The sequence below is a fragment of the Hypanus sabinus genome, chromosome 3, assembly GCF_030144855.1.
Source record: "Hypanus sabinus isolate sHypSab1 chromosome 3, sHypSab1.hap1, whole genome shotgun sequence".
NCBI lineage: Eukaryota > Metazoa > Chordata > Chondrichthyes > Myliobatiformes > Dasyatidae > Hypanus > Hypanus sabinus.
The window spans coordinates 180,810,383-180,954,561 of NC_082708.1; the positions used below are offsets into that span (position 1 = coordinate 180,810,383).

Consider the following 144,179-nt stretch of genomic DNA (forward strand, 5'->3'; position numbering starts at 1 on the left):
GAACAGCTTCTTCCCCTCCATCATCAGATTTCTGAACAGCCCAGGGATCCATGTACTCCACCTCATTATTTTTGCTCACTTTTCCTACTGTACCGATTTCTTTACTTGTAATTTTATGTCCTGCACTGCACTGCTGCCACAAGCAACACATTTCATGATATACTCTATGTCAGCGATGCTAAACCTGAATCTGATACTGATTCTAATCAGTCTTACTGATGTAAGGGTTCTGAGGTCAAAAGCAGATTAGATTGGCTGTTGAGAATGAATTTCCTTCTGATGACACTCTGATGGCAGATGGGTCTATTAACTGTGCTTAAATCTCCCGGCTGGCTTTGATAGATCAGTAGCCTAGGCATTTGGGTTACTAATCCATAGACATCGCTGCTGAGCTCCACACTGAATATTAGAATCAGGGACAAGGGCTGCATTCCCTCAGTCATTGCGCAGACCAAGCCCTCGTAGCCTGTTGCAGTCGCCAGCGACAGAGACACTGAAGCTGGCTGTGTGTTGCTTGATTCTATAGTGGGGTGGGAGCTGGCCCCTCCCGTTGGTGCTACCCGCCAGTGTTCGCTCCCAGGATGACAACCATCAATCTACAGACCATGACACGTAGGGACTTGGGTAATATTACTATTATGTTTTAATATAGTTTTTGTAATTGTATGTTTTTCTAGGGTGGTGGAGTGGAGGTATGTTTCTCGCAAAGAAGGTGTAAGGAGCTCTTTTCCTCCACTACCCTGCAGGTCACCCTAATCGGGGTCACGTGAATCCATGGGAGCGGGTGGTGGAAGGTCATATGAGCACCTGGTGCACATCACAAGCCCTGGTTATGCGACCACTGATGCCAAGCAGACAATCTCTGAGGAGTATAGATAATGGTTGGGCTCACCCTTCTTGTAAAGACACTGCCCAAAAGAAGGCAATGGCAAATCATTTCTGTGGAAAAAAATTACCAAGAGACCATGAATTGTCCAAGTCCTATGACTCGGCACAAATGATGATGATCATGTTTTTCTGCTATCATAATTATACATGCTGTATGTGGTGGTACTCCCTTTAGCATCCTGATACCAGAGGAACTCTATTTTGTTTGACTGTATTCCTGTGTCCTCCAAGAGGACCACAACCTTGTCGTGGTTTGAAGGCTTGTGAGACTCCATGACCCGGAGAGCTATGCTGGCTTTCTGCTTTGGCTCTTGGTAGGGTCACCCATGCCAAGCAGGTCAAAGGGTAGAGGCCAGAGTGGCCCACCAGTCCTCCAGGTTCGGGGGTTCAGCTCAGGGCTAACAACCCTGACTGGTCAAACAGAATTGTTACAGGATCAGCAATGAAGAATCCTTCTGCACCCGAGTGCGACGGTATTCGAGAGTCTCTGTCCCAGACTTGCATGACTGACAGTAGAGAGTACCGAGAGGAAGCAAACCCTGAACCCCACCAGACATGGAGGACCTTCATTGCTGCCCAGTCATCATCAATGGGTCTGCAGATGAGAGGGTGAGGAGTTTAAAGTTCTTCGGTATGCACATCACTGATTACCTCACCTGGACTGTACACACCAGCTTTGTGGCAAAAAAAGCACAACACCATCTCTTCCACCTCGGGCGACTGAAGAACTTCAGCATGAGCCCCCAAATCCTCAAGACTTTCTACAGGGGCACCATTAAAAACACCCTGACTGTGGCTGTATCACTGCCTGGTATGGAAACGGCACCAACCTTGATCGCTGGGCACCGCAGAGAGCGGTACAGACAGCCTAGCGCATCTGTGGATATGAACTTCCCTCCACTGAGGACATTTATGGCTGCAGGTGCAGAAAGAAGGCCCAGAAGATCATCGAGGACACCAGCCACCACAACCACAAACTGGTTTAGCTGCTTCCGTCTGGCAAATGGTACGACAGCATTAAAGCCAGGACCAGCAGGCTACAGGACAGCTTCTTTCTACAAGCCATTGGACTCTTAAATTCACATGTCTTCCCATTGCAACGGGAGTCATAATGCAAAATTTTTTACTCCATCACATTGTGAGATGGATGTAAAATTTAAATAAATTCAAATTCAAATTCAAATGTCAGCAGCATAACGGGAAGTAAGTAAACTTTGTTCAGAATTAAAAAATTATCATAATGAACAGTGCATTGTCCTTTCATTCTTTACATTCATAGGCGATGTGTTCTATTAGATTTGTTAAAACCCATAGGACTATTGCCCCAACCCCCCCCCCCCAGGAGCTACAGTGATGGGGGGGCTTTCTCACCCATCTGTGGAGGGAAACAGTCAACGTTTCAGGTTGAGACCCTTCACACATGGACTAAGAGAATGGAGACAGTCTGTATGAAGAGGTAACACACACAAAATGCTGGAGGAACTCAGCAGTCAATGGACAAAAAAAATTAAAGTCGAAACCCTCCAGCCCGGAACGCCGATTGTAACTTTTTCCCACAGATGCTGCCTGGTCTGCTGAGTTCCTCCAGCATCTTGCATGTGTGTTGCTCCAATTTCCAGCATCTGCAGATTTCCTCTTGTTTGACGTACGGAGAGGCATGGGTAGGGGCGGGCTATTTCCACTTTCCCCTCCTCCATCTGCCAGTAGCCCCTCCCCATCCTCCTATCACGCTCCACCCCTCCGCCTCGGCTCTTTGTATTATATTCCCTGCACTCTTCTGGTCCAGACGAAGGGTCCTACCCGCTCTCTTCGCATAGAGTACGCTGCCTGAGCTGCTGAGTTCCTTGTTATTTTGGCTCTAAATTCCAGTAGGCTGCCGCTCCTCGAGTCTCCACCCCACAGTTTGGTTGAGTGCGCATACAGGAGCACTAAGACCCAGAGGGAGCCCTGTTCCTTTCTCCAGCTACCCCCTTGCAGGCTGGGCTGAGCTGAGCGAGCGGCGTTGCGCACCGCCTGCCCCGCTGTGTGGTTCCGTGTGCCGGCCGATCCAGGTAACCCTTGCAGGCAGCTCACCCCGGACTCCCCCCTACCCATGGCCACATGCTGAGCCCCAGCGGAACTTCACATCGCACCGAGAGGACTGCAGCGACGATCAGATGGCTTCGAATTGGAAGGGTGAGTTAGCGGGGGTGGGTGCTGTGTGTGTGTGTGTGTGCATGTAAGGAACACCACGGGGCAAAACACCGCATCTCCCAGCACCGACCCCTTTAAACCCAGCTGGTATGTTGTCAACGGTGATTTTTGTTTTACTCTGCGCAATAAAAGCACAGGATAATAGTTTATCTGGTGAAACAAAACAGGCATGCACTTTTAGATTTGAGAAGCATTTTGCAAGCAGCGTTCGGAGTGTAGGACTCGAACAGTCAAGTTATGTAGTCAGCAGTGTGTGAGATAGTGGACAAGAGGTTGATTGTTGGATGTGCAGTCGTCTGGACACCGGGGAAACAACTGTGGTCTTCTCGAAATAGAATCGAGTGCAGGCAGTGGGTTCAACCCGGCCAGTGAACCGCGTTTCTGACGCCCCGCGGAAGTGTCAGCAAACTCCCGGGGCTGTGGGGATAGAAGTCTGCCCCGAACCAAAAATCCCCAGCGTCGATTCCCCCCACGGATAGGTAGGGCCGAAAGGCCTGTTTCCGTGCTGCGTGTCTCAGTGTACCTTGCATGTGTAGTAGCAGGTGGCGGACTCGAATAGGCATCGGATGGGACTGGTCTTAGCCTTTTCCCGCTAGCATGGCAGGATTCTAGGCTGTAGGGAGAAGGCAAGACGGGGGTGGGGGGTAACAGATCGTTTTTCAAATTGAGAGGGGGGTGCTGGTACAGTACACCTTCCTCCCCACCAACCGGACATTCTCTTTGCGCTACCCCCCCCCCCCCCCCCATCGGTTAAAGCTCCAAAAGTACCAGCAGGCTGACGGACTGCTTCTACTCTGTTGTTGTGTGACTATCCATCAGTCCCTAAGGTGGACTTTTGACCCCCCAAAAAGTACTGTCTGTCTGTCTTTTCTCTGTAACACTTCATTCTGTTATTGTTTTCCTTTGTATTGTTGTAATGAAATTATCTGAAAAGATAGCATGAACAATGGGGTTGTAACAATAAACCAGTTTACCAGCTCACCTCGTGGATATTTCTTGCACGTCTGTACAATATACAAACAGGCTATTTTTTTGGGTATAGAGATTAGGGTGTTCAGTTGCGGTTGTAGAAGATGTTGCTGAGGCTACACCTGGTGTGTTTGATGTGTTTGAACACCCTGCAGGAGGAAAAGGGCCACCAAATTAGAAAGGCTGCAGATTAGATTTGAGAATCTCACTCACAACTTTGGAGGAACTCAACTGGTCAGGCAGCATCTATGGAGCGGAATAAAGTCAGTGTTTCCGGCTGAGACCATGTGAATTGTATGGATGATGGTTATTGGATCATATATACGTTTGTATTTCAAACTCAATGTAAACCTATTATCAGAGTATGTCTGTCACCATATGCTAGCTTGAGATTTATTTTCTTGCAGGCAATTACAAAAAAAATAAATATAATGGAGTTTATGAAACACTATACTGTACATAAAGACTGCTAACCAATGTGCAAAAGATGACAAATTATGCAAATAAAAATAATAAATAAAACTGAGAATGTGAGTTGTAGAGCCCTTGAAAGTGAGTGTGTAGGTTGTGGAATCAGTTCAGTGTTGAGGTGAGTGAAGTTATCCAGGCTGCTTCAGGAGCCTGGTATTGGTAGAGTGATGACTGTCCCTGAACCTGGTGGTGTGGGAGCTAAGGCTCCTGTCCCTCCTACCTGATGTTAGGTGGGAGGATCATCCAGGCCGTGAAGAGAACACGGCCTGGATGGTGGGGGGGGGGGGGGGGGGTGGTCCTTGATAATGACATTGCTTTCTTTTGACACCACTCCTTTTAGATGTGCTCAATGGCGGAGAGTGCTTTGGCTGTGGTGGACTGGGTTGTATTCACCACTTTCTGTAGACTTTGTAGATGTGTCAAGAAAAGCCAGTATTAATTCTTCACAATCCTGGGCACGGCTTATTATAAATTCCTGCTCCTCTACATCTTCCTGACGTACACCGTGTGCTGCTTGAGGCAAGGTAAAGTTGAAGTAGATTAATTTATACTGAAATATCTATTTTCATTAGCTATATTTAATCATCCCGTGAGCTTGTGATTGTTATACTAAACTGCAGGCCTGGATTCCTATATTTGATGCATTCTGATAGGCTTTATTGTATATATTTGCTAAGTGATAGCGGGGGTTCATTTTGCCGTAAAGTAAGACATGTTGGCTTGTAAATAGCTTGAGCAGTACAGAGACACCTTTTCTTCCCCAGCACCCCAATCTTCATTAGATTAGAAGATTACATGTAGGAGCAGAATTAGGCCATTTGGCCCATTGAGTCTGCTCTGCTATTCTACCATGGGTGATTTATTATAGCCCTTAACTCCATTCTCTTGCCTTCTCCCCATAACCTTTGAAGCCCTTGCTAGTCGAGAACCTATCAGTCTTCACTTTAGATATACCCAGTGACTTGGCCTCTAGCTGTGGGTGGCAGTAAATTCCACAGATACGCAACCCTCGGCTAAATTATCTACTAGCAAGGGATCTGCTTGCATAGGGTGAAGGAAGCCGAGAGGGAGGTAGTCAAAGTCAACTTTATTATCATATGCATAAGTGACCTGCTGAGTGCAATGCTCTGCAGTGCCAGGGATCACCGATTGGGGTTCGATTCTCACCGTTACCTGCAAGGAGGTAGTATGTTCGCCCCACGACTATGTGTGTTTCCACCGGGTCCTCCCACATTCCAAAGACGTGCGGCTTATTAAGTTGTGGGCTTGCTGTGTTGGTGCCAGAAGCTTATTGATACTCGTGCATGGCACTGGAGGATGTGCACTCCCCCGCCTTCTCCCGCCACATATTCTCGGACTCTGTCAGTCATTGACTCAAAAGACAGATTTCTCTGCATGTTATGATGTATACATGTGACGGATAAAGTTCAAAGTAAATTTATTATCAAAGTACATAAAGGTCTCCATATACAACCCTAAGATTCTTAATCTTTCCTGCACGCATACACAGGGTCAATGGAACCTGCAGAAACAACCCATGCACATAACATCAGATAAGCAGCATTCACAAGGAAAATATAAATTATATACAATTTTTACAAGAAAGAACACACTTAGAACAAAAAATGTCCATTCTAGTGGCAGGGTGGAGGCACATCTTTACAAAAAGAGGTGTAAGGTGTTCCATCCTTCCGCTGGCCGACAGGTCACCCTTGGCCAAGGTGAAGAACCTGTTCCGTTCCCTGATCAGGGTCACATGAAGTCCTGGGAGCAGGTGATGGATGGTCGTCTGAGCAACTGGTGTTGTAAGACCATAAGATACAGGAGCAGAATTAGACCATTTGGTCCATCGATCTCCTCTGCTATTTCATCATGGCTGATCCAAATTTCTTCTCGGCCCCAGTCTCCTGCCTTCTCCCCGTGTTCCTTCTTGCCATGACCTATCAAGAACCTATCAACCTCTGCCTTAAATATACATAAAGACCTGGCCCCCCACTGTTGCCTGTTGCAAAGAATTCTGCAGATTCACTTCTCTCTGGCTAAAGAAATTCCTCCTCCTCTCCATTCAGAAACGATGCCCCTCTATTCTGAGTCTGTGCCCTCTGGTCTTAGACTCCCCCTCCCCCCCCATAGGAAATATCTTCTCTGTATTCACATTATCAAGGCCTTTCATCATTGATAGGCTTCAATGAGGTTATCTCTCATTCTTATGAATTCTAGTGATTACAGGCCTAGAGCCATCAAATGCTCTTCATATGACAAGCCATTTAATCCTGGAGTCATTTTCATGAACCTCCTTTGAATCCTCTCCAGTTGCAGCACATCCTTTCCCAAATGAGGGGTCCAAACCTACTCGCAGTACTCCAGATGAGGCCTCATCAGTGGTTTATAAAGTTTCAACGTTACATCTTTGCTTTTATGTTCTAATCCTCTTGAAATGAATACGAACGTTGCATTTGCCTTCCGCACCACAGACTCAACTTGCAAATTAATCTTTAGGGAATCCTGCACAAGGACTTCCAAGTCCCTTTGTGTCTCAGTTTTCTGTATTTTCTCTCCGATTAGAAAATAGTCATTCTTTTCATTTCTTTTACCAAAATGCATGACTTCACACTTCCTGGCACTATATTCATCTGCCATTTCTCTGCCTATTCTCCTAAGTCCTTCTGTAGCCTCTCTACTTCCTCAAAACTACTTGCCCCTCCAAATATCTTCATATCATCTGCAAACTTTGCAACACAGCCAACAATTCCATCATCAAAATCATTGACATATAACTTAAAAAGAATCGTCCCAACACAGACCCCCACCCCCATGGAACACCACTTGTCACTGGCACAAGAGTGAGAAGACTCCTTTCATTCCCACTCTTTGTCCCCTGCCAAATAGCCAATGCTTTTTCCATGCTGGAATCTTTCCTGTAATGCCATAGGCTTGTAACAGCCTCGTGTGGCACTTTGTCAAAGGCCTTCTCAAAAACCAGGTACACATCATCAACTGATTCTCCTTTGTCTATCCCGTCTGTTACTTCTTCAAAGAATCCCAACAGATCTTTCAGGCAATATTTTCCCTTTAGGAAACCATGCTGACTACAGCCTTGCGCTTCCAAGTACCCTGAGACCTGAAGTCAGACTAACTGGCCTATAGCTTCCTTTCTTTTGCCCCTCTCCCTTCTTGAAGAGTGAAGTGACTTTCACAATTTTACAGTCTTCCAAAATCATTCTAGAATCTAGTGATTCTTGAAGATCATTACTAATGCCTCCACAATCTCTTTAGCTGGCTCTTTCAGAACTCTGGAATGTACAGCATCTGGTCCAAGTCACTTGTGTACCTTCAGATTTTTCAATTTTCCAAGAACTTTCTCTCTAGTTATGGTAACTTCACACACTTCATGACCCCTGACACCTGGAACTTCCACCATACTGCTCGTGTCTTCCACAGTGAAAACTGATGCAAAATACTTATTCAATTCATTTGCTATTTTGTTGTCCCCCATTACTACCTCTCCAGCATCGTTTAACAGTGGTTCAATATGCATTCTCGCCTATCTTTTACACTCTTTGTATCTGGAGAAACTTTTAGTATCCTCTTCAATATTGTTGGTTAGCTTATTTTTGTATCCCATCTTTACCTTATTGATTTCTTAGTTGACTTCTGTTGGTTTTAAAAGCTTTCCAATCCTCTTAACTTCCCACTAATCTTTGCTCTATTATATGCCCTCTCTTTGGCTTTTATGTTGGTTTTGACTTGTTAGCCATGGTTGTGTCATCTTTCGTTTAGAATACTTCTTCCATTTTAGGATGTACATATTCTGTGCTTTCTGAATTGCTTCCAAAAATTCCAACCATTGCTGCTCTGTTGCCGTCCCTGTCAGCGTTCCTTTCTAATCAATTCTGGCCAACTCCTCTCTCATGTCCCTGTAATTCCCTTTACTCCACTGGAGTACTGATACATCTGACTTTAGCTTCTCCTTCTCAAATACCAGAGTGAATTTGATCATATCGTGATCACTTGCCTCTAAGAGTTCTTTTACCTTAAGCTCTCTAATCAATTCTGCTTCATTGCACAACACTCACTCTAGAATACCTGTTCCTTTAGTGGGCTCAACCATGAGCTGTCTTTTTTTTAAAAAAAAGATCTCGTAGGCACACTAGAAATTTCCCCTCCTGTAATCCAGCATCAGACTGATTTTGCCAATATACCTGCATATTGAAGTCCTCCACGCCTATTGTGACAGGGACCTTCTGGCATTTTCCAACTCTCTTTGTAATCTGCAGGCAACATTTTTACTACTGTTAGGGGGTCTGTATACAACTCCCACGAGGAGTTGCATATCACAAGTCTTGATTCCACCGATGCCAGGAAGACAAACTTCAAAGAGTATTGGTAATGACAGAGGTCACCCATCTTGTAAAGACACTGCCCAGAAGAAAGCAATGGCAAACCACTTCTGCAAAAAAAATTTGCCAAGAACAATAATGGTCATGCATAGACCATGAGCGCACCAGTCCTATGACATGGCAAAATGGTCAAGGTGTTGAACTCGAGTGATTTGGGCTATGCTGGTTGATTCAAGCACTGAATGGTTTACAGAAGAACTTCAAGAAGTTCTTGAACCTGGTGATGTGGGACCTCAGCCATTTCCACCAAACCTGCTGAATAAATCATGGCACTTGGAGTATTATGAGCAGAAGTGGGCTGTGAGGACTGTCAGATTTCTGAACAGCATCAGAATCGGGTTTAATATCACCACAAATGTCATGTTTTTTTTTGTTTTTACTGCAGCAGTACATTGCAATACATTGTAATAAACGGGAGAGATTCTGCAGAGGCTGGAAATCGAGAGCAACACACAAAATACTGGAGTTAGTCAGTAGATCAGGCATCATCGATGGAAATGAATAAACAGTCAGGATTTCTGGTCCCGACCCTTCTTCAGGACTGAGAAGGAAGGGGGGGAAGTATCAGAATATAGAAGTGGGGGAGTAGGGGGGAAAGAGGTTGGCTGGAAGGCCACCTTCCTTCTCAGTCCTGAAGAAGGGCCTCGGCCTGAAGTGTTGATTGTTTATTCCTTTACATAGATGCTGCCTGACCTGAGTTCTTCCAGCATGTTGTGTGTTACCTAACAATAAAAACTGAATTATAGTAAACATATATATAATAAATTTGCATATAATAGTTACCTTGAATAAGCAGTGGAAAAAAAATATTGAGTTGGTGCTTATGGGTTAATTATCTATTCAGAATCTGGATGGCAGAGGGGAAGAAGATGTTCCTGAATTGCTGAGTATGTGCCTCGGGCTTCTGTACCTCCTACTTGGATGGTAGCAATGAGAAGAGGGCATGGCCTGGGTTATAGATCCTTCGTGATGGATGATCCATGAACATGACCTCCTTATTCCCTTTTGTTTTGCATTATTTATTTACATTTTTAGTTCCTAGTGATTTTATGCCTTTGCACTGCATTGCTGCCATAAAGCAGCACATTTCACATTATATGAGGCAGTGATAATAAATCTGATACTAATTCCCCTGATTCCTTTAACATCTCATTTTGAATTCACAATGACTGATCCCGTACTGTGGTCCAAGCTGTAGAATTCCAATGATTCACCATCCTCTGAGAGGAGAAATTTCTCCTCTGTCCTTCGTAGCCTCTGCTTTATTTTGAAGTTGTAACCCTCAGTGCTTGACTCCTTTTCCAGGAGAAGCATTCTCATCAAATTTTCCTTTCCAATCTTTCTATGAGTTACTGGTTTCGAAGGACGTCTTGTGTCAGTCATCTAAACCCAACAAAATTAAATTCCTGTCTGCTCAATCTTAAATAAAATATTAGCTTTATCAGGCCATAGGAACAGAATTAGACCATTCGGCCCATCAAATCAGCTCCGCCATTCCATCATGGCTGATCTATTATCTCTCAACCCTATTCTTCTGCTTTCTGCCTGTAACATTTGACGCCCTAACTAACCAAGAACCTGTCAACCTCTGCTTTAAATATTCTCAATGAAGTGGCCTCCGCAACAGTTTGTGGCAATGAATTCCACATCTTCACCACCCTCTGTCTAAAGAAATTCCTCCTCGTCCTCTCTAAATCTATGCCACTCCATTCTGAGGCTGGTCCTAGAGCCTCCCATCCACTCTCTCTGCGTTTTTTTAATATTTGATAGGTTTCAATGTTCTTCTAGTACAAGTCCAGAGCCATCAAATTCTCATGTGTTAACCCTTTCATTCCCAGAATCTTTCTTGTGAACCTTCTCTGGATCCTCTCCAGTGCCAACATATCTTTTGTTGGATAAGAGGCCCAAGACTGCTCATAAGTGTGGTCTGATCAATGGCTTATAAAGCCTTAGCATTACATCTTTGCTCTTATATTCTAGTCCTCTCAAAACAAATGCTAACATTGCAATTGCCTTCCTTACTTAACTTGCAAGTTAACCTTTGAGGAATCCTGCATGAGGACCCTCAAGTCCCTTTGCACCTCTGATTTTTGTATTTTCTCACTGTTTAGAAAATAGTCCACACCTTTATTCCTTCTACCAAAGTGCTTGACCATGCACTGCCCTACACTATATTCTATTTGCCATTTCTTTCTCCATTCTCCCAATCTGTCTAAGTCCTTCTGCAGACTCCCTGCTATTTCAACACTACCTGCCCCTCCAACTGTCCTTGTATAGTCTGCAAACTTGGTCGCAAAGCCAAATCAACCCAATCATTGACGTATAATGTGAAAAGAAGCAGTCCCAATACCAACCCCTGAGAATATCACTAGTCACCAGCAGCTAATAAGAAAAGGCTTTCCTTATTCCCACACTTTGCCTCCTGCCAATCAGTTAATCTTTTATCCAATGCTAGTATCTTTGCTGTCTTACTGTGGGCCTTTGGATGGGCCTCATGTGTAGCACCTTGTCAAAGGTCTTATGAAAATTCAAGTAAACAACATTTACTGATTCTCCTCTGTAAATCCTGCTTGTTATTTCCTCAAAGAATTCTAACAGGTTTGTTAGGAAAGATGTCCACTCAAAAACACCATGCTGAGTTTTGCCTACGTCATCATATGTCACCAATAATGGAGTCCAACATCTTACCAAACTCAGGCGTTAGGCTAACTGGCCAATAATTTCCTGTCTTTTGCATCCCTCCCTTCTTGAAGAGTGGACTGACTTTCCAGTCATCCAGAAACCATTCTAGAGTCTAATGATGCTTGAGAGATCATTGCAAATCCTGCACAATCTGTTTAGCTACCTCTTTCAGAACCCTGGGGTGTAGTCTATCTGGTCCAGTGAAAGAAATCCCAGATTGGGTAAAGAATTTCCCCTTGAATCTGGGCTGAATGGGTTGACCTCTTTCCAAAATGGTGTTTATAGAATAAGTTGTAGGATTAAAGGGAGAGAAGAAGGAGAGGGAGAATAAGACCAGTGGGATTGCTCTGCTGAGAGCTGGCATTGTCTCAATGGACAAAACGGTCTCCTGTTTTGGAATAAAGATTGCCACCTATGTTAGATTATTTGTAAAGACATCCATGTTAGACAACTGTTTATTGACTGCAGCTTTTCCTTCAGTACTAAAAATTCCAAGGAAACTCGTCTTCAAGCTCCTAAAACTGGGAGTCAACACCTCCCTTTGCAACTGGATCCTTGACTTCCTGACCAGCAGACCTCAATTGGCAAGGATAAACAGCAATGCTTTCACCATTATCCTCAACATTGGTGCTCCTCAAGGTTGCATCATCAGCTCTCTGTGGCCTGTACACTCATGACTATCGAAACCTATCAGATAGTGAAAGGCCTTGACAGAGTGGATATGGAGAGGATGTTTCCTATGGTGGGAGAGTCTAAGACCAGAGGACACAGTCTCAGAATAGAGGGGTGTTCTTTTGAAATGGAGATGAGGAGGAATTTCTTTACCCAGAGAGTGGTGAATCTGTGGAATTCAGCAGGCAGCTGTAAAGGCAAGCCTTTATGTATACTTAAGGCAGAGGTTGGGATTCTTGATTGGTCAGGGGATGAAGGGGTATGGGGAGAAGGCAGGAGATTAGGGCTGAGAGGAAAACTAGATCAGCCATGATGAAATGGCGGAGCAGACTAAATGGACCAAATGGCCTAATTCTGCTCCTATATCCTACGGTCTTATCAGATTCTGCTCTACCTCTATCTACAAGTTTGCAGAAGCTGCCATGATAGTGGGCCATATCTCAAAAAAATTATGATTCTGAGTAGATGAAGAAGATAGGGAGCCCAGTGGTATGATCTTGTGATGACAACCATTTCCTCAATATCAGAAAAACAAGGGCTTGTTACTGGCTTCAAGAGGAAGATGACACATGCTGTTGTTTACATCAATGGTGCTAGGGTTGAGAGGGGTGAGAGTTTCAAGTTCCTGGGTGTAAACATCACCAGTAGTCTAGCCTGGTCCATCCATGTAGACTTCATGGCCACGAAAGCTCAACAGCACCTCAAGAAATTCGGCCTGACCTGTTTAGCTTCCAATTTTTTAATCGATACATCATAGAAAGCATCCTGTCCAAATGCATCACAACTTGATTAGGCACCTGCAGAAAATTTTCGGCCTGAAAATGTCGACTGAACTATTTTCCCATAGATGCTGCCTGGCCTGCTGAGTTCCTCCAGCATTGTTTGTATGTGTTGCTTGGTTAAGCACTTGTCTACCCATGACCATAGGAACCTACAGAGTTGCAAACACATCTCAGCACAGCACAGAAAGCAGTTTCCTCACGATGAACTTCTGCTGCCTTAGTAGTCCAATACCCCACCTCCCCTGGACATCCTCTCCCCTCTCCCCTTGAGCTGAAGAGCCCTTCAATCCCACTGTTTTCAGACTCTGGAAGGGACCTCCTGCACAATAACATGGGCTCTTGACCTCACAATCTACCTCGTTATGATCTTGCGTCTTATTGTTTACCTGCACTGCCTTTTCTCTGTTACACCTTATGCTGCATTCGGTTATTGTTTTACCGTGTTCTACCACATTGGATTCTAGTGTTTAAATCTGAGGTTTTTTCAAAGTTAGCAATGAGGCACCAAACTCTTTGCTTCACAATCATTTTAAGAGTCGATAGACCAAAGACAACAGGTATAGAATGGTAACGGGGGTCATTGTTACTTGAAAGAGAGGGTGAAGAAGATGATGAAAATACAGCCTAGCATAGCATAATCCAGCTACTTTTATGTTCAAAGAGAGGAAAATTACACTGATAAAGATAATTCAATTAGAAAATACTGCAGTAAAATCAGCCAATGAGAAAATACTCCTTCAGAACAAAGAAGCTTCCAGAATTATACTTTGGACAGCTAGTAGAAGCATATTAAACTGTTATGTACATAAAGACTACCTAAAAGCGGATAATTGATTGTTAAGAGCGGCCAGTGAGTGAGTGGGCCAGTGAAGGAGCGGAGCTTTGAAGCTTTGACAAGAAGAGGTGGAGGACAAGCTTGCTCCCAATTAGGCTTTACAATGCCTCCTGAGAGGATGATGTGCCTCTCCTGTGAGATGTGGCAGTCTTGGGGGATCTCCCCCTCCCACAGAGTCACATCTGCCAGAAGTGCTTGCGGATATCGAAGACTGTGTAAGGAATTCTGGAGCAGCAGCTGGCTGACCTTCGACTCATAAGGGAAAATGAGGAATTCATAGATGAGAGCTACAGGGAGGTAGTCACACCTAGGCTGCCGGAAGCAAGTTGGTGGGTGACAGTCAGAGGGGAGAAAGTGAAGATGAGTAGGCAGGTGGTGCAGAGCACCCCTGTACCCATTCCCCTGAATAATGAGTATCCCGTCCTGGATATTGTTTGCAGGGACAACCAACCGGTGTAAGACACGGTGGCAGGGCCTCTGGCACTGAGTCTGACCCTGTGGTGCAGAAGGGTGGGATGGAGAAGAGGAGAGCTGTCGTCATTGGGGACTCTATAGTCAGGGGAGCAGACAGGAGATTTTGTGGATGTGAGAAGGACACCCACATTGGTTTGTTGCCTTCCGGGTGCCAGGGTCCAGGATGTCTCTGACCGAATGCATGACATCCTGGTACAAGAGGGAAAGCAACCAGAAGTCGTGATACATGTTAGTACCAATGACATAGGCAGGAAGAGGGATGAGTTTCGGGAACTAGGCAGAAGGCTGAAGAACAGGACCTCAAGGGTGGCGTTCTCAGGATTGCTGCCAGTGCTATGTGATAGTGATGGTAAGAATTGGAGGAGATGGCAGTTGAATGCGTGGCTGAGGAGATGGTGCAGGGGCAGGGTTTTAGTTTTTGGATCATTGGTATCTCTTCTGGGGAAGGTGGGACCTGTGTAGATTGGATAGTTTGCACCTGAACACGAGGGGGAGCAATATCCTTACAGGTAGATTTGCTACCATGGTTCAGGAAGGTTTTAACTAATTTTCAAGGGGGATGGAAGAAGTGCCTGGAGTAAAGCCAGATCTAACATATAGAGAGGCTTTGAGGAAAGAGAAACAGAATAAAGGGTGTAACGGTAGTAAGGTAGAAGGGCTAAAGTGTGTGTACTTCAATGCCACAAGCATCAGGAACAAAGGAGATGAACTGAGAGCTTGGATACATACATGGAATTATGATGTAGTGGCCATTAGGAGACTTGGCTGGCACCAGGGTAAGATTGGATTCTCAATATTCCTGGATTTCAGTGCTTTAAAAGGGTTGAGGGGGAGGAGGGGTGGCATTACTGGTCAGGAATACTATTACAGCTCCAGAAAGGGTGGGTAATATAGCAGGATCCTCTTTTGAGTCAGTATGGGTGAAAGTCAGGAACAGGAAGGGAGCAGTTACTCTACTGGGGGTGTTCTATAGGCCCCCGGTAGCAGCAGAGATACCGAGGAGCAGATTGGGAGGCAGATTTTGGAAAGGTGCAAATATAATAAGGTTGTTATCATGGGTGACTTTAACTTCCCTAATATTGATTGGCACCTAATTAGTTCCAATGGTTTAGACGGGGCAGAGTTTGTTAAGTGTGTCCAGGACAGATTCCTGTCACAGTATGTTGACACGCTAACTAGGGGGAATGCCTTACTAGATCTAGAATTGGGTAACGAACTGGGTCAAATCACAGATCTCTCAGTGAGTGAGCATCTGGGGGACATTGATCACTGCTCCCTGGCCTTTAGCATTATTATGGAAAAGGATAGAATCAGAGAGGAAAGGAAAATTTTTAATTGGGAAAGGGCAAATTATGAGGCTATAAGGCTAGAACTTGTGGGTGTGAATTAGGATGATGTTTTTTGCAGGGAAATGTACTAAGGACATGTGATCGATGTTTAAGGATCTCTTGCAGGATGTTAGGGATAAATTTGTCCCAATGAGGAAGATAAAGAATAGTAGGGTGAAGGAACCATGGGTGACAAGTAGGTGGAGAATCTTGTCAGATGGAAGAAGACAGCATACGTGAGGTTTATGAAACAAGGAGCAGCTGAATCTACTGAGGAATATAGGGTAGCAAGATAGGAGCTGAAAAAGGGGCTGAGGAGAGCAAGAAGGGGGCAAGAGAAGGCCTTGGCAAGTAGGGTAAAGGAAAACCCCAAGGTGTTCTTCAATTATGTGAAGAACAAATGGATGACAGGAGTGAAGGTAGGACTGATTAGAGATAAAGGTGGGAAGATGTGCCTGGAGGCTGTAGAAGTGAGTGAAGTCCTCAATGAATACTTCTCTTCAATATTCACCAGTGAGAGGGAACTTGATGATGGTGAGGACAATATGAGTGAGGTTGATGTTCTGGAGCATGTTGATATTAAGGGAGAGGAGGTGTTGGAGTTGTTAAAATACTTCACTGTGGATAAGTCCCTGGGGCCTGACGGAATATTCCCCAGGCTGCTCCACGAGGCGAGGGAAGAGATTGCTGAGCCTCTGGCTAGGATCTTTATGTCCTCGTTGTCCACAGGAATGGTACCGGAGGATTAGAGGGAGGCGAATGTTGTCCCCTTGTTCAAAACAGGTAGTAGGGTAATTATAGACCAGTGAGCCTTACGTCTGTGGTGGGAAAGCTGTTGGAAAAGATTCTTAGAGATAGGATCTGTGGGCATTTAGAGAATCATGGTCTGATCAGGGACAGTCAGCATGGCTTTGTGAAGGGCAGATCATGCCTAACAAGCCTAATAGATTTCTTTGAGGAGGTGACCAGGCATATAGATGAGGGTAGTGCAGTGGGTGTGATCTACATGGATTTTAGTAAGGCATTTGACAAGGTTCCACATGGTAGGCTTATTCAGAATGTCAGAAGGCATGGGATCCAGGGAAGTTTAGCTAGGTGGATTCAGAATTGGCTTGCTTGCAGAAGGCAGAGGGTTGTGGTGGAGGGAGTACATACAGATTGGAAGGTTGTGACTAGTGGTGTCCCACAAGGATCTGTTCTGGGACCTCTACTTTTCGTGATTTTTATTAACGACCTGGATGTGGGGGTAGAAGGGTGGGTTGGCAAGTTTGCAGACGACACAAAGTTTGGTGGTGTTGTAGATAGTGTAGAGGATTGTCAAAGATTGCAGAGAGACATTGATAGGATGCAGAAGTGGGCTGAGCAGTGGCAGATAGAGTTCAACCCAGAGAAGTGTGAGGTGGTACACTTTGGAAGGACAAACTCCAAGGCAGAGTACAAAGTAAATGGCAGGATACTTGGTAGTGTGGAGGAGCAGAGGGATCTGGGGGTACATGTCCACAGATCCCTGAAAGTTGCCTCACAGGTAGATAGGGTAGTTAAGAAAGCTTATGGGGTGTTAGCTTTCATAAGTTGAGGGACAGAGTTTAAGAGGTGGGATGTAATGATGCAGCTCTATGAAACTCTGGTTAGGCCACACTTGGAGTACTGTGTCCAGTTCTGGTCGCCTCACTATAGGAAGGATGTGGAAGCATTGGAAAGGGTTCAGGGGAGATTTACCATGATGCTGCCTAGTTTAGAGAGTCTGGATTATGATCAGAGATTAAAGGAGCTAGGGCTTTACTCTTTGGAGAGGAGGAGGATGAGAGGAGACATGATAGAGGTGTACAAGATATTAAAAGGAATAGACAGAATGGACAGCCAGTGCCTCTTCCCCAGGGCACCACTGCTCAGTACAAGAGGTCAAGGCTTTAAGTTAAGGGGAGGGAAGTTCAAGGGGGATATTAGAGGAAGGTTTTTCACTCAGAGAGTGGTTGGTGCGTGGAATACACTGCCTGAGTTAGTGGTGGAGGCAGATACACTAGTGAATTTTAAGAGACTACTAGACAGGTATATGGAGGAATTTAAGGTGGGAGTTTATATGGGAGGCAGGGTTTAAGGGTTGGCACAACATTGTGGGCTGAAGGGCCTGTACTGCGCTGTGTTGTTATATGTTCTAAACTACAAAGAAAATAACATTTAGAATTCAACAACTGGATCCATCAACCACAATGCACAGTGTAATGATTTGATCGGTATGAACAATGTGCGTGACAGTCTTTTCCCTCTATCTCAGTACGTGTGACAGTAATAAACCAATATCATTACCAAAAGAAGAATTTGTGTTGGATTGTGGCTTAAGCTCAGCTTTTGCATTGATGGGACTCCAATATGGAATTCTCTCCTTCTCCCTCATTTTGGGCCAGGGGACTCCAGTTTCCTGCGTCTCTCTGTTCTTCAGAAGCGCCTGTTCTGTCAGTGTGCTCTCAGCGATTGAAGGAGATAGCGCAGTTTCGAAACTGGAGTGGAGGAGTAAGCTCTGGTTTTGCTGCTCTATGCCGCAAGAATAAATAAGAGGAAACTCAAAATCAGAGTCGTGTTTTGCAGGTCTTACTCTTCAGCAGCTCTGTGACAAGGGGCCCCTTTCTTAACAGAAGCTTCCTGTTGAGAAATGTGCAGGGACTTCCAGCTAGAGTCTGCGCAGATTACCAGTGGGTTCACAAGTAACAGATGGTTCTGAGCACTGGAGATGGGTAGAGTTAATGGAGAGTTAATTGCTTGCACATGTGCCTGCTCTCTGTCTGTCTTCCCCCCCCCCACTTTTTATCAACCCAAGCACTCTTCTCCACCCCCCCCCATTCGTCTAATACCCATTCTCACCTGTATTTTTCACGTTATATATCTGAAGAAACTTTTGGTGTCCTCTTTAATATTATTGGCTAGCTTACTTTTGTATTCCATCTTTACCTTCTTAATGACTTTTTAATTGCATTCTGTTGGTTTTTAAAAGCTTCCCAATCTTCTAATTGCCCACTAATTTTTGATCTATTATGTGCCCTCTCTTTGGCTTTTATTTCTCTTGTTGTGTCATCTTTCCTATAGATTACTTCTTCTTTGGGAAGTATATATGTTGTGTCTTCTGAATTGTTTCCAGAAATCCCAGCCATTGCTGCTCTGCCATCATCCCTGCCAGTGTTCTTTCCCAATCAATTCTGGCCAACTCCTCTCTCATGCCTCTGTAATTTCTTTTACTCCACTGTAGTACTGACTTTAGCTTCTCCTCCTCAAATTTCAAGGTGAATTCGATTGTATTATGAACAATTGCCCCTAAGGATTCTTTTACCTTAACCTCTTTGATCAATTCTGGTTCATTGCACAACACCCAATCGAGAATAGCTGATACTCTAGTGGGCTCAACCATGAGCTACTCTAAAAAGCCATCTCATAGGCACTCTAGAAATTCCTCGTCCTGTAATCCAGCAACCACCTGATTTTTTTTCCCCCAATCTACCTGCATGTTGAACTCCCCCATGACTGTTGTAACATTGCCCTTTTGGCATGCATTTTCCATCTCCCGTTGTAACTTGTAGACCACATCCTTACTACTATTTGGGGGTTCTATTTCCAAATCCCATCAAGGTCTTTTTACCCTTGCAGTTCCTTAGCTCTCTTCACAATGCTTCAACACCTTCTGACGCTATGTCACCTTTTAGGTAAGTTGTTCAGAAAGAGAGCAAAATAGTGAGGTAGTGTTCGCGGACTGTTCAGAAATCAGCTCCCTCACCATCAGAAGAGACTTTTTCTAAAATGTTGAATTTGGATCTTTGGGCTTCTGTATGGTAGCAATGAGAAGGAAATAGGTCCTGAGTCTTGGAGGCCACCATTTTGAGGCAGTGCCTTTTGAAAATGTCCTCCGTACTGGGGAGGCTAAAGCCCGTGCTGAAGCTTGCTGAGTTTGCAACTTTCTTCAGCTATGCAGTGGCCCCCCCATTTCTGACAGTATTGCAACCAATGAGAAAGCGCTCCATAGTAGATCTGCAGAAATTTTCTAGTTTTTGATGATGTATGAAATCTTCTCAAACTGCGCGCAGTTCTGGTCCCCTTACTTGAGGGAAGATATACTGGCTTTGGAGGCGGTGCAGTGGAGGTTCACCAGGTTGATTCCAGAGATGAAATGGTTAGACTATGAGGAGAGATTGAGTTGCCTAGGACAATGCTTGCTAGAATTCAGAAGAATGTGAGGAGATTTTATGAATTATAGAAACTTATGAACGAGATAGAAAGAGATAGCAAGAGGCAGAAAGTTGTTTCCACTGGTAGGTGAGACTAGAACTAGGGGACATAGCCTCAAGATTCAGGAGAGTAAATTTAGGATGGAGATGATGAGGAAGTGCTTTTCCTAAAGAGCGGTGAATCAGTGGAATTCTCTGCCCAATGAAGCAGTAAATATTTTTTAAACAATGTTGCATAGATTTTTGCGTAGTAGGGTTATGGGAAAAGGCAGGAATTTGGAGATGAGTCCTTGGCCAGATCAGCCATGATCTTATTGAATGGCAGAACAGGCTTGACAGGCAAGGTAGCCTACTCCTGCTCCTATTTCTTATGTTCTTATGAAATATAGTTGCTGAGCTTGCCCAGTTTACCCTTGTTTGGCCCATAGACCTCTAAGCCTTCCCTATCCATGAATCTGCACAAATACCACTAACCTCTACCACTTCTTCTGGCAGGTCGATCCATATACACTACTGCCCCCCCCCCCCAAACAACTCTGCATGGTTGCCTTTTAGGCACCATTTAATTTTATCTTTCCTTCTCACTATGCATACTTGCCCTCCAGTCAGGTAAAAACTGATTTGTTATGTGATATTATCAGGGGTGGCATGGTAGCACGACGCTGTACAGGACAAATAAGACGAGTTGAATTCTTGCCGCTGTCTGTAAGGAGTTTGTCCGTTCTCCCTGTGATCTTGTGGGTTTCCTCCAGGCGCTCTGGTTTCCTCCGACAGTCCAAAGATAGGTAGGTTAATTGGTCATTGTAAATTGTTCTGTGCTAAGTCTAGGGTTGAACTGGGGGTTGCCGGGCAGCATGGCTCGGAGGCGGGAGCGGCCCATTCCATGTTGTATCTCAGTAAATAAATAAATATCATTGATATATTCCATGTTATGGCAGTAGTACTGTGCAAGGCCTAAAAATTACTGACAAGTAAATAAATGTAAATGGGAAATAACAAAGTAGTGTTCATGGACAGTTCAGAAATCTGATGGCAGACGGAAACAAGCTGTTCCTAAGACGTTGACAGTGTGTCTTCAAGCTCCTGCTCCTCCCTGATGGGAGTTAATAAACGTTTCTGTAATAGAGAAAAGTAGTGGGTGAGTGAGGTTGCTCTGAGAGTTGGCATAGACTCAATGGACTGAATTAACACTTAATAGCACATTAACAGCACATTTGCAAAGAGGTGAAATCATCGGACAAAGTCAGCATGGATTTGTGAATGGAAAATCATGTCTGACGAATCTAATAGAATTTTTTGAAGATTTAACTATTAGAGTCACAGGAAATTAGTGTGCAAACTTAAAGCACATGGTATTGGGGGTATGGTATTGATGTGGATAGAGAATTGGTTGGCAGATAGGAAGCAAAGAGTGGGAATAAACGGGACCTTTTCAGAATGGCAGGCAGTGACTAGTGGGGTACCTCAAGGCCCAGTGCTGGGACCCCAATATATATATAATATATATTGTTTACAATATATATTAATGATTTAGACGAGGGAATTAAATGCAGCATCTCCAAGTTTGCGGATAACACGAGGCTGGGCGGCGGTATTAGCTGTCAGGAGGATGCTAAAAGGATGCAGTGTGACTTGGATAGGTTAGGTGAGTGGGCAAATTCATGGCAGATGCAATTTAATGTGGATAAATGTGAGGTTATCCACTTTGGTTGCAAGAACAGGAAAACAGATTATTATCTGAATGGTGGCCGATTAGGAAAAGGGGAGGTGCAACAAGACCTGGGTGTCATTGTACACCAGTCATTGAAGGTGGGCATGCAGGTACAGCAGGCGGTGAAAAAGCCAAATGGTATGTTGGCATTCATAGCAAAAGGATTTGAGTACAGGAGCAGGGAGGTTCCACTGCAGTTGTACAAGGCCTTGGTGAGACCGCACCTAGAGTATTGTATGCAGTTTTGGTCCCCTAATCTGAGGAAAGACATTCTTGCCATAGAGGGAGTACAGAGAAGGTTCACCAGATTGATTCCTGGGATAGTAGGACTTTCATATGACGAAAGACTGGATCGACTAGGCTTATACTCACTGGAATTTAGAAGATTGAGGGGGGATCTTATTGAAACGTATAAAATTCTAAAGGGATTGGACAGGCTAGATGCAGGAAGATTGTTTCCGATGTTGGGGAAGTCCAGAGCGAGGGGTCACAGTTTAAGGATAAAGGGGAAGCCTTTTAGGACCGAGATGAGGAAAATCTTCTTCACACAGAGAGTGGTGAATCTGTGGAATTCTTTGCCACAGGAAACAGTTGAGGCCGGTTCATTGGCTATATTTAAGAGGAAGTTAGATATGGCCCTTGTGGCTAAAGGGATCGGGGGTATGGAGAGAAAGCAGGTACAGGGTTCTGAGTTGGATGATCAGCCATGATCATATTGAATGGCGGTGCAGGCTCAAAGGGCCGAATGGCCTACTCCTGCACCTATTTTCTATGTTTCTATGCTTCACTGTACTTCCCTTAAACATGGAGTGGGTCCAGGAATCTTTGATGCCATCATGTTGGAGACGCAGATGCTTCTCCTATCTCCATCTGCCTCATTGTGGTAGTAGAACAGGCCATGGACAGATATGTCAGTGTGGAAATGGGATGTAGAATTGAAGTGATTGTAGGCCATTAGGCCCCTCATGTCTACTGTCATTCAGTAAGATCACAGCTGATCTTTAGCCTTGGTGCCATTGTTCTGCACTTAACCCTATGTGCTTTGACGTCTGAATTGAATAAATGGAACTGACTTGCAGATCTGGCCTCATATAGCCCACTGATAGAAAGTCTCAGTAGGCCAAATGGCCTCTTTGCGCTGCTGTACTTGTTTACATGCTGCTGTTTGGAGATTCGTCCTGATGAAGGGTCTCGGCCCGAAATGTCGACAGTGCTTCTCCCTAAAGATGCTGCCTGGCCTGCTGTGTTCCACCAGCATTTTGTGTGTGTTGTTTGAATTTCAAGCATCTGCGGACTTCCTCGTGTTTGCTAGATGATGAGGAAATCATTTTTGTCCAGGATCAGAATGACAACACAAAATCTAGCCGAAATTTGTTTTTTTTGTATGGTCACTGACATATGTCCTGAAAATTGTTGTTTTGCAGCAGCAGTACAGTGAAAGACGTATATTTAAAAAATTACTGCAAGTTACAATGAAAAATCAAATAGAGCCGGAAGGGTACAGCGGCATTAATTCATGAACACACTCTGATGGCGGAGGGATAAAAAATAACTAAAATGTTGAGCGTGTGTCTTCAGGCTCTTGTACCTCTGTTTCTGGTGGTAGAAATGAGAAGAGGGCATGTCCCTGAATGGGAGGTTCCTCCTTAGTGATGGAGTATTCTATATCAGAATATTATCATTGACATATCATAAAATTAATACTGATTTAATATTAATAGATTAGTATTACTAGAAAATAAGTACTGTTAATAGTGACTTGTTGTAGTACTTGTAATAAACTTGTGTATTGAGAAAAGAGACTGAAGTAAATGGTTTCCGATTGAGATATGCTGAATCGTTGTCTATGGCTAGTTCTGCACCCCTTGAAATTTGGCTTCACAGGTTTCTTGTCTTCTCTGATCACTCAGGCAAAAGCCTTTTAGTTTTCACCCTCTTTTGTTAAGGTGGGAACCAGTAGCAGCAGGAAGTGACACTAATAGCTAAGAGTTGAGGAAAATGGCCTCCCCCCCCCCCCCCTCCGGTATTAATAGCATCAGATTGACAAGGCTGCTGGGGTAGGCCTGTGGCTTGTGATGCATTGGAATTGGAACATAGAGAACAAGCCCTTCAGCCCATGATGTCATGCTGACCGTTAACCTACTCTAAGATCAACCTAACTTTTTCCTTCCATGTCACCATTTTTCTTTCATCTATGTACCTATCTTAAGTATATCTATCACTACCACCACCCTGGCAGTGCATCCCATACACTCACTGCTCTGCTTTCTTTTAAAAATGTCCAAGGTTTATGAGGGTAATCCCTGGAATGAAAGGATTAATGTATGATAGCTCCAGGCCTAGACTCACAAGAGTTTAGAAGAATGAGAGAGGGATCTCATTGAAATCTACTGAATGTTGAAAGGTCTAGCGAGAGTGAGGAGGATGTGTAGGAAAAAAAAAACTATTTTTAACATCTCCCTTACAATTTTTTTCCAATTATCTTAAAATGGGGGTTCCCAATCTGGGGTCCCCAGATCTCTCTTCCACTCCCCCCCTCCCCAGTTAATGGTAGGGGTCTATGGCATAAAAAAGTTCGGGAATCCCTGCCTTAAAATTATGCCCTCACTCCAGTCATCCTCCCTTCGGACAGAAGATACAAAGCCTGAAAGCTAGACTCAGAGACATCTGCTATCCCATTGTTAACGGATTCTCGAATGGCTGCCTTGTACAATAAGATGGATCTGGACCTCACAGTCTGCCTCAGTATGATCTTGCACTTCATTGTTTACTTGCTCTGTACCGTCTCTGTGGCTGTTACACTTCATTCTACATCCTGTTATTGTTTTACCTTGTGCTACCTCAGTTATCATCATTATGTGCCATGTCGTATTGCATGGCCGATCATGGTCTGTGACAAATCTTTCTACAGGAGTGGTTTGCCATTGGCTTTTTCTGAGCGGAATCTTTACCATATAGTCAACCCCAGTTAGATTAGATTAGATTAGATAGATACTTTATTCATCCCCAAGGGGAAATTCAACATTTTTCCAGTGTCCCATACACTTATTGTAGCAAAACTAATTACATACAGTATTTAACTCAGTATAAATATGATATGCATCTAAAATCACCCTCCCAAAAAGCATTAATAAATAGCTTTTAAAAAGTTCTTAAATAGTTTACTAAAGTGCATTGAGTGGTAACTTAAGCTCAGTCTTGCCCCTGGTGGTTGAATTGTAGAGCCGAATGGCGTTGGGGAGTAATGATCTCTTCATCCTGTCTGAGGAGCATTGCATTGACAGCAACCTGCCGCTGAAGCTGCTTCTTTGTCTCTGGATGGTGCTGTGCAGAGGATGTTCAGGGTTTTCCATGATTGACCGCAGCCTACTCAGTGCCCTCCGCTCTGCCACCGATGTCATACTCTCCAGTTCTGTGCCCACAACAGAGCCCACCTTCCTTACCAGCTTATTAAGACGTGAGACGTCCCTCTTCTTAATGCTGCCTCCCCAGCACGCCACCACAAAGAAGAGGGCGCTCTCCACAACTGACCGATAGAACATCTTCAGCATCTCACTACAAACATTGAATGACGCCAGCCTTCTGAGGAAGTACAGTTGACTCTGTGCTTTCCTGCACAGGGCATCTGTGTCATTACCAATACTCTTCAGAAAGATTGTTGCTTAACCAAGACTTGGGATATGCCCCAGCTGCTCATACGACTGTCCAGCACCTTCTCCCGTAACTTCACGTGACCATGATTTGGGGGTAGGGCGTGGCCAAGCAGGAACTATAACTTGCCTAAGGGTGACCTGCAGGTTAGCGGAGGGAAGGAGCACCTTACACCTCCTTCAGTAGAGACATATCTCCATGCTGCCACCCAACTAGCTCAATCCACTGGGTAGTGATCTGATCTGTAGGTACAATATGCAGGACAAGCTTTTCACTGTATCTCAGGACATGTGATAATAAACCAGGTGTAGAATTCCAGTTCCAAAAACTGTTTGCTCTTTGCTACGTTCTGGGTTAATTCTCCAGAGTACTTAACTAGTGAGTCTCCCAGCCGGATGCAATCCCCCTAAGCTCTTTGTCACTGGCTGTAACAAGGGTTTCCTTGTGCCACCTCGTGAAATATTGCGGATAAACGAGGCTGGTGGCCAGACAACGAAGCAGCTTTAACGATTAGAACACCTTCAGCTTCCGCTTGCAGTGGCTGTTCAATGAGTCCTTTAGAGCTCAAAATGAGTCCAAACAAGAGAAAGCAGTGTGTTCCTTTCCCACTCCCTTTAGTTCACCCGAGTCAAAGTTCAAAGTAAATGTTATTATCAAAGTGTGTCTGTGTGTGTGTGTGTGTATATATATATATATATATATATATATATATATAACCATCTACAACCTTGAGATGCATTTTCTTGTGGGCATACTGAATAAATTTATAGAATAATTACCATAACAGGATCAATGAAAGACTGCAGCAACTTAGGTGTTTGACTGGAGTGCGGAAGACACCAAACTGCAAATGCAAAAAGAAGAAATAACAATAATGATAAATAAATTGGCAACAGTACTGAGAAAATGAGATGGAGAGTCCCCGAAAGTGAGTAGAGTACTCTCTTTGTTCACCTTTTCCCCCCCAACCCTCATTATCTAAGCTATTTGGATAAGTACATGGATGGGAACGGTATGGAGGGTTATTGGTAAGTATGGGTCAGTGGGACTAGGCAGAATAACAGTTCTGTTTCTGTATTGTAATGGTCTATGAATCTCCACCCTTCTGCACCCAGCTCCATCTGCTTTCTACTTATCACCACCAGCCATAGTGTCACCCCACCCTCTTAACTTGTACCTAGTGGCTATCTTCACGTTTCACTCTCAGTCCTGACACAGGGTGTTGGTCAAAATGCCAAACATCCATTTACATCCATGTATGACGTGTTTCTCCAGCACTTTGTTTTTGGCTTTTTACGTTCAGAGTAATCCGGCTCTGGCCCAACACCATTACAGTGTACGGCAATCATGCAGCCAGGTTCCACGTCCTTGGACAGATTCCCTGGCCATCAAGGCCCAGTTGAGAGATCCACATGAATTCTCACAAATAATGTTCACAGTATAAACCAAGGGTTCCCAACCTGGGGTCCGTAGGCCCCTTGCTTAATGGTATTGGTCCATGGCATAAAAAAGGTTGGGAAGCCCTGGTGTGAACACATCAAATAGTAGTTTGGCAAGAGCAATACCAGGAAAAGTACCAAGCCTATTAAGCATTACCATGGTTGTTTAAAAGACACTTGGACTAGTGCAGGGATAAAAGAGGTTGGGGAATATGAGCCAATCACAGAAAAATGGGACCATCTGCGGAGAGCACCTGGTCAGCATGATGGGTTGGGCAGAAGGACATGCTTCTGTGCTGTCATCATCATTGTGTGCCATGTAGTATGACGAAGGAGATCATGGTCCCATGACCAGCAAATTTTTCTACAGAAGTGATTTGCCATTGCCGCCTTCCGGGTGGTGTCTTTACAAAGTAACGCACACAGAATGCTGGAGTAGCTCAGCACGTCAGGCGACATCTACGAAAGTGAATAAACAGTTGATATTTTGAGCAAAGACCCTTCTTCAGGACTCCATCTTTACAGGATGGGTGACCCCAGCTGTTATCAACATTCTTTAGCAATTGCCTGGCATCAGTGGCTGCATAACAGGACATATGATATGCACCAGCTGCTCATATGACCATTCATCACCTGTTGCCATGGCTTCACGTGACCCTGATCTTGGGGGCTAAGCAGGTGCTACACCTTCCCCAATGGTGACCTGCAGGGTAGTGGAGGAAAGGAGCGCCTTACACCTCCTTTGGTAGAGGTGCATCTCCACCCCTCCACCCAGTCCATGCTGTGTTACTCTAATAATTCCACTCCAAAACATTTCAACTGAAACAATGTGATTCACAAATATTGTACACAGACGAGAGGAGGACCAGAAGATAAAAGCAAGGATGTAATTGGTCAGATTGCATTTGGAATACCCCAGTCTCGCATCAAGGAACTTCACAATTGCAGGAAGTCCCATCTTTGAAATGAGAAGTCAAGCTATGGGCCTGTTTTCCTCTGATTACAAATGACCACATGTGACTTTCTTATTTTTTTTTTAAAGAAGGGAATGTGTGTTGTCCCTCGGCTCTTATAAAGCCATATGGCATAGAAATTAGGCCAATTGGCTCATCATGTGCATGCTGACCAATGCCACAGCATACGAACTCTTTCAGACAGCGGGAGGAATTGAACCCTAATAGCTGGTGCTGTAAAGCATTACACTAATCGGTGCGCTACCTTGCCGTCTGTGCTACTGTCCATTACAGAGCTGGTGTTCAGGGCAGCAATGAAGGTCCTCCATCTCTGGTGGTGTTCAGGGCTTCCTTCATCGTGTCAGTGGCTTCCTCTTGGTTTTCACCACCGTCAGTCATGAAGGTCCCAGGTAGAGTCTCAGGAATACCATCGCACTGAGATGTAGAAGGAGTTGTCATTGCTGTTTCCGTGACAGTTCTGTTTGACCACCCAGGGTTGTCAGCCCTGAGCTGAACCCCTGAACCTGGAGGACCGGTGGACCACTCTTGGTCTGGCCTCTACCCTTTGACCTGTTTGACGTGGGTGACCCTACCAAGAGCCAAAGCATAAAGCCCTGACTCCAGCCAACCCAGCTCTCCAGATCATTGAGGCACACAAGCCTCCAAACCACAACAAGGTCGTAATCCTGTGCTGCGTCATTAGGGTAGATGGTCAGTCATTTTCCAGTGTTGAAATCTTAACTACTGGAGCATGGGTTAGAGAGAGGTAAAAAGAGATTTGCAAGGCCAAATTTTAACACGTTTGGCAAATGCATGGAGTGAGCTGCCTGGGGAAGTGGTGGAAGCAAATATGATGGTGATATTTAAGAGGCATTTAGACAGACTCATGAACAGTCAGGGAATGGAGGCATGTAGACAACTTCCAGATCATTTATTGCAATTTCAACCACATACGTGCATATCACAAAATGAAACAATGTTCCTCCAGAGCAACATGCACAACACAATCCATAATTCACACAGAATACATTAAGTAATATTTCCACAATAAATTGGAAAATGAAATATATTCCAGAAGACTGACATATAATGTAAGGTGCGTTTATAACACAAGCCAAATGGTAAACAGTGCAACACTTCTGCAGTGTCAGGAATGGTGAGGCCTGGGTGGTGATGGAGTTCAGAATTAATATCACTGGCATATGTTGTGAAACTTGTTACTCAGCAGCAGTATATTGCAATATATAACAAAAACTGTAAACTAAGTATATTAAGAAATTAAATTAAGTAAGTAGTACAGAAAAGATAAAACAAAAGCAGCGAGGTAGTGTTCATGGGTTCAATGTCCATTCAGAATACTATTTGCAAAGTGGAAGAAGCTGTTCCCTGAATCGTTGAGTGTGTGCCTTCAGGCTTCTGTACCTCCTCTCTGATGGTAGCAATGAGAGGGGAGCCTGTCCTGGGTGATGATTTTAAGGCATCACTCCTTGAAGATGTATGTCCTGGTGCCCATCACGGGGCTGAGTTTACAACTTTCTGCAGCTTATTTCATGGCCTGACTGAAGAAGCTATTTCTCCTTCCTAATGCTATGGTATCCCCTGCCTGATGGTAGGGGGTCAGAGAGATTGCGGGACTGACAGGAGAGGTCATTATCAATGGCAAGTGTCCTGAGTACACAGTGCTATGGTTAATCATCTTGGATGGGTGGAAGAGAGACCCTGATAATTCTCTCAGCAGTTCTTGCTTCCTTTGACGGGACTTTGTGGTCGGATGCCTTGTGTTTCTGGTACTAGACAGTGATGAGGCAGGTGAGGCCACCCTCGATGGTGCTCCTGTAAAAGGTTAGAATGGTGGAGATGGGGTGGGGTGGGGAGAAGGTGCCTCAGTCTCCTCAGGAAGTGGAGATGCTGCTGTGCTTTCTTGATTTAAAGAGTTGTTGAGGGGCCAGGTGAGATCATCCATTTTGTGCTCTCTCCTCCTCTCTTTTTGCATTTGCACAGTTTGTTGTCATTGCTGTCTTCTGCACATTGGTTTAACATTCAAGTTGGTACAGTCTTTCATTTATGGTTACTATTCTACTGAGCATGCCTGTAAGAAAATGCATCTGAGGGTTGTATATGGTGAGATATGTGTACTTTGATATTAAATTTACCCAGACCATGTGCAGGCAGATGGATTATTTAATCTGCTGTGTTTGGCACAGGCATGTTAGGATGATGGGGCAAAGTGCCTGTTTCTTGCTGCACTGCTCTTTGTTTCTGTATGATTCATCGCTATTGTCTAAGACCTTTGCTCTTCATATATTGCATTATAACTGTAACTCCATTAAAATGCCTTCAAATCATAAAGGGTGCTGCACAAGTGGAATCCTTCTCTCTCTCCCCCCTCCCCACCAAATTCCCACTCTGCAGTAGGAATGTATCCTTGCATGGGGATTTCAGCGTTAAGGCTAGATGGGGAAGCTCAAGCAACACACGATCTGCTGGAGAAATTAAGAAACTTGTTTAATGCCATTTCCAGTACACAAGTGTAAAGGAGAATAAAGTAATTGTTACTCCGGATCCAACGTGGCAACAAAATAAAACACCATAAGGTTAAAGCTGCAATAATTTAAAAAAGCACAATAAATATCAATAGTGTCATAGAACACTTCAGCACAGAAACAGACCCTTTGGCCCATCTAGTCTATGCTGACCCTTTAATCTGCCTTGTCTATATCAACGATAGGCCTTCATATCCCTCCGATTCTCGTACCTGTTTGTATTTCTCTTAAATGTTGAAATTAACTCCACATCCACCTCTTGATATGTGAGATAGCACCTATACAATTGTATGTTTAGAAAATGACGTGAGGCACAGGGGTGCCTGCACATAAGGTGGCTCTGCCAGAAAATGATAAAGTGGTGGCGGTGGGGTGGGTTAGTGGGTGGAGGTATTGATCAGCCTTACTGCTTGGGGAAAGTAAACATTTTTGAGTCTGGTGGTCCTGGTGTGGATGTAGCCTCCTCCCGGATGGGATTGGGGCACACTTTCCTTGAGCAGGGTGTGTCGGATCTTTCTTGATGTTGCAGGCCCTTTTTCAGCACTTTGCTGAAAACATGCTCTTCGTGGTGGATAGGCTGGCGCCAGTGATGCGTCAGGCGGTTTTGAGTACCCTTTGCAGAGACTTCCAGTCGGCCTCAGTGCAGTTTCTGTGCCATGCAGTGATGCAGCAAGTTAGGATGCCCTCTCCAATGCATCTGTAGAACGATGTGAGTATGGATGTGCGAAGTCCAGAAAGTAGAGGCGTTGGTGAGCTTTCCTGATTGTGTAGAATGTGTCTGTGACCACGTGCGAGATGTGCACTCCAAGGAGTTTGATGCTGCTGTGATCAGAAGAAAGGAATTGTCTGTTTCAGGACAAAACCTTGCATCCGGTCCTGCATTGGGCAGGAAGAATGAGGGCTGGTGTGACTCTTTAGACGCACGACACTGGAGTTCGAGGCCTATTTTTTTTTTCTGTGATCGAGTCCTGAGGTGAATACCAAGAGTCAAAGCCCAAACGTTGATCAGAAGTCCAGGGCTCAACACCGGATGGCCAGAGCTCTGAGACTGTGAGTCCACTGGGCAAGTCAGAGGCCCAATATCTGTGAGTCCGAGTCCGCTGGAGGCCGAGGATGAACTGTTCTGTGCGTGGGAGGGGGGTAGGGAGGGAAAAGCAGGCCGTGTTGTACTGCTCTGGTTTTGTCACTTGTTGTGTTATGCTGAAATGCGTGGCAACTCTAGCAGTTTTCCCCCAGCGCATTCTTGGGTGTGTTATTTGTTAATGCAAAGGGTGCATTTTAATGTATATTTTGATGCACATCTGATAAATAGATTTTAATCTTGAAATATCAGCAATTCCTTTCCTCCCACTAACACTGCTTGACCCACTGAGTTCCTCCAGCAGATTGCGTGTTGTGTCAGATTACATCTCTTGTGTCCCCCTGGGGTAGCTGGGGCTGTCTTCTGTGGCTCGAAGAGCATTTAATAGAGATTGTGAGGGCATTTGCTCAGAGGGGAAAAATAGGATGTTGACTTAGAATGGAGATGAGGAATTTCTTTAGCCAGAGGTGGTGAATCTGTGGAATTCATTGCCACAGATGGCTGTGGAGGCCAAGTCACTGGGTGTATTTAAAGCGGAGATTGATAGTTTCTTGATCAATAAGGGCGTAAAGCTTATGGGGAGAAGGCAGGAGAATGGGGTTGAGAGAGATAATAAGTCAGTCATGATAGAATGACAGGGCAGACTCGATGGGCCAAATGGCCTAATTCTGCTGCTGTGTTGTATGGTCTTGTGCGGCTGTGTGAAAGATGCCACTGGATAATTTCTGTCTTCCCTCCTTCAGCCCCAGAGGCACTAATGCGGGCACTGGAGGACCTGGACTATTTAGCTGCTCTGGATGATGACGGGAACTTGTCAGAAGTTGGGATCATTATGCCAGAATTCCCCCTGGATCCCTAGCTCGACAACGTGCTTTGTGCTTCTTGCAGATTCTCCTCCTATGTCCTATGGTCTGATGGGAATTGCATCCCATTAGCATCTCGTTCAATAAGGCAGCTTTTCCCCAGGGCTGTTGTGCAACTGAACACCGCCCCCGCCCACCCACCCCCCCACCATAATCCATAGGCTCTATGGACAATCTCCAAATGCAATAATTGGGCATAATTCTTGAAGCTATTTTATATTTTAATGATTGTATTTTATAACATGGGCAGGAATAACACTTTTTCTTTTAATTTTAGAGTTGTTTGTTTTTAATTCAGTTGTGACTTAAAAGTCATTCTAAGTAACTTAGATGTTATTTTAAATATAGCCATTGTGTTTTAAGTTATTGAATTGCCAGAATGGTGTTTTGCATTGCAGTCTCGTTGTCCTTAACAATGACAATAAATGTGTGTGTGTGTGTGTGTGTGTGTGTTCGTTCCGGGGGACATGAATTAAACATTTTGTGAAATTGATGCAGGAGAGATGTGTTTCTTTTTTTAAAAAAGAGCCAAAGTGGTTATGATCTAAAATTCGCTATCTGTTCTTATGTGGAAATATTTTCTTTTAGTGCTTTCAAAAGAGAATTAGATTGGCACTTGAGGAAGAATAATTTGCAAGATGATGTGGGAAGTGCAGGGACATAGAATTGACACGTTTGCTCTTCTGGGAGCTAGCACAAACATAATAGGCAGAAAGGTCTCTGTATCTATAGTAATGATCCCAGGATTCAAATGCTGGCATTCCAATTCATTAGGGTCCCCGAGCAATACAGAATAGAAACAGGCCCTTTGGCTCAATGTGTTTGTACGCATCTAAACTAATCCAATTTGCACAATATCCTTTTAAACCTTTTCTACCGACGTACCTGTCCAAGTGTCTTTTAAACGTTGTTATGCAACTGCCTCAGCCACTTCCTCTGGCAGCTCATTCTGTATATTCAGCACCCTTGACTCAGAATCAGGTTTACTATCGCTAGCATATGTCATGAAATTTGTTAACTTTGCAGCAGCAGTACATTGTAATACATAATAAAAAAAACTATTCATCACAACAAATATATATAGGCACCGGTGACCCCTGTTTCCATCCAAGGGGTCAGTGTGGACATGGTGGAGGATTACAAATACCTGGGGATACGAATGGACAATAAACTGGACTGATCAAAGAAAACTGAGGCTGTCTGCAAGAAGGGTCAGAGCCGTCTCTATTTCCTGAGGAGACTGAGGTCCTTTAACATCTGCTGGACGATGCTGAGGATGTTCTACGAGGCTGTGGTGGCCAGTGCTATCATGTTTGCTGTTGTGTGCTGGGGCAGCAGGCTGAGGGTAGCAGACACCAACAGAATCAACAAACTCATTCATAAGGCCAGTGATGTTGTGGGGGTGGAACTGGACTCTCTGACGGTGGTGTCTGAAAAGAGAATGCTGTCCAAGTTGCATGCCATCTTGGACAATGTCTCCCATCCACTCCATAATGTACTGGATAGGCACAGGAGTACATTCAGCCACAGACTCATTCCACCGAGATGTAACACTGAGCGTCATAGGAAGTCATTCCTGCCTGTGGCCATCAAACTTTACAACTCCTCCCTCTGAGTGTCAGAAACCCCGAGCCAATAGGCTGGTCCTGGACTTATTTCCACTTGGCATGATTAACTTGTTATTATTTAATTATTTGTGGTTTTATGTTGTTATATTTCTTCACTATTCTTGGTTGGTGCATCTGTAACAAAACCCAGATTCCTTCGGGATCAATAAAGTGCATGTGTGGTAGTGTTCATGGGTCCATTGTCCATTTGGAAACCTAATGGGGGAGCGGATGAAGCTGTTCTTGAATGATGCGTGTGTCTTCAGGCTTCTGTTCCTTTTCCTTGATTGTAGCAATGAGAAGAGGGCATGGCCTGAGTGATGGGGTCCGTGATGATGGATGTTGCCTTTTTGAGGCACCGATCCATGAAAATTTCCTGGATGCTGGTGGCTGTCCCTTGGGTACCTTTTAGTTCTTTCACCCTAAACCTATGGCATCCAGATTTTTGTTTTCCTTTCAGTCTGCGTACATTCTCCCTATCTGTCGCTCATGGTTTTATAGACGGCTTTATAAAGACAGACAGACAGACAGACACCCCCCCCCCCTCCCCCGTTGGAAGAACTCAGCATTTCCAGCAGCATCTATGGAGGGAAATGAGCAGACAATTTTTTGGGCCGAGACCCTTCATCAGGTCTGGTGGAGAAACCAGTGATGCAATTTTCGGTAACTCTGCTTGTAATCTTGGGTCCTTCTGTTCTACAGCACTCTATAGGCTCTATATTCACAGAAAACCTTCCCCGGTTTAATATCCCAAAGTGGAACATCGTGCTGTTGACTGGGTTGAACTGTGTTTGCCATTTCTTAGCCCACTTACACAGCTGATCAAAATCTCCATGTAATTTTTCGTAAGTTTTTTACTCTCTCTTCTACCAGCTTTTTTACTTTCATCTGCAGACTTCCTAACCATGGCTTGCACTTTCTTATCAAGCTTGTTTATGTAAATGATGGTTTGATATTTTTGCAACCCACTGGGTGTGGTGCTTGTGGCAGACTGTGGTTTGAGAAGTGAAATGCCAGTTTCCAGTTTAACGATGACAGTCAAAGTGTCAGTGAAGCTGGCAGGTTGTGACAAGCATGTAGCTAGTTCTTCGGGGAAAATAAACCTCTTGTCCAAACTTAGACTGGGTGAGGAGTAACTTCAGTTTGAGGTATTCCCAGCTAATCCAAGAAACTTGCTTACTGCCCATTATTTCAGGCAGCAATGAAGGGCTTCCATCTCTCTCTGTATAGAAGGATACTTCATTGCTATTTCCATCACAATTGTTTTTAGACTAACCCCTGAACCTGGAGAACCGGTGAACCACTCTTGGTCTGGGCTGTACCCTTTGACCTGTTTGGTGTAGGTGACCCTACCAGGAGCTAAAACACAAGGGCCTGATTCCAGTCAACGTAGCTCTTCTGGGTCACTGAGGCACGTGAGCTTCCGAACCCTATGACAAGGTTGTGGTCCTCTTGGGGATAGTTTAAGGAAGGTGCTAGTATATTGTGCACACCTTCAGGGTCGCCATGCCACAGTGATGAATTTAGTGGTTTCCCCGGGTGCTCTGTTAACCCTCCCATGACCCAAAAATGTACACTGGTAGGTCCATTGGCCATTGTAAGTTACTTCTGTTGTTTGACTATAAGACATATAAGCAGAATTAGACCATTTGGCCCATTGAGTCTGCTCCAACATTCAATCTTGGCTGATCTGTTATCTTTTTCATCCCATTCTCCTGCCTTTTCCTGTCACCCTTTCTAATCAAGAACCTTTCAAGCACTTCTTTAAGTATACCCAATGACTTGACTCCCACTGCTGTCCATGACAACTAATTCCACAGATTCACCACCCTCAATATTCGGCAGGACTAGAGCCACCAAATGCTCCTCATATGTTAACCCTTTCATTCTTGGGATAAGCCTCTTCTGGACTCTCACCGATGCCAGCACACCTTAGATTATATACATTGCAGCATACGGTGAACCAGTAGCATTTGAGTCAGTGATCACCACAGTCAGCGGATTGGGCTGGGGGAACGGCCCGCAAGTGTTTTCAGTGCTAACATAACACGATCCTAATTTACTAGCCGTAGATAGCAAGTCTTTTGAAGGTGGGAGAAACCCAGGACACTCAGAGGAAACTCGTGCTCTTAATTAGAGGCAGAGTAGGTTCAATGGACTGAATAGGGAGTTGGGGGGTACGTGAGGGGGAGGGGGATGTGTGTGAGAAAGAGGAGTCTCCAGGGATAGAAGCGGGAGAGTGGGACTGATGGGATCACTGTCAGAGCTGAATTGAGCCAAGTGCTTCTGTCACATGAGAATGAGGTCAATTTCAGGTCAGGCAGTCGATAAGCATCTTTGACAGTGACGCACAAAACGCTGGAGGAGTTCAGCAGGTCAGGCAGTATCTGTCCGAGCACCATCCACCGTAACGGGCGAGATTTCCCAGTGCCCCCCTCCCCCAGTTCAACTTCGGTCCGTGGCCTCCCCTACTTCCACGAGGAGTCCATACTCCAGCTATAGGAGCAACACCTCATATTCCGTCTGAGTAGACTCCAACCTGACAGCATGAATATCAGTTTCTCTGATGTGATAATTTTTCCTCTCTCCGTCTTCTCTTTTTCCAGTCCCCTTTCAGGCTGCCCTCTTACCCATTCTCTTCTCAACTGCCCATCACCTCTGTCTGATGCCTTCCTCCTTTCCTTTCTCCTGTCGTTCAGTCTCCTCTCCTATCAGATTCCCTGCTCTTCATCCCTTCAGTTTATCCATTCATCATCTCCCAACTTCTCACTTCATCCCCCAACCTCCCCACCACCTTATTCTGGCTTCTTCCTCTGTCCTTTCCAGCCCTTATGAAGGGTTTTGGCTGGGCTGTTTATTCCTCTCCATGGATGCAGCCTGACCTGCTGAGTTTCCCCAGCATTTTGTGTGTGTTGCTCTAGATTTCCAACATCAGCAGAATCTCTTGACTGTGGTATTTGTAGCGTGAGAATTTAGTTTAAATTGTTGCAGAACAAAAGTCACCACTTCAAAGAGCAAATCACTGGATGTGACACATTTGGAGAATGCTCTGGTGCCATACAAATGAAAGAGTGCCGTATGTGAATACAGTATTGATATTGGAATTAGTTTATTATATGCCAAGATAGAGTGAAAAACTTCATTTAATGCCATATTCAAGTTGGCTGATGACATCACTATCACTGGCCAAATCAAAGGTGGAGATGGATCAGCATATTGGAGGGAGATTGAAAATCTGGCTGAGTGGTGTCATAAACAACCTTTTACTCAATGTCAGCAAGACCAAGGAGCTGATTGTAAACTTCAGGAGAAGGAAACCAGAGGTATATGAGTCGGTCCTCATTGAAGAATCAGAGGTGGAGATGGTGAGCAACTTTAAATTCTGAAGTGTTTTCATTTCAGAGGACCTGTCCTAGACCCAGCGCGTAAGTTCAATTATGAAGAAAGCATGGCAGTGCCTCTACTTTCTTTAGGAGTTTGCGGGTAAAGTCTGTCACTGTGAGCACATCTACATGATGCACTTTTGCATCCATCATCAGGGTGGTGAATTCCTCCTCATCTCTGTTCTAAAGTGGCATCCATTTTATTATGAAGCTGTGCTTGCTAGTCCTAGACTCTCTCAGTATAGGAACCGTTCTATCTAGACCTTTCAATATGTAATAGGTTTCAATAAGATTCCTCCCACACCCATCATTTTTATAAATTCTAGTGAGTGCGGGCCATCAAATGTTCCCTATACAGTGATGTTTTCATTCTTGGGCTCATTTTCATGAACCTCCATTGGACCTTTTGAATCCACTGAGCCCTTCAGTACATGCTGTATGCCATGTCTTTAATATTTGATATTTAATTTAAAACTCACCTAATTTTCAGTCCTATTTCAGAAGTGTTCCGTTTAGAACCTGATGCCTGGTTCCCATAAGAGAAGATGATGACCTATCATTTGAATTATTCTGGTTATTACAGTCAATTGCACTTGGTTGGAAGCAAATTGCTAGAGGATTCCTATAACAGAACAGTAGAACCTGGATCAATGGTATGGTTGTAAAGAAAGGAGTTCGACAAAAGGTTGCCTGTAGCTTTGGGGCTCAATGGCTCCTCGATAAGGACTGTGGTGATTTTTGGAATTTCTCTCCTCCCAACCGCTTCTAGTTTAACAATCTTACTACTTTGCCTCTTCAGGTACAAAGCCCAAAACCGGGGGAGTTCGTTTTAGACACGAGAGCCATGAAGGTACAGCCAATCATGTTCACTTCGAAGAGAAATTGCATGACTCTGTTGTCATGGTGACTCAAGAGGAAGATGGGAGTTTTTTAGTGAAGGTGAGATAATAACACATTTGAGTGGTTGATCTATTTTTTTTTAAATGTCTCCCTCGTTATATCAATGTCTCTGACCAGCTTGGCATATGAAATTCCCAGTGCCAACTCCCCCAAAAGAAGTTTGGTTGAATGTTTTCCCTCAAACTTTGTAAAGTGATCTTCACGAAGCTTTTTAAATCCTGAAGCAGATTGACAGGGTCGATGTGAAGAGAATGTCTCCCCTTCTTGTGGAATCCAGAGGTAGAGGCATAGTTTCGGAATGGGAGGTCACCAGTTTACAATGAGAAGTTGTAATCTCTCCGAAGGGATAATGAATATTAGAAATGCTCCCTCCCAGTGTTGTTGTAGCTAAGTTACTGAACATGCTCAAGGTGCAGTGAAGATTTTAGACTCTCAGGAGCTGGAGAAAAGTGGAGTCTAAGACCATGAAAGGGGAAAGATTTAGAGGAACTGAGGGGAAAGATTTTCCACACACAAGACATGGGTTTATGGAACTATCTGCCAGAGCAAGGGTTGATGCAGGTACAATAATATTTAAAAGGCATTTGGACTGGTACATATCTAGGAAAGTTTTGAGGTATATTTAAAGTGATAGTTGATTAGTAAGATATTCCTTTGCAATTCAGTGTTATGTGCATGTCATATGACATAGTTGATCGTGATCTTTCCACGGCCATGATAGATCTTGGCAAATTTTTCTAAAGAATTGGTTTGTCATTGCCGCCTTCTGGGCAGTATCTTTACAAGGATGTAATGTTGAGACTTTATAAAGCATTTTGAGGCCTTACTTAGAGCATTGTGAACAGTTTTCCATAAGATATAGGAGCAGATGTAGGCCATTCAGCCCATCGAGTCTGCTCCGTCATTCAATCATGGGCTGATCCAATTCTTCCTATCATCCCCACTCCCATGCCTTCTCCCCATTGATGCCCTGGATAATCAAGAACCTAACTATCTCTGCCTTAAATGAACCCAATGACTTGGCCTCCACAGCCGCTCGTGGCAACAAATTCCACAGATCTACCACCATCTGACTGAAGTAATTTCTCACATCCCATTTCTAAATGGACATCCTTCAATCCTGAAGTCATGACCTCTTGTCCTAGACTCCCCTACCATGGGAAATAACTTTGCCATATCTAATCTGTTCAGGCCTTTTAACATTCAGAATGTTTCCATGAGATCCCCCCCTCATTCTCCTGAACTCCAGGGAATACAGCCCAAGAGCTGCCAGACATTCCTCATACAGTAACCCTTTCATTCCTGGAATTATTCTCGTGAATCTTCTCTGAACCCTCTCCAAAGACAGTATATCCTTTCTAAAATTAGGAGCCCAAAACTGCACAGATAACTCCAAATATGGTCTTACAAGTGCCTTATAGAGCCTCAATGTCACCTCAACGTCAAGCTACCCCTGTTCTTATATTCTATACCTCTAGAAATGAATGCCAACATTGCATTCGCTGTCTTCACCACCAACTCAACCTGGAGGTTAACCTTCAGGATATCCTGCACAAGGACTCCCAAGTCCCTTTGCATCTCTGCATTTTGAATTCTCTCCCCATCTAAATAATAGTCTGCCCATTTATTTCTTCCACAAGGTACATGACCATACACTTTCCAACATTTGTTTTCATTTGCCACTTCTTTGCCCATTCCCCTAAACTATCTAAGTCTAAGTCTCTCTGTAGGCTCTCTGTTTCCTCAACACTAACAGCTCCACCACCTATCTTTGTATCATCAGCAGATTTAGCCTCAAATCCATTAATCCAGCAGCCAGCCAGAATAGGATCCCCTTATTCCCACTCTCTGTTTTCTGCCAATCAGCCAATGCTCCACTCATGCCAGTAACTTCCCTGTAATTCCATAGGCTCTTATCTTGCAAAGCAGCCTCATGTGCAGCACCTTGTCAAAGGCCTTCTGAAAATCCAAGTACATCACATCTACCGCATCTCCTTTGTCCATCCTGCTTGTAATTTCCTCAAAAAATTGCAGTAGGTCAGTCAGGCAAGATTTTCCTTTTAGGAAACCATGCTGGCCTTGGCCTATCTTGTCACATGCCTCTAGGTACTCTAATCTCATACCTAACAATCGATTCCAACAGCTTCCCACCATTAATGTCAGGCTAACAGGTCTATAGTTTCCTTTCTGCTGCCTCCCACCCTTCTTAAAATAGAGGAGTAACATTTGCAATTTTCAGTCATCCGGTACAATGCCAGAATCTATCAATATCATTGTTAATGCCTCCGCATTCTCTCCAGCTACTTCCTTCAGAACCCGAGGGTGCATTCCATCAGATCCAGGAGATTTATCCACCCTCAGACCATTAAGCTTCCTAAGCACCTTCTCAGTTGTAATTTTCACTGCAGATACTTCATTTCCCTGACACTCTTGAATGTCCAGTATAATGCAGATACCTTCCACTGTGAAGAATGATGCAAAATATGCATTCAGTTCCTCTACCATCTCTGCATCTCTCATTACAATATCTCCAGCATCATTTTCTATTGGTCCTATATCTACCCTCCACTCACTTTTACCCTTTATATACTTAGAAAAGCTTTTAGTATTTTCTTTGATATTAGTCGCCAGCTTCCTTTCATAATACATCTTTTCCTTCCTAATAACCTTCTTAGTTTCCTTTTGCAAGTTTTTATAAACTTCCCAATCCTCCACCTTCCCACTAGCTTTGGCTTCCTTGTATGCCCTCTCTTTTGCTTTTACTTTGGCTCTGACTTCACTTGGCAGCCATGGTAGTGCCCTTTTTCCATTCAAAAATTTCTTCTTATTTGGAATATATTTGTCTTGCCCTTCCTTCGTTTTTTGCAGAAACTCTAGCCATTGCTGCTCTGCTGTCCTCCCTGCTAGTGTCTCTATCCAGTCAACCTTGGCCAGTTCCTCTCTCGTGCCATTGTAATTTCCTTTATTCCACTGAAATATTGACAGATTGGAATTCAGTTTCTCCTTCTCAAATTTCAAGTGAACTCGATCATATTGTGATCGCTTATCCCTAAGAGTTCCTTAACCTTAAGCTCTCTTATCACCTCCGGATCATTGCACAACACCCAACCCAGCACAGCTGATCCCCTAGTGGGCTCAACAAGCTGTTCTTCAAAAGGCATCCCTCAGACATTCTACAAATTCTCTCTTGAGGTCCAGTACTGGCCAGAGAGTGGTGAACCTGTGGAATTCATTGCGGCTGTGGAGGCCAGGTCATTGGGTGAATTTAAGTTGTAGTTTGATAGGTTCTTGATTAGTCAGGGTTTCAACAGTTATGTGGCGAAGACATGATCATGGGGTTGAGAGGGAGATGGATCAGCCATGATCAAGTGGCAGAGCAGACTCGAGGTGGTGAATGGCCAATTCTGCTCCAGTGTCTTATAGTCTATGGTCAACGGCTAATATAAGAGGACATACTTTTCAGTTTATTGGAGGAAAGCGTAAGGGAAGATGTCATAATGGATGAAAGTATAGATGGGGGATGCCATTTGGAATATAGGGGGAGATGTAATTTTGGAGGAAAGTATAGGCGGTGAGGAAAGTAGACTGAGTCTCCTGTTAGACTGTTTAAGGTAACTTGTTTTTTACTCTTTCTTCTCTTCTAATATATGTATGCCTGTGTACTTGTAATGCTATTGTAACACTAATTTCCTTGGCGATCGATAAAGTATCTATTACCCCTCTGTCATTTTGAAGGTAAGTATAAGGGAGGTGTTGGAGGAAGGTTTTTTCACAGTGGCAAGTGAATGGAACACTGCTGGAGTTGGTGGTAGATGCAGATACATTAGGGACATTTAACAGAGTTGAATGAAAGATAAATGGAGGGTCATGGGCTGTGTAGGAGGGAAGAGTTATATTGATTGTGGAGTATGTTTATGTTGATTGGTGCATTATGTCCTAAAGGGCTGTATTGTCCTATGATCTAACATTGAGGGACTGATTGGCCAGCTCTTCTGTTTATCTTCTCCACCAACCCATCCTACATTGTTAATCCTGTTGATGTTGCTTTTCCTAAGTGTACAGTCTTGCCAGGCTGCTCAACTACAGGAGGTGGACATGGCCACTTCTGTCCTGAGGGCAACCGAGCTTGCAGCCTCAGTGAGAGATATATGCTTAGCAAATGGCCCAAGAATTCAACCTCGCACGGCAGTAACCCCTTTAACACCCATAGCCCATTGACAGTTATCCATTTGCCGCTGGTGGTAATTGGTTTATCATTATCACGTCCACTAAATTAAGTCAAAGTTGAATTTATTGTCATGTGCACAGGTACAATGCAAAACCTACTCACCGGCACACAGCATCATGTATGCAACTGTAACGCTTACGCAATCGGCTGGTGTATGTCTAGGGGAAGATTCATCCACCCGCCAAACCGCGCCTCCCGTATACGTGGATGCTGTGAAATGCACACTAATACAAACTCGCACACACAATATCAAACCATACACCATGTACGTTTACAGAATACACTTTATAAATCTTACTAGAATTAAGTGATTAATAGCGATACAATATATATGAAAGAAAAGAAAGGAAGGAAAAGGCGCCAGAACTTATCAGGCTTCAGTCAATTAGTGCACATCATTGGAGCCCAACCATTGAGTTTTCAGTCCACTATTCGATCTTCTCCGACCTCCACAACCTGCGCGCCTGGGACCACCCTCGGTGATCGACCAGCAGCGCCTCCAACACCATCCACCTTCCTCACGATCTCCTCACCGACTCCCCAAAGTCCACGCAACAACAGCTCACAGACCCACAAGCAAGAATAACATCTATTCCAATTGGTTAACAACTGAATACAATTCTCATTATCAGTAATTATAACCCAAACAAGCTGCGAGAGTGCTCTACAAGAGAAAGCACTCTCACCAGTTAGCATAACAAAGAAGCATTTTTACTTTTAACAAAGAAGCCATTTTGATTAACATACGCAGTAACATAAGAAACCCTTTACACAACATTCTAATGAAAAAAGTTAACCATAAGTAATATACAATTCTTACAGGAAACTGCAAAACACAGGAAAAACAAATTCCATTGTAATTCAAATTTTTTATCAAAGTACATATATGTCACCATATACAACCCTGAGATTCATTTTCTTGCAGACATTCACAGCAAATCCAAGAAACACAGTCAAATTAATGAAGAACCACACCCAACAGGATGGACGAGCAAGCAGTGTGCAAAAGATACCAAACTGCGCAAATACAAAAGGCAAAAAATAATAATAAATAAATAGGCAATAAATATTGAGAACATGAGATGAAGAGTGCTTGAAAGTGAGCCCATAGGTTAGGGGAAACGGTAATGTTGGGGTGGAGTGAAGTTATCCCTTCTGGTTCAAGAACTAATAGTTGAGGGATAGTAACTGTTTCTGAACCTGGTGGTGTGGGTCCGGAGGCACCTGTACCACCTTCCTGATGGCAGCAGCGACAACGGAGCATGGCCTGGTTGTTGGGGGTCCTCGATGATGGATGCTGCTTTCCTGTGGCAGCGCAGAAATTGCCAACCTGTAATAAGTAGAGTGTTGCTGAACTCTTGATGAGAAGTAGCTGTTCCTCAACCTAATGGTGTGGAACTTCAATCGTTTGTGTCGCATGCCATCCAGGCAGATAATTCCAAACAAAGGCGAAAAGTTTAAGGGGAATGTGAGGGGAAACTTCACTCAGAGGGTCGTGAGAGTCTGGAACAAACTGCCAGTGCAAGTGGTACATGCAAACTCGATTTTGACATTCAAGGGATCTTTGGATCAGTACATGGATGGTAGGGGTATGGAGGGCTGTGGTCCTGTTGCAGGTCGATGGGAGTCAGCAGTTTAAATGTTTTGCCATGAACTAGATGGGCTGAAGGCCCTATTTCTGTATTGTACCTTTCTAATGGTCTATAAGAATATCGACATAGTACGGAAAAAGAAAACAATGCAGAATATTGAGTTTATAGGAACAAAAAGAAGTGCAGTGCAGGTAGGAAAATAAGATACAGGGGCCATATAGATTGTGAGACAAGAGTTCATCTTTATCGGACAAAAGTTCAGTTCAAGAGTCCCTGTTGCAGTGGAATAGACGCTGTGTTTGAGCCTGGTGGTGTGTGTTCAAGCCTGTATATCTTCCATCCGCTGGAAAGCAGTACAGGCTTTTCAGCACCCACCACACTGACACTCCTGTAGTGTTGGTGATCAAGGGTTAAGGAGCTGAAATGTTGGGCTCTGGCTTTGTGCTTCATTCCTAGATAGTTGCTGCATTGTTTAAACTAACCTGCTGAGATTCAGACCTGCCATTTCTACGGGGGCGTGTAGAAGGGACCGATCAAAGTGTCTGAATGTCACCAGGTAATTGCGACTGTCTAACAGACGGTGAAGAGCTTTAGAGTGTCTCACAGTGGAAGAGCTTTGATTCTGCAAAACCGTGACTCAGAGGTTGGCTAGCAACATCATGAAGGATCCCACTCACCCTGCTCATGGACTGTTTGTCCCATTCCCACCAGGACCACCAGACTCAAAAAAACAGTTACTTCCCCAGCAGTAAAGCTGATCAACACCTCCATCCACTAACCCACCTCACCACTACTACCGTATCATTTCCTGCTAGACTTACTTAATATACAAACACTCCTGTCGCTAGTGTCACTTCATGTTAATAAGCTATCTTGTAATGTTTGTTGTTTTTTTTAAAAAATTATTAATGTGTTCTTTATCTTAGCGTGTTTCTTTTATATACAGCATCAGTTCCAGAGTAACACCTCTCTTGTGTAATGGGAATGACATGAAACCATCCTGAATCTTTAATTAGAGTATAGAATGAGCTGCCAGTGGAAATGGTGAATGCTTGTTTAATATGAACATGTAAGAGAAATTTGAGTAAGTACATGGATAGCAGGGATACGGAGAGCTGTGGTCCAGCTGCAGGTCAGTGAAACTGGGCAGAACAATTGTTCAGCATGGACTAGATGGGCTAAGGCCTTAAGGTCCCATTTCTGTGCTGTAGTGCTCTATAACTCCACCTGCCTCATAGTTATCAGTCAGTAAGCATCATGAATTCAAGAGTAAAGTTCTTTTTCCAGCTGGTGACTGGGTTACGCTGTGGTGTGCGTTTAAAATCACAGGAGTGAACACACACGGCAGAGCTGCCAGGTGCTCTGGTATCCTCCCACAGATTAATCGGTAGGTTAATTGGTCATTGGAAGTTGTCCTGTAATTAGTCTAGGGTTAAGTCAGGGTGGGGATTGCTGGGCGTGCAGCTTGAAGGAACGGAAGACCTTTTCCACACTGTATCTCAATAAATTTAAAAAAAAAACCGAGCTTATGAATTTTACATGGGCTGGTGTAATAGCATGGGTATCTTGCATTCTAGGAAATCTGAATCAAGTTGGTGGTCGAAGCAGAGTTCCTCATGGATGTGCAAAAACAAAAATTGGGGAGGCTGTGTTAATTTTTCGATAAGATGCCAGCGAGATGGCACAGGCAAATCCTGCAGTGTGAGCTCGATAGTTCGATAGTGAAAGTCTTCACATCGTGCTTCAGAATGTAGGTCACGGCGGGTGTCTCTGTCTGTCTGATGTGATAGGCAGGATCATTCTGAGGGGCAAATGAGCTGACCGATTTTTGAACATCAAACTGTACAACACAGGAACAGGTCTTACAATGTTTTCTATAATGGGGGAGTCTAAGATCAAAGTTCAAAGTATATTTATTATCAAAGTATCTATACTATATACAGCCTTGAGATATGTTTCCTTACAGCGAATCCACATCCATGAAGCAGACAATTCAGGAGCCTATTAGTTGTAGGCCGCAGCCTCAGTTCAATGCAGAGATGAGTAAACTTTGTGAAGCAGCGAGCTGAGCTGGCCCATCCCTTGCTTCCAGCCCCGACGCCCTGACCCTTTCAGTCTTGATGGGTGCTTAAATCGTCCAATCCTTGGGTTGTTCCTCGCCCGTGGACCTGGACATCGATTTGGCCTGTACCCGACCTTCCCCAGGCTCTGCCACCTCAAATCCGCCTCCCCTCTGCTTGCCTCACCTTGGTTCTGTTGCTTGGAGTTGTCCACAAGTGCACTCCAGCAATGGGCATCTGTTAGCTCGCTCTGCGCTCTCGGGTTCAGGCCCTGCCACCTCGATTCGGCCCAAACACATCACGCTACAACCATTCTGCACATTCAAGACGTCCATTCACACCACAAAAATGCTAGATCATACAGGTTGGTTCGAAAACTGAACACTGAAAGGGAAGTTGCAAGCTATTGATTACAGTGACAGAGGAAAAAGTGTGTTTAATATAGTAATTTATTGTTTTGTTTGTTACCAGCAAGTAGTCGCTGTGCTTCATCAGCACCATTTTGTATCAGAAACCAGGCGGTACAATCCTCAGAATAGGACGTCCCTTTAGAACAGAGATGAGGAGGAATTTCTTTAGCCAGAGGGTGGTGAACCTGTGGAATTCATGGCCACAGACTCAGTGGAGGCCAAGACAATGGGTATACTTTCAGGGTCTTGATTAATCAGGGCATGGAAGGTTACGGGCAGAAGAAGGCAGGAAAGAGAAAGCGGTTGAGAGGATCATAAATCTGCCATAGTTGAACAGCGGAGCAGAGTTGATGGGCTGAATAGTGTAATTCCTCTATGTCTTATGGTCTTGTGGAAGATCCCCACATTCTGTCCTGTAATACAGGTCATGGCCATTATGTATGAGGGAGGCTGATGTGACAGGCATGATCAACCCAAGGGCCAAATAGGCAAACTGATCTATGGACACAGAACAGTACAGCACAGGAATAGGCCCTGTGCCCGTGACGTTAAACTAATGACGCAAATTAACTCATCCCTTCTGTATGTACATGGTCCAGATCCCTCTATTACCTGCATGTTCATGCAATTATTTTCTAGGTTGTTTTCTATGGAGTGACAGATGCTGATGGGAGGTTTATAGCGGTTTATAAGACTAAGAGGCACAGATAGAGTAGATAGATAGTAACTTTTCCCCACTTTAAAAACTCTCCTCACACCTTTGTATTGTGTGTGTGTGGGTGATGTTTCAGTCATGGTCAATCTGAAGGGGTAATTTCAAAGGAGATGTGAGGGTTATATTTTTTTTACCCAAGAGAGTGGTGGGGCCTGGAATGCGATGCACAGCCTGGAGTTGTGGTGAAGGCAGATACATTAGGGACTTTTAAAGAGATGTTTAGCTAGGCACATGATGTGAAGGATATGGACAATGTGTAGGCGGAGGAGATTAGTTAGTCTGACCATTTGATTACTAATTTAATTGAATCGGAGCGACATTGTGGGCTGAAGGGCCTGTTCCTGTGCTGTACTGGTCTGTGGTCTAATTCTGTGGTGGTTGTCCGCTGTATCCAACAGGAGAGAGAGTTTATAAAGTGAAAAGCTGCACTCGGGCACTTCTACTCTCTTGACCTTGGAAGTCGAGGGTGGGGGAGTGGGTGGAGAATTTTAGAGGGTGGGGTGGGAGTGGCTGGAAGCATGAAGAATTGGATGGAAGGAAGAACGTGGGAAGCAGGGGGAGTGGGTTTAGGGGAAGTGGGCAGGGGGTAGAGTGGAGATAGTGGGTAGGAAGTGCAAAGTGGGAAGTGGGCAGGGAAAAGATGAGGTAGTGTATAGGCAGTGGTTGATGAGGTGTGTGGAAGAGAGAGGAAGGAATTGTGATTGATGTGCAAATGTTGGCTTTTTCTTCTGAAGCACGTTTCTGTCTCGTTCCAGGTGGGATTTTTGAAGATTAGTCACAAATATGAGATAACATTCCTGCTTCCAGCCACAGAGACTTTGGGCCCGGGAGCCTGCTGTGTCCCACTGCCTAGCCTTTACCTGAAGGTGGTTGAAATTTCTCCTGTACCAGAAGGTAAGTCTCCTTTCCAACTGTTTATTTAAAGTGATGTGTTAACAGTTACATACTGTACATGGTGAAGATAACCTGTTTCTAGCTCTTGTGATTTACTAAATATACTGCATAAAAGTGCGGGGAGATGAACTGGGAACCACAGAAAATTGTAGTCATTGCTGAGCACATCACAGAAAACTGGGTGGCGCAGTAGCGTAGCGTTAGCACGACGCCTTACAGTATGAGCAATCCGGGCTCAATTCCCGTCCACTGCCTGCGTTCTCTGCGTGACTGCATTGGTGTCCTCCGGGTGCTCTGGCTTCCTCCTCCAGAACAAAAACATACCAGTTGTAGGTTAATTGGTCATTGTAAATGGTCCTGTGATTAGGCTTGCATGGGTGGCACAGTTTGAAAAACTGGAAAAGCCCATTTCGTGCTGTATCTCAATAATAATAATAATGTAAGCAAAACATCCATGGATTATGTCTATATTTTCACTGCCAGGGCATTCAAAGACCTCACGCACCTCCAGGCTTTCTCTTTTCCCCTTTTTCCCCTCTCCCCTCTGAGAGAAGGTACAAAATCCTGAGAGCGTATACGAGCAGGCTTCTATCGCGGTATAATAGGACTACTGAACGGTTCTATCACGGTGTAATAGGACTACTGAATGGTTCTCTAGCACAATAAGACGTACTCTTGGCCTCATCTGACTCATTATGATCTTGCATTTTATTGTTTACCTGCACTGCACTTCTCTCTATCTGTTGTACTTTATTCTGCACTGTTCACATTTTACCTTGTTCTTCCTTAATGCAAAGTGTAATGATTTGAACTGTATACAAGACGAGCTTTTCTCTGTACCACAGTACATTGATAATAATAAAGTAATAGCAATTCCAATTCCAATTCGCCATGCACCCTCACATGGGAATTGTGGAAGTGCCTGAGGTGGAACGTTTACAGGGTTAAAGAGCAGGAATAGTTGCCTTCCTCATTAAATTCAAATAACATGCCAAAGACAAAAAGGAAGGGATTGAATCTTAAGCTCAGTCCGCAGGGCTTTGCTAATGGTTCTCTCTGGTGTACGTTACAGGCTGTCCTGAAGCGGTTTACAATGACAGAAGTATAAATATACAGTTTCCATGGGCGGCAAGTTATTGTGGGCTGAAGGGCCTGTTCCTGTGCTTCAGCCTTCCATGAAATCTCCTTCTTCACAATGCTGGGACATAACCACCACCTAGGAGAGTCCTTGTTTCAATAATAAGCCTGAGCATAGTTTCCAATAGGCAGGGTTTCCCAGCCTGGGGTCCACAGACCCCTCAGTTAACGGGTGGGGGTGCATGGTACATGAAAAGGTTGAGAAGCCCTGCACCGAGACATTCGAGCAGAATTAGGCCATTGGTCCCATCAGTTTTAGCTCTGTCATTCGATCATGGCTGACTTACTTTCCCCCTCAATTGTATTAGAATATTACAGCATAGTGCAGGCTCTTTGGTCTATGATGCTGTGCTGACCTTTAATCTTGCTCCATCTAACTCTTCCTTCTTACATAGCTTTCCATCTTCCTGTCATCCATGTGCCATTCTCCTGTCTTCTCCCTGTAACCTTTGATACCCCTGCTATTCAAGAACCTATCAATCTCTGCTCTAAATATACCCAATGACTTGTCATCTATAGCTGTCTGTAGCAAAAAATTCTACAGATTTACCACCCCCGGCTGAAGAAATTCTTCCTCTCCTCTGCCCTAAAGGATGTCATACTATTCTTAGGCCGTGACCTCTGATCCTAGTGCCCTCCCCCACCACTATGTGAATTAAGTGGGGGCCAAACCCTCTGGAGTTTTAAAAAAAAGATGGGAGGGTAATGTCACGGAATTCTTACTGGCATCGAATGCATTTAACGATTGATTCCCATACTGGGAAGTTTGAATGCAAGGAAAACTGCCTCTGGATGAGAAGGATGTTTTTTTTAGCCTGAGGGTGGTGGATCTGTGGAAGACTGTGGAAGCCAAGTCAATGAGTATATTTAATATGGAGGTTGATAGCTTCTCAATTAGTCAGGGTGTCAAACGTCACAGGGAGAAGGAAGCAGAATGGTGTTAATAGAATTAGTCATGATAGAATGATGGACCAGGCTTGATGGGCTGAGTGGCCTGGTTCTGCTCCTGTGCCTTATGATCTTGTGCTAAGCGATTGGCCGTATTTTCAAGTGGATCAGAGTAAAACAGATTTTGGACTCAGTATTGCAGGAGAAAGGAGAACTGTCATCAGGTTTTACTGGATGACAACGCAGGCCCGAGGAGCTTTTCATTTGCTTGCTGCTGTTTTATTTATTTAGCTTCCTCCGAAAGATGTAAAGTAGGACTCTCCCGCACAGCAGGAGCCCAGATTTCACTGAGGAATCCAGCTGTGGCGACTGGCCTCTGAAGCGGGCGAGACTGGGCTCTATCTGGGAGAATGGGCTGACCACGCCCCTGCTGATGACAACAGCCTGTTTGTAAGCTTGCTGCCAAACTCCAGGCAGATTGGCAGTGAGCCCAGAGGCCACTGACTGACTGGCGACCCTCCAGCCTTTCGGAGAGGAAGTTTCAAACCACTTACTCCACCGAGGCTAAGAGAGCGTTTGATTGTGCTTTCAAGAAAAAAAAACTGACTAATCCAGTTGCTCTACCCCTGCAAGTGAGCGAGGTGATTCCTCCTACAAAACACTCTGTTTGTCACATGCCAGTAGCTGGTGTGATTTAAAATGAAACGTAAGGAAGAAAAAGCTCGTGGGTCAGCTTGCATTTCGGTGCAGGTATCACAGTCAGTCTTACAGGGATTTGACTGCAAAGGAACAGGATTGGAATCAAATTAAAGGTAAACGCTCTGCCCTGGATGGTGGTGGAGGCAGATACATGGGGACATTTAAGAAACTGTTAGACGCATGGATGAAAGAAAAAATGGCAGTGCGAGAGGAAAGGATTAGATTGATCTTGGTGTAGCTGTGGGCCAAAGTGCAAGTTCCGTGATGAACTTTTCTAGGTTCTCACTTGTCCAAGGTGGCAATACCAGGAAGTTCCCATGGGCACAACGTAGCGTCTATTCCTAGTCAATTCCACAACCTACAACTGACTTTCAAAGGGTTTTACAGCTCACGTTCTCGATATTATTTATGTTGTTTTTCTTTTTGTATTTACACACCTTGTCTCTTGTACATTGTTATTTCTCCGTTTTTGTTTGCATAGTGATGCACCATCAATAACTCACACTGAGACGTAAGGCGAGATATCGGCTTTTATTGACTGGAAGAAGGAACCAGGAGTGAGTGTCCATCATACTATGACCTGGAGACTGAGGGCCGGGCTCAGGCCTCAGATCGCCTTTATACAGGGGCCTGTGGGAGGAGCCACAGGAGCAGTCAGCAGGGAGCGTGTCCAGACAGGCACATAGTTAACCACACATAGTTTCCCATTGATTTTATTGTTTCCTTGTATTTACTGCAAATGCCCACAAGGAATGAATTTTAGGGTGGTACTGTAGATGGCGACATATATGAACTTTGATAATAAATTTACTTTGAGCTTTTTGAATTTTTGAGTTTTGAGTCCTCGTGGGCCAGTAGTCAGCCATTCAGCCTGTTTTTTTTTCTGTTCTGCCACGGCTGATCTTACACCTCAGCGGCTTCTGCACTAACCCCACATACCTTTATTCATGTACTATCCTAAAATCCTGCAGCTCCCACTGCCCACCCCAACTTCCTCATCCGACACTCCTCCTGTCCCTCGGCTGCCCTGCCTCCCTTCGTGAGGCGCCAATACAATGGAAAGCTTACTGCAGCATCTCAGGCGGTGAGGAAAAATACTGGGTTTTTTTGCACTAATGTTTTGGTTTTCGAAATCAGAGGCAAGTCTACACCAGTGAATGAAGTGGGGCATAGTGGTCCATTGCTGAGATAGGTTTAAGGTTGTAAAGGTCAATTCAAGGACCTGATTATTATAAAGTCATAGAATTCTACAGCACAGAAACAGACCATCAGTCCATCTAGTCTGCCAAACTATAAATCTGCCTAGTCCTATTGACCAGCACCTGGGTCTTAGCCCTCCATACCCCCCCCATCAATGTAAATATCCAAATTTATCTTAATGTTGAAATCAAATCTGTATCCATCACTTCCACTGGCAGCTTGATGCACATTCTCCTCAGCCTCTGAGAAGAGATTCTCCTTATGTTCCCTTTAACCACTTCACCTTTAACCCTTAAACTATGGCCTCTAGTTCATGCCTCACCCAATCTCAATGGAAAAAGCCTGCTTGCATTTTCCCTATCTATATCACGCATAATTGTGCATGCCTCTGTCAAATCTCCCCTCATTCTTCTACGCTCTAGGGAATAACCAAATCAACCTCTCCCTATGACTGAGGTCTTCAAGTCTTGGCAAAATCCTTGCAAATTTTTTTCTGCACTAGTTGAATTTTATGTCCATCTTTCCTTAATGTCGGTGACCAAAACTGCACATAATACTTCAAGTTATGCCTCACCAATGTCTTATAAAACTTTTAACATCCGAACTGTTGTGCTTAATATTTTGATTTATGAAGGCTAGAGCTCCAAAAGCTTTCTTTTCGTACCCATCTTGGTTTGCCCTGCCTCTGTGCAGCACCTCATGCTTGTCTGCATTAAGTTCCATCCGCCATTTTTCGCTGGTCCAGAACCCATTGCAGGCTTTGCCAGTCTTCCTCGCTGTCCACTACACCCCAATCTCGGTGTCATCTGCAAACTTACTGATCCAGTGTGCCACATTATCATCCAGGTCATTGATATGAACGATGGACCCAGCACCGATCCCTGGGGCACTCCGCCAGTCACGGGCTTCCTGTTAGAGAGGCCAGCCCTCTGCTATCGCTGTTACTGGGTTTAAAAACATGTCTTGATGAGCACTTGGTGTACAGTGCCCTAGAACAGGAGTTGGGAAACAGGATTAGACCATACATCCTGGGCGGCATGGTGCCTTTCTCTGTACCCCGATTGCTGTGATTCTGTGTTTCGCCAGCTGAGGAACTGGGAGACGAATTCATTTTCCCTTGCGAGCCGGGTTGCAGTGAAGTGTTGGTGTTTTCCAGTTCCACCTGCTGACACTATTTACCAGCCTTTCAGTCTGCTCCCTGACAAATTACCATGTTTAGCTCTTTTAAGTGCTTCTCATGTCTCCTGGTAAGTAATTGGTTTTGGAAAGTTTGCGATCAGCAGTAAACAAGACTGGTTGGACTCCTGCAACGTGAGAACAAGTGTCGATGAAGTACCCATGTCAATAACAGTCGGTGCCTTGTGGAGAGAAAGGTCACAAGGCACATAACAACATACTGAAAATTCCCATAATGGGCCATTATTACAGTTAAAGACCTCTGAGGAGCATCTCGGATGACATGGAATGGTTTAAGGAAGACCTTGGGATCTGAAGATATGGAGACTAATAAAGGTGGGATGTGAGGGCAAGAGTGGGTACAAAGGTCTCGAGATGAAGATTCTTAGAAGGTGGCAAGGTCAGTGTGGGTTACAGGTTGTGTGTTCCACTTCTTAGAAATCTGACTAAAACAAAACAGAGCGTAACACTATTGTAGCTACCATGCTGTACCTCTAAATAAAAACTTCCACATTACCATCCTGATTGTGGACTTCACAAAGGAGAAGACGAGGGAACACACACCAGTCCTCATCGAGGAGTCAGAAATGGAAAGGGTGAGAAATTTCAAGTTCCTGGGTGTCAACACCTCTGAGGATCTATCCTGGGTCCAACATTTCGATGCAGTTATAAATAAGGTAGGACAGTGGCCAGATTTCATTAACTTTTGAGGAGATTTGGTATGTCACCAAAGACACTTGCAAATTTCTACAGATGGACCGTGGAGAGCATTTTATTCTAACTGGCTGTGTCACTATCTGATATTGTGGTGGGTTGGGCGGAGGCCTACTGCACAGGAGCTGATCAACGTGTGGAGGATTGTGAACTCATTCAGCTCCATTGTGGGTACTAGCCTCCGTTGCATCCAGGACATCCTCAGGAAGCGATGCCTCAAAAAGGCGGCGCCCATCATTGAGGACCAGCATCACCCCGGACATGACCTCTTCTCATTGCTACCTTCAGGGAGAATGTATGGGAGCCTGAATGCACACACTGAATGATTCAGAAACAACTTCTTCCCCTTTGCCATCAGATTTCTGAACGGACATTGAACCCATGAACACTACCTCACTACTTTATTTTATGCACTATTAACTATTTAATATATACATATTTACTGAAAGTCACGGTGTTTATTGTTATATATTGCAATATACTGCTGCTGCATATCACCAAGTTTCACAGCATATGCCAGTGATATTAAAACTGATTCTCTAAAGAATGTTACAAGACAAGGTTCCAAAGTTGGTTGAATTGTTGGTATTGGTTTAACATTTTCACAGGTACTGAGATATAGTAAAGAGCTTTTATTTTGCATGACACCTAGACAGATTGTGCCATAGAATTAGATAACTCCAAGACCATGAGATAGGAGCAGAATTATACCCCTTTCAGACAGAAGGTACAAACCACATAACATCAGTCTCACAGACAGTTTCCATCCCACTGTTATAAGACTCTTGAACAGATTTCTCGGTCTACCTCATCATGGCTCATTACCATGCTGTATCTCTAAATATGATAAAGTGTTGGTCTGGATGGTTTGCAAATAATTTTTCACTGTATTTTGGTTCACATGAAAATTAAGAATAGGATCCTATAGCTGGCATATAATAGCCAAATTAGGCCATTCAGCCCATCAAGTCATCCCCACAAATGAGATGAGTGCAAATGGGTGAAAATGTCAACATGTATGTGGTTGGCCAAAGGGCCTGTATTTCTGTGCTGTACCACTCTTTGACTCTCTGGGGCAAATAGGCCCTTGCCTGAGTCATTGGGGACCCACCTGTGTCAGTTTTCACACCTTTATGGAATCTCCAGTTTGTACAAGTCCTGCAGAAGGGTTTCGGCCCAAAATGTCGACTGTACTTTTTTCCGTAGATGCTGCCTGGCCTGCTGAGTTCCTCCAGCATTTCGTGTGTGTTGCTCGGATTTCCAGCACCTGCAGATTTTCTCTTGTTTGTGTCAGTTTTCTGATGGGAGTGTTGAGTTTCTCTTGGTTTGGCTGCCAGCCACTGATGTATTACAGAAACATAAAAAAATAACCTTGCCAACTATGCTTTTTTTTTCCATAAAGGCGTGACAGGTAATAAATGGTGGAGGGGCCCACATTCTCATGAACAAATTCTAAATAAGCCTTTCCTGGATGTGAGCCTGGGACAGATATAGCCCTGAGATTCCCATACCAGTCTGTAGGTTCTCACATTTGCCTTGACCGTGACTTTGCAATTCCTAATCAGCTTCATCCATCTATGCGCATTTTGCAGTTACATCCATTGCTATAGGTTCAAATTCAACTCTCTCCCAAAAAAGGCAAAACAGAGAACTTCCAGATACAGTTCCCTCTAAGCTGCATGGGTACGCGGCCTTGCAGTAACTGAAATGCCCACACGCACATCACCTTTGTTGCCATGCAGCTGGAATAAAGACAGACAAGAAAAAGTTTCCAAAACGTGAAACATTCTCTTCATTGTACTGTACTTCATTATACCCTTCAATTAATAAATAGAATCAGAAGTATGTATCACTGTCTGGTATGTGGTGCGGGGGAGAGGCTACTGCACAGGATCAAAAGAAATTGCAGAAGGTTGTAAATTTAGTCGGCTCCATCTTGGGTACTAGCCTGCAAAGTACCCAGGACATCTTCAAGGAGTGGTGTCTCAGAAAGGCAGCGTCCATTATTAAGGATTAAGGAAAAAGTGAGTTAGTGTTCATGGGTTCAATGCCCATTTAGGAATTGGATGGCAGAGGGGAAGAAGCTGTTCCTGAATTGCTGAGTGTGTGCCTTCAGGCTTCTGTATCTCCTACCTGATGGTAACAATGAGAAAAGAGCATGCCCTGGGTGCTGGAGGTCCTTAATAATGGACGCTGCCTTTCTGAGACACCACACATTGAAGATGTCATGGGTATTTTGTAGGCTAGTACCCAAGATGGAGCTGACTAGATTTACAACCCTCTGCAGCTTCTTTTGGTCCTGTACAGTAACACCCCCCCCCCCCCCCCATGCAGCCTGTTAGAATGCTCTCCACAGTACATCTATAGAAGTTTTGAGTGTATTAGTTGACATGCCAAATCTCTTCAAACTCCTAATGAAGTATAGTCACCATCTTGCCTTCTTTGTAACTGTATCGATATGTTAGATCCTCAGATATTGACACCCAGCGACTTGAAACTGCTCACTCTCTCCACTTCTGATCCCTCTATGAGGATTGGTATGTGGTCCTTCGTCCTACCCTTCCTGAAGTCCACAATCAGCTCTTCATCTTACTGACATTGAGTGCAATGTTGTTGCTGTGACACCACTCCACTAGTTGGCATATCTCACTCCTGTATCCCCTCTCATCACCACCTGAGATTCTATCAACAATGGGTGTATCATCAGCAAATTTATACATGGTATTTGAGCTATGCCTATCAGATAGTCATGGGTATATAGAGAGTAGAACAGTGGGCTAAGCATACACCCTTCAGGTGCGCCAGTGTTGATCGTCAGGGAGGAGGATATGTTATGACAGTGGCTATATTTCATTAGAAGTTTGAGGAAAATCGGTACATTACTAAAGATGCTCCCACAGCCCTAAAGATGTACCTTTAGCAAGCATTCTAACTGGTTGCATTAACATCTGGTATGAAAGGACCACTGCACAAGATTGGAAAATGCTGCAGGAAATTGTAAACTTAGCTCCCTCTGGGCACTTTCAAAAGGCAATGCCTCAAAAAGACAGCATCCATCATTAAGGACCCGCGTGAGCTGAGATATGCCTTCTCATTGCTACCATCAAGGAGGAAGTATAGGAGACTGAAGACGCACACTCAGCATTTTAGGATTAGCTTATCAGATTTTTGAATGACCTATGAACCCACAAACACGACACTACCGCCAGAGAGGAGGTACAGGAGCCTGAAGATGCACATTCAATGGATTCAGGAATATCTCTCCTCCCTCCGCCATCCGATTTCTGAACGGACAATGAGCCCATGAACACTACCTCACTATTTTTTCCCCTTTTTCCCTTTCTTTTGCACTGTTTAATTTATTTTTATATGTTCTTACTGTAATTTATAGCTTTTATGACTATATTATAATGTACTGCTGCTGCTAAGCAACAAATTTCATGGCATATATACTGTTGATATTGGACCTGATTCTGAATCTGAATCATGCCAGCTCTTTAGGTTGGGTCTTCGACGCATCTCCTGATGAATTGTGCATCCCACTTGCTCATCTGTCATTGCGTTGCTTCGACTTGTGGCGGTAGGGGGTGGACAACGTGTCAGCGGCTGTCACAGTGCTATGGAAAACATCAATGACTCAAAAATCAGATTAAGCTGACTGCAGTCTAATTTAAGTCATCTGGTAAATTAGGATTTTAAATTGATGTGCTGCTAATCCCGGGCATCCACTGTACCAGAGCTGAGTCTCAATCAGCATCAAGTTTATCATCAATCTCTTATTTAACATGAAATCTGTTGTTTTGTGACAGCAGTCCAACGCAAAGACATAACATTATTATAAATTACAAGATAAATTAATGATCCAAATAAAAAGGAATAGAGAGATAGTCAGAATCAGATTTACTATCAGTGGCATGTGTCATGAAATTTGCTGTCTTTGTGACAGCAGTACAGAGTAATACATAATAACACAAAAAACGTGAATTACACTAAGAGGGTGTGTGTGTGTGTGTGTAACTAGTGCAAAATAGAAATTAAAAAAGTGAAGTGTTCATGTGTTCAATATCCATTCAGAAATCGGATGGCAGAGGACAAGAAGCTGTTCTTGAAACAGTGTGTGTACACCTTCTGGCTCCTGTACCTCCTCTCTGATGGTAGCAATAAGAACAGGGCATGACTAGGGTGATAGGGGTCCTTAATGATGGAGGCGAGTGCCCATGATGGAACGGACTAAGTTTACAACTCTCTGCAGTTTATTTCAGTCCTGTGTAGTACCTGCCCTCGCCATACCAGACAGTGATGGTACATCTGTAGAAATTTGTGAGTGTCTTTGGTAATAATATACCAAATCTCAAACTCCTAATGAAATACAGCCGTTGTAACTGCATCGATACACTGGGCCCAGGATAGATCCTCAGAGATGTTGCCACCCCGGATTATGCAGTTGCACACCCTTTCCACTTCTATGGGGATTGGATTGAATTGAATTGAATTTACTTTGTTTCCTACATTCTTTGTATACATAAGGAGTAAAAATCTTTACATCTCCATCTAAACGTGCAATTTATAGTAATTTATAATAAAAATAGTATGTACAACAGGGCAGTTGATATAACATAGAAATACAATTATCAGTCTGATGGTCTGGTGGAAGAAGCTGTCCTGGAGCCTGGTGGTCCTGGCTTTTATGCTGCGGTACCATTTCCTGGATGATAGCAGCTGGAACAGTTTGTGGTTGGGTTGACTTGGGTCCCCAATGACCCTTTGGGCCCTTTTTACACACCTGTCTCTGTCAGTTTCCTGAATAGTGGGGAATTCACATCTACAGGTGTGCTCTACTGTCTGCACCACTCTCTACAGAGTCCTGCGATTGAGGGAAGTACAGTTCCCATAACAGGCAGTGATGCAGCCAGTCAGGATGCTCTCGTTTGTGCCCCTGTAGAAAGTCCTTAGGATTTGGGGGCCCATACCAAACTTCTTCAACCGTCTGAGATGAAAGAGGTGCTGTTGTGCCTTTTTCACCACACAGCTGGTATTTACAGACCACGTGAGATCCTCGGAGATGTGGATGCCGAAGAACTTAAAGCTGTTCACCCTCTCAACCCCAGATCCATTGATGCCAATAGGGGTTAGCCTGTCTCCATTCCTCCTGTAATCCACAACCAGCTCCTTTGTTTTTGCAACATTGAGGGAGAGGTTGTTTTCTTGACACCACTGTGTCAGGGCGATGACTTCTTCTCTGTAGGCTGCCTGGTTATTATTTGAGATTAGGCCAGTCAGTGTAGTGTCATTAGCAGATTGGAGCTGTGGGTGGTGATACAGTCATGGGTATACAGAGAGTAAAGGAGGAGGCTTAGGACACAGCCCTGAGGGTCAGAGGGGCCGAGTTGAGGGAGTCCACTCTTACCACCCACCGACGATCTGACAGGAAGTCCAGGATCCAGCTACACAAGGCAGAGTGAAGGCCCAGGTCTCTGACCTTGTCAAGCCTGGAGGGAATTATGGTGTTGAATACCGAATTGTAGTCCAAGAACATTCTCACATAAGCATCCCTCTTCTCCAGATGTGTAAGGAAGGTGTGTAGAGCTGTGGCTGTTGTGTCATTTGTCGATTGGTTGTGTTGGTAGGCGAATTGTAGGGGGTCCTGTGTGGGTGGTAACAAGCTGCAGATGTGGTCCTTGACCAGCCTCTCAAAGCATTTGCTTATTATTGAGGTGAATGCGACAGGACGCCAGTTGTTCAGACATGTTACCTTGGTCTTTTTAGGTACAGGAACAATGGTGGATGTTTTGAAGCAGGGAGGTACTCAACACTGGGGGAGGGAGAGATTAAAACTGTCTGTAAACACACCTGCCAGTTGTGCCGTGCACACCCTGAGTACCTGTCCTTGAATGCAGTCCGGTCCCTCAGCCTTGTGACTGTCCACTCATTGGAAACCCCTGCGTACTTCAGCCCCAGAGATGACCAAGGTGCAGGTTGCATCGGCAGCTCTCCTCAGGGGCTCAGTGTTGGCAACATCGAATCGAGCGTTTTTAAAAAAAAATGAAAGAAAGATTTAGCTCATCTGGGAGAGAGGCATCAGTGTTGGAAACTCCTCTGCATTTAGCTTTGAAGTCTGCGATGGTGTGCAGACCTTGCCATCGGTTTGATGTGTTGTTGCTGGAGAGCTGAGTGTGGGTCTTGTCCCTGTATTGGTGTTTTGCTACCTTGATGACTTTGCTTAGATTGTAGCTGCATTTCTTAAGTACCTGTTGGTCACCGGCAACGTAAGCTCTGCGTCACGTTGTAAGTGCTGATGTATGTTCCCATGTCTTACCCTTTCTGAAGTGTTCTTGGGTGGGTTATGGACTGTTCAAAAATCAGATAATGGAGCGGAAGAAGCTATTCTTAAAGCATTGTGTGTGCATCTTCAGGCTGCTGTATCTCCTCCCTGGCGGTAGTATCGTTTCATGGGTTCATGGACTGTTCAAAGTTATTCCTGAAACATTGCGTATGTGTCTTCAGGTTCCTGTATCTTCTTCCTGGTGGTAATAATGATAAGAGCACATGTCCTAGAAGATGAGGGTCCTTAATGATGGATGCCACTTTCCTGAGGTATCACCTCTTCAAGATATCCTTGATAAGAATTAATTGCTGGGACAGTGTGGAATATTGTGAATGTGTGTGGATTTTTATATATATCTTTAAGGGGCAATACCTCAAGAGTGTATTTGTGTGTGTCTATTTGTTTATTTTAAAAAAGCAAATTACAATTTTATACTATTACAATTTATTTTTCATGTATTGTACTTAACTGCTGCAAAACAACAACATTTGACAACGTATGTCAGTGATATTAAACCTGAATCTGATACTTATTTTGCTTTCTATTGAATTCATTTAGCTCAAGTAGTTAATTTAATTCGGATATTTTACAGTTTTCTTATTATAAGATGATATTGGACGTTGGTAATACAAAATGGTGTAAGTCCAGTTCATGAGGGAGACGGACTGTGGAGGAATTGCGTAGCCTTGTGTTATTGCACTGAACAGGCACCCTTACTGTGTCATTGCCTGTTCCTGCTGCCCAGGCGAAGAGGCGCTAGAAGTGGTGGGTGTGAGGAGCTATGCTGGAATCCACACTGGTCACCCCCTACAGGGCAGCTCTCCCACTAATTCTGCTATCCAATGTTCACTTTCTGGAAAACTGACTACATTTCACTTGTCTGCAACTGACCCAGCACAAAATGAGTGTCTTTGGGCCCCATATGCAAGAAAAGAAGTGCTCTCATTGGAGAGGATTCAAAGGAGGTTCGCAAAAATAATTCTGGGATTGAAAGGCTTGTTGCATAAGGACTGTTTGATGGCCTCTACTCACTGGAATTCAGAAGAATGAGGAATGACCTCATTGAAATCGAATGGTGGAAGGCCTCGATGAGTGGATGTGGAGAAGATGTTTCCTGTGGTGGGGGAGTGTAAGACCAGCGGACACAGCCTCAGAATAGAACATAGAACATAGAATAGTACAGCACAGTACAGGCCCTTCGGCCCTCAATGTTGTGCCGACCCTCAAACCCTGCCTCCCATATAAACCCCCACCTTAAATTCCTCCATATACCTGTCTAGTAGTCTCTTAAACTTCACTAGTGTATCTGCCTCCACCACTGACTCAGGCAGTGCGTTCCAAGCACCAACCACTCTCTGAGTGAAAAACCTTCCTCTAATATCCCCCTTAAACTTCCCTCCCCTTAACTTAAAGCCATATCCTCTTGTACTGAGCAGTGGTGCCCTGGGGAAGAGGTGCTGGCTGTCCACTCTGTCTATTCCTCTTAATATCTTGTATACCTCTATCATGTCTCCTCTCATCCTCCTCCTCTCCAAAGAGTAAAGCCCTAGCTCCCTTAATCTCTGATCATAATCCATACTGTCTAAACCAGGCAGCATCCTGGTAAATCTCCTCTGTACCCTTTCCAATGCTTCCACATCCTTCCTATAGTGAGGCGACCAGAACTGGACACAGTACTCCAAGTGTGGCCTAACTAGAGTTTTATAGAGCTGCATCATTACATCGCGTCTCTTAAACACTATCCCTCGACTTATGAAAGTTAACACCCTATAAGCTTTCTTAACTACCCTATCTACCTGTGAGGCAACTTTCAGGGATCTGTGGACATGTACCCCCAGATCCCTCTGCTCCTCCACACTACCAAGTATCCTGCCATTTACTTTGTACTCTGCCTTGGAGTTTGTCTTTCCAAAGTGTACCACCTCACAATTCTTTGGGTTGAACTCCATCTTCCACTTCTCAGCCCACTTCTGCATCCTATCAATGTCTCTCTGCAATCTTCGACAATCCTCTACACTATCTACAACACCACCAACCTTTGTGTCATCTGCAAATTTGCCAATCCACCCTTCTACCCCCACATCCAAGTCGTTAATAAAAATCACAAAAAGTAGAGGTCCCAGAGCCGATCCTTGTGGGACACCACTAGTCACAACCCTCCAATCCAAATGTACTCCCTCCACCATGACCCTCTGCCTTCTGCAAGCAAGCCAATTCTGAATCCATCTGGCCAAACTTCCCTGGATCCCATGCCTTCTGACTTTCTGAGTAAGCCTACCATGCGGAACTTTGTCAAATGCCTTACTAAAATCCATGTAGATCACATCCACTGCAGTACCCTCATCTATATGCCTAGTCACCTCCTCAAAGAACTCTATCAGGCTTGTTAGGCATGATCTGCCCTTCACAAAGCCATGCTGACTGTCCCTGATCAGACCATGATTCTCTAAATGCTCATAGATCCTATCTCTAAGAATCTTTTCCAACAGCTTTCCTACCACAGACGTTAGGCTCACTGGTCTATAATTACCTGGACTATCCCTACTACCTTTTTTGAACATGGGGACAACATTCACCTCCCTCCAATCCTCCAGTACCATTCCCGTGGACAATGAGGACATAAAGATCCTAGCCAGAGCTTCAGCAATCTCTTCCCTTGCCTTGTGGAGCAGCCTGGGGAATATTCCAACAGGCCCCGGGGACTTCTCCATCCTAATGTATTTTAACAACTCCTACACCTCCTCTCCCTTAATATCAACATGCTCCAGAACATCAACCTCACTCATATTGTCCTCACCGTCATCAAGTTCCCTCTCATTGGTGGATACTGAACAGAAGTATTCATTGAGGACCTCACTCACTTCCACAGCCTCCAGGCACGTCTTCCCACTTCTATCTCTAATCGGTCCTACCTTCACTCCTGTCATCCTTTTGTTCATCACATAATTGAAGAATGCCTTGGGGTTTTCTTTTATCCTACTCGTCAAGGCCTTCTCATGCCCCCTTTTTGCTCTTCTCAGCCCCTTCTTAAGCTCCTTTCTTGCTACCCTATATTCTTCAATAGACCCATCTGATCCTTGCTTCCTAAACCTCATGTATGCTGTCTTCTTGCACCTGACTAGATTTTCCACCTCACTTGTCACCCATGGTTCCTTCACACTACCATTCTTTATCTTCCTCACCGGGACAAATTTATCCCTAACATCCTGCAAGAGATCCTTAAACATCGACCACATGTCCTTAGTACATTTCCCTGTAAAAAACATCAACCTAATTCACACCCACAAGTTCTAGCCTTATAGCCTCATAATTTGCCCTTTCCCAATTAAAAATTTTCCTGTCCTCTCTGATTCTATCCTTTTCCATGATAATGCTAAAGGCCAGCGAGCGGTGATCACTGTCCCCCAGATGCTCACTCACTGACAGATCTGTGACCTGACCCGGTTCATTACCTAATACTAGACCTAGTATGGCATTCCCCCTAGTCGGCCTGTCAACATACTGTGACAGGAATCCATCCTGGACACAATTAACAAACTCTACCCCATCTAAACCCTTGGAACTAATCAAGTGCCAATCAATATTAGGGAAGTTAAAGTCACCCATGAAAACAACTCTGTTATTTTTGCACCTTTCCAAAAACTGCCTCCCAATCTGCTCTTCGGTATCTATGCTGCTACCAGGGGGCCTATAGCATACCCTCAGTAGAGTAACTGCTCCCTTCCTGTTCCTGACTTCCACCCATACTGACTCAAAAGAGGATCCTGCTACATTACCCACCCTTTCTGCAGCTGTAATAGTATTCCTGACCAGTAAAGCCACCCCTCCTCCCCTTCTCCCTCCCCATCCCTTTTAAAGCACTGAAATCCAGGAATATTGAGAATCCATTCCTGCCCTGGTGCCAGCCAAGTCTCCGTAATGGCCACTACATCATAATTCCATGTATGTATCCAAGCTCTCAGTTCATCAGCTTTGTTCCTGATGCTTCTTGCATTGAAGTACACACACTTTAGCCCTTCTTCCTTACTACCTTTACACCCTTTATTCTGCTGGTCTTTCCTCAAAGCCTCTCTATATGTTAGATCTGGCTTTACTCCATGCACTTCTTTCACTGCTCTATCGCTCCGGGTCCCATCCCCCTTGCAAATTAGTTTAAACCCTCCTGAACCATGCTAGCAAACCTACCAGCAAGGATATTGCTCCCCACGAGTTCAGGTGCAACCCATCCAATCTGTGCAGGTCCCACCTTCCCCAGAAGAGATCCCAGTGGTCCAAAAATCTAAAACCCTGCCCCCTGCACCAACTCCTCAGCCACGCATTCATTGAATAGAGGGGCGTCCATGTAGAACAGAGGTGAGGACGAATTTCTTTTGCCAGAGAGTGGTAAATGTGTGAAATTTGTTGCCACAGGCTGCTGTGGAGGCCAAGTCACTGGGTATATCAAGGCATAGGCTGATAAATTCTTGATTGGTCAGGGCATGAAGGAATACGGGGAAAAAACAGGAGATTGGGGCTGAGTGGAAAATTGGATCAGCCATGATGAAATGGCTAAGCAGACTCAATGGGCCAAATAGCGCAATCCTGCGCCTTTATCTTATGGAGATAAGGAACCGCTATGCACTGCTTCTAGGAGAGACGTGGTCTCCAGAACAGTACCTCATACACTATCAATCCTTGGACCCTACCACTCAGAGACTTGTGCTAATATTATTTTGTGATTGTATAGTATATTCTTGTGGCGGGATAGAGGTGTGATTCTGCCCAAGGAGGTGTAAAGCATTCCGTCCCTCCACTAACTTGTAGGTCACCCTTGGGGAAGGTCTAGCACCTGCTTAGCCTCTCGATCAGGGTCATGTGAAGCCATGGGAGCAGGTGGCGAATGGTCGTATGAGCAGCTGGTGCACATCACAAGACCTGGTTATGCGGCCAGTGACACTAGGCAGACCTCCGAAGAATATTGATAATGGCTGGGGTCACCCATCTTGTAAAGGCGCTGCCCAGAAGAAGGCAATGGCAAACCGCTTGTGTGGAAAAATTTGCCGAGAACAATCATGGTCAAAGTCCATGATCACCCCGTCATACGACACAACACATAATGTTGATGATGGTTGTGCATTATCATAACTATACGTGCTGTATCATAACTATATGTGTGGTGTGGATATTGTGTTTTGTACCGTGGTTCAGAGGCTGTTTAGCTGTATTTATGTACTGTTGAAAGGTAATAAACTTGAACTTATGGTTCACGTTCAATAGCCATACTGCTGGCAATTTTCCCTCCTGCCCACCCCTCTTGTGCTCTAACTTGCCTTTCTGGGCACTACACTGAAAACTTGATTACAGTCCAGGGAAATCAGCATTGTCAGGAAGCAGCACGGTCCCCAAACGCTGTCCTCATCCTGGCATCTGTCACCACTCCAGATAACAATGAGGACAGATACTGAGTAGCTCTTCTAAATACAGCTGCTCACACCAGCAGCAGTCCATAATGCCTGTCGTCTGGCCCTCTCTGGAGAGTGGTGATTGGATAAAATGTCAGCTTTCGCACGGAGTAACTATCTGTTTCCACCAAGCGCAAGGATATGCTTGATTTGCAGTAATTTACTTTGCTGTCTCTGACCTCGCCTCAATTTACAGACCCTGAAACACATCTACATATTTCACATGTTGACTTCCCACACGGGGGTCTTTCAGACTGTCAGTTCTGCGTGTCCGTCGAGGATATCTGAGGCGTACCAAATATTTTTAGCTTCCTGAGGAAGTAGATACGTTCCCTTAGCTGTGATGTCCACATAGGCTCTTGATGTGTATACACCAACACAAATAGTGGAGGCAGGCACAAAGGTGGCAATCAAAAGGGAGCTGGGTAAGTCGCTGAAAAGCAAGGATTTGTAGGTGTAGGGAGGCCAGGAGAGTATGGGCTTTGGTCGTGCAGGTCTCTGGGCTGGAAGCAAGAGAGTGAAGCTAGTTAGTTTAGCTTTAGTTTAGCTTTATTTCTCCCATAAGACATAGGGGCAGAATTAGGCCTTTTGGCTCATTGAGCCTGCTCCACCATTTCATCATGGCTGATCCAATTTTGCCTCTCAAACTCCTTCTCCCACCCTTCCCATAACCTTTGATGCCCTTACTAATCAAGAACCTATCAACCTCAGTTTTAAATTTACCCAATGATTGGCCTCCATAGCCATCTGTGGCATTGAATTCCACAGATTAGCCACCCTCTGGCAAAAAGAAATTTCTCTTCATCTCTGTTCTAAAGGAATGCCCTACTATTCTGGGGCTGTGTCCTCTGGTCCTAGATTCCTAATCAATAGGAAGTATCCCCTCCACAGCCACTCGAACTCAGAATTTCAATATTTGATAGATTTCAGTGAGGTTCTCTCTACCCCCCCCCACCCCCCGCCCATTCTTCTTAAACTCCAGTGAGTACAGGCCCAGAGCCATCAGATGCTTCTCATACACTGACATTCTAGTGAACCTGATCTGGACCCTCTCCAATGCCCACACACTTTAGATGATGTACATCGAGACAGCGTAACATTCAGTGAAATGTGTCGCTTTGTATCCGCGACCAACTGAGACCAAGGTTTGTGCTGGGGGCAGCCTGCAAGTGTTGCTGTGCTTTTGGGCATGAACGTAACACGCTCACAACTTCCTAACCCTAACTCGTAAGTTCAAAGTAAATTTATTACATCACCATATACAATCCTGAGATTCATTTGCTTGCGGACATACTCATTAAATCTATAAAATAATAACCATAACACAATGTTCGTTCAAGTTCACTTTTTATTGACATTTCGACCATAACTGCTGGTACAGTACAGAGTAAAAATGAGAAAACATTTTTCAGGACCAAGGTGCTACATGAAACAATACAAAAAATACACTGAACTATATAAAACAACACAAGAAACTACACTAGACTACAGACCTACCCAGGACTGCATAAAGTGCACAAAACAGTGCAGGCATTACAATAAATAATAAACAAGACAATAGGCACAGTAGAGGGCAGTAAGTTGGTGTCAGTCCCTCTCCGGACAACGAATGAAAGACGGCCCAACTTGGGTGTTTAACCAGTTTGCAAAAGATGACAAACTGCAAACTTGCAAGACGGCAGCGCAACGCAGCGCACAGCGGTCACTCCAGGAATGAATATCTGTTATCTGTAAGTAGGGACTGTGTACAATCCTGGTTTGATGGAGACGGACATGTGAAGCACGGAGGAGCATCTGGTGGAACTTTTGAAATGCCTGTTTCGCTGCCGCTGCTACTGTGCAATTGGAGAAATCTCTGGGAGGAAGGCCCCGAATCCTCGGCTTTGCCTGTTGCTTGGCGGCCGGTGCCGGGGTCGAAGCGCTCGGCAGAGATGGTGCTCGGTGTCGGAGGGATGGTCGGAGGCTCGAAGTTTTCGGACGGACTCGGAGTTGGCTGTGGTCGGAGCTCCCAAAGTGCTGTATCGGCAAGCTGCGGCGCTGGAGGTTCATGGCAGGAAGAGTTTTTCTTCCTTCTACCGTCTGCGTGAGATGATGGGCTGTCAGGACTTTGAGACTTTCTGTTAAACCGTGCATGGACTGCTCTTTATCAGGTTACGGTATTGCTTTGCACTGTTGAAACTATGTGTGTTATAATTATGTGGTCTTTGTCAGTTAGTCTTTTATCAATTATGGTATTGTCTGCACTGTTGAAACTATATGTTAACTATAACTATATGTAATCTATGTGGTTTTGAGTCGGTCTTGTAGCTTTAGGTTTGTCTGTTGGGTTTGTAGTTTCTTTCCGGGGAACGTGCTAAGACGATAGTGCAATATTAATACGCAGCAGCCTCACCGGACTCTGGATTGGGGATTACCAAACGTTATGTGGTTTTTCTTGTGTGGCTTGTTTTGTGTTTTTTCATGATATCATTCCGGAGAATGTTGTCTCATTTTTTAACTGCATTGTATTTGTGGTTTATAAATGACAATAAACTGAATCTGAATCTGAATACAAAAGGTAAGAAATAATAATAAATAAATATTGAGAACATGAGATGAAGAGTCCTTGAAAGTGAGTCCATAGTTTGTGTGGATATTTCAGTGATGGCGCAGGTGAAGTTACCCCATTTGATGCAAGAGCCTGATGGTTGAGGGGTAATAGCAGCTCCTGAAACTGGTGGTGCAAGTCCTGAGGCTCATGTACCTTTTTCCTGCTGGTAGCAGCACGAAGAGAGCATGTCCTGGGGGGTGGGGGTCCCTGATGTTGGATACTGCTTTCCTGCAATAGTGTTTCACGTAGATGTGCTCAGTGCTGGGAAGGGCTTTACCCATGATGGACCGAGCCATATCCACTACTTTTTGGAGGATTTTCCGTTCAACAGCTTTGGTGTTTCCATACCAGGCTGCACTCTCCAATTCACATCTATTGAAAGTTGTTAAGGTTCTAGATGGCATACAAAATCTTTTGCAAACTCCGAAGGAAGGAGAAGTGCTGCCGTGCTTTCTTTGTAATCACACAACCACCACATTCTGAGTATTGGGCTGGGGGACGGCCAGCAAGTGTTTTCAGTGCCAACGTAACATGATCCTAATTTACTAATCATAACCCACAAGTCTTTTGAATGTGAGAGAAAGCCAGAACACCCAGAGGAAATCTATGTTCTTAATTGGAGGCGGTATTGGTTCAATGGGCTGAATAGCCTCTACAGAGCTAATCATCGTATTTACCTAATTAACTTGGGCTGCACTTGAGTATCAAATCATTGGGTTTGGGACCTTTATCAGCTGCTGAATGAATTAGAGTCTGTTCATCTTTGGAGTCTCTGCTGTTTGTTCAAGTCGTAATTGCTCCACTGTTATCTTTATGCCTCTGCTGAAAGTGCGTTTGTCTGACTTCTGTTGCTTGGCAACAAGGGCTCGCTGTCTCCCTGCAGTAGTATTACTGTCTGAAGCCCAACCTGGACCTTCCTGTCGACAACTTGGTGTCCTGATATTTTGGCCGTCTCTTCTTGTCATTCTCATTCTGTCACTCTTTCTCTTTCACTTTCTCTTTTTCTCTCACTCTCACTTTCTCACTTTGTCTCTCTCTCTCACTTTCTCTCTCTCCCTCTCACTTTCTCTCTTCCTCTTCCTCTTCCCCCCTCACCTGCTCTCAACCAAGTACAGTGGACCTTATTGTGGAGTTTAATTTCTTTGATCACCATTTCTTGATGGATCTGTCGGGGTAAAAAATTGATCTTCAGCCTTAGTCCATCATATCCTTGGAGTTCAAACAAAGAATCTATGGTGTTTTGCCATGTTTTCTGAACCAGTAGTGTCATTATTACAGTTCATAACATTAAAATGAAGTTGATGCTGTCCTTCTAAAAGGAATTGTATTTGATTTGATGAAAGATGCACTAGGTTATAAATTAGTATAGGCAGGAAAGTTGGAGGGAGATATGGTCAGACTGTACAGTTACAGGGCCTTCAGCCCATTGAGTTCACCCCCACCCCTGTTAAGCACCCATCTATTTTCCTCCCACCTCAATTCCCTCCAGATTCTCCCATTCACCTGTACACTTGGGGAATGTGAGACTGATGCACTAACTGACCAGCCTGCATGTCTTTGGGATGTGGGAAGGCACCAGAGCAGCCAGAGGGAACCTTGAACATTTTTGACAGTTTTCAGAACGTCAGAGAGTGGAGTGAATTGGGTGACGCTTTCAATAGGAACCAGCAATGAGGTTGGTACCTCTGCTTCTAAACCTTTCCTATCCATGTACCCATCCAAGTGTCTTTTAGGTTGTACCTGCCTCAACCACTTCCTAACTATATAACAATTACAGCATGGAAACAGGACACCTCAGCTCTTCTAGTCTGTGCCGAACCTCTGGCAACTCATTTCATATACCCACTGCCCTCTGTGGTGAAAAGTTGCTCTTCAATTTCCCTTTAAATGTTTCACCGCTCACCTTTCACCTTAAACTTTTGCCCTCTCGCTTTAGACCAGAAGACATAGAAGCAGAATTAGGCCATTCAGCCCATTGGGCTGCTCCGCCATCCCATCATGGCTGATGTGCTATCCTTCTCAACCCCATTCTCCTGCCTTTTCCCCGTAACATTTGATGCCCTTTCTAAACTTGAACCTTTCAACACTGCGGTTGACTCCCCTACCTTGGGGAAAAGATCTGTGAAACTACCCTGTCTATGCCTCTACCCTAACACCCTTCTCATAATTTTGAAAGCTTCTCCTCTATAAGGGCACCCCTCTATCTCCTTTGCTCAAGGGAAAACTGACCCAGCCTATCTGATTTGACTTAAGCCCTCCAGTCCCAACAGCATTCAGGTGAACTTTCCCAGCTTCTCCGGCCTAAACACAAGAGATTCTGCAGATGCTAGATTCACAGAATAACACGCACAAAATGCTGGATGAACAGCATTTTGTCAGGCAACGTGTATAGAGAGGAATAAACGGTTGACGTTTTGGGCTGAAAACCTTCATCAGGATTGGAAAGAAAAGGGGAAGAAGCTGGAATAAGAAGGTAAAATTAGGTGGGTGAGTAGGTATGGAGATGGGGGAATGGGGGTGGTGGGAAGCTGGGAGATGATTGGTGGAAGAGGTGAAGAGCTGAAGATGCAGGAATCTGATAGGAGAGAAGAGTGGACCATGGGAGAAACAGCAGGAAGAGAGGAACCAGAAGGAGGTGACGGACAGGTGAGGTGAAGAGAAGGGGTAAGAGGTGAGCCAGAACAGGAAATGAAAAAAGGGAGAAGCGGGGGAGGGGGAATGAAATTACCAGAAGTTAGAGAAATCAAAGATCCTCACCATTCAGGGCATTCTTTCTTCTCACACCTACCAATAGGTAGGAGGTACAGAAGCCTGAAGTTCTCCACAGCCAAGTTCAAAAACAGATACTTCCCTTCAGTCATTCTGATTGTGAACCAACCAGCACAGTGAGTCCTGATCACTGCCTCAGGATACCGTAACAACATTTTGACCACTTCGAATCATAACAGACTTTTCTTCTGTTCTAATTGTGTTCTTTCTTGTATAATGTGTAATTTATGATTGTGTCATTTTTGTCTATAACACTGCTGCAAGTAAGTTTCTCTTTTCACCTGTGCACATATGTACTCGTGCAGATAAACTTGACCTCGCCGTTGCAGTTAAGGGTGCATTGACGGGGTAAATTGCGAAATCGAGGTCCATTCAAGAGTCCATGTAATGCCGCATGGATAGTGTAGTGGTTAGCATAAAGCTGTTACAGTGCCAGTGAACAACCATCAGGGTTCAACTCCCATCCTGTCTGTAAGGCGTTTGTACGTTCTCCCTGTGACAGCGAGTTTCCTCCGGGTGCTCCGCTTCCCTCCCACGTTCCAGACGGACGGGTTCGGGTTAGTAATTTATGGACATGCTGTGTTGGCACCAGAAGTGTGGCGACACAAACAGGCTGCCACCAACTCACCTTTTGATTACGTTGGTCGTCTGGTGCCAAATGACATATTTTCCGGTATGGTGACAAATAAAACTAATCTTTTAAATTATTGGCTCCTAAAATGCATTATACAGCTTAAACATTGTACCTCACAGCTTAGTAAGCCTGAATTATGTTCAAAGTGCAAATTTCAGCACAAAAAGGATGTGTATATGAGGAGGGTTCGCTGACTCTGCACCTGTACTTGCTGGATTTTAGAAGAGTGAGGGGGGATCTCATTGCAATCTATCGTATATTAAAAGGCCGAGACAGATTGGGCATGGAGAGGATGTTGCCTGAAGGTGGGGAATCTAGAATCACAAGGCACAGCCTCAGAATAAAAGAGATTGGGAGGAATTTCTTCAGCCAGACTGGTGAAGCTATGGAATTCATTACCACAAGTGGATGTAGAGACCAGATCATTGGGTATATTTAAAGTGGAAGTTGATAGGTGCTTTATTAGTCAGGGCATCAAAGGTTATGGAGAGAAGGCAAGAGAATGGGATTGAGAAGGAGAATATATAAGCCATGATGGAATGATAGTACAGACTCAATGGAACGAATGGTTCAGTTCTGCTCCTATGTCTTATTGTCTAAATCACCAAGCAAGGGGACTCCTTGGGAAGCCCTGGTCTAAATTTATTGTCACTGTATATGACAGAATTTACTACCTTGAGATTCATTTTCTCATAAGTTGAGAACTGCATCTTCCCTGTGCTAATGTTCCTGGTCCTGGTGGGCACAGAGCGCTGCAATGTGGCAGTCAGCGTCACTTAATGAAAGCAATTTAAACAGCTTACAATTTCTGTTGTTCTTGAGCTAATTTATAAATTACAGTAAACTGGGAACTGTGTGATACCTCTGCTATTACAATGCAAATGGCATTCTGCCCAGCAGCAATGTAACAAGCCGGTTATCTCCATCCCATCTGCGGTGTGAATCCGAATGATGGAAAAATAACGTAGATTGCTTTACCGAAGGGAAGGTGCTAATCCAAGGGCCTTTTTCATTATTTATGTCATTTGCTTAATTGGTTTGGATATTGATTTATTATTGTCACACGTTCCAAGTTATAATGGAACATAAACACAAGAAAGTCTGCAGATGCTGGAAATCCAAAGCAACGCAAACACACACAAAGTGCTGGAGGAACTCAGCACCCGTGGAAATGAGCAAACACTCGACTGAGTGGGCTGAGGCTCTCTTCACGACTGGAAAGGAAGGGGGAGGGGGAGGAGGAGAGCTAGAAGGTGACAGCTGAAGCCAGGTGGGTAGGAAAGGTAAAGGGCTGGAGATGAAGGAATCTGATAGGAGAGGAGAGTGGACCATTGGAGGAAGGGAAGGAAGAGGGGGCAAGAGGCTAGAGTGTGGAATTGAAGAAGAGGGGAGGAGGAGGGAATATTTTTTTACCAGAAGTCGATACTCCTGCCGTAAGGTTGGAGGCTATCCCGATGGAATCTATGTTGTTGCTTCTCCACCCTGAGGGTGGCCTCATCATGGCACAAGAAAAGATCGTGGACTGACATATTGCGACAGCAATGGGAATTAAAATGTTCAGCCACTGGCGGATGGACTGGAGGTAATTGACAGTAGAACCCTTGGATTAGCAGAGGCGTGGCTTCGCTCTCTCGGCCATGAGATCAACGTGTTTGGACCATCCAGTAATTCCTGCTCCCCTCGCCCCTCTCTCTACACACTAACCTGTTGCACCCTCCGTTAACTCATCTCACCTGCCCATTCTCCCCTCACCTGTCCTCTGCTCATCTCTATGACCTGCCCCCTTTTGTGAGACCCTCAGCACTCTTTTGTGTAGGAAATTCCCTACCTACTTGTTTGACTCCCTCCCCATACATTTTGTGAGTCTCCTGCCCATTCACGTAACCACCTCTGTTGGCCCCACCCCACCCAAACCGTCACAACCACACCACCACTCCTCTCTCTCCACCCTTGAGAAGGGCCAACAGCCGTGAATGGTGAATACATCTCACACAGCCATCCTGTACCTTGGGGTTTCTGGGGCCTTACAGGCTTTTGCTGTTGCCTTGTATTTACTGACTGACTGATAGGCGTGCGGCACAGAATAGGCCCTTTTGGCACTTAGAGTTGTGCCAACCAGCAAACCTGCAATTTAATCCTCACCTGATCACAGGACAGTTTACAATGACCAATTAACCTCCCAACCAGTACATCTTTGGACTGTGGGAGAAAATCAGAGCACCTGGAGGAAAGCCACATGAGGAGAACGGACAAACTCCTTACAGGCAACACCGGGAATTGAACCCGAGTCGCCTGTACTGTAAAGCATGGTGCGAACCACTACACTACCGTGCCCCCCTGAAAAAGGATCTTCCTGCCTTACAGAGGGCTGGCACTAGCCAATGTGGTTTCCAGCTGAGTCCCTGGGGACCAGACCTCCTGCATCATGCGGGTGATAATGAGTGAATGATGGAGTATTAGTCTCTGGGACAGAGGTTGTTGCTAGGCAACAGAGAGGCTGGGATGTAGCATAACGTTTGCAATATTGCTCTCGGGCATTTAGCTCTGTGAAGAAAATCTAATAGCTTACAGAAACAGAATCCTGGCCTGCAACTTAATCATTGATCAACCATCCTGTGCGCTGCCCTGGCATATTGTGTCCCAGTAATCGCTGTCGTAAGCCACAGAGACCCTGAGAGTGTGTCCACAGCCACTGAGGCAAGTGCAGCCAGGCCAGGAGCCCGACGCCTACAAGGCAACGGCTTCTCCTGAATTTGGCAGCGTGCAACCAGGACGCTGCATCTGCTCGATGGCAACAGCAAAAAGAGGGATCTGGAGCAACAAGCCATCTGCTGGAGGAGTTCAGCGGGCCAAGTAGCATCTGTAGTGGTGGGGAAGAATTGATTCAAATCGAAACCCTGCATTAGGTAGAATTAACATCATAAAGTAAAACAATGTGGAAGCAGGCCCTTTGGCCCTACTCTGTGCAGACCCAGTGCTCACCTGAGCTCATCCCATTGGCTTGTGTTTTATTTATTCATTTTACTGAGATACAGCGTGGAATCCACCCCTCAGTTTAATGCTAGCCTAATCACGGGACAATTTACAATTACAAATTAACCTACCAACCGGTACGTCTTTAGATTGTGGGAGGATACTGGAGCACTGGGGAGAAAGAACCCTTAGAGGCAGCAGTAGGAATTGAACCCGGGTCGCTGGTTTTGTAAAACATTGTGCTAATCACTACGCTACCATGTGCCACAATTTGATCCATATCTTCTAAATCTGTCCAATCATTGTAATAGTACCTGTCTGGAACACCTTCTCTGGCAGCCTGATACACACACCCACCACTCTCAGCGTGAAAACCCTATCCCTGGCGGCTCTTACTCTCTAGTCTTTGACCCACCCCCCCCCCCCCCCGCTCCGGGGGGAAGAGGGCTAATCTTGGGACAGTGCCGTAGTAATGTTATGTATTGCTGCTGCAAAAAATATCAAATTCATGACGTATGTGAGTGATGATAAACCTGATTCTGATATGGGTCTCTATTGTGGACTGGGAGAGGGAAGGGGGCAGGGACAGGGGATTCAGGGTTGGGGAAAGGGGAAGGGAGAGGAGAGGGAGTGGGAAGCACCAGAGAGCTGTTCTGTAATGATCAATAAACCAAATGTTTGGAATCAAATGACCTTGCCCGGTGTCTCAGGGCTGAGTGTATCTGCACCTGCGTCACCCCCTGCCCCTGACACTCCTTCTCTGCCACCTGTCCCATACCCCTCCCACGGTGCTCCACCCTCACCAATTCGAACATCCTTTGCTCCTGCCAGATTTACAAACTTTATGTCCACTCCACATTGACAGATACACTGCTGTGCCTTGGGCCTTGGGCATCCTAGCTGTATATATGTGCCTAAGACTTTTGCACGGTACTGTATGTCCCTTATAGTTTTTTAAAGAATCAGCCTCCTGTACATCAGGGAAAAGGTAATGGACTGATGGCTCTGACCGCATGGGTATTACATCTGAATTGCTCCAGCCTGTTAACATAAGCATCAATTTCTCCAACTTCTGGTAATATCCCCCTCCCCACAACTTCTCTTTTTCCATCCCTTTTTATGGTTTCTCTCTTGTGTCTTCTCCTCACCTGCCAATCATCTCTCTCCTTTTTTTCCTCCAATGGTCCACTCTCCTCACCTAACAGGTTTGTTCTTCTTCAGTCCTCTTTTTTTTGCCTATCCACTCACAGCTTCTTAGTTCATATGCTACCCAACTTCCCCCTCATCTGGTTTCACCTATCACCTGCCAGCTTGTACTCTTTTCCCTCTCCCAACACCTTATTCTGGGGTCTGCTGTCTTCCTTTCCAGTTCTGATGTAGGGTCTCAGCCTGAAACATTGAATGGGTGCTGCCTGACCTGCTGAGTTCCTCCAGCAATTTGTGTGTGGTGCTCAACATTTATTTATTGGGACATAGCGCAGAGTTGGCCTTCCAGTCCTTTGAGCCATGTCACCCAGGAAGCCCCGACTTAACCTTAGCCTAATCATGTGAGAATTTACAGTTGCCAGTTAACCTACCAATTGGTACGTCCTTGGAGTGTCAGCGGAAACCCACATGGTCAAGGGGAGAACGTACAAACTCCTTGTAACACTCACAAAATGTTGGAGGAACTCAGCAGGTCAGCCAGCATCTATGGAAATGAATAAACAGTCAAAGTTTTGGGCTGAGACCCTTTTTGAACCCACTTCAGTTGCAGCACATCCTTTCTAAGATAAGGGACTCAAAACTGCTCACAGTACTCCAAGTGATACCTCCCCAGTGCTTTATAAAGCCTCAACATTGCATCCTTGATTTTATGTTCTAGTGCTTTTGAAATGAAAGCTAACTTTTCTGTTTGCCTTCTGTTGGTTTTTCAAAGCGTCCCAATCTTCTCATTTCCAGCTAATCTTTACAACTAATATGCTTTGGCTTTTATGTTGGCTTTGACTTCTCTTGTTTGCCATGGTTATCTCATTTTCCCTTTAGAATACTTCTTCCTCTTTGGGATGTACATGTCCAGTGCCTTCTGAATTGCTTTCAGAAATTCCAGCCGTTGTGGCTCTGTCGTCATCCCTGCCAGTGTTCTTTTCCAATCAACTTTGACCAGCTCCTCTCTCATGCCTCTGTGATACACTTTACTCCACTGTAATACTGATACATCTAACTTTAGCTTCTCCTTCTCAAATTTCAGGATGAATTTGATCATATTATGATCACTTGCCCCTCAGGGTTCTTGTACCTTTTCCCTTAGCTCTCTAGTCAATTCTGGTCCATTGCACAACACCCAATCCAGAATTGCTGATCTTCTAGTGGGCTCAACCACGAGCTGCTCTAAAAAGCCACCTCATAGGTACTCTAGAAATTGCCCTCCTATAATCCAGCACCAACCTGATTTCCTGATTTTCCTAATTCACCTGCATATTGAAGTCCCCCCATGACGATTGTAACATTTCCCTTTTGGCATGCATTTTCTATCTCCCGTTGCAATTGGTAGGCCGCATCTTACAGATATACAAAAGAACTCTACAAATCTCTGGTGAGACCGCACTTAGAGTACTATGTTCATTTCTGGTCACCTCATTATAGGAAGGATGTGGAAGCTATGAAGAGGGTGCAGAGGAGATTTACCAGGATGTTGCCTGGATTGGAGAACAAGTCATATGAAGCAAAGTTAGCAGAGCTGGGACTTTTCTCTTTGGAGCATAGAAGAATGAGAGGGGACTTGATAGAGGTCTACAAGATTATGAGAGGCATAGATAGGCTGGATAGTCAGTATCTGTTTCCCAGGGCACCAATAGCAAACACCAGAGGGCATAGGTACAAAATTAAGGGAGGGAAGTTTAGGGGAGACATCAGGGGTAAGTTTTTTTTACACAGAGGGTTGTGAGTGCCTGGAATGACTTGCCAGGGATGGTGATGGAGGCTAAAACATTAGGGGTATTTAAGAGTCTCTTGGGCAGGCACATGGATGAAAGAAAATGGAGGGTTATGGGGTAGTGTGGGTTTAGTACATTTTTTTTAAGGATTATATGGGTTGGCACAACATGGAGGACTGAAGGGCCTGTACAGTGCTGTAGTGTTCTATGGTTCTATATATGTATTTGTATACAACTCCCATCTGGGTCTTGTTACCCTTGCCATTCCTTAGCTCTTTCCACAATGATTCAACACCTTCCAGAACTTGTGTCACCTCTTTCTAATGATTCAATTTCATTTTTTACCAACAGAGCAAAGCCGCCCTCTCTGCTTTCTTGATACAGTGTGTATCTTTGGACATTAAGCTCCCAGCAATAATCTTTCAGCTATGATTCTGTGATGCCTACAACATAATACTTCCCAATCTGCAACTGTGCTGCAAGTTCATCCAGCTTGTTCAGATACAACACCTCCCATCCTGAGTTCACCCTTTTCAATTTTGTCGCAACGTGCTCAGACTGTTGATTCCCAACTTTGAGGTCTTACCAACATATGTCTCCACAACTTCTCCACTAACTGTTCTGGGTCTCTGGTTCCCATTCCACTCCAGTTCAGGTACAAGTCGTGTCTTCTGTACAGGTCCCACCTTCCCTGGAAGAAGAGCCCAATGATCCAAATATCTTATGCCCTCCCTCCTACACCAACTCCTTAGCCACGTATTAAACTGTATACTCTTCCCAGTTCTGGCTTCACAAGCACATGGTATGGGTAACAATCCTGAGATCACAACCCTGCCGGTCCTCCCCTCTAACTTAATGATCTAACTCCCTGAACTCCCAATGCAGAACCTCATCACTCGTCCTACCCCATGTCATTGGATCTACATGGACTACGACTTCTGGCTGTTCGCCCCCCACTTGAGAATGCCGAGGACTCGACATGAGATATCCCGGACCCTGGCATCTAAGAGGCAACATCGCATCCAGGGATCTTGTTCTCACCCACAGAACCTCCAGTCTGTTCCCCTAACACCACAGTGTGCCTCTTCTTCCCCCTTCTCCTCTCAGTCACAGAGGCAGATTCAGTGCCTGAGACCTGACCACTGTGACTTTCCTCTGTTAGCTCACCTTTACCCCCTGAAAATATCCAAAATGATATACCTGTTGTTGAGGGGTACTCTGCACTGGCTCCTTAACCCCTTTCCCCTTCCTGACTCACCCAGTTTCCTGTGTCCTGAACTTTGGGTTTAAGTTCCTCTTTATATTAGATTAGATTAGAGTAAATTTTATTGTCATTGTGCCGAGTACGGATACAAAGCCAATGAAATGCAGTTAGCATCTAACCAGAAGTGCAAAAGAATAGTGTTCTTTATAAAATAACTGCAAATAAAAAGTAAGTGCTACAGCATACAAATATGAAAGTACTGAGACAGTACAATATGGGTGCAATACTGATGAGAGGTTCAGCAGGGTCACAGCCTCAGGGAAGAAGCTCTTCCTGTGCCTGCTGGTGTGGGAGCGGAGACTCCTGTAGCACCTACCGGATGGGAGAGATTAAAAAGTCCATGGTTAGGGTGAGATGCATCCTTGATAATGCTCTTCACCCTGCCCAGGCAACATTTATGGTAGATGTTCTCAATGGTGGGCAATTGGGTGCCGATAATCCGCTGGGCAGTTTTTGCCACACGCTGGAATGTTTTGCTGTCCAATACGGGGCAATTGCCATACCCCACTGAGATACAGTTGGTGAGTCTGCTCTCAGTGATACAGCGGTAAAAGTCCATCAGTTTCCTGGGACAGAGGTGAGCTTTCTTGATGCTCCGCAGGAAATAAAGGCGCTGTTGCACCTTTTTGATCAGGCTGTCCTATCTATCACCCCTTCAGCCTCCCAAGTAATCGGGGGTTCGTCCAGTTGCAACTCCAATTCCTTAACACAGTTTGTTAGAAGCTGCAGCTGGGTGCACTCGCAGTTGTGGATACTGGAGGTCTCCCTGCCTCCCCACATCCCGCAAGAGCAGCATTCCACTGTCCCGCTTGTCATCTCTGCCCAGAAGGAAAAAAAACTTTATCTTTTCTTTCCCTGAGTGAAGTCTCTCCTTGCTGGAGCTTAAGCCCTAAGGTCATCGTTCTATGTCCACTCAGACGACGGCCTCTGTGATGATGGCCACTGTCTTCCATTAATTAGCTCTTAGTAATTAGTCCCAAACGCCAATTAGCTGCTGGTCAAGGCTCTGTGGCGCTGCTGCGGACTTCGCCGGCCTTTTATCAGAGTTTTAAATGGTCAAGTGGTCAAGTGATGGGCTCTGTTTCCAATGGTCTTAAAGGCTGTACCAGTGCAAGGTATTGTTGCGGAGATTTGATGTCGCCAGGTGCCGTGAACAGTAACAGCCTCGTGTCCACCCCAATGCAGGTCACCGAATGAAGTGTGAGTACAGTGCACACAAGGAAGGCGTGATCAAGGAGGAAATGATGATCGCCAGCGAGATCAAGGACAACGCCTCGGTGAAGGTGACGTTGCAGGCCAGAGTGCTGGGTAAGTCTGCTTTTGAGGGCGGGAGGAGGGAAGTGCTCTTGTTCCTCCCTGAATTTGGACCACCTGGGCATCACTTGGTGCACTTTTTTTTTGAAGTCAGTGAAAGGAAAATTTAGCATTGATTAACAACACATACAAAATGCTGGAGGAGCTCTGCAAGACATTGGGCCCGAAACATTGACCATTTTTTCCAGCCACAGATGCTGCCCGACTTGCTAAGCTCCTCTGCTGGTTTGCATCAAGTGAACTGACGTATGTCATGAAACTTGTTCTGCAGCAGCAGTACATTGCTGTACATAAAGATTACCACAGATTGCAACTAATTTTTTTTTTAAATAGCGGAAGAAGATGAAGGTAATGTTCATGGACCATTCAGAAATAGGACAGCAGATGGGAAGATGCTGTTCAGGCTCACGTGCCCTCCCCCATGATGGGAGTAATGAAAAGGAGGCATGTCCTGGATGGTGAGGGTCCTTCATGATGAATGCCACCTTCCCAAGACCCGTCGTAAAGTGGGAGACCCGCTACTTCGAGCACCTCCGCTCAATCTGCCAAGAGCAGAACCTCCCGGTGGCCAAAAATTTTAATTCCCAGTCCGTTTGGCCTCAGGGTAGAGGAGCGACATCTTGTATTCTGTCTGGGTAGCCTCCAACCTGATGGCAAACATATCGATTTCTTCTTCTGGTAAAAAATATTCCCTCCCCTCCACTTTTCGTCTATTCCCCACTTCTGCCTCTTACCTCTTCTCACCTACCTATCACCTCCCCCAGGTCCCCTCCTCCTTCCCTTTCTCTCATGGTCCACTCTCCTCTCCTATCAGATTCCTCTGCCATCCCTTTACTATTCCTCCCCATCTGGCTTCACATCATTTTCTACCTATCCTTCTCCTACTTGCCCCGAAACACTGACTGTTTATTCATTTCCACAGATGCCGCCTGACTTGCTGCCTTCCTCCAGCACTTTGTGCATGTTGTTTTCTGACTTAGACTGGGTTGCAAATGGCTGTTGTAAGATCTGAATTAAATACTTGCAAGGACACCATGGTAACCTCATGATTAGAGTCAGAATCAGATTTAATATCACTGGCAAATGTCATGGAATTTGATAACTTTGTGACAGCAGTACAATGAAATACATGATAAATAAATATGGAGAAAAAGGCTGAGTTACATTAACTATATGTCTATTAAATAGTTAAGTTAAAAGAAGTAATGCAAAATATCAGAAATAAAATGTAGTGAGGTAGTGTTCATGGTTCAATGTCAATTTAGGAATCAAATGGCAGGTGGGAAGAAGCTGTTCCTGAATCACTGAATGTGAGCCTTCAGGCTTCTGTACCTCCTCCCTGACAGTAACAGTAAGAAGGGGGCCTGTCCTGGGTGGTGGGGGTCCTTAATGATGAGCTGCCTTCCAAAGGCACCGCTCCTTGAAGATGTCTTGGATACTACAGGGTCTGGTACCCATGATGGAGCTGACTAATTTTACAGGTTTCTGTAGCTTACTTCAATCTTATACAGTAGCCCCCCCAACCCCCCCCATATCAGACGGTGATGCCCCCAGTCAGAATGCTTTCCGTCCTACCTCTGTAGAAGTTTGAATGTTTCAGTTGACAAACCAAATCTCCTCAAGCTCCTAATGAAATACAGCCACCATCTTCCTTTTTTATAGCCTCATCAATATGTTGGTTCCAGGTTAGGTCCTCAGAGATAGTGACACCCAGGAACTGGAAATTGCTCAATCTCTCCATAATCGTGAAACCATAATTAGATGCCATTACAGTGTGGGGTGTTCTGGAGTTTCGAGTTCCATTCCTGTGCTGTGTCTAAGGAGTTTGTATGTTCTCCCCATGACCTATGTAGGTTTCCTCCTTCAGTCCAAAAACATACCGGTTAGTTGGTTAATTGGTCACCGTAAATGATTAGGCTAGTGTTAAATAGGCGGGTTGCGGGGCGGGGGTGCTGCTTGTTGGGCTGAAAAGGCCTGAATGCTCTGTATCTCTAAATAAGTAAATAAAATCAAATCCCAAGCTTCAATTACGAAGGGGCAAGTGTTGCACTGTTTGCACTCCTCGAGTGATACTGTTCCATCACCACATAACCCATGTGATTTATAGATCTGTTTCCACTTGCAGTCTTGCAGAATGTAGAGTGTAGCTGTTTCTGCACCACCTTATTCTAACCCATCTATGCACCATTTTTCATACTTTGTGACTGGAGTTCAGAAGGCTGTGGATGCCAGGTCATTGGGTATATTAACTGCAGAGGTTGATAGGCTTTTAATCAGTAAGGGGGAAGGTGGGAGAATGGGTTTGAGAGGGATAAGAAGCCAGCCATGATCGAATGGACTCCACCATGGACGATCACAAGCTCAGCTGCAAAAGGAGGAGGGTTGGGCATGGGCCGAGTAGCCCCATCCCGTAAAAACCCAGAGCTATAGAAATGTTATTGGAAGCTCCAAAGACCTTTGGCTCAGGGCAGAGGATTCTGGCTTTTTGGCAAGCTGTGGCACCTGCATATCACCCCCCTCCCCCAATCAGGGTCGCAACGCCATGGCAGCAGGTGGTGGATGGTCATATGAGCAGCTGGTGCTTGTCACAAGTCCTGATTATGCGACCACTGACACCAGGCAGTCTATCTGTGATGGTTATTAATAATGCTGGGGGTCACCCGTCTTGTAAAGACGCTGCCCAGAAGAAGACAATGGCAAACCAGTTCTGTAGAAAAATTTGCCAAGAACAATTTGACCATCATACAACCCAGCGCATAATGATGATGACTGCAATGTACTGCTACCGCAATGCAACATATTTCGCAACATGTACCGGTGATCTTAAACCTGCTTCTGAAGCTGGCCTTTCAGCCCAACACATCTGTGCCAACCAGGATGCCCATCTAAATTCTCCCATGTTTGGCCCATAACTTCTTAACATTTCCTATCCACGTTCTTGCCCAAATGTCCTTTACATGCTGTTATGTAAAAGTTGTGGCCTTTGTCTGGGTGCGCCAGTTTCTTCCCACATTCCGAGTTAGTAGGTGAATTGGTCACTGTAGGTTGTCCTGAGATTAGGCTGGAGCTAGGTTGCTGGGCAATGTGGCTCATTGGGCGGGAAGGGCCTGTTCATCACTCTATCTCCAAATAATATAAAATTACTGTATCTGCCTCGACCACTTCCTGTGGCAGCTCAATCCACATTGCGTGAAGTTGCCTCTCACCTTACTCTGATGCCCTCGAGTTTTTGATTCCCTTTCCCTGAGATAATGACCGTGTGTGTGTTTTCCCTATGTGATTTTATTCACCTCTATAAGATCAGCCCTCCATCTCCTTCACTCCAAAGAATAAAGACCAACTCAGGTCCTCAAGCCCTGGCAACATGGATATAATTTGGAAAATGTGAAGCTTGGGTTGGTTGGCTTGAGTTGTTCTCTGATCTCAGCAATTTACTTGCAAACATTTCATCGCCATATAAGGAGACATCGTTAATTGTGATGGTCGCTACCCATAAAGATCGAGAGGGGCGCAAATGCAACTGTGCATCAGTAAAAGTCTTGGCGCAAATGAACAGTCAGCACACAAGAGAATTCGCAGAAGTGTGATTTCTGTGAACCATTCTGTAAACAGACAAGTAGACTTCAATTCTGTTTAGGAGCCAATGCAGGCAAACTTCCAATCAACATGTGAAGTTCACCACACAACCAATCAGCTACGAGATTTTCTCCCCACATCACAACTGAGTTTTCAGAAATGATGACCAATCAGCTGAGTGTTGGTTATATAAAGGCCAAGAATTCAGAGGGCACACCACAATTAGCAGTGAACTGATGATGTCTCCTTGTATGGTGATGAAACATTTGCAAGTAAATTGCCAAAATTGGAGAACAACTCAACCCAACCATCCCTGTAAATCTTTTTTGTCTTCTTTCCAGCTTAATGCTATGTTTCCAGCAGCAGATTAACCAAAACCTCGGGTTCTTTGGTTTTATGGTGCCGGAGAGCCAAAGGTTTAGAATGGGATTTTAAAAAGACCTAGATGACTGCAGCCACATATTTAATTGGAGGAAAATCTGGAACGTGTAAGAAGCTAGGAGAGTCTTCTAGAAGAGTAGGGATCCCAGGGCCTGGAAGAGGTGATTGAGGGAAGAAAGGGCAAAATTATATTAGAAGTTGGAAAATATGAGAATTTTAAAATTGAGCTGTTGGATTGGAAATGTTCGCAGTTGGAATGAGTTAGGAGATCGGGCATGTTCAGGAAAAAATTTGGATGGGCTTGAGTGTTTGAGAGGGTAAAAAGCGCCAAGTGAATGTCTCAGACAAAGGGGAATGTTGGAGACAGGAGACATGGTTGTCAGGCAGGGGTGAGGAGTATAAGAGGAAGCGGAATACAAGAGATTCTTCAGGTAGTTTGAACCTGAAACACCGATCCTCTGTGTCCCATTCCCATCAGAAAGGAGACTACGTAACATCCACGCTAGGACTACCAGACTCGAAAAGTTACTTTCCCCAAGCAGTAAGGCTGATCAACACCTCCACCCACTAACCCACCCCATTACACCTCCACCACTACCAGTATATCATTTCCTCGCAGAGTCACCTTATATGCAGACACTCCTGACCTAGCGTCACTTTACGGACATACAGTCTATCTACCTATATTAGCTATATTATGTATTCATATTTATTGAGTTTTTTATTCTTGTGCTCTTTCTCTTATTGTGATTTTTGTGCTGCATTGGATCTGGAGTAACAATTATTTCATTCTCCTTTACTTTTGTGTACTGGAAATGACATTAAACAATCTTGAATTGTGAAGGCACCTTTATATCAGTGACCTGCAGAGAGACAGAGGCTTGACTGCGCCATAATCAAATGCAGGCTTCTCTCAGATTGTTCTTTAATAAGACCATAAGACATAGGAGCAGAATTAAGCCATTTGTAACAATTATTTTGTTCTACTTTACCCTTGTGTACTGGAAATGACATTAAACAATTCTGAATCTGTGGGAGGCAAGTGCAGAAATTGCCAGGGCCCCAGCAGAGATACTTAAGTCATCCTTGGCGACAGTCAAGTTTATTGTCATTTAACTATATATACACATGTATACTGTCAAACGAGACAACATTTCTCCAAACCAAGCTGTAAAGCACACTGGGACAAATAACACACAATAACTTATGAAAGTCAGGGTGAAATGTACAGATACAGTACATTACACATAAATAAACAAAAGTGCATAAATTAAATATTGTAAAATATAGAACAGTTTAACCAGTGGCACTTTGAATTCAATGTGACAGGGAGTTCAGAAGCCTAATTTGGATCTGGAGTAACAATTATTGAATTCTCCTTTACAGTTCTATAATTGAAATGACATTAAACATTAAATATTAAACATTATAGGGGTCTGACTCGGAATATTAACAATTCCTTCCCCCCTCCCCTACCCCAATAGATGTCCAGCAGGTTGTTCAGTGTCCCGAAACCCTGGTTAAAGTAGGTCCAGTAACTTTGCTGGACTAGTAATCTCTCATGTTGGCCCCATCATGGAAGTTGCTGCGTTTATCTGGTTACTAGTGGGCTGACCAAATACAGAGGCATCTTTTCACTCCGTTCTGTCTCAGAAACGCAAGACTCGAACCTACAGGATCAGCTCCAGATACATGACTCGAGTTACGAAGGAGCCTGCAGTCTAGCCAAGGGGCACTTGTAACAGGTGCCAAATGTGCTTTCGTTGTCACTGACTCGATCACATAACAAAATCTCATTTACGGAAATTGGTTTCCATAATACTCTGCTGACCACATCCGTATTCCAACCTAATTGTCTCCATTGGCAAGCTGACTTCATTAATCTTCCGTTATTACTAATTCCTTGGATTTGATTCAGATTTTGACTTACTTATCACATGCAGATCAAAGCCTACAGTGTAATGTGTCGATTGTGTTAACAACCAACACACCCGAGGATGTGGCAGGGACAGGCCACAAGTATCGGCAAACATTCCGGCACCATCACAGCATTCCCACTGTGTCCGGCAGAGCAACAGAAAACAACGCACCAAGCAACAAAAGCGAAAAAAAAAGCCCTATTCTTCCCTCCCTCTCCCCCAGCTGCACCCAGGGCAGGCTGTCTTCGTCCTCCAGCCTCCATAGACACTGGATTCACAGCCACTGGCCCCAGCTTCCCCAGTGGACTCGCAGAGATTCGCAGACTGCACAGTCTCTGGCCATCAGGCATTGGCTTCTGAGCTTCCAATCAACCTTCAGGCTCCGATCTAGACTTCTGATTGACCTCCAGCTCGGCTTTAAAGGAAAGAGCAGCCGCACTCTTTGTGCTGCTAAGGAGTTGAAACTTTTTTTTCTTTAACTATAATTTGACCTATCCAGATTTGCCACATGCCTCCCTATGATGACAAGTTACATCCGCATACCATTGACGTCTGTCTTCCATGGAAGTCAGGCCATGGTGTGCCGTAGGGATGGCTGCTGCGCCCCCTACTGTTTGTTGTCTGTGTTAACAATTTGGATGATAATGTAATTGGTGTGGAGGACAGGGAAGAAGGTATTGAAGCTTATAAGATCATGAGGGGCATAGATAAAGTGTATGGCAGCAGTCTTTTTTCCCAGGTAGGGGAGTCCAAGATTAGGGGGCATCAATTAGGGTGAAATGACAAAGATTGTGCTGAAGATACAGAGAGTCTGCGGAGAGATATAGATAGGTTAAGTGAGTGGGCAAGGGCCTGGCAGATGGAAAATGCGAAGTCATCCACTTTGGAAGGAAAAATGGAAGAGAAGATAATTATTTCAATGGTGAAAAAATTGCAGCATGCTGCTGTGCAGAGGGACTTGGGAGTGCTTGTGCATGAATCACAAAAGGAATAGGGTCTCACGGGAAGGGTGAAGTAGCCAGAATGAGAAGGTAGGGGTAGGGAAAGGAGTACAAGCTCCAAGATGACTGGTGAAGCCAGGTGAGGGTGTGTGGTATGTGGCGGTGGGGGGGGGAGGAGTGAAGTGAGAAGCTGAGAAGTGATAGGTGGAAAATTCAAAGTGTGGAAAAGAAGTCCAGTAGGAGAGGAGGGGGACAGGGGGAGCTGATAGACAGGTATTTTTTTTTGTGTGGAGATTCAGAAATGCATCAAGGTACTTTGCTCAAACCCAAGGCCCGATTAAGGAATAAAGCAAATAGGATTATTTTCTCAACACAAAGAATCAAAGAACGTTTGGCGGGGTTGAGGTAACGTATGATACCATTCAGAACGGGCTTGATATAGAGATGGACCGTGTTGCTCTCCAAGCACGGTAATAAAACTGAGTGGATTATATTGGAAGAAGCAGCCCCCAGCTGTTACACTGAGTGTATGGTTTGGGAGTATGGGGGAAGGGTAGAAGATGAACCATCGGTCTATGAACTCGGCTCCAATTACTAAGTTCAGAATCACAACTTTTAGTTTACTACTTGTGTGGCTTGTAAGCTTCACTGGCAAGACCAGAGTTTATTGCTCAAAAATCCAATTTCTCTTGAGAAAATGGCAACGAGCCACCATCTTGAACCATGTACTCCTTCAGGGAAGTGTACTGTCGAGAAAGGACTTCCAGTGAAGAAGGACTGACAATGTATTTTCAAAACAGATTTTTGCTCAATTGAGGGGAGTTTTCAAGTGAAGATAGTGTGGCCATTTTGACCTTAACTAGTGCTTTGTACAGATTGTGTCACTACCAACTATCTTTATAAAACCATATAACCATATAACAATTACAGCACGGAAACAGGCCATCTCGGCCCTTCTAGTCCGTGCTGAACACTTACTCTCACCTAGTCCCACCGACCCGCACTCAGCCCATAACCCTCCATTCCCTTCCTGTCCATATACCTATCCAATTTTACTTTAAATGACAATACCGAACCTGCCTCTACCACTTCTACTGGAAGCTCATTCCACACAGCTACCACTCTCTGAGTAAAGAAATTCGCCCTCCTGTTACCCTTAAACTTTTGCCCCCTAACTCAACTCATGTCCTCTTGTTTGAATCTCCCCTACTCTCAATGGAAAAAGCCTATCCACATTAACTCTATCTATCCCCCTCATAATTTTAAATACCTCGATCAAATCCCCCCTCAACCTTCTACGCTCCAAAGAATAAAGACCTAAATTGTTCAACCTTTCCCTGTAACTTAGGTGCTGAAACCCAGGTAACATTCTAGTAAATCTTCTCTGTACCCTCTCTATTTTGTTGACATCTTTCCTTTAATTCGGTGACCAGAACCAGTTGCTTTGTTGAATAATGTTGTTGTGTGTAGGTATTAAAGTCCATTTTATTCAAAGCTCTTTATATTATGTAAGGAGCTTTATGTCTTATGTTGTAGAGTATTGTGCAAAACTGGTAGGCACAGAAATCAAGCTAGGCTGCCTAAGAGCTTTGCACAGTACTGTAGCAATTTTATGTTTTGCACTGTACTGTTTCAGATTGTAAAAATCAAATTTCATGACATATGTGAGTGATGATAAACCTGATTCTGATATGAGTCTGTATTATAGACTGAGAGTGGGAAGAGGGCAGCAAGGGAGCAATCATGGTTGGGAAGAGTGGAAGAGAAAGGGGAGGGAGCAGGAAGCATGAGAGTACTGTACTGATCAAAAAACCAGTTGTTTGGAATCAAATGACATTGCCTGGCATCTCAAGGCTGGGTGTGGCTCACCTGCACCACCACCCCCCCGCCCAGCGCCCCTGACATTCCTCTGCCACCAATCCCACCCCCCTCCCGTGGTGCACCAACCTCACTATCCCTGACATCCTTTGCTCCAACCAGATTTACAAACTTGCTCTCCACTCCACGTTGACAAATACAGTACTGACAAAAGTCTTGGGCACCTAGCTATTTCTCTGTTGAATAGTTTTGCACAGTACTGTATGTTTTAAATTATAAGTTTTAAAGAGAAAGTGAATTATTCACTTTTAAACCTCCAGTTACATCTTTGTCATATTTTTGCACAATTGGTAGCATTTATTATTGTCACATGTACCAAAATGCATGAAATGCAGGAAGGACCTATAAAGTGGGCACTCAATCTTTTTTTGTTGTCTCCTGCACACCACTGTTGTAACATCTGGTTATTTGAGTTACTGTCTCCTTCCCGTCTGTTTCCTCTCATTCTGGCCATTCTCCTCTGACTTTCCTCATTAACAAGGCATTTTTGCCCATAGGACGGTCACTCGCTGTATGATTTTTGTTTTTTACACCATCCTTTGTAGACTCTAGAAATAGTTGTGTGTGAGAATCCCAGGAGATCCTCAGTTTCTGAAATACTCAAACCACCCCATCTGGCACCAACAATCATTCCATGATCAAACTCACTTATATCACATTTCTTCCCCATTCTAAAGTTTGGTCTGAACAACAACCGAGCCTCTTCTTCATCTTCTGAATTTTGATGGCGGTTGACAGTCAAAATAAAGGTGCATTACTACCAACTGGACTGGAGTGTGGTGTAGAGAGTTGGGAAATAAAATCCTTACTAGTTCTTTAACAAATAAAAACTAATTTGCCCCTAAAAAGATTGTAAGTAGTGAAGGACAATACTGTGAATTAAAGTCACTCCCACAACTTAATAAAGTTTTAAAATGAAAACTATAAACTCCTCAAAGATAGTGGTGATGCCTGCATTTAATATCTTTCAACCTTGTATGCTTCGGTCTGTAATAGAAGGTGCTCAGCTGTTTCATAATGATGACAAAACCTACACACCCCAGAGTGATGTTTCCAACAAGACAGAGGAATGATTAAACATGGTATGCCCAATTCTAGGTCGAATCAATATAACTCCTTCCCTTCTTGTCTTACCCCCTTCTACCATCTATCCCACAGTTTTATGTCTTCTATAAAGGTGTCTCCCCTTAAGCCCATTATCCCACAAGTCTAATTCTTAACTGGAACAACCCCTTAGTTTCTGATTTGCTGAGAGGAAGGCCTGTCCACTGCTGAACTTTTAACAGCTTTCTTAGCTAAACGATCAACCAGCTCTTTCCCCTCAACACCTCTACATGCAGGGTCCCACGAGAAGAGAACATGCAAACCAATACTTTGAATTTGAAATAAAGTTTGAAGAGCTTCCAACAGTAAATCAGGCCTACTGCTAGAATGACCTGTTTTAAGACACATTAAAACCGAAAAATAATCTGAACAAATTACCACTTTGCAAGGGTAAATTTCCTCCACCCATTGTCAGCCCAAAATGATGGCCACCAATTCTGCTGATAATTGGTTAGTAAGGCATTTCTTTATTGTTACCTGTAATTCAGACACCAAAACAGCCGCGCCAACATTCCTAGTTAAATTATCTTTTGATCCATTGGGAAAAATGGTAAACATGTCATAATAATTTTCCTTAACATATTGATGGACCAACAGACTCTCGGGCATATCAGAATCCTTAGACTTCATTAAATCATGTAACCTAAAATCAGCTGAAGTCACTGGAAAAAACCAAGGTAGGGATACTGAAAATACTACAGTGGGACATATTGCATGATCCAACAGACCCATATCCTAGTGTGATAGGAACCCAGTCACCCAAAACGAAAAACACTCACTGTTCCCAACAGTCCTCCAACACAGCTTTAATAGAGGGATCATTCCTCTGCCTCCTCAAGTTAACCCAGGATATTAACAGTTTCAACCTCTGCAACTATAAGGGTAATTGTCCAGTTTCAGGCAATAAAACGGAAACCGGGGAAAACCTTACTGCACCACAACACAATCTTAAAGCCTGTGCTTGTATCACATCGAAACACTTTAAAGCCGAAGATGAAGCTGATCCATAAGCTACAAAGCCATCATCAACCACAGATTGAATTAAACGAGCATAAATGGTCAACAAAGATTTTCATGTGGCACCCCAAGAGTACCCACATAGACACCTGAAAATATTTAATGCTTTTATTAAATTCAAATTTTTATTATTATTTATTCTTGTTTTACAAAGCAGCACAGCATATCATAGAGCAGATACAGTACAGCATATTTACACAGACATCCCATGACAGGGAAACAAATAAGACTTGGAAACAGAAAAAAGTTCTAATCTAAGTTTAACATGCAACCAAAATTGATCCCACGTGTCTTGCACTTTTCTCTCACTGTTAATTCTTCCCAACATGTGTTCATATGATGAAATCTTAACCATTTCCTCAGTCCATTCCTTCACAGTGGGGCATTCATCCATATGCCTCAAAATCTTATCACTGATACTTCTTCAAGAGTTTGACCATGTAATTTCAAATCATGTGCAGGTCTATTGATCCTCTTTATAAAACACATAACTTGTGTTTTAGCTACGGAAAGCTTAAAACACCATCTATTTGCCCAATGTTTATTGCATCCAATATATAATAAAATTGAAATTTATACCTCTAATCCATAAAGCTCCATCTACTACATAGTGATTTACCCACCCCAGTACCTATCTCAGAGAAGAAAAATCATTAATCATAATATTATATAATAAAGGTCTACAAATACTGCCTTGTAGGGTCCCATTCTCTATCTCATAGAGACACAAATACACCTTACTGCATAGGCATTCAAATCAAAAAACTCAGAAAAAATTAGTCTTTCCCTCGCTTCTAATTTCCATAATTTAATTAAAAGACCTTCCTTCCTTAACTTATGTGCCTATTCAATATCAAAAATACTGCTATTGCAACTTCTTTATTTACCTGTGCTTTCCTAATATCGTCTTCCAAACATAAAACTGAATCCAGTGTCATTCTACCCATCCGAAATCAGTTCCGATAAAATGCAGTTATCACCTCCCTTTTCCAAACTACAATTCAAACTCTCTATTACCATACGTTCCATAAGTTTACACAAATGAGATGACCTCTTGCCCATGCCTGCATGCTTTCATGAATTGTTTTGCTGCCATGTGATTGGCTGATTAGATATCTGCATTACAGGTGTATCTATGCAGGTGTACCTAATACAGTAGCCATCAAGTGTACTGAGGAAAGGTGGAATAGTCTGGATGGACCTTTCCAAAACAAGTATCTCAAAGTCCAATAACAGAACAAGTAGTTACAGATAAAGTGTGGTGCAGGTAGACAAACAAATTGCAAGTGCCTTGATGAGGTAGACTGAGAAATCACAAGCTCTTTCTCATATAAGAGATTGGATCAAGACTTTTACAGTAGTGGGATAGAAACAGTCTGTGAGCCTCTCATTACCTTTGTACCTTCGGCCTGATAGGAAGAGGGGAAAAGAGAGTATGTCCAGGCTAGGAGATAGTCTAGCCTGTCTGATAACATTGGCAGCTTTCCTGAGGCAACAGGAAATGCAGACAGAGGGGAGGTTGGTTTGCGTGATGGATTGGCCTGCACTCATAGCTCTCTGCAGTTCCATTGCCTTACCAAGCAGGGATGCATCTGGAGAGACGTTTCCTGTGGGGGATCTTTCAAAGTTGGTGAGGGTCAATGGGGACATGCCAGATTTCCTTAGGATTCTGAGGAAGTAGAGGCACTGGCGTGTTTCCTAGCCATAGTACTTATCTTGTTGGATCACAACAAGCAATTGGTGATTGAACAAAAAGAAGTAAGAATAGGTTACTCAGCTGCCCACTCTGTCTTTCAAAAGGATCATGACTAACCCTATAATTCAGTTCTACTCTCTTGCACCAGCTCACGAAGAGATTTTTTTATTTATTTTGCAGTTTCAGCACAGTATCAGGCCCTTTCGGCCCAATGAGCCCGTGCCGCCCAGTTAAACCCACATGAGCAATTAACCAACTAACCTGTACCTCTTTTAGAATGTGGGAGGAAACCAGCCCAGTAATGGGGAGAACATACAAACACTTTACCCAGAGCGGCAGATTTGAACCTGGTCGCTGGTTCTCTAACCATTACACTGCTGTGCTGCCCCAGTAGCATGCCCACAACTTACTAAATCTTAGTAACATGCATGTCTTTGGACTTACCAGTGAAATTCTGAGATTTATGCATTAGTCTGTAGTTTGTATTGATCTCTTTCGGTTCTATGTTTTATTTCATGTTCTCGCCCATTCTTTCTTGTAGATGATTGGTGGGCTTTGGGTTTTGGGGTTTGATGTTCTTGTTATTGTTTCTCCACGTGGGTGTTCTGTTAGTTTTTGTTGGGGGGCGGGTTGGGTTTTGATGTTTTTGTTTCTTTTCATGGGGGGGTCGTGGCTGACTTTATTTCAACTGCTTTGGCGGGTTTGTGTGTTCTGTGGCTTTCTGGGGAAGGCAAATCCCAGAGTTGTGTTCTGCGCACATACAGTGATAATAATGTGAACCTTTGAACTGTGGGAGGAAACCGGAACAGTCGACGGAAGTGCACGCAGTCACGTGGAGAAGGTACAGACTTCCTACAGAGGAGGCGGGAATCGAACCCAGGTCACTGATGCTGTGATAAATTGCAACCTAATTGCTGTGTTATTGCACTGCTGAACCTGTGATCCATGATTTCGGATAAAAAGCTCTCCACCCATTATTTTACAGTCGCGTTTTGTTTCCAGGGTAGGACATTAAATGGTTAATAATCAAAAGAGTAATCTTCTTGCCCCAGTTATGTTCCTGACTTTTATGAGGTGACGTTATCTGTCTGGAACCTAGACATTCTTGAATTGTACAAGTAGGATAGTGATAGATTAGTATTCCACCCCAGCTACAGCTCAGCAATAATATTAACTCTTCGAGGCTGGGAAGCAGTAGCTCACATTACTATCGAGGACCTGACTGCTTCAGACAAGGCCACCAATAAAAGAAGTGCTTACGCAACGTCGGGCTGGTGATAAAGAACCCACATTGTTTCCCTGTCTAAAGCGGCAGGAGAGAGTGTGTGCCAGCAGATGTGTTTGAGTGTGTGCTTTATTGTGTATCCCAGCAGTGGGGTCTTGCCAAGCCTCACTGCTTAGGCACTTTATGAATGAAGCTCGGTGTAAATCTGAGTTCCCAGTGTAGATCAAAAGAGTCCGATTGCATCTGTGTGGCCGTCATGGTGTTAAGAGTTCAGAACACCTTTGACCTTTGGCACGTATTATGTTCCTTGTGTTTTATGATATTGTTAATTCTTTGGATATGCCCTTTTTCTCTTGCTTGCTCTCACTCACCTCCCTCACGTTCTTTTTGTTACAATCATCTCTCCCATCAATCTCCCTCCCCTTCTTTATTTTCTCTATGCATTCCATCATTCTCCTCCCCTCCCCATTACTCTCCCTCCCCCTCCACATTCTGCCTTCCTCCTTCCCATTTCCCTCTCCCTCTCCCCCGCACACACCTTCCCCATCGCCCCCAAACTCTCACACACCTTCCCCATCGCCCCCAAACTCTCACACACCCTCCCCATTGCCCCCTGACCTCGTACGCACCCTCCCCATTGCCCCCACCTCGCACGCACCCTCCCCATCGCCCCTGACCTCACACGCACCCTCCCCATCGCCCCGACCTCACACGCACCCTCCCCATCATCCCCACCCTCTCTCCCACATCATTCCCCCACTGCTTCCTCCCTCTCTCTCCAGCCATTTACCCCCTCATCATCACTCTCACGCTCCCTTCCCTTCTGCATTCCCCCCACCCCACAACTCCGTTCCTCCCCATCCTCCTCCTCCCATCCCAAACCTAGCCCCTGTGATGCTTTTCGAGGGTTGGCCTCTTGCAGATTTACTGAGGCCTCAGATGCCTGGATCCTAAACTCTGGAATTCTATCCCTAACCAATCTCATTTTTGGACAATCTGACCCTTCCCTTTGGCCATCCTTTCCCAACGATTGCCTGTGTGTTTTGTGATATTTTACTGAGCCAACTATAAATGCTGTTGTCTTTAATTTGGGCTTTCAGCTTCCACCATGGTCACTGAGGGCTTGGCCCACAGTGGTGGTTACTGGGGTGAAAAGTCAGAGTACAATATATTATCAAAGTACATACATATCACCATATTCTACCTCGAGGTTAATTTTTTGCAGGCATTTGCAGGAAAGATAAATGCAATGTAATTTACAAAAAAACTGTACGTGAGCAAAAACTGGCAAATTATCAATGTCCAAAAGAAGGCAAATTGCGCAAATAAGTAAAAATATAATACTGAGAGAATGAGATGAAAGTTCAAAGTACATTTATTATCGAAGTATGTATCCTATATGCAGTCTTGATATTTGTCACTCTACAGGCAGCCGGGTAGACGGAGCTTGTCAGCCTGGGAAGGCAGTCCATTTAAGAGAGGGGAAACTCTGATTTCAAACCTCCGCTGCCTTGTGCCCATTCCCACTCATGGGAAAGGCTTCCGGAGTAAACCCGGAGGACAAATCCAGAGCTGGAGGCCCTAAGGCAGTCCTTTACAATCTGGACCAGCACTTAAATTGGTCAAATAGCAGTTCATTCCTCATTCCTGAACCCAGGCCCTGCCACTTTGATGTGCTCTCGGGCCTGGGCCCTGGGCCCCGCCTCTTCTCGCTTCTGTTGCTTTGAATCGGCTCCAAGTCCTTGAAAGTGAGTCCACAGGTTGTTGAATCAATTCACAGTTCGAAGCGAGTGAAGTTACCCACATTGGTTCGGATGCCTGCTGGTTGAAGGGTAATAACTTGCTGAACCTGGTGATGTAGATCCTAAGGCTTTTGTACCTCCTGCTCCATGGTAGTGGTAAAAGAAAGGGCCCCGCCTGGATGGTGGGGGTCCTTGAAGATGGATAAACACAAGAGATTCTGAAGATGATCGAAGTCCGGAAGAACAAACACGAAATGATGGAGGAACTCAGCAGGTCAGGCAGGTCTTTTGAAAGAAATAAAGTGCTGACGTTTCAGGCTGAGACCTGTCATCGGGTCGGGATGAAGGGTCACAGCTGAGCTGTCGACTGTTCATTCCCCTCCCTCGACGATGGATGCTGCTTTCCTGTGGTGGCATCCCTTGTAACTGTGCTTGAAGGTGAGGACTCTCTGACCTGTTCCTACATAACTGCTTTGTGTCTTGTGTTTTATCGACTCTGCTGTAACAGATGCTCTGTGATGCGGAGACTAAGTCTCGCTGCTTTGCCCTGAATCCAGTAGAGTTGTTCAATGCTGACACCTACTGAGCAGAGTGGCATCATTCCCCTTCCACTAGGTTCTGCATTTGGGTTCCTTACTGAAACCAGTTTGATTTCTGTTTACATAGAGCCTTGAGGTTACAAAGCTGATTTGTAGGCACTCTTACTGAGGAACAAAAATTATAATGAACCACTAAAGGTGACCAAATGTTAACGGCGAGGCCTAATTTAGAGTATTGTGTGCAGTTTTCAGAGGTGCAATTTAATGTCAGAAAAATGTATAGAATATACATTCTGAAATGCAGACATCCCACCTCTCCCGGAAGTTCCAGGAGTCTCCCGCATATTGATAGCGGCTCCCTGACGCCCACAAATTATATACAACATCCCTGAAATTGATTTTTTTGAGAGCGAGAGAGAGAGAGAGAGAGAGAGAGAGAAGGAGCGGAAAAGAGAGAGTGAGAGAAGGTGGGGAGGGTTATATGGGAGGCAAGGTTTGAGGGGTAATTGTGGGCCGGAGGGCCTGTAATGTGCTGTACTATTCTATGTTCTATGAAAGAAAGAAAGAGCGCGTCATGGCAGAGTGTTCCAAAAAAAGAAAATATAAAACGTACTTCACCCCAGACTACACTAAAGTGTACCCCTGCCTAATAGGGGTCAAAAATAATGACAGTGTTGCTCACTGCACTGTTTGCAACAGTGACTTTTCTATTGCCCATGGGGGGGGGGGGGTTAAAATGTAAAAGACATGTTGAGGTGAGTTTAACAGGTGTCATTCATTCATTAGTATAGCTAACGTTATTTAAACTAGCTGCTAAGGAGCTACTCTGCTGTAGACATCCCACCTCTCCCAGAAGTTCCGGGAGTCTCCTGCAAGTTGATGGTGTTACCTCCCTGAAATGAGTTTTTGCAGGGTGGGATGGCTGGAAATGCTGCTTCTTCGCAAGCATCCATGGAAACAGAGAAGTGCCCCAATGAATGAATGACAGTTAAACGTAAGTACTTCACAGTCCCCCCCCCCAGTCTCGCACGTAAGCGGCATCAAACAACAATCCCCCCTCCACCCACTGGCAAAAAAAGCATCAGCACCTGCCACCGAGCACTCAAAGCGTTAGCAAAAACACAGACCTGCGTTTACCCCAAAGACTTTGCATTTCACTCAGCATTCAGCATACCATGGGCTCTCTCTCCCTAATAAGGGAGAAGGGGGTGTCTCCATTTTCCCAGCGAGCAGGTGGTGCATGCGAGCTCGATTTCAATGATTGAGGGAAATTTGGATAGGTACACGGAGGGCTATAATCCCGATACAGGCTGAAAAGACTGGGTAGTTTAAATGGCTCGGCACAGTCTAGATGTTCCTCTGCCGTACTTTTCTGTGATTTATGACTCTTAAGTCTGGTGCAGCAATTCAAATGCAAAGGATTGTGAGTAGCTGCAGTGAGTTGTCAGCTCTGCCGAATATATCACTGGCACATCCCTCCCCACCACCCCTCAACACACCAGCATCTGTTCTCATATCCCCCACCATCCAAGCCGTCCATCTTCTCATTGCTACTGTTGGGCAGGAGGCAGAACTTCCTGAAGTCACAACCATCAGGTTCAAGAGCAACACACACAAAATGCTGCAGGAACTCATAAAGCCATAGTTAGCCATTCAGCCCATTGTACTGTTCTGTACATTTATTATCAAAGAACGTATACAGTATGCAACCTTGAGATTCCTCGTCTGGCAGGCAACCACAAAACAAGGAAACACAATAGAACCAGTTTAAATGCAAACGCCGTGCAACAAGTCCTGTCAAGCACCCAATGTGTAGGAAATGAAAGAACATAGCTTGCAACAAATATCATTAACCCGCAGAGTCCCTAAAAGTGAGTTCATTGCCAAGGGCTACCGTATGGTCCATGATTCAGTCTGCTCCATCGTGGCTGATTTATTCTCCCTCTCAACTGCGTTATCCTGCCTTCTGCCCAGAACGGCAGGATAGAAGCTGCTCTTGGATAGGTACTGTGTCCTTTTAAACTTCTACCTGATTGCAAAGGAGAGAAGAGAGAGTGACCAGGCTGGGATCAGCCCTTGATTGTGTTAGCTATTCCCTAGAGTAGCAGCTAGGCAGGGTCAGAGGAGGGGAGGCTTATTTGTGTGATGGACTGGGCTGCATTCACGGCTGCTGTAACTGTACCGTGGTTCTGGAACTATTGTCACCACAGCTTCAGTTCCTTATAACAGGGTTGAGGCTACCATTATTTGAAATGCCTTCGTAGTTCACCACTCTCTATCTCCTTTTCTGTGTTTCAGATCGACTCCATGGGACTCCCATGCTGCTGGAAGGCGTCAAGTGCATTGGCACTGAGCTAGAGTACGACTCCGAGCAGAGTGACTGGCAGGGTTTTGATTAGTCAGCACCAGGACACAATACTGCCTTCAACCTCGATGGTCGCCACACTAGCTAAGCTGTGAAATATCTTGCGAAATTCAACCATAGATAAAGATTGTAGCATCTCTCTCTTCCTTTCTCCCTCTTTGTTTTCAATCTTGATATCCCTCTCTTTTTAAATTTCCCTCCCCATCTCTATTTCTCTCTTCCTTTCTCCTATTTTCCCTTCTCCCCATATACCTTCCTGCCTCTTTCACACTCCCGTTTTCTTTTTTTGTACTTTGTTACTCTGCTTGTAATGTAAATTCCCGTTGAGCGTTCAATATAGACAAATGCAATTACTGCCTGTCCTTTGAAAAGTGGAGTGGGAGCATATACGTTGCTGTATATTGGATGAATCTAGGGATTTTATGATTTGAATGTACACTGAAGTACAATGCAGATTGTGTTTATTTTGTGAAATAAATGAAATACATTGTTAAATGATTTGTATTTTTTTTTAAATTCTATGGATAAATGGAATGGAGACAATGATGTTGACCTGGCTGGTCAGCAGTAATCTGATTACCAAGCTAGATGTTTGTTGGATCAAGTTCATTTTAGACAATAAGACATAGGCCATTCTGCCCATCAAATCTGCTGTGCCATTCCGTCATGGTTCATTTATTATCCCTCTCAACCCCATTCTTCTGCCTTCTCCCTGTGGCCTTTGATGCCCTTAATAATCAAGAACCAATCGAATTCCGCTTTAAATATACCCAATGACGGCCTCCACAGCTGTTTATGGCAATGAATTCCATAGATACATCACCCTCTAACTAATGAACTTCTGCCTCATCTCTGTTCTGTCTGTCTATCCTGGGGCTTTGCCCTCTGACCCTAGACTCCACCCTCCCCCACTCTGCTATAGGAAACATCCTCTCCACATCCACTCTATCTCAGCCTTTCAATATTCAATAGGCTTCAATAAGGTCCCTCCTCATTCTTTTAAACTTCAGGAAAGACAGGGCAAGTGCTGTCCCAGAATTATTCTTGTAAACCTCCTCTGGACCCTCTCCAATACCAGCACTTCTTTTCTTAGATAACGGGTCCAAAACTGCTCACAATACTCCAAGTGCAATCTGACCAATGCCTTATAAAACCTCAGCATTCCATCCTTGCTTTTATATTTTGGTCCACTCAAAATGAGTCCACCAAATCAAACTGCAAGTTAACATTCAACAGGAGGACCCCAAGTCCTTTTGCCCCAATGATGTCTGAATTTTCTCACAGTTTAGAGAATAGCTGTGCCTTTATTCCTTCTGCCAACATGCATATATTGACCGACACTATATCCCATCTGCCACTTTGCCCATTCTCCTAATTCAAGTCCTTCTGCAGACTCCCTGCATTCTCGACACTGTCCATCCCTCCACCTGTCTTTGTATTGTCTTCAAACTTGACCACAAAACCATTATTTTTGTCACCCAAATCATTGGCACGTAAAGTGAAAAGTGGTCCCAACATTGAACCCTTGTAGAGCATTCTGAGCACCGGTGCCCCACAAGGTTGTGTAGTCAGCCCCCTGCTGTCCTCACTGTACAGCCATGATTGTGTAGCCAAGTTTCCATCAAACTCAATATATGAGTTTACTGATGACACCACAATTGTAGGCTGTATCTCGGGTAATGATGAGTCTGAGTACAGAGAGGAAATTAAGAACCTGGTGGCATGGTGCGAAGACAATAACCTATCCCTCAACGTCAGCAAGACGAAGGAATTGGTTGTTGATTCAGAAGGACTAGTGGACCGCACAACCCCATCTACATCTGTGGTATGCAGGTGAAACAGGTCAAAACCTTAAAGTTCCTCAGGGTAAATATTACAAATGACCTGACTTGGTCTAACCAAGCAGAGTCTACTGCCAAGAAGGCCCACCAGCCCCTTTACTTCCTGAGAAAGCTGAAGAAATTTGGCCTGTTTTCCAGATTGGGTGCCAATTTCCTGATTAGCCCAGCACATCACACAAGCCAATCTCCCATCCTTGGATTCACTTTACACTGCACGCTGTCAGAGCAGTGCTGCCAGGATCATCAAGGACACGACCCACCCAGCCAACACACTTTTTGTCCCTCTTCCCTCCGGGAGAAGGTTCAGGAGCTTGAAGACTCGTACGGCCAGATTTGGGAACAGTTTCTTTCCAACTGTGATAAGACTGCTGAACGGATCTGGGCTGTACCTTCCAAATATCCGGACCTGACTTGCACTACCTTACTTCCCCTTTTCTATTTTCTATTTATGGTTTATAATTTAAATTTTTATTCTATTTACTATCAAAGGAGCGCGAAGCACAGAATCAAATATCGCTGTGATGATTGTGCACTTTAGTGTCAATTGTTTGGCGACAATAAAATAACACCATTAGTCACTGGCAGCCAAGTGGAACAGACTCCTTTAACTCCCACTCTGTGTTTCCTGCCAGTCAGCTGATCTTACTCAAAACTGAAGTAATTTCCAGTACACAAGGGTAAAGGAGACAAAATAATTGTTACTCTGGTTCTGAGCATGAAAAAATGAACACAATGAGATAAGCACGATAATAATTTTAAAAAGCACAATAAGTATAAATACATAGGGTAGCTTATACACATAGATTGATTGTATACCCATAAAGTGATGCTGGATACAGGAGTGTCTATACATAAGGCAACTGACAGGAAATAATGAAGTAGAGGTGGTTGGGGGTGTGGAGGGGTGGAAGTACTGACTAGTCTTACTCCTTGGGTAAAGTATCTGTTTTTGAGTCTGATGATCCTGATGTGATGTAGTCTCCTCGCTGATGGGAGTGGGACAAACAGTCCATGAGCAGGATGGGTGGGATCCTTCATAATCTTGCCGGCTCTTTTCTAGTACTTTTCTGCAGATAAGCTCTTGATGGTGGATAGGCTGGTGCTGGTGAGGTGCTTGGCAGTTTTGGCTACAGATTTTAAAAGCCTTCCTGTCCGCCGCAGTTTACTTTCCATACCGTGCAGTGACACAGCTTGCTAGGATGCTGTATACTGCGCATCTGTAGAATGATGGGAGTAGAGGTACATAGTCCAGCGCTCTTCTGCCTCCTCAGAAAGTAGAGGCGTTGGTGAGCTCTCGAGTGTGTAGAGTGCTTTCTGGGATCATGTGAGGTTGTACAAGATGTGCATTCCCAGAAGTCTGAAACTGTTTGCAGTTTCTATTGCTGTGTCACTGATGTAAAGCGGCCTATTTTATCATGTGCTTCCAAGTACACGGAAACCTCAGCCATAGAACCATAGAACATTACAGCACAGAAACAGGCCCTTTGGCCTTTCTTGGCTGTGCCGAACCATTTTTCTGCCTGGTCCCACTGACCTGCACCTGGCCCATATCCCTCCATACACCTCTCATCCATATACCTGTCCAAGTTTTTCTTTAATGTTAGAAGTGAGCCCACATTTACCACTTCAACTGGCAGCTCATTCCACACTCCCACCACTCTCTGTGTGAAGAAGCTCCCCCTAATGTTCCCTTTAAACTTTTCCCCCTTCGCCCTTAACCTATGTCCTCCGGTTTTTTTCTCCCCTAGCCTCAGTGGAAAAAGCTTTCAGTCACTCTATCTACACCCATCATAATTTTATACACCTCTATAAAATCTCCCCTCATTCTCCTACGCTCCAGGGAATAAAGTCCTAACCTATTCAACCTTTCTCTGTAACTCAGTTTCTCAAGTCCCAGCAACTTCCTTGTAAACCTTCTCTGCACTCTTTCAACCTTATTAACATCCTTCCTGTAATTCGGTGACCAAAACTGCACACAATACTCTAAATTCAGCCTCACCAATGCCTTATACAACCTCACCATAACATTCCAACTCTTATACCCAATACTTTGATTTATAAAGGACAATGTGCTAAAAGCCCTCTTTACGACTCTATCTTACAGTGGCGCCACTTTTAGGGAATTATGCATCGGTATTCCCAGATCCCTCTGTTCTACTGTACTCCTCAGTGTCCTACCATTTACCTTGTATGTTCTACCTTGGTTTGTCCTTCCAAAGTGTAATACCTCACACTTGTCTGCATTAAACACCATCTGCCATTTGTCAGTCCATTTTTTCAGTTGCTCCAAATCCCTCTGCAAGCTTTGAAAACCTTCTTCACTGTCCACTACACCTCCAATCTTTGTATCACCAGCAAATTTGCTGATCAAATTTACCACATTATCATCCAGATCATTGATATAGATGACAAATAACAATGGACCCAGCACTGATCCCTGTGGCACACCACTAGTCACAGGCCTCCACTCAGAGAAGCAATCCTCCACTACCACACTCTGGCTTCTCCCATTGAGCCAATGTCTAATCCACTTTACTACCTCTCCATGTATACTTAGCGACTAAATCTTGCTAACTAACCTCCCGTGCGGGACCTTGTCAAGGGCCTTACTGAAGTCCATGTAGACAACAGCCATTGCCTTCCCTTCATCCACTTTCCTGGTAACCTCCTCAAAAACTCTAATAGATTGGTTAAACATGACCTACAATGCACAAAGCCATGTTGACTCTCCCTAATAAGTCCCTGTCTATCCAAATACCTGTAGATCCTATCTCTTAGTACTCCTTCCAATAATTTACCTACTACTGACATCAAATTTACTAGCCTATAAATTCCCGGATTACTTTTAGAGCCTTTTTTAAACAATGGAACAACATGAGCTATCCTCCAATCCTCTGGCACCGCACCCGTAGATACCGACATTTTAAATATATCTGCCAAGGCCCCTGCAATTTCAACACTAGTCTCCTTCAGGGTCTGAGGGAATACCCTGTCAGGTCCTGGGGATTTATCTTCTCTGATTTGCCTCAAGATAGCAAGCACCTCCTCCTCTTCAATCTGTATAGGTTCCATGACTTCACTACTAGTTTGCCTTATTTCCATTGACTCCATGCCAGTTTCCTTAGTAAATACAGATGCAAAATACCCATGTAAGATCTCCCCTATTTCTTTTGGTTCCATACTGACCACTCTGATCTTTAAGAGGATCAATTTTATCCCTTACTATCCTTTTGCTCTTAATATATCTATAGAAGCTCTTACGATTATCCTTCACCCTGACTGGCAAAGCTATCTCATGTCCTCTTGTAGCCCTCCTGATTTCTTTCTTAAGTATTTTCTTCTTTATCTTCTTTATCAGATTTCCAATATCCCTCAAAAACCAAGGTTCCTTATTCTTATTCATTTTGCCTTTAATCCTGACAGAAACATACAAACTCTGCACTCTCAAAATTTCTCCTTTGAAGGCCTCCCACTTACCAACGACGTCCTTGCCAGAGAACAACCTGTCCTAATCCACGCTTTTTAGATCCTTTCTCATTTCTTCAAATTTGGCCTTTTTCCAGTTTAGTACCTCAACCCAAGGGCCAGGTCTATCTTTGTCCATGATCAAGTTGAAACTAATGGCGGTATGATCACTAGACCCGAAGTGTTCCCCTACACATACTTCTGTCACTTGTCCTAACTCATTTCCTAATAGGAGATCTAATATTGCATCCTCTCTAGTTGGTATCTCTATATATCCTTAATAATGGACTCCAATATTTTCCCAACCACTGAAATCAGGCTAAATGGCCTATCATTTCCTTGCTTTTGTCTCCTTCCCTTCTTAAAGAGTGTAGTAATACTTGCAATTTTCCAGTCATAGAAACATAGAAAACCTACAGCACAATACAGGCCCTTCGGCCCACAAAGCTGTGCTGAACATGTCCTTACCTGAGAAATGACCTAGGGTTACCCATAGTCCTCTATTTTTCTGAGCTCCATATACCCATCCAGAAATCTCTTAAAAGACCCTATCATATCCACCTCTACCTCCGTTGCCGGCAGCCTATTCCATGCATTCACCACTCTCTCCATTTTTTTTTAATATAAACTTACCCCTGACATCTCCTCTGTACCTACTTCCAAGTACCTTAAAACTGTGCCCTCTCATGTTAGACATTTCAGCCCTGGGAAAAAGCCTCTGACTATCCACACGATCAATGCCTCTCATCATCTTATACACATTCCAGAATCTAGTGTTTCTTGAAAGATCACTGCTTATGCCTCCTCAGTCTCTTCAGCCACCTCTTTCAGAACCCTGCGGTGTAGTCAATCTAGTCTCGGTGACTTATCTACCCCCAGACCTTTCAGCTTCCCAAGCACCATAGTAATAGCAACTACACTCACTTCTGCCCCCTGACATTCACGTTGCTGTTGTCTTCCATAGTGAAGACAAATGGGAAATACGTTTGTCGGCCATTTTTGTACCCCTCTACTGCCTCTCCTCTGTAATTTTCCAACAGTCCGATATCCACTCTCGCCTCTCTTTTACTCTTTATATATCTGAAACAGCTTTTGGTATCCCCTTTTATATTATTGGCTAGCTTACCTTCATATTTCACATTTCATATTGCTATTTTAGTTGCCTTTTGATTTTTAAAAGCTTCCCAATCCTCTAACTTGCCACAAATTTTTACAATATTAAAATGTTAAAATATTAATGTTTTAATAATGCATTAATGTTAAAATAATAATAATAAAATATTAAAATATTAAATGTCTTGTGTCATTTAAGGTAAAATTGGATAGGTATATGGACAGGAAAGGAGTGGAGGGTTATGGGCTGAGTGCGGATAGGTGGAACTAGGTGAGATTAAGAGTTCGGCACGGACTAGGAGGGCCGAGATGGCCTGTTTCCGTGCTGTGATTGTTATATGGTTATATGTTATATGGTTAATATTATATGCCCTCCCTTCTGTTTTCATGCTGTCTTTGATTTTCCTTGTCAACCACAATTGCCTCATGCTCCCTTTAGAATTCTGTCACTTCCTTAAGGGATCAAAATTGTCATTTCCATTGCCCCTCCCTGTTGTAGCATTAGCTCGTGTTGTCCTCTCACCCAGTTGCTCTTCACCCTGCTGGCAACTATACATATAAACCTAGTGGCTCACAGTAGCCCACAGAAGGGGAATTCCCACCATCTTTCAAACACAAGAGATTCTGCAGATGTATTAATCAACACGCAGAAAGCCCAGGAGAGATTCAGCAAGTTAGGAGGCATCAGTGGGGGCGGAATAACCAAACAATGCCCCCACCATCTTATTCTGGCTTCTGTCCCTTTCTTTTCCAGTCCTGATGAAGTCTCAGCCCGAACGTCAGTTGTTTATTCCTCTCCACAGGCATTGCCTGACCCGCTGAGCTCCTCCAGCATGTTGCGTGTGTTATACCACATCTTCTTGATTTTAAACAGATGTCCCTTTATCCAGAGATCAAGCCTTCAGAGTCATTGAGTTGCAGAAAGGGACCCTTTGTCGCATCATGAATGTGCAGATCATTTTGCCTATTTACGCTGATGCTGCTGGAAGCAAGTAAGACAGTGGTGTTCAGGAAGCATTTAGACAGGCAAGCGAACATGAGAGGAATAGAGGGATATGGATTGTGTTCAGACAGATAGGATCAGACTCAAGTCGTGGCAACATTCTTGCAAGTCTACTCTGTACTTTCAACTGTGATGGCATCTTTCCTGCAGGTAGGTGACTGAAACTGCACACAATACTCCATATTAGGCCTCACCAATGTCTTATACAACTTCAACACAACAGCACAGATACTGTGGGCCAAATGGCCTATTCTGTGCTCTATGTTCTTTGCCCTTGCCTTTACCCCACTTGATTTTTCCTTTCCAAAGCTTTGCTTTGTCAATCATTGGCCGAAATACACGTAGCTGAAGTTAGACCTTAGATTACTCCATGGTAGCGGTATGTTCTACTTGCAATAACAGGCACAGGATTGAGGAATTTCAAACAAGATTACCAGCCTGAAATTTTAACCATTTCCTTCTCCACAGAGGCTAGCTGACCAGCTGAGTGTTTCCAACATTTTTTTATTTTCATTGTAACTACGACGTTGAACGTTCTAACTGCAATAGCAAAGGACTTCTCAATATGTAGAAATAAAATTTCACATTTAGAGTCATGAAAAGTTCTCCTTAGAAGCAAGCCCTTTGGCCGAACTAGACCAATGCGAAACCATTTAAACTGTCTACTCGCATCAACTTGCATTGGTTCCATACCTCTCTATAGCCCAAGCATCCAAACTTCTCTTTAACATTGAAATCGAGCTTGCATGCACCGTTTGTGCTAACAGCTTGTTCCACACTCCCATGACCCTCTGAGTGAAGAACTTTCCCTTCATGTTCCCCTTAAACTTTTCACCTTTACCCTTAACCCATGACCTCTAGTTGTCCAGCCTCAGTGGAAAAAGCCTGCTTGCATTTACCCTATCTATACCCGTCATAATTTTATACATCTACCAAATCTCCTCTCAATCTTCTACATTCCATGGAATTAAAAGTTCTAACCTATTCAATCTTTACTGATGACTCAAGTCCTGGCAACATCCTTGCAAGTCTTTGTTGTATTCTTTCAACCTTATTTACATCTTTCCTGTAGGTAGGTGACCAAAACTGCACACAATATTCCTTATTAGGCCTCACAACATAAAATCCCATCTCCTGTACTCAGTACTTTGATCTATGAAGGCCAATGTGCCAAAAGCTTTCTTTACAACCCTATCTACCTGTGATGCCACTTTCAATGAATTATGGATCTGCATTCCCAGATCCTCCTGTTCTATAACACTCCTCAGTGTCCTACAGTTCACTGTGTAAGACCTACCCTTGGGGCCCTACTGAAGTGCGATACCTCACACTTGTCAGCATTAAATTCCATCTGCCATTTTTCCAGCTGATGCAGATCCCTCTGCTAGCCATGATAGCCTTCCCTTGCTCTCCACTACACCCCCAATCTTGGAGTCATCCTCAAATTTTCTGATCCGGTTAACCACGTTATCATCCAGATTGTTGATATATAAATGACAAATGAAGATGAACCCAGCACCAATCCCTGCAGCACTCCTTTGGTCACAGGCCTCCATTCAGAGACGCAACCATCTACGAACAGTCTCCAGCTTCTCCCACAAAGCCAATGCCTAATCCACTTCACTACCTCATCGTGAATGCCAAGTGACTGAATCTTCTTGACCAAGCTCCCGTGCAGCACCTTGTCAAATGCCTAGCTAAAGTCCATGCAGCAACATCCCCTGCCTTGCCTTCACCAGCTTGCCTGGTAACATTTTCGAAAAATTCTATAAGATTTTTGAGTGTCTCAATAAAACATTCGTACACAATTGCATCATTGTATCATAGAGCTGTTGAATCATAGAATATACAAGAACAGAAACAGGACCTTTGACCCAATTTGTCCATCTGAGCTGGGCCATTTCATCGTGTTTGAGCTATAACCATTCCTACCGATGTATTTGTACAAGTGTCTTTTAAAAGTTGTCATTATACCTGTGTGAACCACTGGCAACTAGTTCCATGCTCTTTGCATGAAGCGGTTGACCCTGAATTTTGTATTAAATCTTTCACCTCTCATCTTAAACCTACAGTACATCCTCTCAGCTTCAATTCACTTTTGCTGGGAAGTAAGAACTAAGTGCATTCTCCATATTTATACACATCATGCTTTTTTGCAACTCTATAAGGTCAAACTACTTCCCAACACAGCTCTATCCTACCCAACATCTTCCTGGAACTTCAAGATTCAAGTTTATTTGTCATGTGTACATTGAATCACACAGTGAACTGTGTCATTTGCATCGACAACCAACACACCCAACTGTCTCAAAATTCAGCATCAACTCTTGGCAACATTCTCATAAAAAGATCTTAAGACCATAACACCATAAGACATTGGAGCAGAATTAGGCCATTCGGCCCATCGACTTGGTTCCGCCATTTCATCATGGCTGATCCCAGATCCCATTCAACCCCATACACCTGCCCTCTCACCATATCCCTTAATGGCCCAACCAATCAGGAAACTATCAACCTCCGCTTCGAATATACCCACGGACTTGGCCTCCACCGCAGTCTGTGGCAGAGCATTCCACAGATTCACTACTCTCTGGCTAAAAAAAATTCTTCCTTACCTCTGTTCTAAAAGGTCACCTCTCAGTTTTGAGGCTGTGTCCTCTAGTGATACCCCCGCCAGAGGAAACATCCTCTCCGCATCCACCTTATCCAGTGCTTTCAACATTTGGTAGGTTTCAATGAGATCCACCTGCATTCTTCTAAATTTTAGTGAACAGCCCAAGGCTGCCAAGCGGTCCTCATATGTTAACCCCTTCATTCCCGGAATCATCCTCGTGAACCTCCTCTGGACTGTCTCCAATGACAACACATCCTTTCTGAGATAAGGGGCTCAAAACTGTTGACAATACGTCACGTGCGGCTTGACTTGTGTCTTACAAATCTTCCTTGCGCTCTTTACATCTTTCCTACAATACAGTAATCTTGGTTATACATGATACTCCAAGCGTGCACTCACCAATGTGACATAGAGCTGCAATATTATATCCCAACTCCAACGCTCACTGATGAAGGCCAGCATGTGAAATGGTAACTTCACCACTCTGTCTGAGACAACATTTTCAGGGAATGATGTTCCTGTACTCCTACAGCTTCAGATTCATAGAGAAGTACAGCACAGAAACAGGCCCTTTGGCCCATCTAGTCCATGCTAAAACCATTTAAGCTGCCTACTCCCATCGATCTGCACTGGGACCTTAGCCCTCCATACCCCTACCATCTATGTACCTATCCAAACTTCTCTTAAATGGTGAAACCAAGCTCACATGGACCTCATGTGCAGGTAGCTTTTTCCACACTCTCACTACCCTCTGAGTGAAGAAGTTTCCCCTCATGTTCCCCTTAAACTTCTCACATTTTGCCCTTAACACGAGACCTTTGGTTGTAGTCCCACTAACCTCGGTGGAAAAGGTCTGCTTACATTAGCCCTATCTATACCACACACAATTTTATATGACTCTGTCAAGTCTCCTCTCAATCTTCTACATTCTAAGGAATACAGTCCTAATCTACTCAATCTTTCCTTCTAAATCAGGTCCTCCAGACACAGCAACGTCCTTGTAAATTTTCTCTGTACTTTTGCTTGGATCTTTCTTATAGACAGGTGACCAAAACTACACACCATACTCCAAATTAGGCCTCACCAGTGTCTTATACAACTTCAACATAACATCCCATCTCCTGTAAGCAATACATTGATTATGAAGGCCAAGTGCCAAAAGCTTTCCTTATGACACTATGTACCCGCAATACCACTTTTAATGAGTTATGGATCTGTATTCCCAAATCCCTTTGTTCTACCATACTCCTCAATGTCCTACCTTTCACGGTACACCTTACAGAGTAGGTGTAAGGCCTACTCTGGTTGGTCTTAAAAATGTGCCGCACCTTGTATTTGTCTGCATTAAATTCAATCTGCCATTTTCTAGCCCATTTTTCCAGCTGCTCCAGATCCCACTGCAGGCCATGATAGTCTTCCTTGCTCTCCATTACATCCCCAATCTTGGTGTCATCCACAGATCTGCTGATTCTCTTAACCACATTAGTATCCAATTTGTTGATATAGATGACAAACAGAGACGAACCCAGCACCAATCCCTGCAGCACTCCACTAGCCACAGGCCTCCAGTCAGAGACGCAACAGTATACTAACAATCTCTGGCTTCTCCCACAGAGCCAATATCTAATCCAATTTATTACCTCATCATGAAGGCTGAGCAACTGAACCCTCTTGACCAAACTCCCATGTAGGACCTTGTCAATTGCCTGGCTAAAGTCCATGTGGAAAACATCCATCACCTTGTCTTTATCCACTTTCCGGACAACTTCCTCGGAAAAGCTCTACAAGCTTTTTGAGTGTCTGTATAAAACATTCATACTCAGTTGCATCACTGTGTCATAGAGTCGTTGAATCACAGAGTAAAAGAGAACAGAAACAGGACCTTTTACCCAATTCACCCATCTGAGCTGGGTCCATTTGTTTGTGTTAGAGCCATAACCATTCCTACCCATGTAATTGTACAAATGTATTTTAAAAGTTGTCATTGTATCCGCGTCAACTACTTCTTCCAGCAATTCGTTCCACGTACTGACCACTTTCTACACAAAGAGGTTGACCCTGAGGCTCCTATTAAATCTTTCAGCTCTCACCTTAAACCTACAGTACATCCTCTCAGCTTCAGTTCACTTTCGCTGGGAAATAAGAACTACATTCGTTCTTCATATCTATACACATCATGACTTTTTGCAACTCTACAAGGTCACCCCTCAGCCTCCTATTTTCCAACAAAGTCCAATCCTACTCAACATCTTCCTGGAACACAAGATTCAAGTTTATTTGTCATGTGTTACATTGAATCACGCAGTGAACTGTGTCATTTGCATCGACAACTGACACACCCGACTGTCTCAAAACTCAGCATCATTTCCTGGCAACATTCTCATAAATCTTCTTTGCATTCCTTCCATCTTTCCTATTACAGAGTAATCTAGACTATATGTGATATTCCAAGTGTGAACTCACCAACGTGAAGTATAGCTGCAACATAGTATCCCAACTCCTATGCTCACTATGCTGATTGCTGAAGGTCAGCATGCCAAATGGTATCTTCACCACTCTTGGTGTCTGTGACACCATCTTCAGGGAACAACGTGTCTCTATTCTACAACACCCACTGCATTCACTGACCTGACCACCCACTGCTTAAGTCCTATCCTGGTTTGACTTCCCAAAGTACAAGCCATATGGTTTATTTACATGTTGCATACAAATATAGCACAGATATAACACCAATTCTGCCACAATGAAGCCACTCTCATGTTGGAAGAGCAACTCCTCATATTCCATCTGGGTATCCTCCAACCTGATGGTATGAACATTGATTTCTCCAGCTTCTGGGTAAATTTCCGCCTCCCATTCCCTCTTCTTCAATTCCCCACTCTGGCCCCCTTTTACTTCTTCCCTTCTCCTCACCTGTCTATCATCACCTCCTACTGCTGCCTCTCCAACTTCCCTTTCTCCCAAGGTCCACTCTCCGCTCTTATCAGATTCCTTCTTCTCCTGCCCTTTACCTTTTTCACCTAACACCTCGCAGTTTGTTACTTCATCCTCACTCCCCCACCTGGTTTCACCTAGCTTGTACTCCTTCTCTCCACCTCCCCCAACCTTCATATTCTGGCTTCTTCCCCCTTCTTGTCCAGTCCTGAAGAAGGGTCTCAGCCTGAAACATTGCAGTGTCTTCAATCATTTTTCCTGCCCACCTCTTTGTTCTGGACACAAACAAGTCCTGCAGTGATGATAGACTGCAATCAATGGCCTTCACTATTAACCAGACAGTCAGTAGTAGTTTTTGCATATTGTGAGAAGATACGGCACCAAACCAGACCATAATGGCTGGTGTGAGGATGCTCCCTATGATGGCAGGGAAGAATTACACCATCTTATTCCATATTCCTACACCTGTGGTTGTTTAGGATATTTTGACAGTGGGAGTTACTGTGGAAGTCATAGACAATGGAACGCACAAGAACACAAACTCTCAAGGCTTCAGTTTGCAGATGGCATTAAATTAGGATTCCACCATGGAGGGTCCCAAGCCTGGCTGTTAAAGGAGGAGGGTTGGACATGGGGCAATGCCATCCGGTAAAACTCCAGAACTACAGAAACTCCAAAGATCTCACCCCTGGGAGAAGAAGGATCTTCACCTCGAAGACATGGGATTGAGTTGAAGAGCCGAGACATAATGTTTCAGCTATACAGGACCCTGGTCAGACCCCACTTGGAGTACTGTGCTCAATTCTGGTGGACGTAGAAACCATTGAAAGGGTGCAGAGGAGATTTACAAGGATGTTACCTGGATTGGGGAGCCTTTTCTCCTTAGAGTGACGGAGGATGAGAGGTAACTTGATAGAGGTGTACAAGATAATGAGAGGCATTGATCGTGTGGATGATCAGAGGCTTTTCCTCAGGGCTGAAATGGCTAGCACAAGAGGGCATAGTTTTAAGGTGCTTGGAAGTAGGTACAGAGATATCAGGGGTAAATTTTTTACACAGAGGGTGGTGAGTGCGTGGAATAGGCTGCCAGCAGTGGTGGTGGAGGTGGAAACAATAGGGCCTTTTAAGAGTACATGGGTACATGGAGCTTAGAAAAATAGAGGGCTATGGGTAGTTCTAAGGTAGGGACATGTTTGACACAGCTTTGTGGGCTGAAGGACCTATATTGTGCTGTAGGTTTTCTATGTTTCTGTGTATGAAGTCATGTGGTGAAAGCAACAGATGACTCTGGTGGAGGAGCAACTCAGATTGGAGGAGCAACACCTCATCTACCGTTTGGGTAGCCTCCAGCCTGGTGTTATGAACATTGAATTCTCCAATTTCCGGTAATTCCCTCCCCCCTCCTCCTTCCCCTATCCCAGGTCCCTCTCTGCCTCTCTCTCTTTTCAACTTTGTGCTTCTTTATCTCTACAGTTCTTTCATGCTTATCTCCTCCCCTCCCCCTCCCCCTTTATCTTTCCTCTGATTGGTTTTCCACATGGTGCCTCTAGGCCCTACCCCCTCCCCTATATCTATTACTGGGCTTCGGCCCTCTCTTCCCCCCCATTCCTGATGAAGGGTCTTGGCCCAAAACATTGGCTACTCTTTTCTCACAGATGCTGCCTGACCTGCTGAGTTCTTCCAGCATTGTGTATGTATTTTTCAGATGACTCTGGTGAGCTGGTGTCGGTGGCCTAGTAGGAGTGAGGGACTTAAGAAGAGGACAGTAAATTAGGAGGTTTTGTTAGAAATGAAAAAGGTTATCACAGATTACAGAGGGATCTTGATTAGTTTGGGCTGTGGTCGGAGGAGTGGCAGATGGATTACAGCATAGAGCAATGTGAAACACAACTCAGTGAAGGATTTATACTATGAGTGCAGGGGATTGGGAGTGTAATGGAACAGAGGAACCTGGAAGTACAAGTGCATGGTTCATTGAAAGTCTCACCACAGGTAGACAGGGTAGTGGAAAAGTCATTCAGCACACTGGCCTTCATTTGTCAGGGCACTAGGTATAGGAGTTGGGACATGATGTTGCAGGTATACAAATTATTGGTGAGGCACTTTGTACAGTTTTGGTCACCATGTTTGAACTGCAAAAGGTGAAGAAAAGACATACAAGGATGTTGCCATGTCTAGCGAGCCTGAGTTATAGAGAGAAGTTGGCAAGTTTCTGCAGAGGTACTGTGGAGAGCATTCTGACTGGTTGCAACAGCGCCCATACACAGGATTGCAAGAAGCTGCAGAGGACTGTAAACTTAGCCAGCTCCATCATGGACACTAGCCTCCTCACCATTGAGAACAGCTTCAAAAGGTGACATCTTCACGAAGGACCCTCACCATCTGAGACATGCCTTCTTTTCATTGTTATCATCAGGAAGAAAGCACAGGAGCCTGAAGTCCAATACTCAATGTTTTAGGAAAGCTTCCATTCAGATTTCTGAATGGTCCATGAACCCATGAACATTTCCTCACTATTCCTTTTGTGCACTGTCTAGTCAAGTCAAGTCACTTTTATTGTCATTTCAACCATAACTGCTGGTACAGTGCATAGTAAAAATGAGACAACGTTTTACAGGACCATGGTGTTACATGACACAGTACAAAAAACTAGACTGAACTACGTAATTAAAAAACAACACAGAGAAAGCTACACTAGACTACAGACCTACCCAGGACTGCATAAAGTGCACAAAAAAGTGCAGGCATTTACAATAAATAATAAACAGGAGAGTAGGGCAAGGTATCAGTCCAGGCTTCGGGTATTAAGGAGTCTGATAGCTTGGGGGAAGAAACTGTTACATAGTCTGGTCGTGAGAACCAGAATGCTTTGGAGCCTTTTCCCAGACGGCAGGAGGAAGAAGAGATTGTATGAGGGGTGCATGTGGTCCTTCATAATGCTGTTTGCTTTGTGGATGCAGCGGGTAGTGTAAATGTCCGTGATGGCTGGAAGAGAGACCCCGATGATCTTCTCAGCTGACCTCACTATCCGCTGCAGGGTCTTGCGATCCAAGATGGTGCAATTTCCGAACCAGGCAGTGATGCAGCTGCTCAGGATGCTCTCAATACAACCCCTGTAGAATGTGATGAGGATGGGGGGGTGGGAGATGGACTTTCCTCAGCCTTCGCAGAAAGCAGAGACGCTGCTGGGCTTTCTTTGCTATGGACCTGGTGTTGAGGGACCAGGTGAGATTCTCCGCCGGTTGAACACCAAGAAATTTGGTGCTGTTTACTTAATTGAGAAAGAATTTAGTGCTTTCCCAGCATATATGACGAATAAGCTTTTCTCAAACTTTCAGGTGGGCGCAGGGATAGATTTTAACCAAACATCGTTTGAAATCACTATCTGCACCCGAATGGAAGCCCAAGAAGAGTTAATTCGATTTATTTATTTAATTATTAGCGATACTGTGTGGAGTAGGCCCTTCCAACTCTTCAAGCTGCACCACCGCAGTATCCCTCGGCAAACTGGCTTGACCCTAACCTAATCACGGCACCCGCTTCCAAGGAGAATGTACAAACTCCTTACAGATCGGGCCCAAATGCCTCAAGCTGTAATAGTGTCACACTGACCACTATGCTACCATGGCACCCAAAATATTTTATTGTAATTTACATAATTTGTTATGCCTGCACTGTAGTGCTGCCACAAATCTACAGATTTCACAGCTAATGTCAGTGACAAGATACCTGATTCTGATTTGGACTCGGATTTGAGCACTGACACCATAAGATGTGACACAAGAAGATCAAATTAAGGTCATCCTTTTCGACTCACAGTACTGACACAGGCACCTTGACGCACCATATTCATGAAGGTCTCTTTGACCAATTTAACCTCCTGTTGGCAGGGTGTGAACAGCAGCCCAGCTCTCTTGCGCCGAGAAACAACAAGGCAGCTTGTGACTTTGGAGAAACATAATGAAAAGGCATGGCAAGGGTAATTTTTGGTGAGTTGCTGTTGAGGCAGGAATAAATTATTTAATTAAAGATGTAACGAAATCATTATGATAAAGAGCCAAGGAAAATCCCTGAATACAATCACTCTTATGAGCAATTGTGGACTTAAATGATACAGTCCACCGAAAGAGAAATATTTACATTTCTATTGCACCATACACTTCCTTTTAGGAAGAAATTACTGGCAAGAAATAGATTACATAGTACAAGACAGCCAAGTGCAGGTCATTCAGCCCACAATGTTGCACCAACCCTTTAATCTACTCTAAAATCAGTCTAATGCTTCCTTCCTTTGTAACCCTTCATTTTTCTTACATCCATCTAACAGTTTCTTAAATATCTCTAATGTATCTGCCTCTAATACGACCCTTAGCAGGGCGTTCCATGTACTTTCCACACTCTGTGTTAAAAATTTACCTTTGACATGCCCCCCCCCCGTACTTTCCTCCCTACACTTTAAAGTTATGCCCCCTTGATTTAGCATTTTCCACCCTTATTATCATGGCCACCTCTACGGAGTGACTAATCAAGGGGATCAGAGATGATATGGAACCACTAGGAAAATGGAACTGAGGCTCATTCTGACATGATGCTGAGTGGTGAAAAGAGCACATATTCTAATTTATAAATGCACAAGCACAATAACTATGAGCAGGAGGCTGGGTGCTGAGGCCCCTGCTCTACTCACTTCACATGAAGCGCAGCTCCAATGCCAAATTTAAGTTTGCCGTTGATGCCACTGCCATTGGCTGAGTTAAAGGTGGTGACAAATCAGCATACGGGAGGGAAATTGAAAATCTGGCTGATCCATGAGATCAAAACTGGAGATCCATGAGCCAGTCCTCATCGGAGGATTGAGGGTGGGGGGATGAAGATCAGAATGCCAGCAATTTTAAATTCCCTTGGTGTTATCATTTCAGAGGATCTGTCCTGAATCCAGCATGTAAGTACCATTATGAAAAGAGCATGGCAGCACCTCGACTTTCTTAGAAGTTTGCAAAGATTGGGCATGTCGTTTAAAACTTTGACAGATATTGACTGGTTGTATCATAGCCTGGTATGGAACTACCAATGCCCTTAAATGGAAAATCCTACAAAAGTAGTGGATACAGCCCAGTTCATCACAGGTTAAGGTCTCCCCATCATGGAGCACATCTAGCAGGAATGCTGTCAAGGAAAGCAGCTTCCAGGTCATGCTCTTTTCTCACTGAAATTGGTAAAGGAGCCTCAGGACTTACAACACCAATTAAGGAACAGCTGTTACTCCTTGACCATCAGGCTCTTGACTTTACTTCACTTATCCCATTATTTTTTTTTAGCATGTCACACCAGACAGTCAGACGTTCTTGTCTGGCGCATGGTGTCAGGATTGGTCTCCTTTCGGATTAACCGGGTCATGATATGAACGTTCCTGATTTGACCCTTGTTTTTTTTTTATGAGGCTGAGTGGCTAGCTCGACGCTTGAGCCTGGCACGGATGGAAAGTGTGCTGGGGGGTGGCTCGACTTGGATTCGAACTCAGGAACCTTCGCTCTGGAATCCGGCGCTGATGCCATTGCGCCACCAGCCGGCCAACATATCCATAACTGAACATGAACCCATGGACTCACTTTCAAGGACTTCTCATCTCATGTTCTCGATATCTATTGCTTATTTATTTAATCCCCCCCCCTTTCTTTTTGTATTTGCACAGTTTGTTGTTTTTTTTTGGCACATTGGTTGTTTGTCAGTGGGATGCAGTCCTTCATTGATTCAATTGTGTTCCTTGTACTTTCTGTGATTGCCCACAAGAAAATGAACCTCGGGGTTGTGTAACATCTGGGTGCTTTGATAATAAATTTACTTTGATCTTTTAACTTTGAGAAGTAGGACAATCTGACACTCAAGCCTGACATGTCATTCGATATGATCGTGACAGATCTGCCACTAGCCTTCATTACCTATAGTTCTGCCATTGGATGATGTTTAGATTTACATTTGACTAGGTCTGTAGAAAGATGTGAGGAGATTTTTAGTGGGTTGAGGTTATCTGATGATAGAGCAAAGATGCACTCAGCCAGATGGTTTGAGATGCGTCAATGGAAAGAATATTGTAAACAAGATGGATGAACTGAGAACATGGATCAATACATGGAACACTGGCATTGTGGCCATTGCAGAGACTTGGATGTCTTAGGGGCAGGGATGTCTGTTTAGTGCACCAGGCTTTAGATCTTTTTGAGAAGGACAGGGAAGGAGGCAAAAGAGGTGAGAGTGTGGCATTGCTAATCAGGGAGAGTGTCACAGTTGCAGAACAGGAGGAAGTCATGGAGGGATTATCCACTGCGTCAGTGGAGGTCAGAAGCAGGTTGGGTGGAATAACTCTACTGGGTGTTTTTATAGACCCACCCCCCAATAGTAACAGATATATTGAGGAGCAGATAGGGAGGTAGATTCTGGAATGGTGCAATAACAATAGGGTTGTTGCAATGGGAGATTTTAACTTTCCTAATATTGATTGGCATCTCCTTAGTGCAAAGGGTTTAGATGAGTAGAGTTTGTTAGGTGTGTTCAGGAAGGTTTCCTGACACAATATGTAGATAAGCCTAGAGGAGAGGCTGTCCTTGATTTGGTAATAGGAAATTAACCTGGTCAGGTGTCAGATCTCTCGGTGGGAGGGCATTTTGAAGGTAGTGACCACAATTCTGTCTCCTTCACCATAGCGCTAGAGAGGGATAGGAGCAGACAATTTGGGAAAACATTTAATTTGGGTGGGGGAAATAAAATGCTATTAGGCAGGAACTTGGGAACATAAATTTGGAGCAGATGTTCTCAGGGAAAAGCACAGCAGAAATGTGGCAAATGTTTGCATGGTGTTCTGCATAGGTATGTTCCATTGAGGCAGGGAAAGGACGGCAGGGTAAAAGAACCATGGAGTATGAAGGATGTAGAAAATCCAGTTGAGAAGAAAAGAAAAGCTTATGAAAGTTTCAAGAGATCTGTACTATTAGAGTTCTAGAAAATTACAAGGTTGCCAGGAAGGAGCTTAAGAATGAAATGTGGAGAGTTAGAAAGCCTTGGTGAGCAGAACCAAGGCATTTTACAGGTACGTGAAGAGCAAGAGGATGAGTCATGTGAAAATAGGACCAATCATATGCAATAGTGGAAACGTGTGCAAGGAGTCGCAGAAGTTAGTGCAGGTACTTAATGAAGCTGCTTGGTAAACCTGGACCTCTGGGTCAATAGCTTGGTCAGCTGCCATGCTGGTATAGTCAACCCCTATGTGTACAGCCTCAATGACTGGCCATGAGAGGCAATCAGCCACAGCATTACATTTCCCCTTGATACATGGTATATCTGGTGTGAAATCTGATATGTCAGCTAGGTGGTGTTGCTGCCCTGCAGACCAAGGGTCAGATATTGTGGCCATCGAGTGGACGAGGAGTTTGTAGTCAATGAATGCTGTGAAATAGCAACTCCCTAGAAGAAAGCAACAATGACGGACAGCCAGATAGAGACCAAGAAGCTCACAGACAAACATGCTATATTTCCTGTTGGGGGCGACACAGCTATTGGCTGAAGAAGGCGAACGGCTGCCACACATCTCTGACATTCCAAACTATGCTGTGGGCATTGTGCAATCAAGCACTTGATTCGGGGTATTGCCTTTAAGCACATTATACAGGGGGAGCTTAGGTTCAGCAGCTTACAGAATGAAAGCACCATGCTTAAAAACTCCTGTGGTTCTTTTAGTACTGCGGGGTGGTGGGAAATCCATAATAGCGGCTACTTTTGATGGGAGGGGTTTGCGCCTTCTGCGGAGATGTGATGGCCAAGAACATCAATGGTTGACAACTCAAACTGGCATTTAGTAGGGTTAGTAATGAACTCTTGTAGGCTTGAGCACCTGAAAAGCGTGCGGAGATGAGATATATGTTTGGATTTGGATGCACCACTCTCTTAGCTGTGGAATTACTGAGCAATGCTACCACGGAGTAGAATTTGGTGTCATCAGTGATGATTTCTCACAGCACAAATTGAACCTCGGCTTGTACAAACCAAGCAATGGCATTTTGCTCCCAAAACTTCCGCTGTTTCAAAGCGACTGCATTGGTTGAGCATTGGGGTCACCAATGGAGAATTTCACAAATAAAATGGTGCAGACATTTTATGTTCAAGTAAAACATGTAGCAACTCACTTATTGAACATCAAGCACGGTAAAAAGTCCCTTACGTCATAGTATCAGACCAGCCTCTTAACGTGAAACCGCAACTCAATGTACATTTCCCTCAATTATGTTACCCTACACTATCAGGAGAGATCAAGCAAAGTTGAGTTGCATTCTCTGGAGCATCGAAAGCTCAGGAGATATCTGATAGAAGTTTATAAGATTATGAGAAGCAGTGATAGGGTAGACAGTCATTATCTTTTTCCTGGTGGTAGAAACACTACCTTCTGGAGGACATGCATTTAAGATAAGAAGTAGATAATTTAGGGATTTTTTTGGTAATTTCACAATTTGTTTTCTCATGCACGTTGGTCTGGATTGTCATGGTCTTGTTTTACATGGTGTACTACAGCTTACTGGTGGTTAATGAAGCAAAAAATACAACCAAACACTTTATTAGTAATACTTCTTCTGTTGAAAATTGTGGTAAACAATTACCACAATGAAGAGGCGAGTGAAAGTGAGGCGGACTCGAGGGTCGAACCATGTGGGTGCCATGTGACAAAGAGGAATGTTTGAGGAGAAGTGGTTGGAGTAAGGTCGAGACACGGTCAAGACAGGGTTGGGGCAAGCAGAACAGTGGAGTTTTGGAGCCTGTCCACCTAAACCAAGAGCAATGCTGGATTGATCTAATTTCTGGGATTTGGAAAGGCCAGGTACAGACCAACATATGGAGGCAGGCTTCAGGCAAAGAGCATTTTATGCAACAGGGTCCAGACCCTAGAACAATGTACTGCCCAGTGTTTGGACAATTTAAACCCCGGGCTGGATAGTCAAAGGCTGGGGGTTGTCAAAGACAATGAGTTGGGTGCTTTTTCTTTTTTTAATGGATTCTTTCAGGTTTCTTGTTTTGTGGCTGACTGTAAGGAGACGAATCTTAAAGTTGTATAATTTCTGCACACAGTATCTTGATAATAAATGCATTCACACAAAGCACATAAAGTAATTTTATAACAAATTAGTTAGGAAATAATAATGACAGCTCCTCTACTTCCTCAGGAGTCTGCAGAGGTTTGGCATATCATCAAAAATGTCAGCAAACTTCTATAGATGTATGATGGAAGGAGTTCTGACTGGTTGCATTATGGCCTGATATGTGAACACCAATGCCTTTGAGCAGAAAATCCTACAAAAGGTGGTGGATTCTGTAATGTATGGATGTATTTTGTTTTGAGCAATGACCAGCCCCCCCCCCTCCACCCCTCAGCACTAAGTATTGATCTGTTATCCACACATGAGTGTTTCTCTCTCTCTCATGGCAATGTGACTACACCAGTCAAAGCCATCTCCAACATGCATGCTTTTATTTAAATTGATAAGTAATTGGGCGCAGGCACAACAAATTGGCGACGAGGATGAATCTGCATGTCAGAAAATATCACAAACTGCATCAACAGTTATGGCATGATTACAGGACAAAACAGCAAGAGTTAAACAGTACAGAAAAAGCTGCTATGGTCAGGAAAGTTGACGAATTTGATAGCACTAATGAAGCCTGGGAGTTGTATATCAAATGGATTGTATATCAAATGGTTGTAAGGCAAACAACATGCAGGAGCAAAAGAAAGTCCCTACACTCCTTAGCTTAATGGGCCCAAGAACGTACAGTTTCTTACATAACTTAGTAACCTTTGAAAAGCCAGCAAGCAAGGCTTGTTTCAATTTTACAAAACCACTTGATCCCTAAATTACTGGCAATAGCTGAGAGATTTCACAAAATGGAATCAGTCAAAAGATGAAAGTATTTCTGAATACATTGCACGAACTTTCCCAGAAATGTGACTTTAGAGATGCATTAAGGGACAGGCTTATATGTCAAAGCATTCAAAAGAGGCTACTGGCAGAAAGCGACCTAACCTTAGAATGGGCATTGACCACTGGAATATCGTTAGACACTGCAGCAAAGGATGCAGCAGAACGACAGAGAAGGAGGTTAGAATGTGAAATGCACAAAATGTCCCTGAATGGTGCAAAAAGCCAAAAATATTATTGATGTGGCAAATCGTCCCGTGACGCAAATGACTATTGGTTCAAAGAGAAAGTGTGCGTTAAGTGTCACAAACAAGGTCACATAAGGAGAATGTGCAAGGCTGATTGGAGTACTGCGCAGATGCAACAGAAACATTCACTTGCAGGTCCGGTGAAGAACTTTAAAAACCCACTGTCTATGAAAGAGAGGTACCAGCCAGTGGATGGTCACCGTGGGAGCAGTTGTCATCAGAGTAGTAATGCTTTGGCTCAACAGGGCTTCAGAGAGAACCAGCGGAGGCAAGGTAAGTAGGTGAGATCATTGCTTATTTCTTACTCTTTATTTCTTATTTAACCTTTGAGAGAGTAGGAGGTATGTCTGTATTCTATTCTGGGTGCGGGATTTTCAGGTGACTCCCAGCCTCCTCGATGATGCGGCATCAATGATTGAGATGCAGCCCCTTAGAGACCGAGTTAGGGAATTGGAGCAGCAGCTGGATGACCTTCGGTTTGTTAGGGAAAGTGAAGCAGTGACAAGGAGCTGCAGGGAGGTAGTCACTCCAAGTCTACCGGAGACAGATAAATGAGTGACTGGCCCGAGGGGGAAGGGAGAATGTCAGATCGTGGAAAGTACCCCTATGGCTATCCATCTCAACAGTAAGTACTCCGTTTTGAGTACTGTTGGGGGGAGTACCTTTCTGGGGGGGGTCAACAGCAGCCGTGCCTCCAGCACTGCGTCTGGCCCTGTGGCTCAGAAGGTTAGGGAACCGAAGAGGATGGCAGCAGCAATAGGGGACTCTATAGTCTGGGGTCAGATAGGCAATTCTGTGGTCACAAAAACCAAATACAGATGGTACTTTGCCTCCCAGGTGCCAGGATCCATGATGTTTCTGAACGTGTCCACAATATCCTGAAAAGGGAGGGTGAGCAGCCAGAAGTCATGGTACATATTGGTACCAACAACATAGGCTGAAAAAGGGAGGAAGACCTGAAAACAGAATGCAGGGAGTCAGGAAGGAAGCTAAGAAGCAGGATCTCAAGTGTAGTAATCTTGGGACTGCTACTTGAGACACGCAACAGTGAGGATAGGAATAAAATGAGGTGACAAATAAAAGCGTGGCTGAAGAATCGGAGCAGGGGGCAGGGATTCTGATTTCTGGATAATTGGACACCTTTTGGGAAAGGTGGGACCTGCACAAAAGTGCCAGTTTGCAGTTGAATCCGAGGGGGACCAATGTACTTGCAGGCAGGTTTACTAGAGTTGTTGGGAGTGGTTTAAACTAATATGGCAGTGGGGTGGAAACCATTGTGATAGGGCTGAGGATGAGCCAGCAGGTTTACAAGAAGATGGTGGATGTAACATGAAAGTAAAGAAGGGCCAGTCAATGACTGGGTACAAATGCAGACAGAGCAAAGAATTAAATTCTACCACAGAGGCAAAATTCAAAACAGTGAAGAATGTAGGACTGAAGGTGTTGTATTTAAATGCACGTAGCATTTGAAATAAGGTGAATTAACTCGTGGCATGATGAGAGATTGTTCGGTATGATGTTCTGGGCATCAGAATCAGAATCAGACTTTAATCGCCAAGTACCTGTACACATACAGGGAATTTACTTCCGGCAGATGTTGTCTCTCTGCTCATAACAGATGATAAATATAAATGAAAATATAGATTATACATACAAGTAGTGCAATCCAAGTAATAGTTAGCCGACAGTTAACCGGCAGTTAACTGTTCAGCAAAGTGACCGCAGTAGGGAAAAAACTTCTCCAGTGCTTATTAGTCTTAGTCTGGAGGGATCTGAAGCGCCTACCAGACGGAAGCAGTTCAAACAGTCCGTGCGCAGGATGGAAGGAGTCCTTTATGATGTTCCCCTCCCTCTTCTTCAACCTGGAAGAGTACAGGTCCACAATAGAGGGCAGGGAGGCTCCAATGATGCGCTCGGCAGTCCTCACTGTGCGCTGTAGTCTGGATCTATCCTGCTTGGTGGCGGCTCCAAACCACACAGTGATGGAGGTGCACAGGACAGACTCAATGACTGCAGTGTAGAACTGCAGCAGCAATTCCTGAGGCAGACCATATTTCCTCAAGAGCCGCAGGAAACACATCCGCTGCTGGGCCTTCTTCAGGATGGAGCTGATGTTCTGTTCCCACTTCAGGTCCTGAGAGATGGTGGTTCCCAGGAACCTGAAGTTCTCCACGGTGGACACAGGGCTGCCGAGGACTGTGAGGGGGGACATAACGGGACATCAACCAAATCGTGGCTGAAAGAAGGCCATAGTTGGGAGCTCATCATCAAAGGATGTTCTTTGTATCGAAAGGACAGACAGTAAGGCATAGGCGGTGGTGTGGCTCTGTTGGTAAAAGATGTGGAATTACATCTTCAGAAAAAGGTGACATAGGGTCAGAGAAAGTTGAATCTTTGTGAGTGGAGTTTAAAAACTGTGAGGGTAATAAAAATCAATTATGGGGATCATATATAGGCCTCCAAATAGTAGCCAAGATGTGGGGTTGTGATTTCAATGAGAGCTGGAAAAGGCATATAATAAGGGGAATGACACAATTGTAATGGGAGTTTCTATATGCAATGAGCCTGGGAATATCAGGTTGGTGTCACATTGCAAGAGAGGGAATTTGTTGAATGCCTATGAATTGGTTTTTTAGAACAACTTGTGCTTGGGCCCGCTTGGGGAAAGCCTATCTTAGGTTGGGTGTTATGTAATAACTCAGATCTTATTTGGGAGTTGAATGTGAAGGAACCTTTAGGAAGAAGGGATCATAATATGATTGGAATCCATACTGCAATTTGAGATGGAGAAGCATAAGTCACACGTATCAGTATCACAAAAGAAATTACAGAGGCATGAGAGAGGATCTCGCCCAGGAGGATTGGAGGAGGATACTGGCGGGGATGATGGCAGAGCAGAGTTAGCTGAAGTTTCTGGAAATACTTCACAAGGTGCAGGATAGATATGTCCCACAGAAGAAGTAGTTCTCAAATGGCAGGGGTAGGCAACTGTGGCTGACAAGGGAAGTTAAGAACTGCATAAAAGCCAAGGAAAGGACATATAAGGTAGTGAATGGGAAGCTGGACGATTGGGAAGCTTCTAAAATCCAACAAAAGGCAGCTAAAAAAGATATAAAAAGGGAAAAGATGAAATACGAGGACAAACTAATCAACAATATAAAGCAGGATACCAAAATTTTTTCAGTTATATAAAGAGTAAAAGGGAGGTGAGAGTTGATATTAGACCACTGGAATTTATCCCTGACATCTCCTCTGTACCTGCTCCCAAACACCTTAAATCTGTGCCCTCTTGTGACAACCATTTCAGCCCTGGGAAAATGCCTCTGACTATCCACACAATTGATGCCTCTCATCATCTTATACACCTCTATCAGGTCACCTCTCATCCTCCGTCGCTCCAAGCAGAAAAGGCACAGTTCACTCAACCTGTTTTTATAAGGCATGCTTCCCAATCCAGGCAACCTCCTTGTATATCTCATCTGTACCCTTTCTATGGCTTTTACATCCTTCCTGTAGTGAGGCGACCAGAACTGAGCACAGTACTCCAAGTGGGGTCTGACATAGGTCCTATATAGCTTTAGCATTACCTCTCGGCTCCTAACTTCAATCCCATGATTGATGAAGGCCAATACACCATATGCCTGCTTAACCACAGAGTCAACCTGCGCAGCTGCTTTGAGTGTCCTTTGGACTCAGACCCCAAGATCTATCTGATCCTACACACTGCCAAGAGTCTTACCGTTAATACTATATTCTGCCATCATATTTTACCTACCAAAATGAACCACTTCACACTTATCTGGGTTGAACTCCATCTGCCACTTCTCAGCCCGGTTTTGCATCCTATCAATATCCCGCTGTAACCTCTGACAGCCCTCCACACTATCCACAACACCTCCAACCTTTGTGTTATCAGCAAACTTACTAACACATCCCTCCACTTCCTCATCCTGGTCATTTATAAAAATCACGAAAGTAAGGGTCCCAGAACATATCCCTGAGGCATTCCACTGACCGCCGACCTCCATGCAGGATATGACCTGTCTACAACCACTCTTTGCCTTCTGTGGGCAAGCCAGTTCTGGATCCACAAAGCAATGTTCCCTTGGATCCCATGCCTCCTTACTTTCTCAATAAGCTTTGCATGGGGTATCTTATCAAATGCCTTGTTGAAATCCATATACACTACATCTACGGCTCTACCTTCATCAATGTGTTTAGTCACATCCTCAAAAAATTCAATCAGGCTTGTAAGGCATAACCTGCCCTTGACAAAGCCACGCTGACTATTCCTAATCATATTATACCTCTCCAAATGTTCATCAATCCTGCCTGTCAGGATCTTCTCCATCAATGTACCAACCACTGAAATAAGACACACTGGTCTATAAATTCTTGGGCTATCTGTACTCCCTTTCTTGAATGAAGGAACACCATCCGCAACCCTCCAATCCTCTGGAACCTCTCCTGTCCCCATTGAAAATGCAAAGATCATCGCCAGAGGCTCAGCAATCTCCTCCCTCGCCTCCCACAGTAGCCTGGGGTACAATTCATCTGGTCCCGGCGACTCATCCAACTTGATGTTTTCCAGAAGCTCCAGCACATCCTCTTTCTTAATATCTACATGCTCAAGCTTTTCATCTGCTGCAAGCCATCACTACAATCACCAAGAGCTTTTTCCATAGTGCATACTGAAATAAAGTAGTCATTAAGTACCTCTGCTATTTCCCTCGGTTCCATACACACTTTCCCACTGTCACACTTGATAGGTCCTATCCTTTCATGTCTTATCCTCTTGCTGTTCACATACTTGTAGAATGCCTTGGGGTTTTCCTTAATCCTGCTCACCAATGTTTTCTCATGGCCCTTTCTGGCTCTCATAATTTCCTTCTTAAGCTCCTTCCTGTTATCCTTATAATCTTCTAGATCTCTAACATTACCTAGCTCTCTGAACCTTTTGTATGCTTTTCTTTTTGACTAGATTTATTACAGCCTTTGTACACCACGGTTCCTGTACCCTACCATAACTTCCCTGTCTCACTGGAACATACCTATGCAGAACTCCACACAAATATCCCTTGAACATTTGCCACATTTCTTCATTACTTTTCCCTGAGAACATCTGTTCCCAATTTAAGCTTCCATTTTCCTGCCTGATAGCCTCATAATTCCCTTTACCCCAATTAAATGCTTTCCTAACTTGTCTGTTCCTATCTCTTTCTAATGCTATTCTAAAGGAGACAGAATTGTGATCACTATCTCCAAAATGCTCTCCCACTGAGAGATCTGACACCTGACCAGATTCATTTCCCAATACCATTCAAGTACAGCCTCTCCTCTTGTAGGCTTATTTACATACTGTGTCAAGAAACCTTCCTGTACACACCTAACAAACTCCACTCCATCTAAACCCCTTGCTCTAGGGAGATGCCACTCGATATTTGGGAAATTAAAATCTCCCATCACGACAACTCTGTTATTATTACACCTTTCCAGGATCTGTTTCCCTATTTGCTCCTCGATATCCCTGTTACTATTGGGTGGCCTATAAAAAGTACCCAGTAAAGATATTGACCCCTTCCTATTCCTAACCTCCAGCCATAGAGATTCTGTAGACAATCCCTCCATGACTTCCCCCTGGGATTCAAGTGCAACCCGTCCTTTTTGTACAGGTCACACCTGCCCCAAAAGAAGTCCCAATGATCCAGGAATCTGAATCCCTGTCCTCTGCTCCAATCCCTCAGCCACTCATTTATCCTTCACCTCATTCTATTCCTATCCTCACTGTCGCGTGGCACAGGCAGTTATCCCAAGATTACTACCTTTGAGGTCCTGCTTCTCAACTTCCTTCCTAACTCCCTGTAGTCTTTTTTCAGGACCTCTTCCCTTTTTCTACCCATGTCATTGGTACCAATATATACCACGACCTCTGGCAGTTCTCCCTCCCACCGCAGGATATCTTGGACATGATCAGAAACATCCCGGACCCTGGCACCTGGGAGGCAAACTACCATGCGTGTTTCTTTCCTGCGTCCACAGATTCACCTGTCTGAGCAGGCGATTCTGGTCAGACAGAATGGCCTGGTGACACATCTGACACCCAGCACAGAATACCAGCCTCACACACATAATTCCTTTCTGCAATTAGTGCAGTCAATGATATTGTACACCTGTTAACGTTAATCCAGTTTTATTCTTGCCTGATTCTAATATCCCCTAATTCTCCAAACAGCGACACACTTGAGGTGATCTGCAGTGGGCAATTAACCCACCAGTACACAAATTTTTGGGATTTTGGCGGGAACTGGAGGTACCCGCCAGGGACAAGGTGAAAACTTGCTCTGACAGCACCGGAGGGTTCAGGATTGAACTAGTGTTACTGAAGCTTTTGCTTAATTGGGGAATTAAGGGTTATAGAGAAGAGGCAGGTAGGTGGAGATGAGTCCATGGCAAAAGCAGCCACGATCTTATTGAATGGTGGAGCAGGCTCAACTTAACCTCTGCCTTAAATATACCCGATGACTTGGCCTCTACAGCTGCCTATGATAAAGAATTCCACAGATTCACCACCCTCTGGCTAAAGAAATACCTCCTCATCTCCATTCCAAAGGGACGCCCCTCTCTTCTGGAGTCATTCTCTACTCAGGTGCTAGGCTCCCTCACTATAGGAAACATCCTCCTCACCTACACTCTGGGGCAATGTACGAATGCAGGTGGTGGAGTAGTTCAACTTTCTTGTTTCTGCTCAAACTTTAATGTTGGAAGTTGGCTAGATTGGTGAATACCATTGTGGTGTGGCAGTCAGCAGATCCACTGCCTCACAGTGTGGAAGACCTGGGTTCAATCCTGACCCCAGGTGCCATCTGTGTGGACTTTGTATCATCCCCCTGTGACCATATAGAATGCAGAGAATGATATTGTCCTGAGTTATAGGGAAAGTTTGAATAGATTAGGACTTTATTCCCTAGAGCATGTGGGAATGAGGGGAGATTTAGTAGAGGTATATAGAATTATGAAGGGTACAGAATGCATAAATTTAAGAAGGCTTTTTCCACTAAGTTGGGAGAGACTTGTGGAAACTGTGTGGTGATTTCCTTTGAACTTATAGTCCCTTAACATCTTTGAACTATTTTTACTGTGCCCATGGTCTGTTTTTTAAATCAATTACGCTATTGTTTGCACTGTTGTAACTATGTGGTTTTGTGCAGGTCTTGTAGCTTTAGTTTTTGGTCTTGTTTCGTCTGGTGGATTTGGAGCTCCTTTCCGGGGAACACGCTAAGACGCTAGCGTGATATTAATACGCAGCAGCCTCTCCGGACTCTGGATTGGGGATTGCCAAACATTATGTGGATTTTCTGGTGTAGTCTGTTTTGTCATATGATTTTATGATATCATTCTGGAGGAACGCTGTCTCATTTTTTTAACTGAATTGCATTTGTGGTTTCTAAATGACAATAAACTGAATCTGAATCTGAACTAGAATTAGAGGTCATGGGTTAAGGGTGAAAGGTGAAATGTTTAAGGGGAACCTGAGGGGGATCTTCTTCACTCAGAGGGTGGTGAGAGTGTGGAATGAGCTGCCAGTTCATGTGCTGAATGTGGGTTCAACTTCAACAATGAAGAGGAATTTGGATAGGTATCGGCTCTGGTCTGGGTGCAGATCAATGGGTCTATGCAGAACGATAGTTAGCACAGACGAGCTAGGCCAAAGGTCCTGTTTCTGAGCTGTAATGCTCTATGATTCTTATATCTCCTTCTGGGGTTCCTCTGGCTGCCACACCACGAAAGCTGTGTGGGATGGAAAGTTAATTGGCCACTCAATTTCCCCTAGTGTGTTGATGAGCAGTACAACCTGGGCAGAGCTGATGAAAATGCGGGGAGAATGAAAACACAAATGAGAATAACATAGCATTGGTGTTAATGACTGGTTGATGATTAGTTCAGACTCAGTGGGCCAAAGGTCCAGTTTCCATTCTTATTTATATAATTTCCTGTAAGTAGGCAACCAAAACAGCACACCATACTGCAAATTAGGCCTCACCCATGTCTTATAGACGATACCAGAGCACGTGTGTTTGAGGTAATTAGAGGAACATTTCGTAGAGATGTCAGAGGTCAGTGTTTTACACCAGCAGTGGTGGGTGCCTGGAATGTATGGCTGGAGATGTTGGTGGAAGCTGATAGAACAGGGAGATTTAAGAGACTCTTAGATAGACACGTGGATGTAAGAAAAATGGAAGTTATGAGATGTGTAGGAGGGAAAGGTTAGATTGATGGTGGAGTGATTTTATTTTGGTTGACACAGCTCTGGGGCCCTGGAGTACTGTAGTGCTCTATGTTCTATGAGACTAGAGCAGGCAAAGACAGAGGGAACGTAAAATATAGAACAGTACAGCACAGGAACAGGCCCTTCAGCCCATAGTGTTTTGCCGACCAGTTAAAAAGTAAGTCAGACACCACTCCTACCTACACAATGTCCATATCCCTCCATCTTCCTCTCATTCATTGTGCCTATCTAAACACCTCTTAAAAGCCTCAAATGTACTTACCTCTACCACCATACCAGGCATCCACCACTCTCGGATAGCTGGCCAGTGGTGTAGCAGTATCCACACTGGACTTTGAGGCGCAGGGTCTTGAGTTCGAATCCTGCCAGCTCCTTACGCGCTTTCCATCTGTGTTGGGTTGAGTGCTGAGCCTGCAACTCCACCTCATAAAACACAGAGGAATGCTAAAGAAATGACAAGGCTGTACCAATTGCAAGAGAAGAACAACAACCACTCTCTGAGTAAAATACTTAACCATCACATCCTCCACTGAAACTAGCCCCCCCCCCCCACTTCACCTTCAATGCATACCTCTGGTATTAGACTTTTCAACCCTGGGAAAGAGACACTGTTTGGCTACTCTATCTATGCCTCTCATAATCTTGTAAACCTCTATCAGATCGCCACTCCACCACCACCACTCCAAAGAGAACAATCCAAGTTTGTCCAGTTTCCCATGATGGCACGTGACCTCTAAATCAGGCAGTATTCTGCTAAACCTCTTCTCCACCCTCCCCAAAGCCTCATTGTCCTTCTCCTTTCCTTGGTGGGGCAGCTAGGACTGTATGCAATAGACAGAGTGGACAATCAACACATATTTTTCCCCAGGACAGCAATGGCTAAGACTAGTGGACATGCATTCACAATGAGTGGAGGAAAGGTTAGTGGAGATGTCAGAAGCAAACACGAGGAAATCTGCAGATGCTGGAAATTCAAGCAACACACACAAAATCCCAGGTTAATTCCTGGGATGTCTGGACTGTCTTACACAGAAAGGTTAGAGAGACTGGGCTTGTACATGCTGGAATTAAGGAGATTGAGAGGGCATCTGATTGAAACGTATAAGATTATTAAGGGATTGGACAAGATAGAGGCAGGAAATATGTTCCAGATGCTGGGAGAGTCCAGTACCAGAGGGCATGGTTTGAGAATAAGGGGTAGGTCATTTAGGACAGAGTTAAGGAAATACTTCTTCTCCCAGAGAGTTGTGGGGGTCTGGAATACACTGCCTCGGAAGGCAGTGGAGGCCAATTCTCTGGATGCTTTCAAGAAGGAGCTAGATAGGTATCTTAGAGATAGGCGAATCAAGGGATATGGGGACAAGGCAGGAACAGGGTATTGATAGTAATTGATCAGCCATGATCTCAAAATAGCGGTGCAGGCTCGAAGGGCCGAATGGTCTACTTCTGCACCTATTGTCTATTGTCTTTAAAATGCTGGTGGAACACAGCAGGCCAGGAAGCATCTATAAAGAGAAGCACTGTCGACGTTTCGGGCCGAGACCCTTCGTCAGGACTAACTGAAAGGAAAGATAGTAAGAGATTTGAAAGTAGCAGGGGGAGGGGAAAATGCAAAATGATTGGAGAAGACTGGAGGGGGGGGGGGTGAAGCTGAGAGCCGGAAAGGTGATTGGCAATTTTGAAGGCCAACCCTTTAGAACAGAGGTAAGGAGGAATCTTTTTAGCCCGAGAGTAGTAAAACTGTAGAATGCTCTGCCACACTGTGGTGGAGGCCAGTCAGTGGGTATATTTAAGGCAGAAGGTGATCATTTCCTGAACAGTTAGGGCATCAAAGGATATGGTGAGAAGGCAGGTGTATGGGGTTGAGTAGGATCCAGGATCAGCCATGATGGAATGGCAGAGCAGATCCAATGGACTCAATGGCCTAATTCTGCTCCTATGTATAATGGTCTTATGGTCTTGTTGTGGCATTCTGAGCATTGATATAGATATTGTTGTGTAGCCCTAATAGTTTAATGCTATTGTGCAGTGCCTTTGGATGACACCAGTTGTAGATATTACTATTGGGATTATGTACTGTATACCTTGTTCATGTCCCAAAGTCTTTCAATTTCCTCAGTTATTTCAGCATCTCTTTTCTTTTCACTTATTGACTTCTCTGTGTATGGAATGGCTACATCTATTAATAAGTTGTTCTTGCTTATTTATCCTGCATTATTATATCCAGATGTTTATTATTGATTGTCCTGTCTGTAATAATGGATCGGTCATCATATAATTTGTGGTATTCTGACTCTAAAACTGGATCAAGCTTTTATTTTCAGTAAGGTGTGATTTTATTTATGCGTTTGTGTTTTAAAGCAAGCTTTTGGTGAATGATTTTTGCTGCTTGATCTTGCCTGTGTAAGTAATCACACACAGAAACTGCTAAAGTTAAACTGTTACAGAAACCTGTAATGTGTTGGGTTGTTTCTAGTTTTTCCTGGTATTATCTTCATTTATCAACTTGAATTTGTTGTTCATAAATTATTTATTTTTGATATTTTTTGTGTTAACCACTGGCCCTGCATTCCCACAAGGAACCCACCTGTTCCTGGGAAAAGATCTCCGACTTTGAACCAGGTGTTTGACGGTTCCTTGTCAACACCTAGTCCGCTCAGGCTGTGGGCATTCCTTCCATGGAGGGTCACGCTCTTACATTGGTTAACATTTTCTTCAATAGTGATAACATCTTCATTTTCCTGGGTTGTGCTCTCATTTATGTTTAGTGGCAGATACTTCTTATTGGAATTGCATATGCTTTCATGGAGTGCTGAATCCTGATTTTGTTGATGAAAGTATATCCTTAGAAGTTTTATCTGACTGTTGCATAGATTTTTAAAGCCTGTTTTTGGTCTTCCCCATTCTGTCCTAGGTAGCATTAATCTAAGCACGTTCATATATACATAATGTTTTCTGAAACTTGTCATTTCAGTTCTTATTTTTCTTTATTAATTTTCCAGATCAGTTTCAGGTCAAGATATAATGTCAAAAATATGTTGATATGGGTATAGCAAAAGTGTTTATTGCCTTTGTTATATTTTAACTGTTGAGCTCTGTTTGGCAGATTTTTTTAACCTTTAAGTAAGTTCTGTTAAAAAATTTTCCTTTATCACACTACAGTCTTCCTTCTTGCTATCCCAGATACTTATATGTTTCATATTCATCCATCAGTCGTTTTTGTTCATTCACCTGCTCTCTGTTTTGTATTCTACTAGCTCTTTCTTTAGGTTTAATGTTCTGCATTTATTTGGCAGGTGGTAAGAGTGGGTTTCTTCACCTCCACCCCTCTAAACTCTCAACACAGGTGCCCCTCAGGACTGTGTGATAAGTCCCTTCCTTTGCTCCCTATGTGCCCATGACTGTGTCGCCAACCACGGCTCCAATCTGCTAACTAAATTTGTCGATGGCACTACAATGATTGGCCTAATCTCAAACAATAACGAGGCGGCCTAGAGGGAAGAAGTCATCTCTCTGACACAATGGTGTCTAGAAAAGAACCCCTCCCTCAATGTTGCAAAAACATTATGATTATTGTTGTGGATTATAGGAGGAATGGAGACAGGCTAACCCCCATGGACATCAATGAATCTGGGGTTGAGAGGTTAAGCAGCTTTAAGTTCCTCATTATCCACATCACCGAGGACCTCACGTGGTTTGTACGCACCAATTGTGTGGTGAAAAAGGCACAACAGCACCTCTTTCACCTCAGGAACTGAGGAAGTTTGGAATGGACCCCTAAATCCTAAGAACTTTCTACAGGGGCACAACTGAGAGCATCCTGACTGGCTGCATTACTGCCTGGTATGGGAACTGGACCTCCCTTAATCACAGGGTTCTGCAGAGAGTGGTGCGGACAGCCCAGCGCATCTGTAGTTGTGAACTTCCCATGATTCAGGACATTTACAAAGACAGGTGTGAGAAAAGGGCCCGAAGGATCATTGGGGATCTGAGTCACCCCAACCACAACTTATTCCAGCTGCTACCATCAGGGAAACAGTACCACAACATAAAAGCCAGGACCAACAGGCTACAGGATAGATTCTTCCACCAGGTCATCAGACTGATTAACTCTCGCTGACTTGAGTGGACTCTATATTACATTGACTGCTCTATTTATTATAAATTACTGGAATTTCACATTGCACATTTAGACAGAGATGTAATGTAAAGATTTTTACTCCTCATATATGTGTATGGTGTAAGAAGTAAAATCAATTCAATTATTAGAAGCGTAGAAAACCTACGGCACAGTACAGGCCCTTCGGCCCACAAATTTGTGCCGAACATGTCCCTACATTAGAAGTTACTAGGCTTACCTATAGCCCTCTATTTTTCTAAGCTCCATGTACCTATCCAAAAGTCTCTGAAAAGACCCTATCGTATCCGCATCCACCACCGTTGCCGGCAGCCCATTAGATAGATAGATAGATACTTTATTCATCCCCAAGGGGAAATTCAACATTTTTCCAGTGTCCCATACACTTATTGTAGCAAAATTAATTACATACAGTATTTAACTCAGTATAAATATGATATGCATCTAAAATCACCCTCCCAAATTAATAAATAGCTTTTAAAAAGTTCTTAAATAGTTTACTAAAGTGCATTGAGTGGTAACTTAAGCTCAGTCCTAACCCCGGCACTTAACATGTCTTGCCCCTGGTGGTTGAATTGTAGAGCCAAATGGCGTTGGGGAGTAATGATCTCTTCATCCTGTCTGAGGAGCATTGCATTGACAGCAACCTGCCGCACTCTCTGAGTAAAAAACTTACCCCTGACATCTCCTCTGTACCTACTCCCCAGCACTTTAAACCTGTGTCCTCTTGTAGCAACCATTTCAGCCCTGGGAAAAAGCCTCTGATTATCCACACATTTAATGACAGTCATCATCTTATACACCTCTATCAGGTCACCTCTCATCCTCCATCACTCCAAGGAGAAAAGGCCCAGTTCACACAACCTATTCTCATAAGGCATGCTCCCTAATCCAGGCAACATTCTTGTAAATCTCCTCTGCACCTTTTCTATGGCTTCCACATCCTTCCTGCAGTGAGGCGACCAGAAATTAGCACAGTATTCCAAGTGGGGTCTGACCAGAGTCCTATATAGCTGCAATATTACTTCTCGGCTCCTAAATTCAGTTCCATGATTGATGAAGGCCAACACGCCAAACGCCTTCTTAACCACAGAGTCAACCTGCGCAGCTGCTTTGAGTGTCCTATCAACTCAGTCCTCCACACTGATCCTCCACACCACCAAGAGTCTGACCATTAATACTATATTCTGCTATGATATTTGACCTACCAAAATGAACCACTTTACACATCTGGGTTGAACTCCATCTGCCACTTCTCAGCCAGTTTTGCATCCTATCAACGTCCCACTGTAACCTTTGACAGCCCTCCACACTATCCACAACACCCCCAACTTTTGTATCATCAGCAAATTTACTAACTCATCCCTCCACACTATCCACAACACCCCCAACTTTTGTATCATCAGCAAATTTACTAACTCATCCCTCCACTTCCTCATCCAGGTCATTTATAAAATTCATGAAGAGTAAGGGTCCCAGAACAGATCCCTGAGGCACCCTACTGGTCACCAACCTCCATGCAGAATATGACCTCTCCACAACCACTTTTTGCCTTCTGTGGGCAAACCAGTTCTGGATCCACTAAGCAAGATCCCCTTGGATCCCATGCCTCCTTATGTTCTCAGTAAGCCTTGCATGGGGTACCTTATCAAATGCCTTGCTGAAATCCATATACATTACATCTACTGCTCTTCATTCATCAATGTGTTTAGTCACATCCTGAAAAAATCCAATCAGGCTCATAAGGCATGACCTGCCCTTGACAAAGCCATGCTGACTACTCCTAATCATATTATGCCTCTCCAAATGTTCATAAAGCCTGCCTCTCAGAATCTTCTCCATCAATTTACCAATCACTGAGGTAAGACTCATTGGTCTATAATTTTCTGGGCTATCTCTACTCCCTTTCTTGGATAAAGGAACAACACTTGCAAGCCTCCAATCCTCTGGAACCTCACCCGTCCCCATTGATGATGCAAAGATCATCGCCAGAGGCTCAGCAATCTCCTCCCTCGCCTCCCACAATAGCCAGGGGTACATCTCATCTGGTCCTGGTGATCTATCCAACTTGATGTTTTCCAAAAGTTCCAGAACATCCTCTTCCTTAATATCTACATGCTCAAGCTTTTCAGTCTGCCAAAAGTCATCACTACAATCACCAAGATAATTTTCCATAGTGAATACTGAAGTAAAGTTTCATGAGGTACCTCTGCTATTCCCTCCGGTTCCATGCACACTTTACCACTGTCCATGCACACTTGACACATCCTATCCTTTTGTGTCTTGTCCTCTTCCTCTTCACATACTTGTAGAATTGCCTCTTCTGGCTCTCCTAATTTTCTTCTTAAACTCCTTCTAACTACCCTTAAAATCTTCTAGATCTCTAACATTACCTACCTCTCTGCTAGGTATTATTATTATTATTATTATGTTCTTTATTTTTGGTGTTTTGTTCTTGTGCTGCCTCCAGAGTGACAACTATTTCATTCTTCTTACAATGGTGTATCAGAAATGTTATTAAACAATCTTGATTCTTCAATAGTCATTGCTGGAATCATAGCTTAAGTTCATAGAACTTGCTAAACTTGTAAAGATAAGTGAGTCAGCAATGTGACAGTCTGACCCTCTGATTTAACCACGTGGGTCAGACACACCTACTTGCTGAGGTTTTTCTCAGAGGAACAGGCAACTGGTGATGTATGTTCACTGCTTGGAACTTGAAGCGCTCAGCCCTCACGATTTCGGCAATGTTGATGTAAACACTGCCATTTGCACCGCCCCCACTTGCTGAGGTCTATGACCCACTCTTTTGTTTAGTTGACATTAAGGGAAAGATTGTGGTTATGATGTCTTTTCACTACACTATCTATCCGCTTCCTGTACTTTGACTTAAGAGATACAGCTCACTATGGAAAAAGTATTTCACCAGGCACATGTGACAATAATAAACCGATTTACCAACTTTGTACAAAACAGGAACTTGATGACTGGAAAAGGATTGTGTTGATTGCAATGCCTACTTGCAGTGGACTGAAAAGCTTGAGCAAGTAGATTTTAAGAAGGAGGATGTGCTGGAGCTTTTGGAAAGCATCAAGTTGAATAAGTCTCTGGGACCGGATGAGATGTACCGCAGGATACTGTGGGAAGCGAGGGACGAGATTGCTGAGCCTCTGGCGATGATCTTTGAATCATTAATGGGGATGGAGAGGTTCTGGAGGATTGGAGGGTTGCGGATGTTGTTCCTTCATTCAAGAAAGTGAGTAGAGATAGCCCAGGAAATTATAAACCAGTGAGTCTTACTTCAGTGGTTGGTAAGTTGATAGAGAGGGTCCTGAGAGGCAGGATTTATGAACATTTGGAGTGGTATAATATGATTAGGAATAGTCAACATGACTTTGTCTAGGGCAGGTCGTGCTATATGAACCTGATTCAATTTTTTGAGGATGTGACTAAACATTTTGATGAAGGATGAACAGTAGATGTAGTGTGTATGGATTTCAGCAAGGCATTTGATAAGGTACCCCATGCAAGGCTTATTGAGAACATAAGGAGGCATGGGATACAAGGGGACATTGCTTTGTGGATCCAGAACTGGTTTGCCCACAGAATGCAAGGAGTGATTGTGGAGTGGTCATATTCTCCACAGAGGTAGGTGACCAGTAGGGTGCCTCAGGGATCTGTCCTGGGACCCTTACTCTTCCTGATTTTTATAAATGACCTGTGTTAGGAATTGGAGGGATGGGTTAATAAGTTTGCTGATGATACAAAAGTTGGGGGTGTTGTGGATAGTGTGGAGGGCTGTCAGAGGTTACAGTGGGATATTGATAAGGTGTAAAACTGGGATGAGAAGTGGCAGATGGAGTTCAACTCAGATAAGTTTGAAGTGGTTCATTTTGGTAGGTTAAAAATGATGACAGAATATAGTATTAATGGTAAGACTCTTGGCAGTGTGGAGGTCCGAGTTCATAGGACGCTCAAAGCTGCTGCACATCTCCCACATCTCCTCCATTTCCCACACATCAGCCCTCACCTGATCCTCCTGTCACCACAACAGGGGCAGAGTTCCCCTTGTCCTTACCTACCACCCCACCAGCCTCCATCCTCTGCAACTTCCGCCACCTTCAACAGAACCCCACCACTAAGCATATCTTTCCCTCCCAACCCCTCTCTGCTTTCTGCAGGGATCATCCCCTCCGCGACTCCCTGGTCCACACATCCCTCCCTATGGATCTTCCACCTGGCACTTATCCCTTCAAGCTTAAGTGCTACACCTGTCCCTACACCTCCTGTTTTTCCACCATTTGGGGCCCCAAACACACCTTCCAAGTGAGGCAATACTTCACTTGTGAGTCTGTTGGGGTCACCTATTGCATCCGGTGCTCCCGGTGCGGTCTCCTCTACATCAGTGAGACCCGACGCAGATATGGGGACCACTTTGTTGGGCACCTCCGCTCCATCCGTCACAACAGACAGGATCTCCCAATTGCCACCCACTTCAACTCTGCTTCACATTCCCATTCGGATATGTCCATACATGGCCTCCTCTACAGCCATGATGAGACCAAACTCAGGATGGAGGAGCAACACCTCATTTACCGTCTGGGTAGTCTCCAGCCCCTTGGCATGAACATTGAATTCTCCAACCTCCAGTAATTCCCTTCCCCTCCCTTCCCTCATCCTAGTTTCACTCTCCCTCTTCTCCTCCAGCTGCCTATCAGCACCTCCTTCTACTACCCATAGTGATTTCCCCTTACATTCCTTCTTCACTTTTCCGGCCTATCCTTCCCTGCTTCCCCTCCCCTACCCCTTGATCTTTCCTCTTACTGGTTTTTCACCTGCCTCCTACCAGCCTTCTCCTTCCCACCCTCACCCCACCTTCTTTATAGGGCCCCTGCCCCTTCCCTCTTCAGTCCTGACGAAGGGTCTTGGCCTGAACCATTGACCGTTCATTTCCACAGATACTGCCCGACCTGCTGAGTTCCTCCAGCATGTTGTGCATGTTGATTTGACCCCAGCATCTGCAGAGTATTTTGTGTTTACGATGCTGTGCAGGTTGACTCTGTGTTTAGGAAGGCATACGGTGTATTGGCCATCATCAATCGTGGGATTGAGTTTAAGAGCCGAGAGGTAATGTTGCAGCTATATAGGACCCTGGTCAGACCCCACTTGGAGTACTGTGCTCAGTTCTGGTCGCCTCACTACAGGAAGGATGTGAAAGCCATAGAAAGAATGCAGAGGAGATTTACAAAAATGTTGCCTGGATTGGGGAGCATGCCTTATGAAAACAGGTTGAGTGAACTCGGCCTTTTCTCCTTGGAGCGATGAGGGTGAGAGGTGACCTGACAGAGGTGTATAAGATGATGAGAGGCATTGATCGTGTGGATAGTCAGAGGCTTTTTCTCAGGGCTGAAACGGTTGCCACAAGAGGGCACAGGTTTAAGGTGCTGGGGAGTAGGTACAGAGGAGATGTCAGGGGTAAGTTTTTTATTCAGAGAGTGGTGAGTGTGTGGAATGGGCTGCCAGCAACGGTGGTGGAGGTGGATACGATAGGGTCTTTTAAGAGACTTTTGAATAGAGACATGGAGCTTAGAAAAATTGAGGGCTATAGGTAAGCCTAGTAATTTCTCAGGTAAGGTCGTGTTTGGCACAATTTTGTGGGCTGAAGGGCCTGTATTGTACTGTAGGTTTTCTATGTTCTATGTTCTAAACTTGGAGCTCTTTCACCATGTCTGAACTATAATGCCAATCTAACTAATCCCATCTAATAACTAATCCCTAATGCTCATGATACATATCCGTGTATTCCTTGGTTGTTTATGTGTCTGACTAAAGACTCTCAAACATCACTATTGTACCTGATTATTCCAACTCCCCTGGCAGTGGAATTCTTGCTTCACAAGTCTCCTTTAAACTTTCCTCCTCTGCTCTTTGCTTTCACCACTGAGGTTGGGAGGGACTACAACTAGAGGTCATTGGTTAGGGGTGAGAAGTTTAAGGAGAGGAACCTTCTTCACTCTGAGGGTGGTGAGAGTGTGGAAAGAGCTGTCAGTGTAAATTTTGCAAGTGAGTTTGATTTCAATGTTTAAGAGAAGTTTGCTCAGGTACGTGGATAGTAAGGATATGGAAAGCTGTTGTCCCAGTAAACTCATGAACACTGTCTCACTACATTTTTATTTCCTATTTTTGTGCAGCACTTATTTAATTTAACTGTTTTTTACACACACACACACACACACACACACACACACACACATGCGCGCGCACACACATGTGCACGCTCACACGTGCACGCACACACACGCACACACAGTCATGCGCACACACACGCACACACAGTCATGCGCACACACACATGCACACACACACATACGTGCACGCACATGCACACACATATACTTACTGTAATTCACAGCTTTTGTGACCTCTTTATTATCATGTATTGCGTTGTACTACTGCTGCTGCAAAGTTAACACATGGAATGACATATGCCAGTGATATTGTACCTGATTGTGAGTCAATTCAGTTTTTGTTTTTTCCTGTCATTTTCATTTCCTCCCCAGCATTCTCTGTCATGGGTGGTATAGCAGGCAATGATGAAGATTATCAGAAACTATAGGGGTTGCAGGTGAGTGGGTTGAGGAGTGGTAAATGGAGCTTAATTCAGGCAAACGCTAGATGTTGCATATTGGAAGATCAAATCTAGGTAGCACTTTCACAGAGCATGGGGAAGGTTGTAGAACAGAGGAACCATGGAAAACCAGTGCACAGTTCCCTGAAAGTGGAGTTACGGGTTCACAGGGTTGTGAATAAGGCTTTTGGTACGCTGGTCTTCATTCAGTCAGGCCTTTAAGTGCAAAGGCCTGGAGATCATGATGATGTTGTACAGGATGCGGGCGAGACCGGGCTTGGAGTATGATAGAACATATATATATATATATATATATAATATAGTATAGTATATTATATATATATATATATATATATATATAACTATGATAGAACATAGTGCAGTACAGGAACAGGCCCTTTGTTGTGCCAAACCAATTAAATTTGTAATCAAATAAAAACTAAACTTTTCTGCCTCCACAATGTTCTTATCCTTCCACTTTTACTCACATTCTTGTGTCTGTCTAATTGTCTCTTAAAAGTCTCAAATATATCTGCCTCTACCATTGCCCTGGGCAGGACATTCCACTCTCTGTATAAAATCCTTGCTCCTCCCATCTCCTTTGAAATCACTGCCGCTCACCTTACATGCATGCCCTCTTGTGTTAGAAATTTCAACCTTTGGAAAAAGATACTGTCAGTCTACTCTGTCAATGCCTCTCATAACCTTATGCCTCAGTCAGATCTCCCTTCCCTGCTCCAGAAAAGACAACCCAAGTGTGTCCAAGCTTAATATGATATAAAGCTGGAAAGAGTGCAGAAAGGGTGTTTAAAGTTCCAAGTAAATTCATAGTCAAACTACATATATGTCACCATGTACTACCCTGAGGTTCATTTTGTTGTGGGCATACTCAATAAATCGATAGAATAATGACCATAACAGAATCTGCGAAAAACCGCCCAACTAAGGCATTTAACCAGAGCATAGAAGACAACAAACTGTACAAATACAAAAAGATGAAATAATAAAAATATATAAATAAACAAGCAATAATTATTGAGAACCTGAGATGATGAGCCCTTGAAGAGCCCACTGGTTGTGGGAACGTTCCAATGATGGGGTAAGTGAAGTTGAGTGATGTTATCCCCTTTAGTCCAAGAGCCTAATGGTTAAGGGGTAACAACTGTTTGTAAACCTGGTGGTGTGAGTCCTGAGGCTCCTGTACCTTCTACCTGATGGCAGCAGCGAGAAGAGAGCATGACCTGGGTGGTCCCTGATGATGGTTGCTGCTTTCCTGTGACAACGCTCCATTTAGATGTGCTCAGTGGTGGGGAGGGTTTTACCCATGATGGACTGGGCTGTATCCACTACTTTTTGAAGGATTTTCCATTCAAGGGCATTGTTGTTTCTATACCAGGCAGTGATGCATCCAGCGAACATAGTGTAATATAAAATATGCAATTTTGTTAGGACTTGAGGGACTGAGTCACAGAGAAAGATTGGGCAGGTTTGGACTTCGTTCCTTGAGCAGAGGTGACTGGGAGATGGTTTCAATGGGGTGTATAAAATCATGAAGAACGTGGACAGGGCAAATACACTCAGACTTTTTCCCTGGGGTAAGGAATCAAGAATGACTGGTGATCTTATAGGACAGGGGTTCCAAAACTTACTTTATTCTATAGATCAATACCATTAAACAAGGTGTACATGGACCCCCAGGTTGGGAACCCCTATTATAGGAATATATAAAATTATGAAAGGGATACATAAAATAGAGGCTGTCACAACCACAGATTCGGCAGCACAGTACATATGGCAATTGTGCTTATGAATTTGCATGTGTCAGGTAATTATTATTTAATCGTGATAGTATTTAACTCCATACTTGTCCTCGTAGTGCTTGTCAGGACTTGGACATAGCATAGCAACGCTTCACTGCTGTTTGGTTTTGGCCTTCCCTGAGATATTGGACTTTCAAGTCAACTGACTCTCAGGACTAGAGGTACTCGATTAATGGTTAAATGTTCTTTTCAGCCATAGTGTGGACTTCGTTTTCCATTTGAGAGTTTTAGTTCACGGCCCTGTTTGGCCTAGCATTTACCGTTTTATTTTCCCTTTAAGTCAAGTTGTGGTAAACTATGTATACCTGTCTGGACATGCCCCTCTGCTGACTGCTCCTGTGGCTCCTCCCACAGACCCCTGTACAAAGGCGATTGGAGGCACTGCTCCTCCCTCAGTCTCCAAGATGTTGTGGTCACTTTTGCTGCTAATAAAAGCCTATCGTTCACCTCCCGTCTCCAAGAGTTATTGATGGTGCATCACAAGTAAAGTTACTTTTTATTGTCATTTTGACCGTAACTGCTGGTACAGTACACAGTAAAAATGAGACAACATTTTTCAGGACCATGGTGCGACATGAAACAATACAAAAACTACAGTGAAACTATGTAAAACAACACAAAAACTGCACTAGACTACAGACCTACACAGAATTGTATAAACTGCACAAAACAGTGCAGGCAGTACAATAAATAATTGTTCCACGTTTAGAACATAGAACATAGATAACCTACAGCACAATACAGGCCCTTCAGCCCACAAAGTTGTGCCGAACATGTCCCTACCTTAGAAATTACTAGGCTTACCCATAGCCCTCTATTTTTCTAAGCTCCATGTACCTATCCAAAAGTCTCTTAAAAGGCTTTATCATATCCACCTCCACCATTGTTGCCAACAGCCTATTCCACGCACTCATCACTCTGCATAAAAAACTTATTCCCGACATCTCCTCTGTACCTACTCCCCAGCACCTTAAACCTGTGTCCTCTTGTGGCAACCATTTCAGCTCTGGGAAAAAGCCTCTGACTATCCACACGATCAATGCCTCTCATCATCTTATACACCTCTATCAGGTCACCTCTCATCCTCCATCACTCCAAGGAGTAAAGGCCGAGCTCACTCAACCTATCCAGGCAATATCCTCATAAATCTCCTCTGCAGCCTTTCTATGGCCTCCACATCCTCCCTGTAGTGAGGCGACCAGAACTGAGCACAGTACTCCAAGTGGGGTCTGACCAGGGTCCTATGTAGCTGCAACATTACCTCTTGGCTGCTAAATTCAGTTCCACAATTAATGAAGGGCAATATACCATATGCCTTCTTAACCACAGAGTCAACCTGCGCAGCATCGTAAACACAAAATACTCTGCAGATGCTGGGGTCAAATCAATACACACAACATGCTGGAGGAACTCAGCAGGTCGGGCAGCATCCGTGGAAATGAACAGTCAACTTTTTGTGATGAGACACTTTGTCAGGACTGAAGAGGGAGGGGACAGGGGCCCTATAAAGAAGGTGGGGGGAGGGTCGGAAGGAGAAGGCTGGTAACTGGCAGGTGAAAAACCAGTACAAGGGAAAGATCAAAGGGTAGGGGAGGGGAAGCAGGGAGGGATAGGCAGGAAAGGTGAAGAAGGAATGTAAGGGGAAAGCACTATGGGTAGTAGAAGGAGGTAGAAACATGAGGGAGTTAATAGGCAGCTGGACTAACAAGTGGCAATGATCTGGGTTGGGGGCAGGGAGGAGGAGGGAATTAGCAGAATTTGGAGAATTCAAT

At 44.2% G+C, this 144,179-nt stretch overlaps 1 protein-coding gene across 1 annotated transcript; it reads left to right on the plus strand.

Moving 5' to 3' along the window:
- Window positions 1–2,653: 2,653 nt before the first annotated feature.
- Window positions 2,654–98,852, plus strand: adissp (adipose secreted signaling protein). The gene is made up of 5 exons (XM_059965742.1): window positions 2,654–3,063; window positions 37,936–38,075; window positions 47,797–47,935; window positions 79,846–79,968; window positions 98,291–98,852. Exons 1-5 carry the CDS (start codon window positions 3,045–3,047, stop codon window positions 98,389–98,391), a joined length of 522 nt encoding a protein of 173 aa, XP_059821725.1. The 5' UTR covers window positions 2,654–3,044; the 3' UTR covers window positions 98,392–98,852.
- The last annotated feature ends 45,327 nt before the right edge of the window (window positions 98,853–144,179 follow it).

Bases quoted from the DNA above. Each gene is read 5' to 3' on its own strand.
- adissp (XM_059965742.1), top strand. The intron at 38,076-47,796 runs GTGAGATAATAA...GTCTCGTTCCAG, and splicing joins ATGGGAGTTTTTTAGTGAAG to GTGGGATTTTTGAAGATTAG. The intron at 47,936-79,845 runs GTAAGTCTCCTT...ACCCCAATGCAG, and splicing joins AATTTCTCCTGTACCAGAAG to GTCACCGAATGAAGTGTGAG.